The sequence below is a fragment of the Triticum aestivum genome, chromosome 7B (assembly GCF_018294505.1).
Source record: "Triticum aestivum cultivar Chinese Spring chromosome 7B, IWGSC CS RefSeq v2.1, whole genome shotgun sequence".
Classification (NCBI taxonomy): Eukaryota; Viridiplantae; Streptophyta; class Magnoliopsida; order Poales; family Poaceae; genus Triticum; species Triticum aestivum.
The window spans coordinates 116,349,704-116,478,561 of NC_057813.1; the positions used below are offsets into that span (position 1 = coordinate 116,349,704).

The 128,858-nt window shown below is 46.0% G+C and overlaps 2 protein-coding genes and 1 pseudogene across 3 annotated transcripts; 1 reads left to right on the forward strand and 2 right to left on the reverse strand.

Annotated features, from left to right (window-relative positions):
- Positions 1-6,919: 6,919 nt before the first annotated feature.
- Positions 6,920-15,167, reverse strand: LOC123155868 (peroxidase 1-like; annotated as a pseudogene). Its single transcript, XR_006477648.1, has 5 exons — positions 9,391-15,167; positions 9,088-9,199; positions 8,787-9,000; positions 7,899-8,687; positions 6,920-7,806 (listed from the first exon to the last, which is right to left on the reverse strand). The product of XR_006477648.1 is annotated as a peroxidase 1-like (transcript).
- A 22,887-nt stretch (positions 15,168-38,054) lies between these two features.
- On the reverse strand, positions 38,055-111,759 carry LOC123157740 (uncharacterized protein DKFZp434B061). Its single transcript, XM_044575964.1, has 5 exons — positions 111,739-111,759; positions 39,598-39,922; positions 39,471-39,514; positions 38,822-39,262; positions 38,055-38,685 (listed from the first exon to the last, which is right to left on the reverse strand). The coding sequence occupies exons 1-5, from the start codon at positions 111,757-111,759 to the stop codon at positions 38,605-38,607; spliced, it is 912 nt and encodes a 303-aa protein (XP_044431899.1). The 3' UTR covers positions 38,055-38,604.
- A 14,404-nt stretch (positions 111,760-126,163) lies between these two features.
- On the forward strand, positions 126,164-127,540 carry LOC123161047 (peroxidase 1). Its single transcript, XM_044578901.1, has 2 exons — positions 126,164-126,445; positions 126,534-127,540. The coding sequence occupies exons 1-2, from the start codon at positions 126,233-126,235 to the stop codon at positions 127,311-127,313; spliced, it is 993 nt and encodes a 330-aa protein (XP_044434836.1). The 5' UTR covers positions 126,164-126,232; the 3' UTR covers positions 127,314-127,540.
- The last annotated feature ends 1,318 nt before the right edge of the window (positions 127,541-128,858 follow it).

The following is a 128,858-nucleotide window of genomic DNA, read 5'->3' on the forward strand; positions in this document are numbered from 1 at the left end:
CCTGGTTATTATCCCGGGCTACATGGTGGAATTCGAGTCCTTCGAACCGAGCTGACATTTTTAGGACGGCGTTGCGGTAGGCTGCCATTTTCGGATCTTTGGCGTCAAAGTCTCCATTTACTTGGGATATTGCGAGGTTTGAATCCCCGCGCACCTCTAGGCGTTGAATGCCCATGGAGATTGCCATCCGGAGGCCATGTAGAAGGGCCTCGTATTCGGCTGCGTTGTTGGAGTCCATGTACATTATTTGAAGTACGTATTGGACTGTGTCTCCGGTTGGGGACGTCAAGACGACGCCAGCCCCCAAGCCAGCCAACATTTTGGATCCGTCGAAATGCATGATCCAATTGGAGTACGCGCCGTACTCTTTAGGGAGTTCGGCTTCGGTCCATTCGGCGACGAAGTCAGCCAGAACTTGCGACTTTATAGCTCGCCGTGGTTTGTAGGTTATGTCAAATGGTAAGAGCTCAATGGCCCATTTTGCAATCCTGCCCGTTGCGTCGCGATTGTTTATAATATCGTTGAGAGGTACTTCGGAGGCCACCGTTATGGAACACTCTTGAAAGTAGTGTCGCAGCTTCCGGGATGCCATGAACACCGCATACGCTATCTTTTGATAATGTGGGTACCGGGACTTGCATGGAGTTAAGACAGTGGATACGTAGTACACTGGTTTTTGAAGAGGGAATCTGTGCCCTTCTGTTTCTCGTTCGACGACGAGTACCGCGCTGACAACTTGATGTGTTGCTGCGATATATAATAACATAGGTTCGCCCAGGTTGGGCGCGGCCAGGACCGGATTTGTTGCCAGTATGGCCTTGATTTCTTCGAGTCCGGCCGTGGCAGCATCCGTCCATTCGAAGTGTTCGGTGCGCCGGAGGAGGCGATAGAGGGGCAGAGCCTTTTCTCCCAAACGGGAGATGAAGCGGCTTAGAGCCGCTACGCATCCAGTTAGTTTTTGTATTTGCTTGAGGTCTTTTGGGATATCCAATTGTGACAGAGCTCGGATCTTGGCTGGGTTTGCTTCAATTCCTCTACCGGATACAATGAAGCCCAAAAGCTTTCCGGCTGGTACTCCGAAGACACATTTTTCCGGGTTGAGCTTAATGTCATATGCTCGGAGGTTGTCGAATGTCACCCTCAAGTCGTCTACTAGAGTTTCGACGTGTTTGGTCTTGACGACCACATCGTCTACGTATGCCTCTACTGTTTTGCCTATCTGGGTAGCCAGACATGTCTGAATCATGCGCTGATATGTTGCGCCGGCGTTTTTGAGTCCGAAGGGCATTGTGTTGAAGCAGAATGGCCCATATGGAGTAATGAATGCCGTTGCGGCCTGGTCTTTTTCCGCCATCTTGATTTGATGGTATCCGGAGTATGCGTCGAGGAAGCACAATGAATCGTGCCCTGCGGTAGCATCGATGATTTGGTCGATGCGAGGGAGAGGGAAAGGGTCCTTTGGACAGGCCTTGTTAAGGTCTTTGAAATCGACGCAAAGGCGCCAGGATTTGTCCTTTTTTGGTACCATTACTAGGTTGGCTAGCCAGTCCGGATGTTTTATATCTCTGATGAATCCGGCTTCTAAGAGTTTGGCTAGCTCCTCTCCCATTGCCTGTCTTTTGGGTTCGGAAAATCGCCGAAGAGCTTGTTTGACTGGCTTGAATCCTTTTAGGATATTTAGGCTGTGCTCTGCCAGCCTGCGTGGGATTCCTGGCATGTCTGAAGGGTGCCAGGCAAAAATGTCCCAATTTTCCCGAAGGAATTCTCGTAGTGCGGCTTCTACATCAGGATTTAATTGTGCCCCAATGGAGGCCGTCTTTGTGGGGTCCGTTGGATGGACCTGAAATTTGACTATTTCGTCTGCTGGTTTAAAAGAGGTGGACTTGGACCTCTTATCGAGTATCACATCGTCCCTATCCACCGTGGAGCGCAGCGCAGTTAGTTCCTCTGCCGCTAGGGCTTCGGATAATGCCTCTAGGGCCAGTGCGGCTGTCTTATTTTCAGCGCGGAGTGCTGTATCTGGATCACTGGCGAGAGTGATTATTCCATTGGGTCCGGGCATTTTGAGCTTCATGTACCCGTAATGGGGTATAGCTTGGAAGATTGTGAATGCCTCTCGCCCTAACAAGGCGTGATATCCGCTGCCGAATGGGGCCACTTGGAACGTGACCTCTTCGGACCTGTAATTGTCCGGCGAGCCGAACACTACATCTAGTGTGATTTTTCCTGTGCAGCGTACTTCTCGACTAGGGATTATTCCCCTGAAGGTTGTGCTGCTTCGCTCAATGCGGCTCGAGTCAATTTCCATTTTTTGAAGGGTTTCTTCGTAGATGAGGTTTAATCCGCTGCCGCCATCCATGAGTACCTTGGTAAGACGAAAGCCGTCCACTATCGGACTGAGGACCAATGCGGCTGGTGCTCTAGCTGTTCGGAATTTAGGTTCGTCGCTGGCATTGAAGGTGATAGCCGTGTCACTCCATGGATTTGTTGTTGCTACTTGGTAGACTTCGGCGAGGCTGCGGATTGTTCGTTTCCGCATGTTATTTGATGCGAAAGTCTCGAAGACTGTTAATACCGTACTGGTACTGCTGGGCTGGTTGCCCGGGGCTAAAAAGCCTTCGCCACTTTTGGCCACCTGCCGTAATATCCAACATGCTCGAAGGCTATGTGTTGGAGTGGCGCCCTCCGTACTGTGGATTTTGCAGGGTCCGTTGAGCCATCCCTCCAGTACGGTTCCGTACCCTTTAGGGGTTTTTGCTTTTTGGTTTTTAACCCAGGTGCTTGAGTATGACGCACCCTTTTATTTCGGACTGGGGTTGTATTCAGGGCCGGATTGTCCCAAAACCTAGTTTCGGTTTTCCAGGCACTCTCCATCGCGCAGTATTTTTGTACAATGGTCGCTAGGTCGGCGAAGCGTGTAACTTCGCGACGACTGATGGCGTTTATGATTCCCTTGTCCGTGCAATTGTTGCAGAAAATTGAAATCGCGCTTTCTTCACGGCAGTCCTTTATCCTGTTCATAACCAGGAGGAATCTGGCCCAGTAATGATGTACTGTTTCATCGGGCTCTTGCCGTATTTGAGATAGATCGCTTATGTTTGGGTGGGCGGGTGGAATTAAGTTCGGAACCCCGCCCGATCTGAGGCTCAAAGGCCAAGAAGCTTCCGGATTTGGAAGCTTGGTTTGTTGGATGCTTTCCAACAAATCTGGTCCGATGCCTGACTTTAGGTTCAGTATTTGATTGGCGTCCGTCCCTCCGCGGGAATCCGGCCTGGAGGGATCGGGAATCCGGACATAGTTGGTTTTTAACATAGAAGAAGAGTCGCCGCATTGTTCCTCTACCACAACAACGTGGTGGGTAACCTGGGGAGAGTTAATTTCTCTCAGATCGGTTTTAAGCCCAATCTGATCGTAGTCGGTAGCGACTCCCAGGGCGGCGATGCGATCCAAGAGCTCGTTTACGGAGGAGAGCTCAATCAGATCTAGCTGCTCGGCGAATTCCGAGCTGACGTGAAGATCGCTTTTAATGACCTGAGAGGTCATTGTCGGAGCGGTGGCCGAACAGGCGGTCATAAGGAAACCGCCTAGCCGGATAGTCTGGCCGGCGGCCAAAGCTCCCTTGACGACGGTACCGTCTTTAAAGACGGGAAAAGGCATCCTTCCTGATGGTGACAGCACAGAGGAACTCTCAATGAAAGCACCAATGTCGTTGTCAAAACCGGCGGATCTCGGGTAGGGGGTCCCGAACTGTGCGTCTAGGCGGATGGTAACAGGAGACAAGGTACACGATGTTTTACCCAGGTTCGGGCCCTCTTGATGGAGGTAAAATCCTACGTCCTGCTTGATTAATATTGATGATGTGTGTTACAAGAGTGGATCTACCACGAGATCAAGGAGGCTAAACCCTAGAAGCTAGCCTATGGTATGATTGTTGTTCGTCCTATGGACTAAAGCCATCCGGTTTATATAGACACTGGAGAGGGCTAGGGTTACACAGAGTTGGTTACAATGGTAGGAGATCTACATATCCGTATCGCCAAGCTTGCCTTCCACGCCAAGGAAAGTCCCATCCGGACACGGGACGAAGTCTTCAATCTTGTATCTTCATAGTCTTGGAGTCCGGCCGATGATGGTAGTTCGGCTATCCGGACAGCCCCTAGTCCAGGACTCCCTCAGCCCCCGTCCCGACTAACCCTGGAGCGGTTGTCCATGAGATCTAGCCCTTTGACTTCACACGGACGGGCTTTGACCAGTGGACCTCTCCACCCGGTTGTGTCAGGTCCGCCCAAAGGGACATCGGGGAGCAACATCCGGGCCAAACCCACAGCTACATCCACTCCATGTAGACCCGAAGTGTCCGTTTCCTCCCTCCAGGTGCCGGCGGTGGCGCCGTCCGTGAGGGGGGCCATGCACCGTAGACGCGTGCCGCCTTTTCGGACATGCCACAACACCACCCTGCATGTATGAGGGCCCGGTACGACGCTCCGGTGGCATTGCTACCCCCAGGGCCCCCGTCTCGACTAACCCAGGAGCGGTTGACCACGAGATCTAGCCCTTTGACTTCCCACGAACGGGCTTTGACTAGTGGACCTCTCCACCCGGTTGTGTCAGGTCGGCCCAGAGGGACACCGGGGAGCAACATCCGGGCCAAACCCACAGCTACATCCAGTCCATGTAGACCCGACGCGTGCGTTTCCCCCCTCCAGGTGCCGGCGGCGATGCCGTCCGTGAGGGGGGCCACGCATCGGAGACGCGTGCCGCCTCTTCGGACATGCCACAACACCACCCCTCATGTATGAGGGCCCGGTACGATGCTCCGGTGGCATTGCTACCCCCCAGGGCCCCCGTCCCGCCTAACCCTGGAGCGGTTGACCACAAGATCTAGCCCTTTGACTTCACACGGACAGGCTTTGACCAGTGGACCTCTCCACCCGGTTGTGTCAGGTCGGCCCAGAGGGACACCGGGGAGCAACATCCGGGCAAAACCCATAGCTAAATCCACTCCATGTAGACCCGACGCCCGTTTCCCCACTCCCGGTGTCGGCGGTGGCGCCGTCGGTGAGGGGGGCCATGCACTGGAGACGCGTGTCACCTCTTCGGACATGCCACAACACCACCCCGCATGTATGATGGCCCGGTACGACGCTCCGGTGGCATTGCTACCCCCAGGGCCCCCGTCCCGACTAACCCAGGAGCGGTTAACCATGAGATCTAGCCCTTTGACTTCACACGGACGGGTTTTGACCAGTGGATCTCTCCATCCGGTTGTGTCAGGTCAGCCCAGAGGGACACCTGGGAGCAACATCCGGGCCAAACCCACAGCTACATCCACTCCGTGTAGACCCGATGCGTCAGTTTCCCCCTCCAGGTGCCGGCGGCGGCGTCTTCCGTGGCGGGGGCCACACCCCGGAGATGCGTGCCACCTCTTCGGACATGCCACAACACCAACCCGCATGTATGAGGGCCCGGTACGACGCTCCGGTGGCATTGCTACCCCCGAGGGCCCCCGTCCCGACTAACCCTGGAGCGGTTGACCACAAGATCTATCCCTTTGACTTCACACGAATGGGCTTTGACCAGTGGACCTCTCCACCCGGTTGTGTCAGGTCCGCCCATAAGGACACCGGGGAGCAACATCCGGGCCAAACCAACAGATACATCCACTCCATGTAGACCTGACGCGTCAGTTCCCCCCCTCCAGGTGCCGGCGGCGGCGCCGTCCGTGACGGGGCCGCACCCCGGAGATGTGTGCCGCCTCTTCGGACATGCCATAACACCACCCGGTTGTGGTAGGTCATCCGATATATATAAACACTTGGAGCAAAGTCCCCTTCGTATAGACCCGATGCGGCTGTTCCCCATTCCAGGTCCCGGCTGGCGGCGGCACCGTTCATGAGGGGGGTCACACCGCTCTGTACAGAACCAAAAAATAATGTATGCATGCTTATTAACATATACGATATGTAAGTTAGTCAAATAATAATAATGAAGAAAACAGTGAAGAAAAAGAAAAGAAAACTATATGTATTCTTATTAACACATACTATATGCTTATTAACATACAATATGCTTATTAACACATACTATATGTATGCTTATTAACACATACTATATGTAAACTTATTAATACATACTATATGCTTAATAATAATAATACTATATGGAAAAAAAGAAAAAAAAATATGCCTGCGGCCAGGGCAGATGGACGGCGCGCCGCGGATCGATGACGTGTCATCTATGCCGACGGCTTGCCGTCGGCATAGGTCCTGGTCGATGCGCTCTGGATCGGTGCGTGTCCCCCGTATCTATGTCGACGGCCACCCATCTCGGCCGTCGGCATAGATCGGACGCCGTTAGCTGCACGGCACGAGCGGGATCGCCGGGCCCGCAACTATGCCGACGGCCCATGTATGCCGACGGCCGCTGTAGGCGTAACTTGGGATAAGCCGACGGCTGATTTGGGCCGACGGGGGCCGTCGGCATAGCCCGGGATAGCCCGACGGCTTTATTACGCCGACGGCCTGGACATGGCTGTCGGCATAGCCCAGACTGGACCGACGGGGGTCGTCGGCATATATATGGCCATCGGCATAGGGCCCTGTTCCGGTAGTGAGGCGGGGTGTTAACCATAATACTTTGTATCCGCTTGCTGCTACATTTTGAGATAATAAAAACGCTCTTTATCAAAAAATCAACTTTGTACACATGATGTGGTGCATTTTTGTCTTCAAAATCTCTAGTTTTTCAAAACGGATAATTTTTTTGAAACGGTTCAAAATCTCTAGTGGTTGTCTCGTGTAAACATCCTCCTCTAGAACATCATGTAGAAACACAATCTGAAAATCTGTTTGGTATCATGGTTTTGCGATTGACTATCGCCGTGGTGGAGGTGGACAAGCTTTGGAGCAGATCATTAGTGTTGGTGAACAAATGATTTTTACTCAATAATAAATCTCACTCCTACAATAAATAGTTCCACACAACTAACATCGAACTCGTGCACTTACAGTAAATAATGAACAAGCACTAATTGAGGACATGACACTTCTTCCTGATCTCTCCCTCGGCCCCGGTGAGTACGTCCACGTCGCCCATCTTGATCATGGACTCGCTGAAGTCCCTGAAGAACTCGCTGTCGAACTTGCCTGTGGCGATACGCTGGACGCAGTCCTTGGTGGTGGCGTCGAGGAGGAGCGCCGCGTCGGAGCGGAAGAGACCCCTCCGCTTGGCGACGTGGCGGTAGTAGCTGGTATCAGAAGTCTTGAAGCTACCAGGGTCCATCTCAGACAGCATAGTGCGGTCATCAACGCTCTTGCACTTGAGCCTCAGCTTGTCAGCGTACTCGCTGTCCAGAGACGGGTCGACGAGGCCAGAGGTACCGTTCTCGCTGGTGGTGGTGTAGAGGCGGTCGGCGAAAGACGGGCAGTACGCCGTGCCGAGCATGTGGGCGCCGGAGAGGACGACGAGGTCCTTGAGGTCGAGGCCCCTGGAGGCAAAGATCTTGGCGAGCAGAGGGACGTCGCCGGAGGCCGGGGGCAGCTCGTTGCTTGCCTCCGTGGCACTGGACACCCTACCGTCTCTCCTTCCCAACGCCACCGGCCAGAAGGGTCCTTTAGCCAGCACGACAGCGTCGCGGGACATGAGGGTGAGCACGTCGGCGCAGGAGACGATGCCCGGGCACGCGGCCTTGAGCTTGGCCTTCACCCGCTCCACGGAGCCGAACCCTCGCAGGCTCTTGTTCGGCTTGGCGTCCTTCTCCGCCACGTTGCCGTCGGTGGATTCGAGCAGGACAGAGGCATCACAACCCTGCAATTTAATATGCGTTGCATGCACAGACATGTAAGCATACATTCCATGATCAATAGCAGCGGAATTACAAGAACGGGTAAGTTATGTACCCTGACGAAGCAGTCGTGGAAATGAAGACGGAGGAGCGGGCCGGCGAGGCTGGGCGCGGCGGCGATGATCTTGGCCATCTCCTGGCGGACGATCTTCTCAGCGTCGGGGCATGTCTTGCTGTAGAAGCCGATCTCTAGATTAGCCACCGTGCCGAGCTAGCTGCGAGAGCCAGCAGGGCCAGAGGGAGCAGCAAAGACCTGATCGCCATGGACCTTAACCAATTACAGGATCAAATTAAGCTCCAATTATGGGGCTACAGAAAAGAATGTTTCAGTGGTAGTAGGATCTATGTCGAGGAACTGGACGGATGGTGTGTACATGTCCTCGCAACTCCCTGTATTTATACATACTAGTGGTTGGGGCGCGCCCGTGGCGCGCCGCTTGAGCGGAAGCAAAGGCGGTGCCAAGTAGGACGCGCCCCTTCTACTATCCTATTTAAAGTAGTGTGTTTTGTATACATGTAATGTTGCTATGAAAAGACTGATATTTATAGTAGAAGAAACCAGCGGAAATGCAACACATCTAGATCTCTGTATATTTATTGATGTATCATGTGAAAGAAACTGAAATTCCCTGTCAGGTTAATAGCATCAGGAGCATATATCTTGCTGTTTGGCAAAATAAGATATATCAATATAAATTGTGCGCTTGTCCGCCCCGGTAGCAGCGAGCCCTTGATGCCTCCCTCCAACCATATGGCCCACAACGAGAGGAGCACGCTCGCCTAGTCCGCTATGCGCTACATCACCTAGTGCATGTTGCCGATGAGTCGCCACATCCTTGCCCGCCTATACATACAAGACAGCAACAAGAAACATCAATCAAACACATGCGGCAGCAGTGTTCTTGGGGATATCAATCGAGCACACTATAATACAAACACGTACATTTGGATGAGCTCGGCGAGCTGCGGGCTCATCATGGACGGCGACGACCCTCTGGAATAGGGCGTTGACGGAGGCGAGGGAGATGTTGAGCTTGATCCGGTGGTCACTGATGGCAGCTTTGGTCCTCTTGATGGCGAACGACTCCGCACCATTGGCGCCCTGGCTCCTCAGCCGTGCACACTTCTTCTCGTACAACAGCCGGACACGCTTCTGCCTGCAAATGCATTCCATTTCATATTTTTGGCTTGACTGGTTCTAAACTTCTAATGATTATACAAATTCTTGGAGAAGCAAGTGGTACCCTGACTTTTAGGCTATCCTTGTGGCTCTGGAAGAGCAGGAATGGCTCCGACAAAGCTTCACAAACGCCAACTTGCACGTCGCCTTGGTTCCTCTTGGAGCAGTTGGTTGGACTGTATGCACAGGATAGCAATGATCAATGCTACAGTCTAACTTGTACTTATATTCCATGAATCTGTTTTCTCAAATCAGTTATCAAAAGAATAATCCTTAATTTTAGGCCACCTCATTTTGTTTCAGAGCTTCCATACGAAAGAGACAACAATTAGGAACAAAAGGAAATACTTGTAAAAAATTAGAAAACCTGCTTCATGTTCTTCTTTGCTGCAAGGACTTTCTTCATCAAACATCAATCCATCAAGGGTTCCATTCCGAATTCAAGTTTCTTGCTTCTAAAAACAGTTGTCATTCCTACGTAAACCTGAGAAAACACAACTGACCTCAAGCGTGATATATATGCATAGATTAAACCCGATCCATCCATGGAAACACCCATTTCTTCGTTACAGGGGGTATATATGAATCTGTAAAACGTTGAGCTGCTTGGACTTCTAAACATCAGCTACCAACAATGGTAGAAGGTTCAGTAAAAAGAGTTCATCTAGAGGAAGCAAAAAAAATCAGAAAAACATCCAGAGGATGTAAAGCATCAGGATGCAACTAAGGCGGTAAGGTGCGCTACTAATTAGGCTACCATACTTGTTGCTTTTTGGCGCTGTGGGATGGCATGTGCATAAGCAGTATTACTAAACTTATTTTAGCAAGAAGATAGGCAGTACAGATGAGTGACAGGTCCATGTTGCAGGTTAAAATCACATTCAAAAACCAAAGCAAGTTTAGGGGTTTGATATATATTTATAGTCTTGTATTAACAGAGAAGCAGCAGTCTTAAAGGGATCAGAAGTAAATGAATGAATGATCCCTCATGCTTTATCAAACTTGTAATTCTTCTTTGTTATCTTGATTCAAAATGTTTCATGATGTCGCTTAATTTATACTACAGATTTTCTCTACCATGGGAATTTGCTAAGAATAGAGATTGACCCTGAAGCAAATCGATAGTTAACTTAACTGAAGCTAGGTCCTATTTCCTGAACCAAAATCAAATAAAAAGTACTCCCTCCGTCCAAAAATACTTGTCATCAAAATAGATAAAAGGTGATGTATCTTGAACTAAAATACATCTAGATACATTGTCTTTTATTCATTTCGATGACAAATATTTCCGGACGGAGGGAGTAGTTGATTGCCAAGTACAGATTTTGCCAAGTACGACAGGCAAACAAGTTGCTAATTGCAAGTGCTAGCCAATTTATCTACCACCATTGCTACCTAACGAGTTATGCAAGGGTGGTTAGCTTGTACCTGTCAGCTTCTGTTCCCTAACATGGATTCTAGTTACTGGAATCATTTGTGGCAATAATGCAAATTCTAAAAGATGAGTGCTGCAATGTCAAGTGTAGAACAACATATTCAGAAGCACGACACTCACCACACTTGCCCTGATTCTTAAGTGAATGCAAGAGCCATGAGCACTGTGGCAGACTGTTAATCCAAAGGACAACAACAAAATTCTAAAGAACTAAAGGAAGTTGGTGTGGCTCACATTTAGCTTTACTTGAAGACAACAAATCTTCTTATGACCAGACTATAAAATACCAGCAAGCCCATCTAGCCCAGCGCCAGCGAGATCTGAATGTTGAGTTCTCTAAACAAAGAAGAGGACAATCCTTAGCGATCTAGAAACTGTTCAGTTCAAAAAGACATAGTAGTACAGTAACATTTTGAGGAAAGAAATCATTAAATAAGGAAAACTTGTGATCTGGAAACTTTTCAGTTCAAAAATACATAGTAGTACAACAACAATTTGAGCTGAAGAAATCTTTAAGCAAGGAAAACTTGGGATCTGGAAACTTTTCAGTTCAAAAAGACATAGTAGTACAGCAACATTTTGAGTTGAAGTAATCTTTAAATAAGGAACACTTGCTTTGGTGATGTCCTTGTGTAAGAATTCCAAATAATTCCAAATCTTTATCGTACTTTGAAAAAGGCAGCATCCATTATTAAAGCACGAAGCTTTGAGAGAACTAAGCTTATAATAATCTAATCTATCATTTGCAACATAGTAGTGGTACCTGAAATTAAAATGTACCGAGACATGAAAAATACTCTTTTGCCTTTATTACTACTAAATAATGTGTCAAGATGACTCCATATAGAATTCTAACATGATGTGGGAAGAAAGTTCACCGAGCTATTTCAGATCATGTAAACAGAAGGCTGTTACATATCCTGCAGCCAGAATAATAACATAAGGGCAAATGAGATAAATTAATATCAGTACACAACAGTTCAGAGTAGGGGGAAAATGATCAGATGGGTGTTCTGAATTGAAAATTTAGATCTCATACAACACAAAAAGGCTCATTTCAAACAACCCAACAAATTCATGAAACGATGGTGTATGGCAAGACTTACTGAAGGTGTGGAACCATCGTATGGATTTTATCCTGCCTTGCAATCTACCAAAAGCCTTTTGGCATTCTGGATGTATGATGTCAGTCCACCAGGATAGCTTGAATTAAGTCAGCAAAACTGCACAATGAAAACTTTAGCAGGAAAAGAACAATCTTTACTTTCTTACGCACTTGTTCATATGAAATCCCATTGACTTCAAACAGAAAGCTACTACCAGACAAGTTCGCATGTGACTTTCATATAAAAACTTATCACAATAAAGTAGTTAGATATTTTTGGTAGTTTGTTAGTAAATGTCCCTTGCAAGTATGAGATCCATCATCGATCCAACATAGGCAGTGAAATATTTCAAGGATACAACCCAAGACACACCTGGTCAAAGAAGCTTTTCTTCTTGTTGTCATCAACACAGCTAGAAAGTTCATTATGTAGTCAGGCACCTATAAAAATGACCAGATGATATCAATAAGCCAAGAACCTTCGATTCTCCACACCATATAAATAGGTTGGCTCGAACGATTTGCTTCTTTTCTGAAACCACTTTCACTATATATTTGCGTCAAGAAACATTCACGAAGAAAATAAAACTGACTTTAGAAATAAAGAAAAAGAAATTTACTCATGCAGTAAAGAGCATTAAGCAACCAACTTATCACCTCCAAAGAATGAAAGAAAACAAAAGTATACATTCGGGAAATCTCAAATTTAGGCCATGTTCTAATTTGGAAGTTCAGTACCTTAAGATCCATGTGAATACTATACAGGTCGTATAATTGCAGAGGTAAGAAAAATAGAATTGTTATGTATAGATACAAAATAAGAAGAAAAGATAGGTGCTTAGAACTGGCAGGTACAAACATAAGGAAACAATTAAGCACACCACAGCAAGGATTCAACACAATAGTAATTTGTCTAACAGAACAAACTGCAGAATTAAACTGTATACTCAACTATCTTTGGTTCACATTGTATATGATCTTGTTTAAAAGTCTTGAGTTTAAAAGAGAACAGAGATTGCAGCTGATAATATAATCTTGAGTTTAAAAATTATATGCATTGTCAATACAGGTGGATTAGGTACACTGTCAACACATCATTCTACCATAGGTGCTCATGCCGCTTGATACTTCCTCTTAAAGGTTCCCACTCCATCTAAAATGCCAAGACACATGGGGAATTACAGCTAGCAGTGTTCTACTACAACTTTTCATATAACTTTTCTTTAAAAACAAAATGACATATTTTCAATGAAGAAATGAAAGATCAATTATTTATTCTTTCAGTGCCAATGAGCAAAGTTGAAGGGTTCACCCCGGCCATACTCATAGAACCTAATAGCTAAACAGTACTGTATTATTTATTAACCTGATAACATCGTAGTATTAGCTAGGTCCTGACATTCAAATCCCTAGTTGGACACTATCACAGACCATGGGGTGATGCAGCACAGAAAATATATGTGAGCATTCTCAAATCATAACCAAATTGAAAGTAGAAGATTTATCATGTCATTAACATGTACATTATTCTTTTCATTTATCACAAAAACAGGAAAGTGAGTCTATTCGATAATATATGCTTAGGATATTTAAGAAACAAACTATATGGAACAACAAAGGTTGTAAACATACCTAAAAAAAGAATTGTAAACGACAGAACCAAGAAGCTGCATATGTATTTGTTACTTCAACCATGAACCCAAATTCCTGACTACGTAAGAAACATTTTTGAGATTCTAAATCATCTTTGGAAGAACACTGGCCCTCTAATGATATTGGAATATTGCCTCAGCATCAGGGTCATGTTTAATCCTTATTTCTATCTCAACACCATCAGCCAACACAAAGGGATCAGCAGTCAAATCCATCAATCGGCTAACCTCCAGGAGAGACAGAGAGACTGCATAAACATCCAATCCTAGAACTGACAAAATCTACACACAAACGAATTTACATCAGCCTCTCAATTTCATCTCCTGCAATAAATTAAACATGAATTCTGCCACTACAAAGCGCATCAATCCAGAACAGCCTCCTAAATGCTCAATATACAAAATCCAAACAGATGTTAGATCGACGCAGGAAAGCTATATCATCATAGCCATTCATGAACATGATAGGAAGGAAACCGTTATCTTGACATCTGAACTTGCCCTATATGACCCATAAGTTGAAACCAGTAAAGAAGTGGGGAGTAACCAAAAGTACAAACTGATAAGTAGATAAATAGTATAGTAGAAGAAAGATATTATAAAAAGTAAAACAACAACTGAAACAAGCAAACTGACCCGAACCCGATAAAATAACCTAAAATAAACTATCCAAGGGACAGCAGAATGATCACAGCCATTCAAGGAAAAGTAAAAACAGAAAAATAAAAAGTCTGAATGCACCAAACTGGTTCCCACCATGGACAACAAAATAATGAGAAGGCAAACCAAACACCACGAGAGGTGATATTTGCATAGCTGCTCTTACTAAGATAGCAGATGCCACAACCACAACAATTCATCACTTTTAAACATAAAAAGGGGATAAATAAATGTGTAGAGGCCACAATATTAGTTGCATTGAGATTTGAGAGGGCTTAGATTCGCCTTTGATAGATCATAGAACCTAGCACCACGGCTCCAGCGTCTTCTTGCACCAGATCAATCCCCACCACTGAAGTCGAGCTCCATCACTCAAAGAGTGACCATCCAATACGGAGCCGTCAATATTCAGTGAGAATGAAAAGGTTCCAAAAGAGGGGGGAGTGGGTTTTTTATGCCCCCGGGTCCTTGAATAATCAAAGACAAGTTTATGTCAGCCATGTTTTATCATCATCGCCCCAGATATGTTTCCAACATGGTTCATTTTGTGCTGAACTTTTCCAAATAAGTCAAACCAGTGATTTCGGCCGCAACATGTGTGTGAGAGAGATGTGGGTCGTACTGAATCCAAAACAAACAGCCGGGCTGCGAGAAATCCATTGACGGGGTCTCAGATCGCGTGCCAGATCGAGCAAGCCCTCGACCAGAACGCACCACGGGCCCCGCCGCTCGGTCCCCAGTCCGCACGGCCGCGGACGCCTCCCGCACCGGCGGCAACCCAGGGGGGCCTCCAAGCCGATGCGCGACCGGCGAGCCCGTCGGTCGGTAGCTGGCCGGCGCTGGCGGCTCCCTCCATCATCGCTGCAGTTTGGGGAGGGATGCGGTCGGCGGGATTCCCGTCCACCACCAGCCGCCGCAGCTCCGCCTCCACCTCTGCGCGCCCGCGTCCGAGCTGCATCCGCAGTCGCCCTTTGCTGCGTGCGCCGGCTTGGCCCACCTCGTCGAGGCGCAGGGGAATAAGAGAGGGGAGTAGGAGATGGCGATTGGGTTGGATGCCGCCGAAGGAAGAGGCGGAGCCGCGGAGGAGAGGAGAGGTTGCGTGCCGAGGGGCGGCGACGGTGCTAAATCGGCCGAGGAAGGTGAGGGGCTGGAGCGGCAGCGTTAGGGGAGGAGGAGGCCGCCGGTGGTGGGATTGGGGCGGCGGCGGGGTTGGGGACGAGAAGCCGTTCTATACACGCTAACCCCCCGATCTCGTTTTCCCTCTCACCCAATCGCTACCGTGTTTTATTTTTGTCGTACCTGTGATGACGTGGCTATCGCGGGGAGGCGCCCTTGATGCGCAGCTGAATGGTTTTAATGCCGGCCGGTTACGTAGCCATGGGTGCATGCCAACGTGTGACAAGTTGACAACCTGTTATGTGTGTACACAAGTACACATGCATGTGCTAACTAACACCTCTCAATACAACCGCCTCAGCTGATTCAAACGCGGCTAAACGAAGAAGTTAATGCAGAAAAAAGGAAGAAAATAGATGTCACCAAGGCCGTTCAATCGTTCATGATTATTGCCGTCCATCGTAACACGGCATGTATGTACCATTCGTCTCTGAACTAGTTAGTTTCAACGGATGTGAGGCAATTATCCAGAGGATATTATATGCAACAAGGGAATAACCTTCTGTAGCTCCATGTGCTTGAACAATTATTTGGGTAGGCTGTCTACTTAATACTGTCTCTACAGGAAATTCCATGGGAGAGACTTGTTGCTTCAAGTCGAAAGCTCCTATTTCGTATGCTATGGCACGCCAATTACAATCACTGCGTTCTCTCTTAGTGTGGCATTGGAAGGAACATGATTTTTGGCAACAGAAATCGGATGGCCAATAAATTAGTGTACCCTTTACTAGCGTGGAAGGGTTTTGCTGACGGGACAATATTGCCGATGAGTGTTAAGGAACTAATGTAATGAACAGTCTCATTTTATCTTATTCCTGATGAGTTTACGCATTTATACTTCCTGACGAGGTGCGTGCACAGGACGTGACTGTTACAGGAGATGGAAGGGATACGTATGTGGGAGTGGGAAAGAGGCCAACCGCATCTTTGTTGGAGCATCTTCAACAGCCGCCCAACACGCGGCGCGCTAAAACAGCGTTTGCAGCCAGCCGATCGCCTGTTTTGGCGTGGCGAGTAGCGCTTGCTCCAGCGGTCGCGGTAAATTTTAGCGCGCACGAGTAGCTCCAGCAGGTGCGCTAAAAAAGCAGCGCGCGCAAGCAGCCGGCGTTTGTCATATGTTGCATTTTGGACACGAGATGATATTTCAAACATCAAAACAAAGACATGGCATAATTTAAATCACCCAAGCAAGTTCATGACATAAAAGTGCAGGCCCATAAGTTCAAATTCATGCCCACAACATCATCCAACCAAGATCAAAATCCGAACCAATCATGACACAAAAGTTCACACCAATGAATGGCCCATCAACAATCAAGCATCGTCCTCGTCTTCATCATCCTCTTCGTCTTCCTCCGATTCATCATCCGAAGATGATTCTTCCTCCTCCTCTTCGTTGTCGCGCGCCGCATCATCATGTGAAGCTCGGAAGGTGTTGGCAAGATCTTCAACGGCATCACGCGAAGGTGTGTGAGGCACACCGGAAGACATGCCCGGAGGTGCTCCCATGCCTCCCATGAAAGACACAAAACTCATGCCTCCCATGCCGCCCATGCCGCCCGGAGGTGCTCTGAAGCCACCCATGCCTCCCATGGTCTCCATGGTAGCTCCAAAGCCACCCATGGCACCCATGCCGCCCGTGCCACCTCCGAAGCCACCGATGCCTCCCATGCCACCAATGCCACCACCACCCATGACGCCAATGCCACCGCCTCCCATGCCGCCAATGCCACCACCACCCATGTCACCCATGCCACCGCGAATCATGGCTCTTTTCTGGATCAAGACTTCTTCACGGGCAAGATTGACGTACTCCTTTTGCGCCTCACTGAGGGTAGATGTGTCCATGAAGAACAAGTACTTCTCCCATTCCAACAACCTAGCTCGCTCCTCCATGGCCACCTTCCTCTCCTCCAATGCCACCTTCCTCTCCTCGGCCGCTACCCTCCTCTCCTCGGCCGTGGCATTTTGGTTCCTTGCCATCTTCCTCACCTCGTTCGTTTCCTTTTATGCCTTCACAATAGCTTTCATAGCATTTTTTATCTCATCATCTCCTTTCCTCTTCTTCTTTTTTTTCCGTCTTTCTTGCATCCATCCGGTCGTTTTGGCTTCGAGTATGAAACCGAGTTTGGTGCAGGGCTTCTCTTGCCGTCATCACTTGATGCCTCCTCCTCATCATCATCCAAATCAATAGTTCGCTTATGTTTGTTGCTCTCATCAACATCATCGATATCATCACGCTTCTTCCATTTCTCATAATGCTTCAATTCGTCATAGCAATGAGGCAAGGTAAATGGTGTCCCTTTCTTCATCTTCCCTTTCTTGCTCTTCTTATCCTCTCCTTTGAACAAGTTTTATGCAATATTGAACTGCATAAAAACAAAACAAGTTAGCCGGCGCTTCGGTAGCCGCGGCGTCCGTCGCACGCCTTGCAAGCTTCTTCCTCGATGGCTTAGTGGAGCCGGAGTCGTCCGCCGCCTTGTTCTTCTTCGCGGATACCTTGCCATTCTTCGCCCGCGCCACATTTGGGAGCTTCGAGAGGGGGGGCACATGGCTTTACGGAGGGCGTCGGCACGACGCCACCCGCCGCCGAGGTCATCCGTGGCGGCATGAAAAGGCCGCGCGTGATACCGGTGCTTGGAGGAGCACCGGCGGAGGCGAAGCAAAAGCTCCCCGCGCTAGGGTTTGCGGCGGCGGCGGAGGGGTCACGGGTGTAGGAAGGGGTGAGGGGGGTGCCGGCGCGGGCGTCCATCGGGTCAATTCGTTGGCGGCGGCGCGGGCGGGGTGAAGGTGGCGCGGTAGAGAGAGTGCGGCGCAAGCGCTCGAGAGTGCGGCGCGAGGAAGAGGACACACCAAATAAACAGCTTGCGATGGCGATTCAGACCGCACACTGAACTCTATATGCCGCGCGTGCACTTATTGCGCGTCCGTTGGAGTCCGGATATCGATTGCACGTGTGCTAAAAAGCACAATTTTGCACCGCGGCGCTTATTTCGCGCGGCTGTTGGACATGCTCTTATAATAAGCAAATATTACTCCTTCCGTCCGGAAATACTTGTTATCAAAACGAATAAAAGGGGATGTATCTAGATGAATATTAGTTCTAGATACATCCCTTTTTATCCATTTTGATGACAAGTATTTTCGGACGGAGGGAGTACATTTTTAATTAAATTCTAAGACTCCCCCTAATCTAAAGTAGTCCGTGTAAGTATCATAATCTTGAAAAGCTCCTCCAAAAACCCCCACTAGAAAAATATGAGGACATACACGTAAGAAAAAACTCCTTTCAAAAACCCAGTGAGAAAACAAGAAAAAATGACATATTAGAATGCTGGTATTATAATCCTCAAAGAAGAGAATGCTTGTATTACTATTGTATTATTAAAAACCTTTTATGGGAAACAGTTTAAGAAAATCTCATAATTGAAACAAGTGCAATATCAAAGACCTTTTACGGGTTAACATTCAGGAGAGCACTCCCCTGAACCTTGCAAATAATAATGTCATCTTGTGACAATCCCATTAACATATATATTTCTACAATGAAGGACTTGGTAAAGACTTTATGAACAAACCATTGAGATTATCACATGACTTCATTTGCAAAATATGTATCTCCCCATTTTCCCGCAACTCATGGGGATAAAATACCTCATGTAATATTGCTCTATGTGTAACCCACCTGCATCTGCGCGATACAGATTTTTTTTTTCTTCATGCATAATGGTGGGTGATTCCTACCAATCAATCCCCCCCCCCCCCCCCCGAACTTTTAACAAAGTTCATCATTCTGTGAGGCCACACACATTCATACGATGCTTCATACAAATCAACGATTTTCAGTATATCTTTTACGATTTTCAAGAAAAGGTTGTACCTCCATTCAAGAAGATTTTTTTAGTTATGATTTGAGGGGGATCTGATATATACTCACTCTATGCGAAAAAGTTTGTCCCAAACTTGTCCCTCAAATGGATATGAATGTATCTAGCACTAACTTGGTGTTAGATACATTCATTTGAGGGCTAAGTTTATCCGGACGGAGGGAGTACCCAACATCATGATATCCAACCATGGTCAAATTCTGATTTTTTTTCCCTTAGAAACAACGAAGATCTCTGATGTTCAGAAGATACATAAAAATATTCTTCATACCAACCCAATCTCTTTTCATTGGCGATGCACTGTATGTAGCCAATAAAGCACTACAAATGATATTTCAAACCTGGCGCACTATGCTAGATAGATTAGTGCTGCAATTGCACCTAGATATGGGAACCCAGTTCTAATATTTCTTCGTTATCACCCTTAGGTCTAGATGGGCCATTATCCCTATCAAGAGATTTGACGATCATTATATATATATAAACATTAAATGCATTGGCATGCACACGAATTTGGACCTTCCATAATATAGCGAACCAACCTGTAGTTGAGATGGTTAGGTGGACAGTGGTATCCCCAACCCATCAGCATTCAAATCCTGGTGCTCGCATTATTCCTGGATTTCTTTCAGGATTTCCGGCGATGCGCTTTCAATGGGAGGAGACGTTCCCGTCGATGACGAGGCGCCTACGGTGACTTCGTAAATCTCAAGATGATATGCCGGCTCAGTCTTTCGGAGGTGCTCATAGTGATAGGGTGTGCGTGTGTGCGTTCATAGGGGTGAGTGTATGCGCGTACATATAAGCGCTTATGTCTGTACTGATGCTCAAAAATAATATTAAAAATATTTATTAGTCAGTCACGATTCCCACCTTCCAGAAATATTGCATGCGGATAAATTAGTACCTATCATAATGTTTCGCATTATTCTGTTGCTATTTAATTCGACCGGTTTACAAAAATAAAAGCTGCGCTCTAATTTGATTTCTTACCCAAAAAAAGGGCTCATGCACTGCCATTATTTGGCCGAGGAATTAAAGCGGGGGGAAATGAAAGCATCCAGCACACATTGCATACCATACGTGACCACTCTCCCTGATTCATTTTCTACATGCGCACCCCGCTGATGTCACCTCTCCTTTGTCTGTCTTCCCCACAAGCATACCTAGATCATCATCGGTCCATCGTTAATCTTCACACGAGCATACCCAGGTGATCATCCCCCCTTCGTTTAGATTGGCTGTGGTAGCCAGTGTCACCTCCATGGTCGCCGATTGCGGTCGTTTTTCTCCATCACAGCTATAGCAATTTACATATTTCTTTCCATTTGTAGGTATATTCATGCCCAAGTTACAAAGGTGTGCTACTTTAAGAAGAAAGAAAATTGTTGGGGTTGGTCGTCGCAAGATGCCTGCCGATGTAGACCACGATAACGACTTCATGGATCCACCGGTCAGGTCGTCCTCACTTCCCGTTAAATATGTAGCGCCGGTTTCTAGATGCACCACTAGTAGAAAACGAAGCTTTAATACCGGTTCATAAGGGCCTTTAATACCGGTTCTGCAACCGCCACTAAAGGCCCACCACGTGGCGTGAGCTCGCGCCGTGGTATGGGGGACCTTTAATACCGGTTGATGTTACCAACCGGTACTAAAGGTATTTTTTTTGAAAATTTTGAATATTTTTTCAATTTTCAATTTTTTGAATTATTTGATGATTTAGTCTCTAATCGCCCCTCTTAACTACTCAAGTGTGGATCACTCATTCCAAATCGTCTAACTTCCCAACCGGTCACCCATCCTCTCACTCCCCTAGCCTAAGCACGCTTAACTTCGGAGTTCTATTCCCCCTACTTTCCAAGTCTGCACTTGTTGTTTTCCTGACAAATGTAAGCTGTAAATCCTATTAACCCTCGGCAGTTTAGCTTGAGCATTGGGTCACACATTTCACCGTTTGAGTTTGAAACTATTATTCTAAAAAACAGTAATTATTTAGTAACACTAATATTTCTTAGATAAGTTTGACCATAGTTTGACCATACTTTGACCAGATTTGACCAAAATTCAAAAAATTGAAATAATTATTTAGTAACACTAATATTCTTGAATAAGTATGTAGTAACATTAATACTTCTTGAATAAGTAGTTTGACCATAGTTTGACCAGATTTAACCAAAATTAAAAAAAAACTTAAATTTGAGCATATCTTTTTCTCCTTTTGGAATTTCAGGATTCTAAAAAATTGCAAACAGACCATAGGCTGTCAAAATCGGATGCGGATTTTGGTGCTGAATTTTTTGATATATTATACGTTTTTTTCTGACATCGTATGCAAAAGTTATAGCCGTTTTACATTTTCCCTACACTTTTTGCAAAACATGTCCAAATTTAAGTTTTTTAATTTTCCTATCTAGTAGATGTAGTAATATAACTACATCTCGAAGAATTTAATGTTTTGAATTTTTTATCATTTTCTTTTGTATTTTTCAAAACTGAAATGGCGATATACACGGGGGGGGGGGGGGGGGTAGAGATTGAAAATTGCCCTTTAGTACCGGTTTGTGCCACGAACCGATATTATATGTCAAACCCCTTTAGTACCTGTTTGTGGCATGAACCAGTACTAAAGGCTAGCCATTTAGTACCGGTTTGTGCCACGAACCGGTACTAAAGGTGATCGCGGGGCCCCGGCCTGACGCCAGCCTGCCACCACCCCTTTAGTACCGGTTCGTCGCACGAACCGGTACTAAAGGTTCAAAACGAACCAGCATTAATGCATAGCCGTTCGAACCGGCACTAATGGTACCATTAGTACCGGGCCAAAATTGAACCGGCACTAATGTGTCTCACATTAGATCCTTTTTCTACTAGTGCACACCCGTTTCAATTTCGTCCATCATGAAAGATTTTATCGATGAAAAGAAACACTTAGTTGGGGAGATAAAGTTTGATGGAATTTTAAAACTACCGGAAATCACAAACTCTCATGAATTTAGTCACAACCTTCTATCTAGGGTATCCACTAAAGATATAGCATTAGAATGGGCGATGGAACTATTCTCTACTTCACTGATGGTGACGTTCACAAAGTTCTGGGTATCCCATTCACGGGAAAGGAGTTCCGATTTCCTTCCACGGAAGAAATCAATCACATAAAAAATATTAATATGCATCCGACTAAATGTCCCGAAGTTTAAGAAAATCACGAGAAGTGTACTCATTGGTATTCTAAGCAAGAAACATGAAGCGCAAATGTCGGATGATGAAATTGCTGCCTTCAAGACTACATTCATTCTACTTTTGATGACAAAATTCCTTGCGCCCCAAACTTTGTTGGACAATATATGTCCAAGATATTTTATGGCGCTTAACAATTTGGATGACATTCCTGATTGGGACTGGGCGAGGTATAGTAGCAGCACGGGCATTGGCCAACAAGCTCATCGATGAAACAAAAGCCACATACGTAAACTAATGTGTCATCTTTCTGCATGTATTTACATTGCATAACAAATCTAACTTTGCATAATCAGCTTGCATATAATTTCGAGAATTTGACAAGGTGAAAGACTAATACAGTCTGCAATGGTATAACTAGGCAATGAAATACCTTCCAAGGATGCGCCTCTAATTAATGTACATTTTTTGAAATAATGAAATCAAAATGATTCCCGCACCTACTGTCATGTATGATAGCTGATAGGTAAAATATAAAGGATCAATACGAATAATTGCAAAAATCATTAATTGTTGAATGTCACACATTTCACTAGTTTGGGTCATGTATGTATGTGTACATATAATTAGAAATAATTCAGAAGTAAGACTATCAAAATAGTGAACTGGATATTAAACTCATATCGACGTACATGAGCAAGGTATGGCAACCGAGATAATAACATACAATTGGACGATACTCAGTCAGAACACACGTTTGCCCTGCTACCTGGGTATTAAATTCATTAAACAGTTGGCAGAGAGGACGACAGTAGAGTAACACGTGCATTGCTTAGTGTTATGCAAAAGACAAAATGAATGGAAAATCATAAATATCTTGGCACTGTTATTATTAAGGATGAACAATACATGCTTTAATAAGATGAAGGAATTTTTGGAAGAAAACTATTACACTTGTACTGTATCAAGTATGTAAATGAGGATCGCCAGTTCGCCACATGTGGAAGTGTTATGGCCAGGAAGTTGGCACTTCTTGCAGACTTTATTAATCTTTGACCTAGTCAAATTCTCCTGAAATTATATGCAAGCTGATTATGCAAAGTTAGATTTGTTATGCAATGTAAATACCTATAGAAAGATGACACATCCGTATATGTATGTGGCTTTTGTTTCATCAGCGAGCTTGTTGGCCAATGCATGTGTTGCTGCTATAATGTCATTAATGACATACCTCGCCTAGTTCCAATTAGGGATGTCATCCAAATTTTTGAGCACCATAAAATATCTCTGACATATATTGTCCAACAAAGTTTGGGGCGCAAGGATTTTTGTCATCAGAAGTAAAATGAATGCAGTCTTGAAGACAACAATTTCATCATCCGACATTTGTGCTTCAAGTTTTTTGCTTAGAATATCAGTGAGTACACTTCTCGTGATTTTTTTAAACTCCAGGACATGCAGTCGGATGCATATTATATTTTTTATGTGATTGATTTCTTCCGTGCAAGGAATTCGCTACTCCTTTCCCGTGAATGGGATACCCAAAACTTTGTGAACATCACCATCAGTGAAGTACAGAAGAGTTCCATCACCCATTCTAATTGATATATCTTCAGTGGATACCCTAGATAGAAGGTTGTGACTAAATTCACGAGAGTTTGTGATTTCTGGTAGTTTTGAAATTCCGTCAAACTTTATCTCCTTGACTAAGCGTTTCTTTTCATCGTTAAAATCTTTCACGATGGATGCATCTAGAAACCGGCCCTACTTATTTAACGGGAAGTGATGACGACCTGACCGGTGGCTCCATGGAGTCGTTATCATGGTCTGCAGCGGCAGCCATCTTGCGACGACCAACCCCAACAATTTTCTTTCTTCTTGCAGTAGCACACCTTTGTAACCTGGGCATGAATATACCTCCAAATGGAAAGAAATATGTAAATTGCTATAGTTGTGATGGAGAAAAACGACCGCAATCGGCAACCATGGAGGTGACACTGGCTACCATAGCCAAGCTAAGCGAAGGGGGGATGATCACCTGGGTATGCTCGTGTGAAGATTAACGATGGACCGATGATGATCTGGGCATGCTTGTGGGGAAGACGGACGAAGGAGAGGTGAAATCAGCGGGGTGTGCGTATGTAGAAAATGAATCAGGGAGAGTGGATCACGTATAGGTATGCAATGCGTGCTGGATGCTTTCATTTCCTCCGGCTTTAATTCCTTGGCCAAATTATGATAGTGCATGAGCCCTTTTTTTTGGTAAGCAATCAAATTAGATCGTAGCTTTTATTTTTGCAAACGGCCGAATTAAATTGCAACAGAATAATGTGAAACATTATGATAGGTACTAATTTATCCGCATGCAATATTTTTGGATGGTGGGAATCATGACTGACTAATAAATATTTTTTATATTATGGAAGGTCTAAATTCATGTGCATGCCAATGTATTTAATGTTTGGTAAACATTTGCCGCCGGCAAGCCGGCCCAAACTTGAGCCGGTCACCTCGCGAGTCAGCGCGCCACATCTCCCGCACAGAGCCACATCACACCTAACGTGGCCCGTGCAACCGACCCCTTTATTTCTATCTTGACCCTTCTTTCTCCTGGCCACACACCTCACCTCTCTCCTATCTCAGTTTCTTCAAGCTTGCGATGCGCCACTGCTCCTGCTGCTCCCCTTGTCCTTTTGTCTATTCTTTTCGAAGCAATCACCATGGGAAGCACGGGCCCAATAACGGCTGCTACAATCTCGCGCGCTCCTCGGGCTGTAGATGCCAAAGTCGGCCGCATCGGTGCTGGAGAAGATGAGCCCCCAGCGCCGGCGTGTGACGAGGCGGCTGAAATGTTGGAACCAGCAAACCATTTTGCTGGAACCAGCGAACCGAGGTGTTGCAAGCCCGTGGCCTGATCCACGACGAAGCCGAAGGCTGTCGGGGCGCACTGATTCATCGTTGCTCGAGCCGTCCACCATTTTTGCTGGAATCGTCGGTGTGGTGTGCTGCAACCGGCGAGGAGAAGAGTTGAGACGCACGCACGACATCTGACGTGCGCGCGGCGTGCAACGACGGGACAAGATTTTTGCTGGAACCAGCCAACTATTTTGCTACGACGGTGACCATTTTTGCTGGAATCGTCCTCGCGGGATTCTGCAACGGTGACCATGGCGCGCTCGATTTTTGCTACAACGGTGACCGCGGCCAGCTGGAACCGTGCTCGCGGGATGTTGCAATGCTGACCACAATGACCTTGGAGCGCTCGATTTTTGCAACAATGGTTGTCGTGGCTAGCTGGAACCATGCACGCGGGATGCTTCAACGGTGCTCATTGCAAGCACGGTGTGCAGGAAAGCTGCAATGGCGACAGCGAAGACACTGGAGAGCTGCAATGGCGATGGCGGGCAACCCTGGGAAGATGCAATGGCGATGGTGGGCCACCCAGGGGAGCTTGCAAGGGCAACGACGCGAGCTGGAACCGTGCAGTCGGATGCTGCAACGACCAAACATACCACGACTTCCTGCCTCGGGGAGACGGTGAGCGAATGGGGGCGAGAGACGGCGAGCTAGATGGTGCGGCGATGCCTCGAGGTGAGTAAGTGGTGCGGCGGCGGTTTTGGCCTCGCTCGGTGTTCCGGTTCCATGTGCATCGATGCATTTTACAGGCAGAAAAAAGAGGAAGAGAAGAGGAGCGAGATAAGAAAGACCTGACGGCTTGAGGGGTGCAAATCCAGTGGCTAGGGCGTGACCGGCCGAAAATTGGGCCAGTCCGCCGGCGCCTAGCGTTGGCCTTAATGTTTTTAACTGGTTGGGGGTTAGGCAGTTTGATGCGGAGCATCCTTCCATCATCCCCATGGACTCTACATCAACACATCCACCCCCACAAGGACCCATGACAAGAGCTAGAGCACGTGCTTTGGAAACCGAGGTGAACTCCTTCCTACTAGACTTGCATATGGACACAAATGGAACATGTCTACTACCTCACCAAAATATGCTATGCATCCTTAGGTATGAAGTGGAACATCACCAAGAAGCTCAGGAGCACCCCCAAGGAGAAGGAGATCCACCCCAAGGCCATAAGGATCGAGAAGGAGTGCAGCAGCAGCAAAGTATTAGATGATATCTTAGTGAGCTTTGCTCCATTACCTTCTCTCTTTGAGGATCAAGACCCCATAGGAAAGAATCCTTGAGGATTTCAAGACCTCCATTGGGAGAAGACTACCAGCAAGACTCCTCTTCCTTTGGATTTGGGATGAACTACCACCAAGACCCCTCTTCCTTTGGATTTGGGATGAACTTTGTCATTGTATCTTTCCTTTGATTATGTTTGAGACTTGTGGATCTTGTGTTGTTACTCTAGTGGATGTGTAATTGGGAATTGTTGGAGTGATTGTCTCTTTGTGTTCATCTTTGTGTTCTTGTGATTTCTCTTCATTTTCCCCCTCCAAGTGTGAAAAGATCCTTCCTAGGGTTCTACCCTACATCACAGTTGTAAACCCGATATATCTCGATAGGATGATGAGTTGATCGAACGACTGATGCTCTAGGTGCCTAGGTGGCACCTAGGTGCCCCAGTTATTTCACACACACACACACACACACACACACACACACATATATATATATATAGATGGTCTATTCTGCTAATATTAGCAGAATAACTATTCTGCACACCACTTCCGCATTGCATGCTTAACACAAATGCACGTCATTCTTTGAACCAAGTGTGCTGCAGTACTCACACGAGTGAATTTCTCGTCGGAAAAAACTGCACGCGTTATTTTTTCAGTATTGTTTTCGCTCTATTTTTTAACCGTTTATCGTAATGAGGCGTGTAATGTACTGTTGAAAAGCTATGGATTAGGCGCAACTTTGACATGTTGAACACTTTTCGAGATTCCACGCGGTTTAAGAGCAGTTTTGAAAATGGTGCGGCGGATGACGAGTGGCAGCGAGCGTTTTTTTGTGTTTTTTTCTAAACCGCTTGTCAGAATGAAGCAAATGATATGCTGTTGGATAGATATCATCGAGGCGCATCTTTTTCATATATGAATCTTTCTCTAATTCGTTACGATTTAAGAGCAGTTTCAAATTTACTAAATCGCGGAATTCTGTTTTTCAAGTTTTTTAAAATTTTTGGTATTGTTTTTGCTCCAGTTTTTGAACCGTTTGTCAGAACGAGGCGTGTGATATGCCGTTGGAAAGCTATGAACGAGCCGCAACTTTCATATGTTGAAATATTTTTGAGATTCCTTACGGTTTTAAGTTAATTTTGAAAATCGTGCAGCGGACGATGAGTGGCAGCGGCCGTTTTTCGTGAAATTTTTGCAAACTGCTGGTCGGAATGATTCAAACTATACGCTGTTGGAAAGATGTCGACGATACGCAACTCTTTCATGTAGAACACTCTCTCTAATTCTTTACGGTTTAAGAGGAATTTCGAATTTACCGAAATGCGGACACTCTGTTTTTCGCGACACCCAAATCGACGTGGGTACTTCATCCGACTAAAAACCGCACTGCATCAGACGAAAACACGCACTGCATCATACGGGTAAGAGAACTGCATGGTTTTGGTCAGAATGAAAACCGCACTGCATCGAACGGGCAAATGAGCTGCATAATTTCTTTTGTCAGGCGTTATTTTTCTCATACGAGTTTTGTTGTCTTTTTTTATGAACGAGAGTGGACCGCAGAGACTAGGGCAAGTGAACCACATCATATATCGAAGTGGACCGCATTACCATCTCATTGTTTCACTAAAATTTTAGCACATTCATGTTGGGCACAAGTGAACAACATCACTCTAAAAAATGAACCACATTCAAGTACCAAATGCACTGCATGTGTTGATGTAGTTGACTAAATTTTGATACACACAAAACAAATTGCACTTCATACAGAGAGGTAATGAAACATCATTCTTTTTACACAAACAGTACACACGAGACACCAAATTCAGCATACGAGACACTTGATTTCTTCGTCACACGATGAGCTAATGCACTGCAAGCCCACGTTTCTGAACCGCATGAGGTGCCCTAAACTGTAGTGCACTAAACATACAAAGAAAACACAAACTCGTCACACAAATAGATGGTGCTTCCTGGGAAAGAACATGCCAAAGCACTGCAAAACACTTCCCGCACCCATGCACCAGACTGCAAGTGCACCATAACGAAACCACATGAATACATTGCTCAAACTGCAACAAAATCATACATATAGACATGTATACTCCCATCGCACAACAAAACAAGCACCAGACTTCTCCTAGAAACGAACATCACTTCAAGATTACAAACAAAACAAAAATAAACCACAACATCCCGTCAAAAGACAAAGTTAGTTTCCCGCAGCCGCGAGGGTGAGCCGCCCATGAATCACCACAAAATGAGAAGGAGGGCACTGCAGCAGGACCAGAGTGCACCACTGCCCCCACCGGAGTGCACTGCGGCTCCGAACTCCACCATCCGAGCTACTCACACCCCTGATGTGGGATGCATCCTGCAACAAAGCGGTCGCCGGCGCACTGCCGCGGAAGAAAACTGCACACGCCCAAGCGCACTGCTACACACACCCAAGCGCACTACTGAACAGCGATACAGCTAACCTACAGACGCCACCGGGTTGCAAGCATGGTCGCCAATGGACTTGGCATCCAGTCGCACCGCACTGCGCCCCAATAGTGCCCAAGTGAAATCAGAAAAAGCAACAAAAAAACAATCAATGGGGAGGAGAGGACGCTCAAGGCCGGTGGTTGCAGCGCCGTGGATGATGACAAGGGAGGACGTCAGAGGCAAGGGGTGGCCGGCGAACCTGCATGAAGACAGGGCCGCGACCGAGCTGCACTGGTGCCTCAACTGAGCTGCATGAGGTGGGCGGCGCCAGAGCACCATGGATGGCGCAGATGAGGCCCTGGCCGGAGACCGCCACGAGGAGGAGAGAGCTCGTCCTTGACGTTTTCGGGTGGGGGCGGTGCTGCTCAGGGGAGGGAAGAACTCGGATCCAACAAGGGATCCATGGGTCCGTGGCCAGTGAAGATGTGGTCGGGGTCGAAGTTCGCATCGGTCGGGTGCGGAGAAGAAGAAGGCATGGCGGTGCCGGCCACCATCACGAGGGAACGGCGGAGGAGCTCATGCACTGCTCGATGTCGGATCCAGCCACCAGCGGGCATCTACCCCGAGCGCAGATCGAGGCGGCGTTCAGGTGAAAGAATGGGGAGGGGGCGACCGCCGATGGGAAAGCCTAGCCGGATCCAGCCGGGGCTGTGCGCGGTGGAGGTGGGGGTGCCTGTGGTGACGCTGTGTGGTGGCTATGGCCGCCGTGGGGCGGGACATGGTGGGGCGGCGGGCCGCGGAGGGGCGGGACGTGGTGGGCGGCGGCGAGGCGGGATGTGGTGGGCGGCGGGGCGGGACATGGTGGGGCGGCGGCGGGGCAGGATGTGGTTGGGCGGCGGCGGCTGGGATGTGGTTGAGCGGCGGCGGCTGGGATGGGTGGGAGGTGGATCGAGAGGAAGGTGGGGGTGGGTCGTGGGGAATGGGTCTAGGAGTTTTTTTTAACTTTGTTCTTGCGAGGAGCTGCGTGTTCGGTTCGGTGCGCGGGGCAGTGCATTTCTGTTAGCAGAATAAGAATTAGTGTTAGCAGAATAAGGTCTTAAGGGTGTTATTAGAATAGACCCACTATATATATATATATGACAAATTTTATCTACCACCAGTGGTAGTTACCACCACTTGAGTTTTATATGTTGTATGTAGTATCTGTCAAAACCGAGAGTATGTACGTGTAGTATATAGTATATAACGATGTTTATGTGGTATATATACTATTTTTAGGTAGTATGTATCATATTTTAAGCATACTCTTTTTTACGTACAGATATGTACGCATTTCATAAATATAACGAAAACTATGGGCTCATATGCAATTTTTTCATGTAACTTGTTTTGAAATATCTTATATATAGTATATGAACATATTTAGAATGATAAAGTAGTATATAAGGTACCACATGGTAGTATATGAGACATGTGGGGTAACTACCCGCAGGTGGTAGGATGGATTTTTCATATATATATATATATATATATATATATATATATATCTTGGATATTTGTAGACCGATGAACTAATATTCTCACAGGAATATGCTCAAATTCAAAACCAAGAGAAGTTTGGTCTCAACCAGATATTTAATCACAGGCTCTGCCTTAAAATGATTTCTTTGTTTCATGTATTTCTTGTGTAGTTTTAGTGTTATTCAAATAATCAACATATAAAAAATGGTACAAAGTCCTTATGATTTCTTGATGAACATACATGAGCAATCTTCATTATTTGAGTAACCCTTCTAGCAAAGGAACTCAGTCAGTCGGTTATACCACGCCCACCCTGACTACTAAGCCATATAGTGACTTTAGAGCACTAGTGCAGAATCGGGCTATTATCCCGGTTCGTAAGGCCCTTTTAGTATCAGTTCTGGAACCGGCACTAAAGGGTGGGGACTAAAGACCCCCCCTCCTCTTTAGTGTCGGTTTAGGGGTTTAAAAGGTTTAGGGTTTATGGGTTTACTCATGAACCGGCACCAAAGGGACTAAAAGGTTTAGGGGTTTAGGGGTTTATGATTTGTTTTTCCTTTTAATTTAGTGTTTTCCATTTAGTTTTTTTTCATTTCAAACATATTTTACGCTACTACATATTGTACACACGTTATGCATATATATAAATAGAATTTATCATAGAATATATATATATATATACATACATACATACATATATATATACACACAAGTTGATATATACAATATCTCCCTACAATATTGCAGATCATTACATGGAGGCATTACATTTTGTAATAGTATTCTTTGTTGGGATCTATGACATGGTTGAGCAAAAATCCCGCTATTTCTACTTGAATTGTTCGTACGCGATTCTCTGTAGGAGCTTATCCCGCATCTCCTTCATCTTTAAAGAAGGAGATCAATATGCATGTAATAGTTGTGTGTATATATATTAGATAATAATGTAAAAATTGTGAACGGTGTTCTGGCAAACGTACCCATTGCTCTCTATCAGTTTTGCTCTTTTCGAATGTCATCATGCGAATGTTCTCGCAAACGTAGAATGCACATAAATCAGTCCCCGACGTCTGCTTCAGGGCCTTTACGAGAATAGAATTCAATCAGATAATAAATAATAAAGCCTGATAATGGTATATATTGAAACTAGAATTGAAGAGATGGTAGCTAGCTAGTATTAGCTACTTAGTTACTTACCTTGGGTCGCACCCATTTCAGCTTTTGTTTCCATGGGCCTGGAACCTGTTTGATGAAATTTTCCCAAGCCTTGCCCGCCGGCAAAGAAAATGAATAAAAGAGTTAATAATTAGTTGATATTAGGAAATGACGAACTAAAGAGGCCGATATATAGTTCGATAATGATGAAACTACCTGTCGACCACCCCCCTCACGATTGTGTAGTCATTAACATCTTTAAGTAGTGAGTCCAGCACTTGAACTCTTCCCTCGTCAACTTCAATGATTATCAGGATCCGGTGAAAACTGCATGCGCACACGTTTGTATAATTAAGCGGGTATGTGCATAACTCATCAACTATACTTATTAACATCTAGAAAGCAAAAATAAAATTTGTAGTACAAGAAAGTGTCACTCACCCAAAGTTGCGAGGAAGTAGTATGTCTGGTTGGATATTTAGTCGCACCAAGAACTCTAGCAAGGTTTCCTCTGTGTATGGTCGATCATATTCACGTGACCATGTCTCTTGATTAATGGTATTTGGGTCAATGAACCCAATGCCATAGCGTCCAGCTTTTTTCATTTCATACATCTTTATTCTGTATAATACCACAGAAAAGAATATAGTGAGGATAATTACAAGCAATGATCAACAAGCACTACAGCTAGCTAGAGACTTAAATTACAGAAATAAATCACTTACAGACAATAGCATCTGACGATAAATTTGTTGACTATGTTTTGATTGAATAACTGAAACAGTTCTTGAAACTCAACCCACGGAGCTTTTTCATGTAGGTAATGTTCTGGCTTGATTCTCACCATGAGGGACTCTCGATCGGTAGTCTTGGCTTCTCTCATGTACCATTAATGCAATTCATACATTCTCGTTGATAGATGGTTGACCTCCTCAGGCTTGACCAGAGGTACGCCGCGGGCATATTTCCGTTTTAGTTCCTCCTCTTTAAACGTTTCCATGGGCTCGATCTCTAGGAGTTGATAAACAGTGATACCGGCCTCTTTAGCCATCCTTCTATGATTGTCGGTTATTACCAGCTGATCGGCGCTGGTACTCACATGTGTTGGTGGTACAATGAGAGGGGGGGTCGATTGCACCACCTGTTCTCCTAGTTGGGGAACAATTTTCCCGCTTGTTGGGCAGCTGCTTGGCTCAAGCTCGAGCTCGACTCCTTTTTTGTGCTTGATATGACTTCTTGATTTGGCGCTCATAGTCTGAGTCAATATGCTTGGGAGTTGGTGGTTGAGCCATACGAACGAAGTGGTCAATGACATGCTCAGGTACTTTCTCCTATGGCGGCGGGGGCGGTTTCAGTCCAAAATGGGACTTCACTTGGGCCCTCACTTCGGCTTCATTTTTCGCGTCAGTCAGGTCGTAAGGCAACCTCGGAAGAGGCTTGAGGCTTGGACCATATTTGTATTTCTTGCCTCCTATTGTACTGCTAGCCGCCGTAGCTGTGGTGCCTCTCTTCCGCTGTTGCTTAAGCAGCGGAGCCCGCTGAGGCGGCGGAGATGGCTGACGCGGTGCCTGACTTGGAGGAGGAGTCCGCTGACACGGTGCCGGACTTGGAGGAGGAGGAGTCGGCTGACATGGTGCCGGACTTGGAGCAGCGGGATTAGTCTGTTGACTTGGAGGAGCGGGAGTCTACTGAGGCGGCGGCGGACTTGGAGGAGTGGGAGTTTGCTGAGGCGGCGGCGGACTTGGAGGAGGAGCCGGCTGACGCGGTGTCGGTGGCCTTGGAAAGACGATGCAATCCTTTCTCCATAGAATGATACGATGTACGGCCTCTCCCAGTGTGTGCTCGTCGTCACCTCCAGGAATGTCAAGCTCTAGCCCCGAATATCCTTCCACCACTTCGTCAACCTCGACACGAGCATAGCCAGCTGGAATCGGATTGCAACGAAAGGTTGCTTCAGGGGGATTTGTATAAGCAACGTCGTCCGCCATATTCATGGATATGTTCTTCATTTTAAATTGTAGCTCACAAGTTGTCGTATCTATGATATCATCCACAGGGTGTCTATCCAGCAGTGCATCATCTCCCAGGGCGGAACCCACGCTGCTTCTAGGTATGGATGGGACAGTGCTATCCAATGCTGGATCCGCTAGCTGATGCCGCTGCCGAGACCCACTTTCCTGGCTAAGTGAGTCGATCTGCTCCTGCTGCCGTTGGAAAGTGAGTGCCAACTCCTCGTGCTTTGATTATATGATGCGAAGGCGGTCTGCTTCCTGCTTCCTCTCCTCCTCCTCCAGCTTCCTCTTCTGCTCCTCCTGCTGCTTCTTTCTCGCACGGCTTCTGTAGTCAGCATTCTATTCCGCAAACCCCTCAAACCACGAAACAACGCCTTTGCCTCGTGTCCTTTGCGGGTCTTCAGGATTTTCAAGGCGCGCGTAAGCTCGTCATTCTCTCTGTTGGGCTTGAACACCCCCGTTTGAGCCTCTTATATTGCAAGAAGTAAGCGCACATCGGATCCTTTAAGACTTTCCCGCTCCAAAACCTTGCCTGTCTTTGGGTCCAACGTCCCTCCATGCACATAGAACCAAGTCCTGACCCTGGGGGGCCAGCTCAATGTAACTGGAGTAACCCCTGCATCCATCATTTGTTGCTCAGCGAGATCCCACTTAGGCCTAGCCACCTCGTAGCCACCTGGCCCATATTTATGGTGCCACTCCTTTTTCGCGGCATTAATCTTATTTTTTCTCGACCGTTCCTCAGCTACTTCCGATTCCTTGAATTTCACAAAAGCGTGCCAGTGATCTCTTGCCTTCTCCACTGTTCCCTTCAATTCTGGAGTCTTCTCTCCTGCTTTGACGTATGCGGCCCATATACTTTTCTTGTGGTTGTTGAATGCTAACGCCATCTTCCTAAGAGCAGCGTTCTTGACTTTCTCCACATCTGCATCTGTGAAATGATCTGGTAGGGTGAAATGTGACATTAGAGATTCCTAAAGCCGATCTTTTGCTCTTTGGTCAACAAAAGTAACATATGGACATTCCTTTGCTGGCCTTTTCCATTCTTGAATGGAGATCGGGATTTGGTCCTTGACAATAACTTCGCATTGATGAAAGAACTTGTCCGCATTCATCTTAGGTTCGTGCGGTTTCCCATTAGTGTCACGGAATTGTCACGGGAGATGTCCTTAGCGTCAGGACTTAGTCGTGAGGCCAAAGAACCTATGTGGTAGCTTGAGAGGGGTTGAGTGGGACGAGAGATGCGAGGTTTTTTACCCAGGTTTGGCCCCGCACGGTGGTGGTAAAATCCTACATCCTTCTTCATTTATATTGATGATGATGATCACAGTTACAAGGGTGCTCTATCTCGAGAGCTATTGATTTGTCTATCTAGACTTGTAAAACAGGTCCCTCTTGGGGTGCCCTGTCCCTCCTTATATAAGTTGGAGGGGCGGGTTACATGAGGAGTCCTTGTAGGACTAGGACTATTCTAAGTAGAATCCAAGTCTTGCTTCCTTGGTAAGGGAAAACTCGTTATGCCTTTCCTTTTAAGCCGGCCCACCATAACATAAGTCGGCCTTCCATGAGCCGCCCTTCTGGGCCGCTGGGTCTTCTCGCTCCTCTAACCCGCCTGCCGGGTCACCAATGAGTGGAGAACTCTGGGTGGGTCACTTAGTGAGTCGCTAGTCTTCGGGTGGGTCACTAGTGAATCGCCAAGTCGGGCCAGGTCATACTTCCGGCCGGGTCATACTGCGGGGTATATCCCTGACAATTAGGTTTGATGGCATCGATGTTGTACTTTACGCCATCCTTCAACTTTTTGGTCGGGCCTCGAACTATCCTGTTGCTTGTAGAAGATTTGCTCGATCTAGAGGGCTGAAAGAAGAAAGACCGATTCGTTAATATATATATATAAATCAATTAAAACATGTGATGATCACCAGATGCCTGCTTATATAAATATACCTCACCGGTCTTTGTTATTTCAAGAATAACATTTCCTTCGTCATCAAAGTTCTGGACTTCATCTATTCGTTCGTCTTCATCAAATATCATACCCTCACCGGTAGGGTTCAGATATTGCGAGCCGTCATCTTCTTCATTCCCGTCTAGGCTCGGGGAGCGTATGATGTCGAACAGGGCCTCTTCTCCTTCTCTGCCGGTATTTTCCATAGCTTTTATTTAACTAATCCAGGAGAAAGATAAAACAATTTAGTTTTCAAATTAGAATGCATGCATGCAGTCAATAAGGAAAAACTGAATCATAGTAGATAATATGCATCTCGAATAATCCAGATAATTGATATGCATCATCAAATATAATCTCGAATACATCGTCTCGAATATTATTGAATAATATAATCTCCAATACATCACTAGATAATATAGATCGAATACTATCAAATAATCTAGTTCTCTCGCTGTGGACACCCAAAGAGAAGGAACCATCACGGGATCATAGCTCGGGTGAGATCCTTGAAAAACCTGCCAGGTATTGGAGAACATGACATCCAACGCAACCTTGTAGCGTCAGACGTGCTCGTCCTCCTCCTTGACATGGTGACGTACCACCTCTACGGGGGACGCCAGCCTCCACACCGAATGTGGCCCACACGTCCGCCACCAAAGAAGCTCCGGGTCGACGATGAGACTCGGGTTCCTCACCATGATGCACGCCCCTGAAGGTAGCACCTCCCAGTGCAAGCCCAGTGGAGCCTAGTCCCGGACATGGCGCCTCTGAAGCAGGTCGTCGTCGCGAACGGGTCGATGACGAGGATGTGGGTCGGGCATCGTTGGCCTGGGAACAAATTCTATGCAAATGTAACCTTTTTTAAATGTTTGGATTGTGATTTCTTAATATACGAGGAACCTTCAGTCCCTGGCTAGGAACATGATTCAGAATCATTACGGATTCTCTTAACCTTTAAGGGATTTAACAAAATGGCGCCATTCTGGATGTGCAGAAAATGGTCCATATTTTTCCTTATCTTATCTACCCTTCTATATGTCATGTTGTCTAGTGTTAAAAGATTCAAAAAAACCATGGCTTCATCATTAGCCGAAAGTAACAGGCGCATGATGGTACGAAGCTCTCCAAATTGTTTTGGAACGGAGTCTTGGATAGGATAATTAGCTTTTTGGTATGAAGTTCAGCAAGAGCCTTCCGAATATCACTATTTGGAAGGCCTTTTCTGAAATTTGTACCAAAAAACGAATTATTCTATCAAAAACTCCGTTCCAAAAAAACTTTGGAGAGCTTTGTACCATCATGCGCCTGTTACTTCCGGCTAATGATGAAGCCGTGGATTTATCAATATTTTGGCAAACAACGTCACATGTAGAAGAATATATTAGCAGAATAACTATTCTGCACACTACTTCCGCACTGCACGCTGAACGCAAGTGCACATCATTCTTTGAACCAAGTGTGCTGCAGTACTCACACGAGTGAACTTCTCGTCGGAAAAAACTGCACGCGTTATTTTTCGGTACTGTTTTCGCTCTATTTTTTTAACCGTTTATCGGAATGAGGCGTGTAATATATCCTTGGAAAGATATGGATTAGGCGCAACTTCGACATGTTGAACACTTTTCGAGATTCCACACAATTTAAGAGCAGTTTTGAAAATGGTGCGGCCCATGACGATTGGCAGCGAGTGTTTTTTCGCGATTTCTTCTAAACCGCTCATCGGAATGAAGCAAACGATACGCCGTTGGATAGATATCGTCGAGGGGCATCTTTTTCATATATATTGTTTTCTCTAGTTCCTTACGGTTTAAGAGAAGTTTCAAATTTAATAAATTGCGGAATTCTGTTTTTTAAAAAAAATTCAAATCTTCGGTACTGTTTTCGCTCCAGTTTTTGAACCGTTTGTGGAAACGAGGCGTGTGATACGCCGTTGGAAAGCTACGAATGAGGCGCAACTTTAATATGTTGAAATATTTTTGAGATTCCTTATGGTTTTAAGTTAATTTTGAAAAATCGTGCGGCGGATGACGAGTGGCAGCGGCCGTTTTTTGTGAAATTTTTGCAAACCGCTAGTCGGAATGATTCAAACGATACGTCGTTGAAAAGATATCAACGAGACACAACTCTTTTATGTAGAACACTCTCTCTAATTCTTTACGGTTTAAGAGGAATTTCGAATTTACCGAAATGCGGACACTCTGTGTTTCGCGACACCCAAATCGACGTGGGTACTTCATCTGACTGAAAACCGCACTGCAACGGACGAAAGACCGCACTGCATCAAACGGGTAAGGGAACTGCATGGTTTCTTTTATTCAAACGTATTTTTTCAAGGACGAGAAATAGAGTGCACTTCACATCCGGTGTAAATGAAGACAACACTATCAAAAAGTGAACCGCATTACTTTTTTTTCCGCTTTCGTAATTTTTTTTTTTGCACTTACGAGATGAACAACATCATATGGCCGACCGCACTTCTTCGGAATGAAAACCGCACTGCATCGGACAGGCAAGCGAGCTGCATAATTTCTTTTGTCGGGCGTAGATTTTCTCAAACAAGTTTTTGTTGTCTTTTTTCAACGTTTCTATGAACAAGAGTTGACCGCACAGATGGGGCAAGTGAATCGCGACATATATTTAAGCGAACCACATTACTTTTTTTATTGTTTTGCTAAAAAAAAATCGCATTTCAATGTTGTGCGCAAGTGAAGAACATGACTCTCAAAAGTGAACCACATCGAGGACCAAACGCACTGCAGTTGTTGCATTGATATAGTGAACCACTTAGGAGTTTTATAGCTAACCAGGCGAGAGAACAAAGTGAGCTTCACATCTATCTGATTGTTTGACACAGACACACACATACAAAATTTGTACTCTCGACCAGTCGAACCACAAAAAATTCTATGGGCTACACGAACTTCAGTTTTTCACAATGAAGTGCAGATCTCAGCAACAACAAAATTGAGTAACTGGGCATGCAACCGAACTGCATCACTTCATCTTCCCTACAAAGAGAAAAGTAAAATGAACCCCGAGAGCAAAACAACAACAGACTGCAATTTTCACTCGATTTCTCTTCAGAGAAAACACACAATGAACTTCATCCACGTATTTCTGTTTTTCAACAATTGCAGCCCACGCAGAGTCGTGGATCTGACAAAATAATGAATAGCTTGGACTACACTGCAAATCTGAAAACTAAAATAAACTGAACCCCGTGCTGCCCCTAGCCAAACTACAGCATGGGACACCCTGTTTTTCTAGCGGACTTGCTGATGATAGTACTACCAGCGAGCCATGGTGGTGCAACCTGTGCATGGACCACATGGAGAGGAGCAACAAACTGCATGCGGCACGAGGCCAAGCTGCACAGAAAAGGAGGTGGAGGTCAGCAGGATGTGCAACTCGTTAGGGAGGAGCAGGGCTCCAGATCCGAGAGCAAGGGAAGTGGTGGCCCGGTCAAGGCGGGGATTGGGAGGGGAGGGGTGGGAGGCAGGGTACCAATGCAGTTCCACCGCGGGCCGGAGTCAGAGTACTGCGCGAGCACCGTCGAGTACAGCCGCTTGAGGAGCCGTGGCCAGGCGGGGCTCGCTGGGTAGGGCGTTGTGGACGGCAGCAGCTGCCCGTGCTGGTAGCCCGTCGTGGTGGCGCGGGGATGGCGGGAGGGAGGAGCAGAGAGGAGTTGCAGAAGTGGAGGGGTGGATCCGGCTGCGAGAGTCGCGCGGGGATGGCGGAAGGAGCAGAGCAGAGTCGCGCGGCAGGGGAGGGGAGGGTCCGGCTCCAGGGGTCGCGGGGGAGCTGCTTGCCGGTGCGAGCCGAGGCCGCTGGCGATGCAGGGCACGGGCGGTGCGAGCCCAGGCCGCTGGCGATGCAGGGCACGGGCGGCGCAATCCCAGGCCACCGTTGAAATCTCAGAAATACACAGTTGAATTGCTCACCGCACTGCATCAGCAAAATCTAAACAATTATTTTCTGAACTAAAGACTAACGCTCCACTACCTGAAGGAACAACACGAGCTGCCTCGACGCCACAACCGTGCTGCACGCGTGCGCATGCCGGACTGCCCCACCATGAATCCATTGAGAGAGGGGGGAGTTTAGATCCCGCGGACGGAGCCGGTGCTCACAGGGAGGCACTCCCCATGCTCACCTGCAGAGAAGCTCGAGAGAGGAAGGTAGGTGGCCTCCCGGTGCCTGCACATGGTGGTGGTGGGTGAGATGGAGAAGGGGGCATGGGGTGGGAGGGGAGGAGGGGTGGCCATGCCTTTTAGGCTTACCGGATCTTGGCGGCGGTGAGCGAACGGGGGAGCGAGGGGAGGTACGCGCGACACATCGGGGCACCTCAAACCACTGCTCGATCTGGTTGGAGAAGAAGTGTTGGATCCCCAAGCGATTAACCTCGCAGGCGACCTCGATCCAGATGAATGGTGGAGGTGTATCGATGGCGACCTGGATCCAGGCATGTTGTGGAGGTAGCGTTATCGTCGGAGTAGGTCCAGCGAGGTGAACGGGACGCGTTTTGGGAGGAGGTTCATGGGTGAAAAGCTCAGATCCGTCCCTGCCTGGCCCCCCGTGGCAGCCATCATCCAATGGCGGCGCGGGCTATGAGGAGGTTGCGGCGCGGGTTCTGGAGTGGCGGCTCGGCCCCTGAGGTGACGGCGGCAGGGCGGGCCCTAAGGCCGTCCAAATCATGCGGCCGTGCGCGGGGAGGCGTGGGAGGTGAGATTCGTTGCCGGCAGGCGCGGCGGTGGCTCACCGGGGCAGGGGTAGGTGGGTGTCCTGTGGGTGCGGGGAAGATGGTGGAGGGGGTCGGGGTGTGGTGCAGGGAAGAAGGTGGAGGAGGATTTGGGGTATGGCGTGGGGGAAGAAGGTCGGGTGGGTCGGGGGCAATGTTAGCAGAATGTTATCATAGACTCACCCTCTATATATATATATATATATATATATATATATATATATATATATATATATATATATATATATATATATATATATATATATATATATATATATATAGCAAATATGCCCGTGCATTGCACCGGGAGAAAAACAATCAGATTATATAGATATAATAGAGATAAAAAGATCTAAATCAAATGCCAGGATGAGACAAGGATTTTCAATATGTCATTTCACAAACTATGTCCAAGTGCGTTATGATGAAAATGTGATGGTCTCATCACGACTTAATTTCCTAAGGTGCCACAACAAAATAATTTTTCGGTTGAGCAAACTACATTGTTGGACCCCCTGCCTTAGTTAGACTAATGCATGATGTGTCTCACATTGACCTAGCGTAGCGATGTTTTCCAGAACCAGTAGAACTTTGGTACGAGAATAGTTGTGTACGGAGGCAAAACGGACATTTTGTCATTTTCATATAGTTTACAAAAAGTAACCCATAGCAAGATGTGTCAACTTTTTTGGGCTCGGGACATTGTTTTAAAATTCCCAAATATGTGTTGAAAACACGATTATATTTTTATAAATCATGAACATTTTTTATTTCATTGTTTTTAAAATCATGATTTTTTTATAATATGCAAACAATTTTTTTAATCATGAACATTTTATGATCCCCTAATGAAACCTCTACAAAACCCCTAATAAAACCTTTGCCTAAGCGATGGTTTGTTTTGTTCGTTACTTAAGAATCAGTTTTAATTTTTGTGAACATTTTCTAAAATTTCATGGACATTATTTTCAAATTCCCAAATATGTTTTGAATAAACGATCATATTTTTATAAATCATGAATTTTTATTTTATTTTTTTTAAATCACGATTTTTTTAAATATGCGAACAGTTTTGTTTTTAAATCACGAATTTTTTATGATTTCTCAAATGTTTTTTGAATTCACAAACATTTTATGATGTATCTATATATTTTCTCAGTACTCGCAACTTTTTTGATTTTTTTTCTGGAAATCCCAGAGTAATTTAAAGAAAGAAAAAAAATGAGAAAGGAAAAAAGCAAAAGAAAAACAGGGGCGTCACTACGGGCCGGCCCATTACGGCCTGCTATATATATTGCAGAAAAGGGGAGGGAGAAAAAGGGTATGCACGACCAGGGATCGAACCCTGGTCTCCCGTGCATTTTTAAGATAGTCAATTGGGACAACTTCAGAGGCAATTTATATGACGGACGACAGAAACCCAATTCTCTTTATTATTAGATAAAGATAAAGATATATATATATGAGATCAGAAAAAAATAGATCAACTTGTACACATTCATAATGGGGGCATTCTTGATAAGTCCCTTATTAAAGGACTAAGAAAATCTATTGTACTATACATACATATACTAACTAATTCCAAATACATAACAAACTTTTGCAAATACATTAAAATATGCAACTTTTGCAAATACTAATTGCTATACATTGGATCAAATGTCAAAATTCTAGTTACATTGGATTTCAAAATTCAAACTTGCTCTCAAATGTACATCTATGTCATTCTTGTATCTATGTAAAAATTCAAACTTTGACACATCATCAAATGTTGCATATTTGATCATATTTCACTCTAGATCAAACTTTGACATATGATCAAATGTCGCATATGTCAAAATTCAAACTTTGTCATTTTATTAGGAAATTTTGAGCGAAATATCCTCTTTTCAGTTATAATGTCCCATTCCTAGGTTATAACTACCCTAATAATATTCCTTTCTCAAAAAACTCCGAAACTTTTCCCACTTATAGTCCTTCTAACAAATATATATATATATATATATATATATATATATATATATATATATATATATATATATATATATATATATATATATATGTATATGGTCAACTTTTTCCTATGCAACTTTTTCCTATAAGTATAAAAACTAAAAACAGAAAATCTATGTAAATTTCACCATTCATCTACACATATACATTGTATAAAATAATTATCTGAAACATTTAACATTCCTAACATACATATACATTATTATACATCTAACATCAAAAATTCCTATACTCAAGTAACATATATAGTACATAACATTATTCATATACATACATATACATCTAACGTTCATCTACGTATACATTTAATTCCTACTCATCTATATAACACAAATAAAAGATAAACAACAATGAAAAAAAAGATGGCCGCCGTCGGAGCTCACTCAGGGGGGCGGGTCGTCGGGGTGGGGGTCGGGCGGCGTGGAGGAGCGACGCGGGCTCGTCGGGGCAGGGGATCAGAGGAGTGAGGCGTCGGCGCACAGGCTCGTCGGGGTGGGGTCGGAGGGGAGCAAGGCGCCAACGCGCGGGCTCGATCGGAGAGGACGATGACACGGGCGTGTGGGAGGCGCTGACGAGGCACGCGTGGAGAGCGGCGCGGGCGGGCTCGAGCGCTGCGCGTGGATGCCGCCGGCGGCGGCGACGGTGCAGCCGGGCAGCCTGACGGTGTCGTCGAGGTAGTCGGCGGGGCGAAAGAGGATGAATGGAGTGAAAAAAATCATAAGTGTTGTATATATAGGTGAATTTTGGCCAGACCAAGCGGTGGGAAGCGACCACCTTTAGTCGCGGTTGGTGGCTCCAACTAGGACTAAAGGGGGGGGGGGGCTTTAGTCACGGTTGGAGACACCAACCACGACTAAACGTGGTGCGCTGCCACAGCTGCGATGCACGAAGTTTAGTCCCTCCTCGCCCAGCGAAGGGCAGTCGCACTGGTTTATAAACCCAACCACGGCTGCTCCTTCGAGCTCCTCTCTAAAGCAGGCCTTTTGGGCCTACCTCACCTGCGCTGCCCTATGGGCCTACTAGGCCTTGCGGGCTAGCATCCTGGCCCAACTACAGGTTGGGTTTCTAGTCGTATGCAGGCCGTTGTGGCCCAGTAGGCGGGCTTTTTTAATTTATTTATTTTTCTTTTTTCGTTTTCTACTTTATTTATTTTCTTTTGTTTTTGAGTTGTTTTTTTCCTTTATTTAGAGTTTCTTTGTGAATCTTTTTGCTTTAGGTAAAAAAGTTATTAACTTTCTGTTAGTGCCAGTAGTTCTCAAATTTGGATAGTTTAAATTTGAATTATTTGAATTTTGTGTGAATCACTAGTTTGTGAGTAACTTTACCTTAAAATAGATTTTTCAGTGATTCTTTTTTCTTCTGTTTAATATTAGTGTGTTTTATCATTATATTCAATTTTTTAATACTTAGGTTATTTAAAAAAATGAAATAGCTTTGTAACAGATGAGTTTTCTTCTGAAACCCTAATACTTCGAAAGAGATTGTCCATTTTGTACACGAAGTGCATCCAGTTTTTGCTGTAACCCTCTCAACTTTTTAGCACATGCTATGTGGGCGAAATGATGATACCATGCCAACGTTCAACCTTTTCAGAGTTCATTTGTAGTGTTTTTCAATTTCAGGGTCATTTAGCTCAAACAATCAGTAAATGCATGGAAAATAGCAAATGAAGTCAGAAAGGGTTGAAAATTGATGACATGGCTTCAAATGGTGCATACTAAATGCACAAAAAGTCTAGAGTTGAAATAAGTTCTAAAAAATGAAATGCCTTTGTAACAGATGAGTTATCGTCTGAAACCTTGATACTTCGAAAGAGATTGTCCATTTTGTACACGAAGTGCATCCAGTTTTTGCCGTAACCACCTCAACTTTTTAGCTCATGTTATGTGGTGAAATGAAGATACCATGCCAACTTTCAACCTTTTCATAGTTTATTTTGTAGTGCTTTTTAATTTCAGGGTCATTTTGCTCAAACAAATTAGTAAATGCATGAAAAATAGCAAATGAAGTCAGAAAGGGTTGAAAATTGATGATGTGGCTTTGAATGGTGCATACTAAACGCACAAAATGTCTGTAGTTGAAATAAGTTTAAAAAAAATGAAATGCCTTTGTAACAGATGAGTTTTCGTCTGAAACACTGATACTTCAAAAGAGATTGCTCATTTCATACACGAAGTGCATCCTGTTTTTACTGTAACCCTCTCAACTTTTTAGCACATGCTATGTGGGTGAAATGATGATACCATGCCAACTTTCAACCTTTTCATAGTTCATTTGTAGTGATTTTGAATTTCAGGGTCATTTAGCTCAAAAAATCAGTAAATGCATGAAAAATAGCAAATAAAGTTACATAGGGTTGAAAATTGATGATGTGGCTTCGAATGATGCGTAATGAATGCACAAACGTATGTAGTTGAAATAAGTTTTAAAAAATGAAATGCCTTTCTAATAGATGAGTTTTTGTCCGAAACTCCGATACTTCGAAAGAGATTGTCCATTTTGTACACGAAGTTGATGTCTACTACACAACCTTCTTCTTATAGATGTTGTTGGGCCTGCAAGTGCACATGTTTGTAGGACAGTAGCAAATTTCCCTCAAGTGGATGACCTAAGTTTTATCAATCCGTGGGAGGCGTAGGATGAAGATGGTCTCTCTCAAGCAACCCTGCAACCAAATAACAAAGAGTCTCTTGTGTCCCCAACACACCCAACACAATGGTAAATTGTATAGGTGCACTAGTTCGGCGAAGAGATGGTGATACAAGTGCAATATGGATGGTAGATATAAGTTTTTGTAATATGAAATTATAAAGACAGCAAGGTAACTAATGATAAAAGTGAGCGTAAACGGTATTGCAATGGTAGGAAACAAGGCCTAAGGTTCATACTTTCACTAGTGCAAGTTCTCTCAACAATAATAACATAGTTGGATCGTATAACTATCCCTCAACATGCAACAAAGAGTCACTCCAAAGCCACTAATAGAGGAGAACAAACGAAGAGATTATGGTAGGGTATGAAACCACCTCAAAGTTATCCTTTCTGTTCTATCTATTCAAGAGTCCGTAGTAAAATAAAATGAAGCTGTTCTTTCCGTTCAATCTATCATAGAGTTCATACTAGAATAACACCTTAAGACACAAATCAACCAAAACCCTAATGTCACCTAGATACTCCATTATCACCTCAAATATCTGTGGGCATGGTTATACGATATGCATCACACAATCTCAGATTCATCTATTCAACCAACACAAAGTACTTCAAAGAGTGTCCCAAAGTTTCTACCGGAGAGTCAAGACGAAAATGTGTGCCAACCCTTATGCATAGGTTCATGGGCGGAACCCGCAAGTTGATCACCAAAATATACATCAAGTGGATCACGTGATATCCCATTGTCACCACAGATAAACACGGCAAGACATACATCAAGTGTTCTCAAATCATTAAAGACTCAATCCGATAAGATAACTTCAAGAGGAAAACTCAATTCATCACAAGAGAGTAGAGGGGGAGAAACATCATAAGATCCAACTATAATAGCAAAGCTCGCGATACATAAAGATCGTGCCATAGAGAGAACACGAGAGAGAGAGAGAGAGAGAGAGAGAGAGAGAGAGAGAGAGAGAGAGATCAAACACATAGCTACTGGTACATACCCTCAGCCCCGAGGGTGAACAACTCCCTCCTCGTCATGGAGAGTGCCGGATGATGAAGATGGCCACCGGTGATAGGTTCCCCCTTCGCTAGGGTGCCGGAACGGGCTCCTGAGAGGTTTTTGGTGGCTACAGAGGCTTGCGGCGGCGGAACTCCCGATCTATGTTCGTATTCAATGGTTTTAGGGTATATGGGAATATATAGATGAAAGAAGTCGGTCGGGGGAGCCTCGAGGGGCCCACGAGACAGGGGGCGCGCCCAGGGGGGTGGGCACGCCCTCCTATCTCCTGGCCTCCTCGAAGGTTCCCTGGCTTGTACTCCAAGTCTCCCGGGTCATGTTCGTTCCAAAAATAACGCTCCCGAAGGTTTCATTCCGTTTGAACTCCGTTTGATATTCCTTTTCTTCGAAATATTGAAACAGGCAATAAAACAGCAATATGGGTTGGGCCTCCGGTTAATAGGTTAGTCCCAAAAGTAATATAAAAGTGTCTAATAAAGCCCGTAATCATTCAATACAGATAATAAAATAGCATGAATGCTTCATAAATTATAGATACGTTGGAGACGTATCAGCATCCCAAGCTTAATTCCTGCTCGTCCTCGAGTAGGTAAATGACAAAAGAAAGAATTTATGAAGTGCGAATGCTAGAAGGTGCACAAGTTTGATCAATGATAATTTCAATCACCTTTTCTAGCATGATTATATGCCATAACAGTAGTTCATCTCATAAAACTTCTCAAGATCAAGTAGCAAGCTATTCACATGTTAAAGCATAGACCATAAACTTTCTCGAAAACTAGCAAACTTCATTCTTAGTCATCAAATAATTACAATTCATCTTATTTTCAGGAAGGGTCTATGTCAGAGCTTTGATTTAGCAAACTCCACATACTAAACTATCATATAGTCTTCTACAATTGCTAACACTCACGCAATACTTAAGGTTATGGAGTTTTAATCAGACACCAAGAAAGATTGGGGCTTATAGTGTTGCCTCCCGACGTATTCACCTTTGGGTGATGTCAACAATAATAGTTCATGCTAACTTACATCTAATTGGATATATATATCAGGATCTTTCCAACACGAGGTGCTTGCCAAAGGATAAAATGAAAAAGGGAAAGGTGAAGATCACCTTGGCTCTTGCATAAAGTAAAAGATAGGCCCTTCGCAGAGGGAAGCAGAGGTTGTCAAGCGCTTTTATGGTTGGATGCACAAAATCTTAATGCAAAAGAACGTCACTTTATATTGCCACTTCTATATGGACCTTTATTATGCAGTCCGTCGCTTTTATTGCTTCCATAACAAGATAGTATAAAGCTTATTTTCTTCACACTAATAAATCATACATATTTAGAGAGCAATTTTTATTGCTTGCACGGATGACAACTTACTTGAAGGATCTTACTCAATCCATAGGTAGGTATAGTGGACTCTCATGACAAAACTGGGTTTAAGGATATTTGGAAGCACAAGTAGTATCTCTACTTGGTGCAAGGAATTTGGCTAGCATGAGGGGGAAAGGCAAGCTCAACATGTTTGAATGATCCATGACAATATACTTTAACTGAGATGTGAGAAAACATAACCCATTACGTTGTCTTCCTTGTCCAACATCAACTCTTTAGCATGTCATACTTAATGAGTGCTCACAATTATAAAAGATGTCTAGTATAGTATATTTATATGTGAAATCTCTCTTCCTTAAATATTCTTTCATGAATTGTTCAAATGACCAATACAATGCTTGCTAACCTTCAATAAATTTACAACCTCTACTTCTTAGATGTGAAGTCATTACTCCCCATGGGATAAGCAAATGAAACATATATAATTTCAGATTTATGACATTCAACTCATTCAACCATTTACTCATAGGATATAAGTGAAGCACACGAGTAAATGACAAACTACTCCAAAAAGATATAAGTGAAGATCAATGAGTAGCTAAATAATTATGTAACTATGTGAAGCCTCTCTCTCATTTATGAATTTAATATCTTGATATTGTATTCAAACAGCAAGCAAAACAAAATAAAATGACATTGCAAGGATAGCACAACTCATGTGAAGAACCAAAAACTTAGGCTCAACCGATACTAACCGATAATTGTTGAAGAAGAAAGGTGGGATGCCTACCGAGGCATCCCCAAGCTTAGATGCTTGAGACTTCTTGAAATATTATCTTGGGGTGCCTTGGGCATCCCCAAGCTTGAACTTTTGTGTATCCTTAATTCCACTCATATCATGGTTTCTCTTTTTATCAAAAGCTTCATCCACACCAAACTCAACAAGAACTCGTGAGATAGGTTAGTATAAACCAATGCAAAACCTTATCATTTTCTACTGTAACAAATCACTAAAATTATTATTCCACATTGCATACTAAATGTATCCGCATTTTTAATACTTTTATCCTCAAATAGGATCACTAAACAAGCAAACATATGCAAACATAACAGCAATCTGCCAAACAGTATAGTCTGTAAAAAATGCAAGATTCATCATACTTCCCTAACTCAAACAATTATGAGAAAAATACTACGCTGTAGAATATTTATCAGATCTCATTATGCAAAAATTTTCAACATTATATCATGCTCTGACTTTTCTAGGGAATCTTTGCAACAGCAACATGTATACTAGCAGAATAAGCATGGCAAAGGCTATCCTTGACATTTTTATTGAAACTAAAGATGCAAAAAATTATTCTAAATAACATAAAGCTAATACTAACAAAATAAAATGATGCTCCAAGCAAAACACATATCATGTGGTGAATAAAAATATAGCTCCAAGTAAAGTTACCGATGAACGAAGACGAAAGAGGGGATGCCTTCCGGGGCATCCCCAAGCTTAGGCTCTTGGCTGTCCTTGGATATTACCTTGGGGTGCCTTGGGCATCCCCAAGCTTAGGCTCTTGCCACTCCTTATTCCATAGTCCATCGAATCTTTACCCAAAACATGAAAACTCCACAACAGAAAACTCAACAGAAAACTCGTAAGCTCCGTTAGTATAAGAAAATAAAACTACCACTTAGGTACTAAAGTGAACTCATTCTAAATTCATATTGGTGTAATATCTACTGTATTCCAACTTCTCTATGGTTCATACCCTCCGATACTACTCATAGATTCATCAAAATAAGCAAACAACACATAGAAAACAGAATCTGTCAAAAACAGAACAGTCTGTAGTAATCTGTATCAAATGTATACTTCTGGAACTCCAAAAATCCTACGACATTAGGAAGTCCTAAGAAATTTGTGTACGAATTCATAGCAGAAAGAATCAGATCAGAAGCACGTTTTTGTTAATTTTCAAAACTAATTTACTGGGTGCAAAAGTTTCTGATTCTCAGCAGGATCATAACAACTATCACCGTAAGCTATCCTAAAGGTCTTACTTGGCACTTTATTGAAACAAAAGTTATAAAACATGATTATTACAGTAGCATAATCATGTGGACACACAAAAACAGTAAGGGTAAATATTGGGTTGTCTCCCAACAAGCGCTTTTCTTTAATGCCTTTCTAGCTAGGCATGATGATGACAATGATTGCTCACATAAAAGATAAGAATTGAAACATAAAGGGAGCATCATGAAGAATATGACTAGCACATTTAAGTCTAACCCACTTCCTATGCATAGGGGTTTTGTGAGCGAACAACTTATGGGAACAATAATCAACTAGCATAGGAAGGTAAAACAAGCATAGCTTCAAGATTTTCAACACATAGAGAGGAAACTTGATATTATTGCAATTACTACAAGCATATATTCCTCCCTCATAATAATTTTTAGTAGCATCATGAATGAATTCAACAATATAACCAGCACCTAAAGCATTCTTTTCATGATCTAGAAGCATAGAAAATTTACTACTCTCCACATAAGCAAATTTCCTCTCTTGAATAGTAGTGGGAGCAAACTCAACAAAATAATTATCATGTGAGGCATAATCCAATTGAAAACTAAAAACATGATGACAAGCTTCATGGTTATCATTATTCCTAATAGCATACAAGTCATCACAATAATCATCATAGATAGCAACTTTGTTCTCATAATCAATTGGAACCTCTTCCAAAATAGTGGAATCATCACTAAATAAAGTCATGACCTCTCCAAATCCACTTTCATAAATATAATTGAGGGAGTCCTGGATTAGGGGTGTCTGGATAGCCGAACTATCACCTTTGGCCAGACTCCTGGACTATGAAGATACAAGATTGAAGACTTCGTCCCGTGTCCGGATGGGACTTTCCTTGGCGTGGAAGGCAAGCTTGGCGATACGGATATGTAGATCTCCTACCATTGTAACCGACTCTGTGTAACCCTAACCCTCTTTGGTGCCTATATAAACCGGAGGGTTTTAGTCCGTAGGATGAACAACAATCATATCATAGGCTAGCTTCTAGGGTTTAACCTCTCTGATCTCGTGGTAGATCTACTCTTGTACTACCCATATCATCAATATTAATCAAGCATGAGTAGGGTTTTACCTCCATCGAGAGGGCCCGAACTGTTGGGGAACGTTGCAGAAAATTAAAATTTTTCCTATGGTTTCACCAAGATCCATCTATGAGTTCATCTAAGCAACGAGTCAAGGGAGTGAGTTTGCATCTACATACCACTTGTAGATCGCGTACGGAAGCGTTAGATGGAGCGGTGATGATGGAGTCGTACTCGCCGTGATTCAGATCACCGGAGATCCTAGCGCCGAACGGACGGCACCTCCGCGTTCAACACACGTACGGTGCGTGTGACGTCTCCTCCTTCTTGATCCAGCAAGGGGGGAGGAGAGGCTGATGATGTGGCTCCAGCAGCAGCACAACGGCGTGGTGGTGGTGGAACAGCAGCACTCTGGCAGGGCTTCGCCAAGCACGTGACGGAGGAGGAAGAGGTGTAGCAGGGGGAGGGGGCGCCAGGACTTCAGGTGCGGCTGCCCCTCTTCCCCCTCCCTTTATATAGGCCCCCAGGGGGGGGGGGCGCCGGCCCTGGTAGATTCAATCTCCCAAGGGGGCGGCGGCCAAGGGGGGAGGAGTGCCCCCCAAGGCATGTGGTGCGCCCCCCCACCCTAGGGTTTCAACCCTAGGCGCAGGGGGTGGGCCTAGGGGGGCGCACCAGCCCACTATGGGCTGGCTCCCCTCCCACTTCAACCCATGGGGCCCTCCGGGATGGGTGTCCCCACCCGATGGACCCCCGGGACCCTTCCGGTGGTCCCGGTACAATACCGGGTGACCCCGAAACTTTCCCGATGGCCGAAATACCACTTCCTATATATAATTCTTTACCTCCGGACCATTCCGAAACTCCTCGTGACGTTCGGGATCTCATCCGGGACTCCGAACAACATTCGGTATACTGCATACTCATATTCATACAACCCTAGCGTCACCGAACCTTAAGTGTGTAGACCCTACGGGTTCGGGAGACACGTAGACATGACCGAGACGGCTCTCGGGCAATAACCAACAGCGGGATCTGGATACCCATGTTGGCTCCCACATGCTCCTCGATGATCTCATCGGATGAACCGCGATGTCGAGAATTCGAACAACCCCGTATACAATTCCCTTTGTCATTCGGTACGTTACATGCCCGAGACTCGATCATCGGTATCCCAATACCTCGTTCAGTCTCGTTACCGGCAAGTCACTTTACTCGTACCGTAATGCATGATCCCGTGACCAAACACTTGGTCACTTTGAGCTCATTGTGATGATGCATTACCGAGTGGGCCCAGAGATACCTCTCCATCATACGGAGTGACAAATCCCAGTCTCGATCCGTGTCAACCCAACAGACACTTTCGGAGATACCTGTAGTGCACCTTTATAGTCACCCAGTTACGTTGTGACGTTTGGTACACCCAAAGCACTCTTACGGTATCTGGGAGTTACACGATCTCATGGTCTAAGGAAGAGATACTTGACATTGGAAAAGCTCTAGCAAAACGAACTACACGATCTTGTGCTATGCTTAGGATTGGGTCTCGTCCATCACATCATTCTCCTAATGATGTGATCCCGTTGTCAATGACATCTAATGTCCATAGTCAGGAAACCATGACTATCTGTCGACCAACGAGCTAGTCAACTAGAGGCTCACTAGGGACATGTTATGGTCTATGTATTCACACGTGTATTACGATTTCCGGATAATACAGTTATAGCATGAATAAAAGACAATTATCATGAACAAGGAAATATAATAATAATCCTTTTATTATTGCCTCTAGGACATATTTCCAATAGTCTCCCACTTGCACTAGAGTCAGTAATCTAGTTACATTGTGATGAATCGAACACCCATAGAGTACCGGTGTTGATCATGTTTTGCTCGCGAGAGAGGTTTAGTCAACGGATCTGCGACATTCAGATCCATATGTACTTTGCAAATATCTATGTCTCCATCTTGAACATTTTCGCGGATGGAGTTGAAACGACGCTTGATGTGCCTGGTCTTCTTGTGAAACCTGGGCTCCTTCGCAAGGGCAATAGCTCCAGTGTTGTCACAGAAGAGTTTGATCAGCCCTGACGCATTGGGTATGACTCCTAGGTCGGTGATGAACTCCTTCACCCAAATAGCTTCATGCGCTGCCTCCGAGGCTGCCATGTACTTCGCTTCACATGTAGATCCTGCCACGACGCTCTGCTTGCAGCTGCACCAGCTTACTGCTCCACCATTCAACATATACACATATTCGGTTTGTGACTTAGAGTCATCCAGATCTGTAACGAAGCTAGCGTCGACGTAACCCTTTACGACGAGCTCTTCGTCACCTCCATAAACGAGAAACATGTCCTTTGTCCTTTTCAGGTACTTCAGGATATTCTTGACCGCTGTCCAGTGTTCCTTGCCGGGATTACTTTGGTACCTCCCTACCAAACTTACGGCAAGGTTTACATCAGGTCTGGTACACAGCATGACATACATAATAGATCCTATGGCTGAGGCATAGGGGATGACGCTCATCTCTTCTTTATCTTTTGCCGTGGTCGGGCATTGAGCCGAGCTCAATCTCACACCTTGCAATACAGGCAAGAACCCTTTCTTGGACTGATCCATTTTGAACTTCTTCAAAATCTTATCAAGGTATGTGCTCTGTGAAAGACCTATGAGGCGTCTTGATCTATCCCTATAGATCTTGATGCCTAATATGTAAGCAGCTTCTCCAAGGTCCTTCATTGAAAAACACTTATTCAAGTAGGCCTTAATGCTGTCCAAGAATTCTATATCATTTCCCATCAAAAGTATGTCATCTACATATAATATGAGAAATGCTACAGAGCTCCGACTCACTTTCTTGTAAACGCAGGCTTCTCCATAAGTCTGCATAAACCCAAACGCTTTGATCATCTCATCAAAGCGAATGTTCCAACTCTGAGATGCTTGCACCAGCCCATAAATGGATCGCTGGAGCTTGCATACTTTGTTAGCGTTCTAAGGATTGACAAAACCTTCCGGCTGCATCATATACAGCTCTTCCTTAAGATAACCGTTGAGGAATGCCGTTTTGACGTCCATCTGCCATATCTCATAATCATAGTATGCGGCAATTGCTAACATGATTCGGACGGACTTAAGCTTCGCTACGGGAGAGAAAGTCTCATCGTAGTCAATCCCTTGAACTTGCCGATAACCCTTAGCGATAAGTCGAGCTTTATAGATGGTGACATTACCATCCGCGCCAGTCTTCTTCTTAAAGATCCATTTGTTTTCTATCGCTCGCCGATCATCGGGAAAGTCAGTCAAAGTCCATACTTTGCTTTCATACATGGATTCTATCTCGAATTTCATGGCTTCTAGCCATTTGTTGCAATCTGAGCCTGCCATTGCTTCTTCATAGTTCGAAGGTTCACCGTTGTCTAACAACATGATTTCCAGGACAGGGTTGCCGTACCATTCTGGTGCGGAACATGTCCTTGTGGACCTACGAAGTTCAGTAGCAACTTGATCTGAAGTACCTTGATCATCATCATTAATTTCCTCTTCAGTTGGTGTAGGCATCACAGGAACATTTTCCTGAGCTGTACTGCTATCCTATTCAAGAGGTAGTACTTCATCGAGTTCTACTTTCCTCCCACTTAGTTCTTTCGAGAGAAACTCTTTTTCCAGAAAGGATCCGTTCTTGGCAACAAAGATCTTGCCCTCGGATCTTAAGTAGAAGGTATACCCAATGGTTTCTTTAGGGTATCCTATGAAGACGCATTTTTCCAACTTGGGTTCGAGCTTTTCAGGTTGAAGTTTCTTGACATAAGCATCGCATCCCCAAACTTTTAGAAACGACAGCTTAGGTTTCTTCCCAAACCATAATTCATATGGTGTCGTCTCAACAGATTTAGACGGTGCCCTATTTAAAGTGAATGTAGCTGTCTCTAGAGCGTATCCCCAAAATGATAGCGGTAAATCGGTAAGAGACATCATAGACCGCACCATATCCAATAGAGTGCGATTACGACGTTCGGACACACCGTTACGCTGAGGTGTTCCAGGCGGCGTGAGTTGTGAAACGATTCCACATTTTCTTAAGTGTGTACCAAATTCGTGACTTAAATATTCTCCTCCATGATCCGATCGTAAGAATTTTATCTTTCGGTCACGTTGATTCTCTACCTCATTCTGAAATTCCTTGAACTTTTCAAAGGTCTCAGACTTGTGTTTCATCAAGTAGACATACCCATATCTACTCAAGTCATCAGTGAGAGTGAGAACATAATGATATCCTCCGCGAGCCTCAACGCTCATTGGACCGCACACATCGGTATGTATGATTTCCAACAAGTTGGTTGCTCGCTCCATTGTTCCGGAGAACGGAGTCTTGGTCATCTTGCCCATGAGGCATGGTTCGCATGTGTCAAATGATTCATAATCGAGAGACTCCAAAAGTCCATCAGCATGGAGCTTCTTCATGCGCTTGACACCAATGTGACCAAGGCGGCAGTGCCACAAGTATGTGGGACTATCGTTATCAACTTTACATCTTTTGGTATTCACGCTATGAATATGTGTAACATTACGCTCGAGATTCATTAAGAATAAACCATTGACCATAGGGGCATGACCATAAAACATATCTCTCATATAAATAGGACAACCATTATTCTCGGATTTAAATGAGTAGCCATCTCGTATCAAACGAGATCCAGATACAATGTTCATGCTCAAACTTGGCACCAAATAACAATTATTAAGGTTTATAACTAATCCCGTAGGTAAATGTAGAGGTAGCGTGCCGACGGCGATCACATCGACCTTGGAACCATTCCCGACGCGCATTGTCACCTCGTCCTTCGCCAGTCTCCGCTTATTCCGCAGCTCCTGCTGTGAGTTACAAATATGAGCAACGGCACCGGTATCAAATACCCAGGAGTTACTACGAGTACTGGTAAGGTACACATCAATTACATGTATATCAAATATACCTTTAGTGTTGCCGACCTTCTTATCCGCTAAGTATTTGGGGCAGTTCCGCTTCCAGTGACCCTTCCCTTTGCAATAAAAGCACTCAGTCTCAGGCTTGGGTCCATTCTTTGACTTCTTCCCGGCAACTGGCTTACCGGGCGCGGCAACATCTTTGCCGTCCTTCTTGAAGTTCTTCTTACCCTTGCCCTTCTTGAACTTAGTGGTCTTATTGACCATCAACACTTGATGTTCTTTCTTGATTTCAACCTCTGCCGACTTCAACATTGAAAATACTTCAGGAATGGTCTTCACCATCCCCTGCATATTATAGTTCATCACAAAGCTCTTGTAGCTTGGTGGGAGCGACTGAAGGATTCTGTCAATGACCGCCTCATCCGGGAGGTTAATGTCCAGCTGGGACAGGCGGCTGTGCAATCCAGACATTTTGAGTATATGCTCACTGACAGAACTGTTTTCCTCCATCTTACAACTATAGAACTTGTCGGAGACTTCATATCTCTCGACCCGGGCATGAGCTTGGAAAACTAGTTTCAGCTCCTCGAACATCTCATATGCTCCGTGTTGCTCAAAACGCTTTTGGAGCCCCGGTTCTAAGCTGTAAAGCATGCCGCACTGAACAAGGGAGTAATCATCAGCACGTGTCTGCCAAACGTTCAAATCGTCTTGCAGTGCTGGGAGAGCAGGTGGGTCACCTAACGGTGCTTCAAGGACATATGCTTTCTTGGCAGCTATGAGGATGATCCTAAGGTTCTGGACCCAGTCCGTATAGTTGCTGCCATCATCTTTCAGCTTGGTTTTCTCTAGGAACGCGTTGAAGTTCATGTTGACATGAGCGTTGGCCATTTGATCTACAAGACATGTTTTGCAAAGATTTTAGACTAAGTTCATGATAATTAAGTTCATCTAATCAAATTATTTTAATGAATTTCCACTCAGATTTGACATCCCCTTGGTCATCTAAGTGTTACATGATCCGAGTCGACTAGGCCGTGTCCGATCATCACGTGAGACGGACTAGTCATCGTCGGTGAACATTCTCATGTTGATCGTATCTTCCATACGACTCGTGTTCGAACTTTCGGTCTCCGTGTTCCGAGGCCATGTCTGTACATGCTAGGCTCGTCAAGTTAACCCTAAGTGTTTTGCATGTGTAAAACTGTCTTACACCCGTTGTATGTGAACGTAAGGATCTATCACACCCGATCATCACGTGGTGCTTCGAAACGACGAACTTTAGCAACGGTGCACAGTTAGGGGAGAACACTTCTTGAAATTGTTGTAAGGGATCATCTTATTTACTACCGTCGTTCTAAGTAAACAAGATGCATAAAACATAATAAACATCACATGCAATTATATAAACTAGTGACATGATATGGCCAATATCATATAGCTCCTTTGATCTTCATCTTCGGGGCTCCATGATCATCTTGTCACCGGCATGACACCATGATCTCCATCATCGTGTCTTCATGAAGTTGTCACGCCAACAACTACTTCTACTTCTATGACTAACGTGTTTAGTAATAAAGTAAAGTAGTTTACATGGCGTTCTTCAATGACACACAGGTCATACAAAAAATAAAGACAACTCCTATGGCTCCTGCCGGTTGTCATACTCATCGACATGCAAGTCGTGATTCCTATTACAAGAACATGATCTCATACATCACAATATATCATTCATCATTCATCACAACTTCTGGCCATATCACATCACATGACAATTGTTGCAAAAACAAGTTAGACGTCCTCTAATTGTTGTTGCATCTTTTACGTGGCTGCAATTGGGTTCTAGCAAGAACGTTTTCTTACCTACGAATAACCACAACGTGATTTTGTCAACTTCTATTTACCCTTCATAAGGACCCTTTTCATCGAATCTGCTCCAACTAAAGTGGGAGAGACAAACACCCGCCAGCCACCTTATGCAACTAGTGCATGTTAGTCGGTGGAAACGGTCTCACGTAAGCGTACGTGTAAGGTTGGTCCGGGCCCCTTCATCCCACAATACCGCTGAAGCAAGATAAGACTAGTAGCGGCAAGCAAGTTGACAAGATCTACGCCCACAACAAAATTGTGTTCTACTCGTGCAATAGAGAACTACGCATAGACCTAGCTCATGATGCCATTGTTGGGGAACGTTGCAGAAAATTAAAATTTTTCCTACGGTTTCACCAAGATCCATCTATGAGTTCATCTAAGCAACGAGTCAAGGGAGTGAGTTTGCATCTACATACCACTTGTAGATCGTGTACGAAAGCGTTAGATGGAGCGGTGATGATGGAGTCGTACTCGCCGTGATTCAGATCACCGGAGATCCTAGCGCCGAACGGACGGCACCTCCGCGTTCAACACACGTACGGTGCGTGTGACGTCTCCTCCTTCTTGATCCAGCAATGGGGGAGGAGAGGTTGATGATGATGGCTCTAGTAGCAGCACAACGGCGTGGTGGTGGTGGAACAGCAGCACTCCGGCAGGGCTTTGCCAAGCACGTGACGGAGGAGGAAGAGGTGTAGCAGGGGGAGGGGGCGCCAGGACTTCAGGTGTGGCTGCCCCTCTCCCCCTCCCTTTATATAGGCCCCCAGGGGGGGCGCCGGCCCTGGGAGATTTAATCTCCCAAGGGGGCGGCGGCCAAGGGGGGAGGAGTGCCCCCCAAGGCATGTGGTGCGCCCCCCACCCTAGGGTTTCAACCCTAGGCGCAGGGGGTGGGCCTAGGGGGGCGCACCAGCCAACTATGGGCTGGCTCCCCTCCCACTTCAGCCCATGGGGCCCTCCGGGATGGGTGGCCCCACCCGGTGGACCCCCGGGACCCTTCCGGTGGTCCCGGTACAATACCGGGTGACCCCGAAACTTTCCTGATGGCCGAAATACCACTTCCTATATATAATTCTTTACCTCCGGACCATTCCAAAACTCCTCGTGACGTCCGGGATCTCATCCGGGACTCCGAACAACATTCGGTATACTGCATACTCATATTCATACAACCCTAGCGTCACCGAACCTTAAGTGTGTAGACCCTACGGGTTCGGGAGACACGTAGACATGACCGAGACGGCTCTCGGGCAATAACCAACAGCGGGATCTGGATACCCATGTTGGCTCCCACATGCTCCTCGATGATCTCATCGGATGAACCGTGATGTCGAGGATTCAAACAACCCCGTATATAATTCCCTTTGTCATTCGGTACGTTACATGCCCGAGACGCGATCATCGGTATCCCAATACCTTGTTCAGTCTCGTTACCGGCAAGTCACTTTACTCGTACCGTAATGCATGATCCCGTGACCAAACACTTGGTCACTTTGAGCTCATTGTGATGATGCATTACCGAGTGGGCCCAGAGATACCTCTCCGTCATACGGAGTGACAAATCCCAGTCTCGATCCGTGTCAACCCAACAGACACTTTTGGAGATACCTGTAGTGCACCTTTATAGTCACCCAGTTACGTTGTGACGTTTGGTACACCCAAAGCACTCTTACGGTATCCGGGAGTTACACGATCTCATGGTCTAAGGAAGAGATACTTGACATTGGAAAAGCTCTAGCAAAACGAACTACACGATCTTGTGCTATGCTTAGGATTGGGTCTCGTCCATCACATCATTCTCCTAATGATGTGATCCCATTGTCAATGACATCTAATGTCCATAGTCAGGAAACCATGACTATCTATCGACCAACGAGCTAGTCAACTAGAGGCTCACTAGGGACATGTTATGGTCTATGTATTCACACGTGTATTACGATTTCTGGATAATACAGTTATAGCATGAATAAAAGACAATTATCATGAACAAGGAAATATAATAATAATCCTTTTATTATTGCCTCTAGGGCATATTTCCAACACGAACCTGGGTAAAACCATCATGTCCCTTGTCTCCTGTTACCATCCGCCTAGACGCACAGTTCGGGACCCCCTACCCGAGATCCGCCGGTTTTGACACCGACATTGGTGCTTTCATTGAGAGTTCCTCTGTGTCGTCATCTTTAGGCCCGATGGCTCCTCCGATCATCAACAATGATGCGGTCCAGGGTGAGACTTTTCTCCCCGGACAGATCTTCGTATTCGGTGGCTTTGCACTGCGGGCCAATTCGCTTGTCCATCTGGAGCAGATTGAAAGCTACGCCCCTGGCCATCAGGTCAGATTTGGAAGTTTGAACTACATGGCTGACATCCGTGGAGACTTGATCTTCGACGGGTTCGAGCCCCAGCCAAGCGCGCCGCACTGTCATGATGGGCATGATCTAGCTCTGCCGCCGGACAATGCCCTGGAGGCCGCACAAGTGTCCGCTCCGACCTTTAGCTCGGAGCCGACTGCGCCGATTGAGGACGGGTGGCTGGACACCGCCTCGGGGGCTGCTATCTCTACGGCGATTGCGCCGAACACCAACCCTGTCCTTTGCGAAGCTTGTGACTCCGAGGTGCCGAACTCCTCTCCGGACTCCGAACCTTCCGCGCCCCTGCCGATCGAATCCGATTGGGTGCCGATCATGGAGTTCACCGCCGCGGACATCTTTCAGCACTCGCCCTTTGGCGACATCCTGAATTCACCAAAGTCTCTCTCTTTATCAGGAGAGCCCTGGCCGGACTATGGTCAGGAAGGCTGGGATGCGGACGACGAAGAAATTCAAAGCCCACCCACCACCCACTTCGTAGCCACTGTCGATGATTTAACCGACATGCTCGACTTCGACTCCGAAGACATCGACGGTATAGACGGCGATGTAGGAGACGACCAAGAACCAGCGCCTACAGGGCACTGGAAGGCCGCCTTGTCATACTACATCTACATGGTGGACATCCCAAAAGATGGGAACGGCGATGGAACAACAGAGGATGACCCCTCCAAGAAACAACATAAGCGCCGGCGTCAACGGCGCCGCTCTAAATCCCGCCACAGCAAGAATGGTGATTCCGGCATGGGAGACAATAACACCCCAGAAAGTGCCGAAGACAACCCCCTCCAGCAGGGTTCAGCACAAGAGGATGGAGAAGCCAACCCTAGTGAGAGAGCGGCAGACAGAGAGGTAGAGGATGATAATTACATGCCTCCCTCCGAAGACGAGGCAAGCTTTGACGATGACGAATTTGTCGTGCCTGAGGATCCCGTCGAACAGGAGCGTTTCAAACGCAGGCTTATGGCCACGGCAAGCAGCCTCAAGAAAAAGCAGCAACAACTTAGAGCTGATCAAGATTTACTAGCTGACAGATGGACTGAAGTCCTTGCGGCCGAAGAGTACGAACTCGAACGCCCCTCCAAGAGCTACCCAAAACGCAGGCTGCTACCCCGATTAGAGGAGGAAGCACTCAAACCTACATCACCAGCGCAAGATGCGGCCGACCGGCCACCTCGTGGCCGTGATAGAGAGGCCTCCCGGCCCTCCACTCAAGCCGCACCCCGGCGCCGCTTAGAAAATATCAAGGCACGGGGAAGTGCGCCAGACCCGCGAGATATATTGGAGGACAAGGCAAGGCAGACAAGATCGATCTACGGATCATGTGAGCGCCTCACTACACATGATGATAACCGTCACGCCGGATATGGCAATTCCGACCGGGCCGAACACAATAGACAAAGCTTATTTGAGCTACGTCATGATATAGCCCAATACAGAGGCGCCGCACACCCACTATGCTTCACAGACGAAGTGATGGATCATCAAATCCCTGAGGGTTTCAAACCCGTAAACATTGAATCTTACGATGGCACAACAGATCCTGCGGTCTGGATCGAGGACTATCTCCTTCATATCCACATGGCCCGCGGTGATGATCTACACGCCATCAAATACCTCCCACTCAAGCTTAAAGGACCAGCTCGGCATTGGCTTAACAGCTTGCCAGTGGAGTCAATTGGTTGTTGGGAATACCTGGAAGCCGCATTCCTCGACAATTTCTAGGGCACCTATGTGTGACCACCAGACGCTGATGACCTAAGCCACATAATTCAGCAGCCAGAGGAATCGGCCAGACAATTCTGGACACGGTTCCTAACCAAGAAAAATCAAACCGTCGACTGTCCGGATGCAGAGGCCCTTGCAGCCTTCAAACATAACATCCGCGACGAGTGGCTTGCCCGGCACCTAGGACAGAAAAAATCCGAAATCCATGGCAGCCCTCACAACACTCATGACCCGCTTTCGCGCGGGAGAAGACAGCTGGCTAGCTTGTAGTAACAACATGACCAAGAGCCCTGGTAATTCGGATACCAAGGACAGCAATGGCAGGTCGCGTCGCAACAAGCACAAGCACCGCATTAATGGCGATAATGCTGAGGATACAACAGTCAATGCCGGATTCAGAGGCTCTAAACCCGGTCATCAGAAAAAGCCATTCAAAAGAAATACTCCGGGCCCGTCCAATTTGGACCGAATACTCGATCGCTCGTGCCAGATACAAGGCACCCCCGAAAAACCAGCCAACCACACCAACAGGGATTGTTGGGTGTTCAAGCAGGCAGACAAGTTACATGCCGAAAACAATGACAAGGGGCTGCATAGCGACGACAAGGAGGAGCCCCGGCCTCCGAACAATAGAGGACAGAAGAGCTTCCCCCTACAGGTGCGGACGGTGAACATGATATACGCAACCCACATACCCAAAAGGGAGCGGAAGCATGCACTAAGGGACGTATATGCGATGGAGCCAGTCGCCCCAAAGTTTAACCCATGGTCCTCTTGCCCGATCACTTTTGATCGAAGGGACCACCCCACTAGCATCCGTCATGGCGGATTCGCTGCATTGGTTCTAGACCCAATCATTGACGGATTTCACCTCACTAGAGTCCTGATGGACGGCGGCAGCAGCCCGAACCTGCTTTATCGGGATACAGTGCGCAAAATGGGCATAGACCCATCAAGGATTAAACCCACAAAGACGACCTTTAAAGGCGTCATACCAGGTGTAGAGGCCAACTGTACAGGCTCAATTATACTTGAAGTGGTCTTCGGATCTCCGGATAACTTCCGAAGCAAGGATTCAATCTTCGACATAGTCCCGTTCCACAGCGGCTATCACACACTGCTCAGACGAACCACATTTTGCAAAGTTCAATGCGGTGCTGCACTACGCATATCTCAAACTCAAGATGCCAGGCCCTCGAGGAGCCATTACAGTTTACAGAAACACCGAACGCTCTCTCCGAACGGAGGAGCATACGGCGGCTCTCGCGACGGAAATACAAAGCAGCCTCTCAAGACAGTTCTCGAGTCTGGCTATTAAACGTCCGGACACCGTCAAGCACGCCCGAAGTAACCTACAACAAGACCGCCGACATGTCCTGAGCACCCGTAGCAATGTGGCCCCAACCCCAGCCCTCGCGAAATTGCGAAACCAGTACTACGCGTACATAATTACGCTCTGGAAATACCATGGGCATAGGGGGAGGGGCATGACCACGGCAGGCCCAGAATGCGGCTCAACCGCACCAGGGGCTCCCGATTGTGTAATTCTTTTTTCTTACTTTCAGGACTCCTTTATCAAGAAGCCCTGTCCGGCAGTAGAATCGCCGAACACACAATGCAACAGCCAGGGAAGCAGAAAGCTACGCCGAGTGTCCAGGTGGTCTCTATAACGAGAAGTATACCTGTTTTACATATCATCCCGTAGCTTGCTTCTAGAGGGGGACATGTCAAATAGTCCCGTCCCTTGCTTATCACACTATTTGTATCGTTCTGCTTTTGCCGCAACTTTTTTGAATAAACAATGCATAGCTTTTGTCTATTATTGCATTCCTTTTTTTGTCTATATATGTTCACTTATGACATGTTGCATCCGTACGCTTTGGTACGGCCAAATACACCAGGGGCTTAAGTACCCCAAAATATGGTGTGATAAGTCCGAACACTTTCACAAGTGCGGCACCCCGAACTTATAGCACTATATACATCGGCTCCGAATCATGTCTTGGGTCAATAGTTGGGTTTGCCCGGCTCCCATGTTTTGGTACCTTACATTCCGTTATATCGGCTAAGGTAGCGCTGGGAGAACCACTGCGATTGTCCCCCGGTTGAGCTGGCTTGAGCACCTCAATGGAGAAAGCTAAAACTGACTGTCATGATAGGGCGAGAGCCGGTCGCTGTTCGAGAGGTTTTCGAGTCCCTAAAAACTTATGCCGCTTAGAGCGAGGAGCCGGCTTTGTCCGGCCCAGGCATGGATAGCGCCCCGAATTCGGTCTTCCGAATACTAGGGGCTTCGCCGAAATTTAAAATTATAGAATTCTATGGCTAAGTGAGAGTGTTCAAGCATTATAGTCCGGTTGCCTTGTTCGTTGCGTTGAGCGCCTCCCTCCAAGGACCCAAGAATGGGAAAAGAGCGCTCAAGTTTATCCCGAACACCCCAGCACTCGTGGCGCGGGGGCAGAAGCCAACGACTCGCCATCTCTCAAATTTAATAAATGGCCACACAGAAGGTAATATTTTGAATTCACAAGTGTTGCTTAGCGCATATGAACAAGTTTTCAAGCGTACATGATAACAAATGCGAGTTTACTCAAAAATTACATCTTTGGAGCATTCACCCGCTATAAGGCGGGCACCCTTCAGGACGCCCACATAATTCATCTCGGGCGTGCGATACTCCCTGCCCGGCGGTGGAGTGTCCATCACAAGCTTCTCAGTGTCCATCTTGCCCCAGTGCACTTTAGCACGGGCAAGGGCCCTACGGGCATCTTCGATACATACGGAGCGCTTGACGACTTCAATCCATGGACAGGCATCCACCAGCCGCCTCACCAGCCCAAAGTAGCTCCTAGGCATGGCTTCCTTAGGCCACAGCCGAACTATGAGGCCCTTCATGGCCTGTTCGTCCACCTTATGGAGCTCGACCAGCTGCTTCAGCTGGTCGCTCAAGGGCACCAGGTGTCCGGCCTCAGCATACTGAGACCAGAACACCTTCTCCGTCGAGCTCCCCTCCTCGGCCCGGTAGAATGCGGCAGTGTCGGACACACTGTGGGGCAGATCTGCGAATGCTCCTGGAGAGCTCCGTATTCGGGTAAGTAATAAGTAATTCACTTTCACTTGCTTACTTTGCATGAAGAATGCCTTACCCGCCGCTATATTCTTCATTGCCTCAATTTCCTGGAGGGCTTTCTGGGCTTCGGCCTTAGCAGCTTTGGCGCTCTCAAGAGCCGAGGCAAGCTCGGACTCTCGAGTCTTTGAGTCATGCTCCAAACTCTCGTGTTTTTCCATGAGAGCCTGGAGCTCTTACCGCACCTCCGCCACCCGCGCCTCCTTCTTCTCTCGCTCGGTGCGCTCCGTGGCCGCATTGCTTTCGGCCTTGGACACCGCTTCCTTCAGGGTCGCCACCTCGTTCGTGGCCCCTGTAATTCTCACGTTATTCTTGATATTTTTTGCAACCACATCTTTTATATACTTCCATAAGGTATTACTTACCTTCCTTGTCCTCGAGCCGCTTTTTGGCAAGGCCGAGCTCGTTCTCGGACCGCTCGAGGCTCTACTTCAATGCATCGACCTCCGCAGTTAGTGCGGCAGAGATCAGCAGCGCAGCCTACATTCCCCATATTGACATACCTATGTTAGACTCCTTCGTACATCTTTTTAGATCCTTAGTTTGGCTTTTCTTTCTGAACACCAAACTGAGCATCAGGGGCTACTGTCTATGCGGTAATATTTTTTACATATCTTAAATACATACCTCAAAGCCTGTTAGAAGGCTGGCACAGGCTTCGGTCAGCCCGCTCTTGGCGGACTGAACTTTCTGGATCACCACACTCATAACAGTGCGGTGCTCCTCGTCGAGGGAGGCGCCGTTAAGCGCCTTCATCAAATTATCCGGTGCCTCTGGTTCGACGGAGGTCACCGGTGTCGCAGTCTCGCCCTTCTTACGAAGGGGTCGCCTGCCGGACTCCGGAACCACTAAAGGTTCCGGTGCGGAGTCTGGCCCGGGGCCTGACTTAGAGCCCTCTGGGGTTTGATCCCCCTTATGCCCGGAGTCCGGGAGGTTGCCTTGCGGCGCCTCCGAGACCCCCTCCTCCTGGATGGGCCCCTTTTTGGACCCCACCTCGGCGTCATCCGTAGCGCGAGGAGAGGAGGCGGCCAGAAGTGAAGTGCTATTCACGTCCGACGGAGCTAGGGAGCCTCTCGTTGAAGTGTCGAGCCCGTCCTTGGGCGGGCTACAGGGTTGTATTCGATGTTAGGAGACTCTATACGACAAACGAAACGCCATGAGTTATTCTGGTATCCGGATACTTACGATGTCACTGGGGGCTTATCCCTCGATGGCCACTCCTCTTCGCCGTCGTCGGTGTTGGTGGAGTAGTCTGGAGGAAGGGTCCTTCCCTTCTTGGACCCTCCGGCCTCCCAAGTTGGGGTGGCCTTCCTTTTCTTCTCTCCCCCCGCTGGGGGAGAGGCCTCTTTTTCCTCCTCCTCGTCTTCGCGTGAGGAGTCCGCCTCGGAGTCATCGGACGATGAGTCCGATAACACCTGGCGCCGGGAACTCTTTCGAGTTACCGTGGCCTTCTTCTTGGCCTTCTTCTCCGGCACCACGTGAGGTGCCGGAACTAGCAGCCCCATCAATCGGGCGTCTGCTGTGTCTTCTGGCAAGGGAGCCGGACAGTCAACCTGCCCGGACGTCTTCTGCCAGGCCTGTCAAAGGTAAGGGAGTTTAGATCCCGCATAGAGTCAAACTATGAAAGACAAGTGTCCTGTAAAGGACAAAATAGCTTACCTCGCTGGCTTGACGCTGTGAGCTGAATCCGCGATCTTCGGTAGCGGATGCGGGAGCCTCGGCGCCCTTAAACAGCACCTTCCAGGCATCTTCGTACGTAGTGTTAAAGAGCATGCTCAAGGTTTGGTGTTGTGCCGGATCAAACTCCCACAGGTTAAAGGCCCGTTGTTGGCACGGGAGGATCCGGCGGACGAGCATGACCTGGACTATGTTGACAAGCTTGAGCTTCTTGTTCACCAGGGTTTGGACGCAGGTTTGGAGTCCAGTCAGCTCTTCCGAATTACCCCATGTCAGGCCCGTCTCTTTCCAAGAGGTGAGCCGTGTAGGGAAGCCAGATCGGAATTCGGGGGCCGCCACCCATTTAGGGTCACACGGCTCGGTGATGTAGAACCACCCCGATTGCCACCCCTTTATGGTCTCCACGAAGGAGCCCTCGAGCCATATAACGTTGGGCATCCTGCCCACCATGGCACCTCCGCACTCCGCCTGGCGGCCGCCCACTACCTTCGGCTTGACATTGAAGGTCTTCAGCCATAAGCCGAAGTGGGGCCGGATGCAGAGGAAGGCCTCGCACATGACGATGAACGCCGAGATGTTGAGGATGAAATTCGGGGCCAGATCGTGGAAATCCAGGCCATAGTAGAACATGAGCCGTCGGACAAATGGGTGAAGTGGAAAACCTAGTCCGCGGAGGAAGTGGGTGAGGAACACCACCCTCTCATGGGGCCTGGGGGTGGGGATAAGCTGCCCCTTGTCGGGGAGCCGGTGCACGATGTCGCTGGACAAGTATCCGGCCTTTCGCAGCTTTTTGATGTGTCCCTCCGTGACGGAGGAGACCATCCACTTGCCTCCCCCTCCGGAGATGGCTGGGGAAGGTTAAGGCGAGATGTGCGGACTTGGGCGCTGGAGCTCGAGTGCGCGGAAATGGATGAGCAGAGGAGGAAGAAGGCGTGTGTGAAAAGGTGGATCCTTATCCCCTTATATGGACGGCTATGCGTCCCCACCGGCCTGGTAAAACTCGCTTATCTCCCAAGCGCCGTAATTGATGGCACGGTTGGGTTACCCACACCCGTATTGATGAGAATCCCGGAATAAGGGGACACGATCTCTGCTTTGACAAGACGTGCCAAGGAAACTGCCTCGCTAAGCGCGCTGAGGTGAAACAGTAAAAACGATTCGAATAAAGACTTGGCCGTGATGTCACGCCACGGAATACTTCAGCAGATTGAACTTGTGTAAATATTATTCTCTCTACGGTGGTATGTGGAACTTATTTTGTAGAGCTGGACACTATCCTTGTGTTCAAAATCTTCTATGAAGTATTCGGAGGAGGAACCCGCCTTGCAATGCCAAAGACAATATGCGCGCCGGACTCGTCGTCATTGAAGCCTGGTTCAGGGGCTACTGAGGGAGTCCCGGATTAGGGGGTGTCCGGATAGCCGAACTATCACCTTTGGCTAGACTCCTGGACTATGAAGATACAAGATTGAATACTTCGTCCCGTGTCCGGATGGGACTTTCCTTGGCGTGGAAGGCAATCTTGGCGATACGGATATGTAGATCTCCTACCATTGTAACCGTCTCTGTGTAACCCTAACCCTCTTCGGTGCCTATATAAACTGGAGGGTTTTAGTCCGTAGGATGAACAACAATCATATCATAGGCTAGCTTCTAGGGTTTAGCCTCTCTGATCTCATGGTAGATCTACTCTTGTACTACCCATATCATCAATATTAATCAAGCAGGAGTAGGGTTTTACCTCCATCGAGAGGGCCCGAACCTGGGTAAAAACATCGTGTCCCTTGTCTCTTGTTACGATCCGCCTAGACGCACAGTTCGGGACCCCCTACCCAAGATCCGCCGGTTTTGACACCGACAATAATCATCATAAATAGGAGGCATGATTTCATCATAATAAATATTCTCATCAAAACTTGGGGAACAAAACATATCATCTTCATCAAACATAGCATCTCCAAGCTTGTGGCTTTGCATACCATTAACATCATGGATATTCAAGGAATTCATACTAACAATATTGCAATCATGCTCATCATTCACATATTTCATGCCAAGCATTCTATGTAATTCTTCTTCTAGCACTTGAGCACAATTTTCCTTTTCATCATACTCACGAAAGATATTAAAAAGATGAAGTGTATGAGACAAACTCAAATCCATTTTTTTGTAGTTTTCTTTAAACTACTGATAAAACAAGAAACAAAAAGATTTGATTGCAAGATCTAAAGATATACCTTCAAGCACTCACCTCCCCGGCAACAACGCCAGAAAAGAGCTTGATGTCTACTACACAACCTTCTTCTTGTAGACGTTGTTGGGCCTGCAAGTGCACATGTTTGTAGGATAGTAGCAAATTTCCCTCAAGTGGATGACGTAAGGTTTATCAATCCGTGGGAGGCGTAGGATGAAGATGGTCTCTCTCAAGCAACCCTGCAACCAAATAACAAAGAGTCTCTTGTGTCCCCAACACACCCAACACAATAGTAAATTGTATAGGTGCACTAGTTCGGCGAAGAGATGGTGATACAAGTGCAATATGGATGGTAGATATAAGTTTTTGTAATATGAAATTATAAAAACTGCAAGGTAACTAATGATAAAAGTGAGCGTAAACGGTATTGCAATGGTAGGAAACAAGGCCTAAGGTTCATACTTTCACTAGTGCAAGTTCTCTCAACAATAATAACATAGTTGGATCATATAACTATCCCTCAACATGCAACAAAGAGTCACTCCAAAGCCACTAATAGCGAAGAACAAACGAAGAGATTATGTTAGGGTACAAAACCACCTCAAAGTTCTCCTTTCTGTTCTATCTATTCAAGAGTCCGTAGTAAAATAACATGAAGCTATTCTTTCCGTTCAATCTATCATAGAGTTCATAATAGAATAACACCTTAAGACACAAATCAACCAAAACCCTAATGTCACCTAGATACTCCATTGTCACCTCAAGTATCCGTGGGCATGGTTATACGATATGCATCACACAATCTCAGATTCATCTATTCAACCAACACAAAGTACTTCAAAGAGTGCCCCAAAGTTTCTACCGGAGAGTCAAGACGAAAACGTGTGCCAACCCTTATGCATAGGTTCATGGGCGGAACCCGCAAGTTGATCACCAAAACATACATCAAGTGGATCATGTGATATCCCATTGTCACCGCAGATAAACACGGCAAGACATACATCAAGTGTTCTCAAATCATTAAAGACTCAATCCAATAAGATAACTTCAAGAGGAAAACTCAATTCATCACAAGAGAGTAGAGGGGGAGAAACATCATAAGATCCAACTATAATATCAAAGCTCGCGATACATCAAGATCGTGCCATAGAGAGAACACGAGAGAGAGAGAGATCAAACACATAGCTACTGGTACATACCCTCAGCCCCGAGGGTGAACAACTCCCTCCTCGTCATGGAGAGCGCCAGGATGATGAAGATGGCCACCAGTGATAGGTTCCCCCTCCGGCAGGGTGCCGGAACAGGCTCCCGAGAGGTTTTTGGTGGCTACAGAGGCTTGCGGCGGCGGAACTCCCGATCTATCTTCGTATTCGATGGTTTTAGGGTATATGGGAATATATAGGCGAACAAAGTCGGTCGGGGGAGCCTCGAGGGGCCCACGAGATAGGGGGGCGTGCCCGGGGGTGGGTGGGGGGGGGGGGCGCGCCCTCCTATCTCCTGGCCTCCTCGAAGGTTCCCTGGCTTGTACTCCAAGTCTCCCGAATCATGTTCGTTCCAAAAATATCGCTCCCGTAGGTTTCATTCCGTTTGGACTCCGTTTGTTATTCCTTTTCTTCGAAATACTGAAACAGGCAATAAAATAGCAATATGGGCTGGGTCTCTGGTTAATAGGTTAGACCCAAAAGTAATATAAAAGTGTATAATAAAGCCCGTAATCATTCAAAACAGATAATAAAATAGCATGAATGCTTCATAAATTATAGATACGTTGGAGACGTATCAGAAGTGCATCCAGTTTTTGCCGTAACCCTCTCAACTTTTTAGCACATGCTATGTTGGTGAAATGGTGATACCATGCCAACTTTCGGCCTTTTCAGAGTTCATTTGTAGTGCTTTTCAATTTCAGGGTCATTTAGCTAAAAAATCAGTAAAATGAATGAAAATAGCAAATTAAGTCAGAAAGGGTTGAAAATTGATGACATGGCTTCAAATGATGTATAGTGAACGCACAAAAAGTCCGGAGTTGAAATAAGTTAAAAAAATGAAATGCCTTTGTAACAGATGAGTTTTAGCCCAAAACCCTGATACTTCGAAAGAGATTGTCCATTTTGTACACGCAATGCATCATGTTTTTGCCGTAACCCCCTCAACTCATTAGCATATGCTATGTGGGTGAAATGATGATACGATGCCACTTTCAACCTTTTCAAAGTTCATTTGTAGTGCCTTTCAATTTCAGGGTCATTTAGCTCAAAAAAATAAGAAAATGCATGAAAAATATCAAATGAAGTCAGATAGGGATGAAAATTGATGATGTGGCTTCAATGGTGCATACTGAATGCACAAAAAGTCTGGAGTTGAGATAATTTTTAAGAAATTAAAATGCCTGTATAACAGATGAGTTTTCGTCTGAAACCCTAATACTACGAAAGAGATTGTTCATTTTGTACACGAATTACATCCAGTTTTTGCCGTAACCATCTCAACTTTTTAGCACATGCTATGTGGGTGAAATGATGATACCATGCGAACTTTCAGCCTTTTCAAAGTTCATTTGTAGTGCTTTTCAACTTTAGAGTCATTTAGCTCAAAAAAATCAGTAAATGAATGAAAAATAGCAAATGAAGTCAGAAAGGGTTGAAAATTGATCACTGATAACCCACAAGTATAGGGGATCGCAGCAGTTTTCGATAAGTAAGAGTGTCGAACCCAACAAGGAGCTAAAGGTAGAACAAATATTCCCTAAAGTTCTATCGACCACCGATACAACTCTACGCACGCTTAATGTTTACTTTACCTAGATCAAGTATGAAACTAGAAGTACTTTGTAGGTGTTTTTCGACAGGTTAGCAAGATAATAAAGAGCGAGTAAATAAAGACTAGGGGCTGTTTAGATAAAGAAGCAATAAAGAGTAAATATAGAGAGTGTGGAAAAGTGGTGGTAGGAGTTGTGGAATTGTCCCTAGGCAACTGACTATGTTACTAGACGGGTAATCACTATTGCAATTCTATTTGAGGGAGAGGCATAAGCTAACATACTTTCTCTACTTGGATCATATGCACTTATGATTGGAACTCTAGCAAGCATCCGCAACTACTAAAGATTCATTAAGGTAAAACCCAACCATAGCATTAAAGTATCAAGTCCCCTTTTATACCATACGCAAACAACCTACTTACTCGGGTCTGTGCTTCTGTCACTCACGCCACCCACCATAAGCAAATCATAAACATATTGCAAACCCTACAGCGGGAATCCCTCACGCTTGTGCGACACGGAGGGCACAATAGGACAGCACCAATAATAAAACATGCAACTCAAACCAATCATAGCAACTCATCAATCACCGGTAGGACAAAACGGATCTACTCGGACATCATAGGATGGCAACACATCATTGGATAATAATATGAAGCATAAAGCACCATGTTCAAGTAGAGGGTACAGCGGGTTGCGGGAGAGTGGACCGCTGGATATATATGGGGGAAGGTGATGGATATGTTGGTTAAGATGACGGCAGTGTTGGTGAAGATCGCGGTGATGATGATGGCCCCCGGCGGCGTTCCGGCGCCACTGGAAGCAAGGGGGAGAGAGCCCCCCTTCTTCTTCTTCCTTGACCTTATCCCTAGATGGGAGAAGGGTTTCCCCTCTGGTCCTTGGTTCCCATGGCTTGGGAGGGGCGAGAGCCCCTCCGAGATTGGATCTATCTCTCTATTTCTGCGTTCTCTGCGTTGGCAGATTCTACCCCTTCACCGTTTCCTTTATATCCGGAGATCTGTAACTCCGATTGGGGTGAATCTTTCACCCAGATCTTTATCATAAAATTAGCTTTCTTGCTCCAGAAGGAGAGCTTCAACCGCCTTATGGTGGGCTCACGAGGGTCAGGGGCGCGCCTGGGGGGGGGGTAGGGCGCGCCCCCTACCTCGTGCCCACCTCGGATACCGTTTCGCGTTGATTTTACTTCCAGAAAATCATAAATATTCCAAAAGAAATCTCCGTCCGTTTTCTTTCCGTTTGGACTCCGTTTGATATTGGGTTTCTGCGAAACAAAAAACATGCAACAGACAGGAACTGGCACAGGGCATTGGATCAATATGTTAGTCCCAAAAATAATATAAAAAGTTGCCAAAAAGTATATGAAAGTGAATAATATTGGCATGGAACAATCAAAAATAATAGATACGATGGAGACGTATCAGCATCCCCAAGCTTAATTCCTGCTTGTCCTCGAGTAGGTATATGGTAAAAAAGAATAATTTTTGATGTGGAATGCTACCTAGCATAATCTTGATCAGATGTCTAATCATGGCATGAATATTAAGACACGAGTGATTCAAAGCAATAGTCTATCATTTGACATAAAAAACAATAATACTTCGAGCGTACCAATAAAGCAATCATGTCTTTTCAAAACAACAAGGCCAAAGCAAGCTTATCCCTACAAAATCATATAGTTTGGCCATGCTTCATTTTCGTCACACAAAATGCTCCCATCATGCACAACCCCGATGACGAGCCGAGCACTTGGTTCATACTTTTTAATGCGCTTCAGCTTTTTCAACCCTCACGCAATACATGAGCGCAAGCCATGGATATAGCACTATAGGTGGAATAGAATATAATGATGGAGGTTATGTGGAGAAGACAAAAAGGGAGAAAGCCTCACATCAACGCGGCTAATCAACGGGCTATGGAGATGCCCATCAATTGATGTCAATGTGAGGAGTAGGGATTGCCATGCAACAGATGCGCTAGAGCTATAAGTGTATGAAAGCTCAAGAAAAGAAACTAACTGGGTGTGCATCCAACTTGCTTGCTCATGAAGACCTAGGGCATTTGAGGAAGCCCATCATTGGAATATACAAGCCAAGTTCTATAATGAAAATTCCCACTAGTATATGAAAGTGACAACATAGGAGACAATCTATATGAAGAACATGGTGCTACTTTGAAGCACAAGATATGAGACTCACTACATGAAGAACATGGTGCTACTTCGAAGTACAAGTGTGGAAAAAGAGATAGTAACATTGCCCCTTTTCTTTTCTTTTCTTTTCTTTTCTTTTCTTTTTCTTTTTTTTGGTGGGCTTCTTTGGCCCCCCTTTTTTTTATTTAGGCTTCTTTGGCCTTTCCTTTTTTATGGGGCAATGTTCTATAATGATGATCATCACACTTTTATTTACTTACAACTCGATATTACAATTTGATACTGGAACAAAGATATGACTCTATATGAATGCTTCTGGCGGTTTACCGGGATGTGCAATGATCTAGCGTAGCAATGACATCAAAAAAGGACAATCCATGAAAACATCATGCTAGCTATCTTACGATCATGCAAAGCAATATGACAATAGATGCTCAAGTCATGAATATGATGATGATGGAAGTTGCATGGCAATATATCTCGGAATGGCTATGGAAATGCCATGATAGGTAGGTATGGTGGCTGTTTTGAGGAAGATATAATGAGGCTTATGTGTGATAGAGCGTATCGTATCACGGGGTTTGGATGCACCGGCGAAGTTTGCGCCAACTCTCGAGGTGAGAAAGGGCAATGCACGATACCGAAGAGGCTAGCAATGATGGAAAGGTGAAAGTGCGTATAATCCATGGACTCACATTAGTCATAAAAAACTCATATACTTATTGCAAAAGTTTATTAGCCCTCGAAGAAAAGTACTACTACGCATGCCCCTAGGGGGATAGATTGGTAGGAAAAGACCATCGCTCGTCCCCGACTGCCACTCATAAGGAAGACAATCAAAGAAACACCCCATGCTTAAAATTTGTCACACAACGGTTACCATATGTGCATGCTACGGGACTTGCAAACCTCAACACAAGTGTCTCTATAATCCACAACCACCTACTAGCATGACTCTAATATCACCATCTTTATATCGCAAAACTATTGCAAGGAATCAAACATATCATATTCAGCGATCTACAAGCTTATGTAGTATTTTATGACTAACCATGTGAATGACCAATTCCTATCATCTCTCTAAATAGATATAACTGAAGCCAGAGAGTTTAATTCTTTCTACAAAATATATGCCCATGCTATAACAAATATAAGTGATGCAAAAGAGCATTCTATAAATGGCGGTTGTCTATATGAAGAGAAACAGGCAATCCAAACTTCAAATGATATAAGTGAAGTACGTGAAGCATTCTATAAAGCCACACTCAAAAGATTTAAGTGAAGTACAATGAGCATTCTTTAAATCAACCAAGGACTATCTCATACCAGCATGGTGCATAAAAGAAAAAATAAAAACTAAATGCAAAAGACGCTCCAAGACTTGCACATAATGCATGAACGAAACGAATCCGAAAACATACCGATACTTGTTGAAGAAAGAGGGGATGTCTCCCCAGCATCCCTAAGCTTAGACACTTGAGTCTCCTTGAATATTTACTTGGGGTGCCTCGGGCATCCCCAAGCTTGAGCTCTTGCCTCTCTTCCTTCTTCTCACATCGAAACATCCTCGATTAGACACTACATCCACACAAAACTTCAACAGAAAACTCGGTAAGATCCGTTAGTATAGTAAAGCAAATCACCACTCTAAGTACTGTAGCAAACCAATTCATATTTTGTTTTTGCATTGTGTCTACTGTAATATAACTTTTCTATGGCTTAATCCACTGATATAAATTGATAGATTCATCAAAACAAGCAAACTATGCATCAAAAACAAAATCTGTCAAAAACATAACAGTCTGTAGCAATCTGAACATCCACCATACTTCTGGTACCCCAAAAATTCTACCAAAATTATGAAAAATACAAGTTGTATTGCAAGACAGTGCAAAAGGAATCAGAACCAATTGACGTTCCAGTTAAAAATGTAAAATCGCGCACTACAGCCAAAGTTTCTGTCCTGCACCGTACAAACCAACAAGCATTGCAAACATCCTAAAGGCAAACCTTGGCACATTATTTTTATAATACAATGGAATTGTACAAGGGGATAATTATTTTTGATGAAAAGTTTCTGTAATCAAGATTCACAAAGTTTCCGTGAGCATGAACAAAGTTCAAGGAGCTCTCCCACTTCAACAATGCTTGTCTTTCTCACTTTCACTTTCCTTTTTGAAAAGTTTTTAGGTTACCCTCTTTATTTTTTTGTTTTTAAACTATATAAAAGCACTCAACAGAAATAAATGACTCTCTAAAACTTTCGGGTTGTCTCCCTGGCAGCGCTTTCTTTAAAGCCATTAAGCTAGGCATTTAGTGCTGAAGTAATGAATCCACCCGGATCCCAAGGTATATCAAAGCCAATTTTAATTAACAATGATTTGTAATTTAGTAGTGAGCACAAAGTAACATATATCATGTAATGACGAAGTCTAACTCTCTTCCTATGCATCGGCATGTCATAAAAGAACAATTCATGCACACAAAGTAAAGGCCAATGCATAGTATAAACAGTTTCTTGCAATTCTATCGTATTGGAAACATAGAGAGGTGGAGATATAGTTCCTCTCTCATAATAATTGCAAGTAGGAGCAGCAAGCACATGCATATTATATCTATCAAAATCATCATGTGCAACGGTAAAAGGCAACCCATCAATATAATCCTTAATAAGTGCAAGCTTCTCCGATATAGTATAATCGGGAGAATTCAAAAAGATAATAGGACTATCATGCGTGGGTGCAATAGCGACAATTTTATGTTTAACATAAGGAACTATAGCAAGTTCATCTCCATAAGCATCATTCATATTGGCATCTTGGCCACAAGCATAACAAGCATCATCAAAAAGGGATATTTCAAAAGAATCAACGGGATCATAACAATCATCATAACAATCATCCTTCGGTAAGCACGAAGGGAAATTAAACAATGTATGAGTTGAAGAGTTACTCTCATTAGAAGGTGGGCACAGGTGATCAATCCACTCTTCCTCCTTTTGTTCTTCGCTCTCCTCATCATCTTTTTCATCCAATGAGCTCACAGTTTCATCAATTTCTTCTTCCATAGCTTCCTGCAAAATATTAGTCTCTTCTTGGACAGCGGAGAATTTCTCAATATATGGTTTAACATAGGCATTAGAAGCATAATTATAATAACAATATTCAAGTATGGCAAAATTTTCAGATTCGTAAAGAGTAGCACCATACTTTTCAATCAAAGAAGCAATTTCGTAAGCACCCTTAAAAGCAACAAATTCTTCAATTTGTTGAACATCATAGTAATTATAAACACCCTTAGCATATGAGGATAAGATTCCATTATCAATAAAGTCACATTGGTAGGGAAGGTGTTTCTTAGGGTTTTCAGAACAACAAGTAAAATCATAATAATAGCATAAATTCCAAGCATAGCATTGCAAACGTTGAATTTGACCCCATAATAGTTTCCCTTTTTCAGATATACGGTGTCGCACACAACAAGCATGCTCATCTAAAGATTTGCCCCCAACTAAACTAGTGGGGGTTTCAGCACGAGCACATAGGGATCTAAGATGATCCAAGTAAAAAGCTTCAGCAGTGTGATAGATTTTGAGTGGTTCTTCAACCATTGGAGAAGTAGGTACAACTAATTGTTTTTGTATTTTGCGTTTCCTACCCATAACTAAGCATAGAAAACAACTAAGGACAGCAAATAAAAATTACTTAGTGATAAAGCAAACAAGCACACACGAGAATATTCACCCCACGCCATGACTCCCTGGCAACGGCGCCAGAAAAAGGTCTTGATAACCCAGAAGTATAGGGGATCGCAACAGTTTTCGATAAGTAAGAGTGTCGAACACAACGAGGAGCTAAAGGTAGAACAAATATTCCCTAAAGTTCTATCGACCACCGATACAACTCTACGCATGCTTAATGTTTACTTTACCTAGAACAAGTATGAAACAAGAAGTACTTTGTAGGTGTTTTGGATAGGTTAGCAAGATAATAAAGAGCGAGTAAATAAAGACTAGGGGCTGTTTAGATAAAGACGCAATAAAGAGTAAATATAGCGAGTGTGGAAAAGTGGTGGTAGGAGTTGTGGAATTGTCCCTAGGCAACTGACTATGTTACTAGACCGGTAATCACTATTTCAATTCTATTTGAGGGAGAGGCATAAGCTAACATACTTTCTCTACTTGGATCATATGCACTTATGATTGGAACTCTAGAAAGCATCCACAACTACTAAAGATTCATTAAGGTAAAACCCAACCATAGCATTAAAGTATCAAGTCCCCTTTTATCCCATACGCAAACAACCTACTTACTCGGGTCTGTGCTTCTGTCACTCACGCCACCCACCATAAGCAAATCATAAACATATTGCAAATCCTATAGCGGGAATCCCTCACGCTTGCGCAACACGGAGGGCACAATAGGACAACACCAATAATAAAACATGCAACTCAAACCAATCATAGCAATTCATCAATCACTGGTAGGACAAAACGGATCTACTCAGGCATCATAGGATGACAACACATCATTGGATAATAATATGAAGCATAAAGCACCATGTTCAAGTAGAGGGTACAGCGGGTTGCGGGAGAGTCGACCGCTGGATATAGATGGGGGAAGGTGATGGAGATGTTGGTGAAGATGACGGCGGTGTTGGTGAAGATCGCGGTGATGATGATGGCCCCCGGCGGCGTTCCGGCGCCACTGGAAGCAAGGGGGAGAGAGCCCCCCTTCTTATTCTTCTTCCTTGACCTTCTCCCTAGATGGGAGAAGGGTTTCCCCTCTGGTCCTTGGCTCCCATGGCTTGGGAGGGGCAAGAGCCCCTCCGAGATTGGATCTATCTCTCTGTTTCTGCGTTCTCTGCGTTGGCAGATTCTACCCCTTCACCGTTTCCTTTATATCCGGAGATCTGTAACTCCGATTGGGGTGAATCTTTCGCCCAGATCTTTCTCATAAAATTAGCTTTCTTGCGCCAGAAGGAGAGTTTCAACCGCCTTACGGTGGGCTCACGAGGGTCAGGGGCGCGCTTGGGGGGGGGGGGGTAGGGCGCGCCCCCCTACCTCGTGCCCACCTCGGATACCGTTTCGCGTTGATTTTATTTCCAGAAAATCATAAATATTCCAAAAAAAATCTCCGTCCGTTTTTTTTCCGTTTGGACTCGTTTGATATTGGGTTTCTGCGAAACAAAAAACATGCAACAGACAGGAACTGGCACTGGGCACTGGATCAATATGTTAGTCCCAAAAACAATATAAAAGTTGCCAAAAAGTATATGAAAGTGAATAATATTGGCATGGAACAATCAAAAATTATAGATACGACGGAGACGTATCAAGGACGTAGCTTCGGATGGTGCATAGTGAACGCACAAAAAAGTATGGAGTTGTGATACGTCTCCAACGTATCTATAATTTTTGATTGTTCCATGCTATTATATTACCTCTTTTGGATGTTTGTGGGCTTTATTTTACACATTTATATCATTTTTGGGACTAACCTACTAACCGGAGGCCCAGCCCGTATTGCTGTTTTTTTGCCTATTTCAGTATTTCAAAGAAAAAGGAATATCAAACGGAGTCCAAACGGAATGAAACCTTCGGGAGCGTGATTTTTGGAACGAACGTGATTCGGAGAGCTTGGAGTGCAACTCAAGAAGCAGCCGAGGCCCTCACGAGATAGGAAGCCGCGCCCCCCTGTAGGGCACGCCCCCCTATCTCGTGGGCCCCATGGGCGGCCACCGACGTACTTCTTTCTCCTATACATACCTACGTACCCCGAAAACATCCAGGGGCACCACGAAACACAATTTCCACCACTGTAACCTTCTGTATCCACGAGATCCCATCTTGGAGCCTTCGCTGGCACTCTGCCGGAGGGGGAATCGATCACGGAGGGCCTCTATATCAACATCCTTGCCCCTGCGATGAGTTGTGAGTAGTTTACCACAGACCTACGGGTCCATAGTTATTAGCTAGATGGCTTCTTCTCTCTTTTTGGATCTCAATACAATGTTCTCCCCCTCTCTTGTGGAGATCTATTCGATGTAAACTCTTTTTGCGATGTGTTTGTCGAGATCCGATGAATGGTGGGTTTATGATCAAGTTTATCTATGAATAATATTTGAATCTTCTCTGAATTCTTTTATGTATGATTGAGTTATCTTTGCAAGTCTCTTTGAATTATCAGTTTGGTTTGGCCTACTAGATTGATCTTTCTTGCCATGGGAGAAGTGCTTAGCTTTGGGTTCAATCTTGCGGTGTCCTTACCCAGTGACAGAAAGGGTTGCAAGGCACATATTGTATTGTTGCCATCGAGGATAACAAGATGGGTTTTATATCATATTGCATGAGTTTATCCCTCTACATCATGTCATCTTGCTTAAAGCATTACTCTATTCTTATGAACTTAATACTCTAGATGCAGGCAGGAGTCGGTCAATGTGTGGAGTAATAGTAGTAGATGCAGGCAGGAGTCGGTCTACTTGTTATGGATGTGATGCCTATATACATGATCATGCCGAGATAATCTCATAACTATGCGCTTTTCTATCAATTGCTCGACCGTAATTTGTTCACCCACTGTAACACTTATGCTATCTTGAGAGAAGCCTCTAGTGAAACCTATTGCCCCCGGGTCTATCTATTATCATATTTGCTTTCTTTACTTTTTGCATCCATATTACAAAATACCAAAAATATATTTATCTTATCTTACCATCTTTATTAGATCTCACTTTCGCAAGTGGCCGTGAAGGGATTGACAACCCCTTTATCGCGTTGGTTGCGAGTTCTCAGTTTGTTTGTGTAGGTGCGTGGGACTTTTGAGGAGCCTCCTACTGGATTGATACCTTGGTTCTCAAAAACTGAGGGAAATACTTATGCTACTATTGCTGCATCACCCTCTCCTCTTCGATGAAAACCAACGCAAGCTCAAGACGTAGCAAGAAGGATTTCTGGCGCCGTTGTCGGGGAGGTCTTCGCTCAAGTCAAGACATACCAAGTACCATCACAAACCCATCTCCCTCGCATTTACATTATTTTCCATTTGCCTCTCGTTTTCCTCTCCCCCACTTCACCCTTGCCGTTTTATTCGCCCTCTCTTTCCCAAATCTCCCCCTCTCTTTTCGTTTGCCTTTTTCTTTTTGCTTGTGTGTTGGATTAGTTGTTGCCATGGCACAAGATAATACTAAATTGTGTGATTTCTCGAATACCAATAATAATGATTTCCTTAGTACTCCGATTGCTCCTCTTAATGATGTTGAGTCTTGTGAAATCAATACTGCTTTGCTGAATCTTGTTATGAAAGATCAATTCACCGACCTTCCTAGTGAAGATGCCGCTACTCATCTAAACAACTTTGTTGATTTGTGTGATATGCAAAAGAAGAAATATACGGATAACAATATTGTCAAATTGAAGTTATTTCCATTTTCACTTAGAGGTTGTGCTAAAGTTTGGTTTTCGTCTTTGCCTAAAAATAGTATTGATTCTTGGAACAAGTGCAAAGATGCTTTTATCTCTAAGTATTTGCCTCCCTCTAAGATCATCACTCTTAGGAACGATATTATGAATTTTAAACAACTTGATCATGAGCATGTTGCCCAATCTTGGGAAAGAATGAAATTGATGCTTCGCAATTGCCCTACTCATGGTTTGAATTTATGGATAATCATACAAAAAAATTATGCCGGTTTGAACTTTGCTTCTAGAAATCTCTTAGATTCGGCCGCAGGAGGCACGTTTATGGAAATTACGTTAGGAGATGCTACAAAACTACTTGATAATATTATGGCTTATTATTCTCAATGGCACAACGAAAGATCTTCTAGTAAAAAGTGCATGCTATAGAAGAAATTAATGTTTTGAGTGGAAAGATGGATGAACTTATGAAGATGTTTGCTACTAAAAATACTCCTCTCGATCCCAATGATATGCCTTTGTCTTCTTTGATTGAGAATAATAATGAATCTATGGATGTGAATTTTGTTGGTAGGAATAGTTTTGGAAACAATGCTTATAGAGGAAACTTAATGCTAGACCGTTCCCTAGTAATTCCTCTAATAATAATGGAAATTCCTACAATAATTCTTATGGTAATTTTAATAAGATGCCCTCTGATTTTGAGAATAGTGTGAAAGAATTTATGATTTTTCAAAAGAATTTTAATGCTTTGCTTGAAGAAAAATTGCTCAAAGTATATGATTTGGCTAGGAATGTTGATAGACTTTTGCTTGATGTTGATTCTCTTAAACTCAGATCTTCTCCTCCTAAGCATGATATCAATGAGTTTCTCAAAGTAATGAGAATTTCCATTGATGAGTGTAAGTAAAGAAACGCTAGATTGCGTGCTAAAAGAGATAGCTTTATAAAAGCGAGTCCTTCTAGTTTCTGTGAAAATAATGATGAGGATGTTAAAGTTATTGATGCGTCTCCTATTAGATCTATGTTTTGCAATATGAATTTTGATGATTATGGGACTGATGATGAATCAACGACTTTGCCTAGAAGGCGTCCCAAGAATTCAGAATCTTTAGATCTTAATGCTAAATTTGGTAAAAGTGAGATTGTAGAATCCTCAACTTCTAATAATATTGAACCTACTATTTCAGATTTCAAGGAATTTGATTATGATAATTGCTCTTTAAAAGGTTGTATTTCCTTGTTGCAATCCGTTGTTAATTCTCCTCATGCTTATACTCAAAATAGAGCTTTTACCAAACATATCGTTGATGCCTAGATGCAATCTTATGATGAAAAACTTAATTTGGAAGCTTCTATACCTACAAAACTTAATGATGAGTAGGAACCTACTATAAATATTAGAATTAAAGATTATGAGTGTTTTGCTTTGTGTGATTTGGGTGCTAGTGTTTCCACGATTCCGAAAACTTTATGTGATATTCTAGGTTTCCATGATCTTGATGAATGCTCTTTAAATTTGCACCTTGCGGATTCCACCATTAAAAGTCCTATGGGAAGGATCAATGATGTTCTTATTGTTGCGAATAGTAATTTGGTGCCCGTAGATTTTATCGTTCTTGATATAGATTGTAATCTTTCTTGCCCTATTATTCTTGGTAGACCTTTCCTTAGAACAATTGGTGCGATTATTGATATGAAGGAAGGGAATATTAGATTCCAATTTCCATTAAAGAAAGGAATGGAGCACTTTCCAAGAAAGAAAGTCAAATTACCTTATGAATCTATCATGCGGGCTACTTATGAATTTAGTGCCAAAGATGGCACTACTTAGATCTATCTTTGCTTTTATGCCTAGCTAGGGGCGTTAAACGATAGCGCTAGTTGGGAGGCAACCCAATTTTCTTTATGTTCTTTGTTTTTGCTCCTGTTTAGTAATAAATCTTGCATCTACCTTCTGTTTAGATGTGTTTTTATCTTTTAATTAGTGTTTGTGCCAAGTGGAACCTATAGGATAACCTACGATGATAGTTGATTTGATTCTGCTGAAAAACAGAAACTTTGCATGAACGAATATAATTTTGTTAAATCAAAGGAACATGATTTTGTGTTGATTCTTTTTTCCACTGATAAATAAACAAATTGTCCAGTACTTCCTATTTTGGTAGGATTTTTAAAGTTCCAGAAGTTTGCTTTAGTTACAGATTGCTACAGACTGTTCTGTTTTTGACAGATTCTGTTTTTCGTGTGTTGTTTGCTTATTTCAATGCATCTATGGCTAGTAAATTAGTTTATAAACTATAACGAAGTTGGAATACATTAGTTTTAACACCAAAATAAATAAAGAATGAGTTGATTGCAGTGCGTTATGTGGTGGTTTTGTTTTCTTTCACTAACGGAGCTTATAAGATTTCCTGTTGAGTTTTGTGTTGTGAAGTTTTCAAGTTTTGGGTAAAGCTTTTATGGACTATGGAATAAGGAGTGGAAAGAGCCTAAGCCTGGGGATTCCGATGGCACCCCAAGATATTCAAGAATAGCCAAAAGCCTAAGCTTGGGGATGCCCCGGGAAGGCATCCCCTCTTTCGTCTTCGTTCATTGGTAACTTTACTTGGAGCTATATTTTTATTCGCCACATGATATGTGTTTTGCTTGGAGCGTCGTGTATTATATTAGTCTTTGCTTTTTAGTTTACCACAATCATCCTTGCTGTACACACCTTTTGGGAGAAGCCTATTTGATTAGAATTTGCTAGAATACTCTATGTGCTTCACTTATATCTTTTGAGCTTGATAGTTTTTGCTCTAGTGCTTCACTTATATCTTTTAGAGCACGGTGGTGTCTTAATTTTGAAGAAATTGCTAGTCTCTCATGATTCACTTATATATTTTTGAGAGTCTTTTAGAACAGCATGGTATTTGCTATGGTTACAAAGTTGGTCTTAGAATAATGAGCATCCAAGTTGGGTATAATAAAAACTATCATAGAATAAGAATTGGGTGCTATGATCAACTTGATGCTTGATAATTGTTTTGAGATATAAAGGTAGTAATGCTAGGGTCATGCTAGTGGGTAATTATGAAATTGAGAAATACTTTTGTTGAAGTTCGCAAGTCCCGTAGCATGCACGTATGGTAAAAGTTGTGTGACAAATTTGTTGCATGAGGTGCTCTTTTGAGTGTCTTCCTTATGAGTGGCAGTCGGGGACGAGCGATGGTCTTTTCCTACCAATCTATCCCTCTTGGGGCATGCGTAGTAGTACTTTGCTTCGAGGGCTAAGTAGGCTTTTGCAATAAGTATATGAGTTCTCTTTTGACTAATGTGAGTCCATGGACATATGCACACTCATCCTTTTACGTTGCTAGCCTTTATTATTACCGCGCAACTTTCGCCGGTATCATAAACCCCTTATTTACCTTCCTCAAAACAGCCACCATACCTACCTATTATGGCATTTCCATAGCCATTCCGAGATATATTGCCATGCAACCTTCCACCATTACGTTTATTATGACACGTTCCATCATTGTCATATTGCTCTTTGCATGATCATGTAGTTGACATCGTATTTGTGGCAAGACCACCTTTCATAATTTCATACATGTCGCTCTTGATTCATTGCATATCCCGGTACACCACCGGAGGCATTCATATAGAGTCATATCTTGTTCTAGCTTTGAGTTGTAATTCTTGAGTTGTAAATCCTTAAAAGTGTGATGATCTTCATTATTAGAGCATTGCCCTAGTGAGGAAAGGATGATGAAGGCTATGATTCCCCCACAAGTCGGGATGAGACTTCGGACTTTATAAAAAGAAAAAAAAGAGAAAGGCCAAAAAAAGGGCCAAAGAAAAAAAAGAAGGAAAAAAAGGAAGAAGAAAAGAAAAAAAATGAGAGAAAAAGAGAGAAAGGACAATGCTACTATCTCTTTTCCACACTTGTGCTTCAAAGTAGCACCATGATCTTTATGATAGAGAGTCTCCTATGTTGTCACTTTCATATACTTAGTGGGAATTTTCCATTATAGAACTTGGCTTGTATATTCCAATGATGGGCTTCCTCAAAATGCCCTAGGTCTTCGTGAGCAAGCAAGTTGGATGCACACCCACTTAGTTTCTTTTGTTGAGATTTCATATATTTATAGCTCTAGTGCATCCGTTGCATGGCAATCCCTACTCACTCACATTGATATCTATTAATGGGCACCTCTATATAGCCCGTTAGTACGCCTAGTTGATGTGAGATTATCTTCTCCCTCTTTTCGTCCTCACAACCACCACCATATACCACTATAGTGTTATGTCCATGGCTTACGCTCATGTATTGCGTAAGAGTTGAAAAAGCTGAAGCGCGTTAAGAAGTATGAAACAATTGCTCGGCTCGTCATCGGGGTTGTGCATGATGGAGTATTTTGTGCAATGAAAATGAAGCATGGCCTGACTATATGATTTTGTAGGGATAAGCTTTCTTTGGCTATGTTATTTTGATATGATATGATTATTTGTTAGTATGCTTTGAAGCATTATTATTTTTATGTTTTATAAGCTTTTATTTTGAATCATTTGGATCTGAACATTCATGCCACAATAAAGAAAATTACATTGAGAATTATGCTAGGTAGCATTCCACATCAAAAATTTCTTTTTTATCATTTACCTACTCGAGGACGAGCAGGAATTAAGCTTGGGGATGCTTGATAGGTCTCCAATGTATCTATAATTTTTGATTGTTCCATGATATTATATTACCTCTTCTGGATGTTTATGGGCTTTATTTTACACATTTATATCATTTTTGGGACTAACCTACTAACCGGAGGCCCAGCCCGTATTGCTGTTTTTTTGCCTATTTCAATATTTCGAAGAAATTAAATATCAAACGGAGTCCAAACGGAATGAAACCTTCGGGAGTGTGATTTTTGGAACGAACGTGATCCAGAGAGCTTGGAGTGCAAGTCAAGAAGCAGCCGAGGCCCTCACGAGATAGGAGCCCCCCCCCCCCCCCGTAGGGCGCGCCCCCTGTCTCGTGGGCCCCTTGGGCGGCCACCGACATACTTCCTCCTCCTATATATACCTACGTACGCCGAAAACATCCAGGGGCACCACGAAACACAATTTCCAGCACCGTAACCTTCTGTATCCGTGAGATCCCATCTTGGAGCCTTCGCCGACACTCTGCTGGAGGGGGAACCGATCACGGAGGGCCTCTACATCAACATCCTTGCCCCTCCGATGAGTTGTGAGTAGTTTACCACAGACCTACGGGTCCATAGTTATTAGCTAGATGGCTTCTTCTCTCTTTTTGGATCTCAATACAATGTTCTCCCCCTCTCTTGTGCAGATCTATTCTATGTAAACTCTTTGCGGTGTGTTTGTCGAGACCCGATGAATTGTGGGTTTATGATCAAGTTTATCTATGAATAATATTTGAATCTTCTCTGAATTCTTTTATGTATGATTGAGTTATCTTTGCAAGTCTCCTTGCCCCTCCGATGAGTTGTGAGTAGTTTACCACAGACCTACGAGTCCATAGTTATTAGCTAGATGGCTTCTTCTCTCTTTTTGGATCTCAATACAATGTTCTCCCCCTCTCTTGTGGAGATCTATTCGATGTAAACTCTTTTTGCGATGTGTTTGTCGAGATCCGATGAATGGTGGGTTTATGATCAAGTTTATCTATGAATAATATTTGAATCTTCTCTGAATTCTTTTATGTATGATTGAGTTATCTTTGCAAGTCTCTTTGAATTATCAGTTTGGTTTGGCCTACTAGATTGATCTTTCTTGCCATGGGAGAAGTTCTTAGCTTTGGGTTCAATCTTGTGGTGTCCTTACCCAGTGACAGAAAAGGTTGCAAGGCACATATTGTATTGTTGCCATCGAGGATAACACGATGGGGTTTATATCATATTGCATGAGTTTATCCCTCTACATCATGTCATCTTGCTTAATGCGTTACTGTGTTCTTATGAACTTAATACTCTAGATGCAGGCAGGAGTCGGTCGATGTGTGGAGTAATTTTAGTAGATGCAGGCAGGAGCCGGTCTACTTGTTATGGACGTGATGCCTATATACATGATCATGCCTAGATAATCTCATAACTATGCGCTTTTCTATCAATTGCTCGACAGTAATTTGTTCACCCACCGTAATACTTATGCTATCTTGAGAGAAGCCTCTAGTGAAACCTATGGCCCCCGGGTCTATCTCTTATCATATTTGCTTTCTTTACTCTTTGCATCCATATTATAAAATACCAAAAATATATTTACCTTATCTTACCATCTTTATTAAATCTCACTTTCGCAAGTGGCCGTGAAGGGATTGACAACCCCTTTATCGCGTTGGTTGCGAGTTCTCAGATTGTTTGTGTAGGTGCGTGGGACTTTTGAGGAGCCTCCTACTGGACTGATACCTTGGTTCTCAAAAACTGAGGGAAGTACTTACGCTACTATTGCTGCATCACCCTATCCTCTTCGAGTAAAACCAACGCAAGCTCAAGACGTAGCAAGTTGAAATATGTTTAAAAAATGAAATGCCTTTGTAACACATGAGTTTTAGCCCAAAACCCTGATACTTCAAAAGAGATTGTCCATTTTGTACATGAAGTGCATCCTGTTTTTAGCGTAACCCTCTCAACTTTTTAGCACATGCTATGCGGGTGAAATGATGATACCATGCCAACTTTCAACCTTTTCATAGTTCATTTGTATTGCTTTTCAATTTCAGGGTCATTTAGCTAAAAAAATCAGTAAATGAATGAAAAATAGCAAAAGAAGTCAGATAGGGTTGAATATTGATGACGTGACTTCGAATGGTGCATCGCACAAAAATTCCGGAGTTGAAATAAGTTTTAAAAAATTAAATGCGTGTGTATCAGATGGGTTTTCGTCCGAAATCCTGATCTTCGAAAGAGATTGTCCATTTTGTACACGAAGTGCATCAAGTTTTTGCTGTAACCCTATCAACTTTCTAGCACATGCTGTGTGGGTGGAATGATGATACCATGCCAACTTTCCACCTTTTCATAGTTCATTTGTAGTGCTTCTCAATTTCGGGGTCATTTAGCTCAAAAGAATTAGTAAATGCATGAAATATAGCAAATGAAGTCAGAAAGGGTTGAAAATTGATGACATTTGCCCGAAGCACATAAGTACACATTTCAAATGCCAAAACACATAAGCACCCTAACTATTACAAAGATTCCCTCCGATTTGTCCAAAGTGGGACTTTCCAGATATATAAGTCCGGAAACTCACTAGAGAAGAAAGTGATGACAGTGAAGCCGGTTGATACGTCTCCAACGTATCTATAATTTTTGATTGCTCCATGCTACTTTGTATACTGTTCTAGACTATATTGGGCTTTATTTTCCACTTTTAAATTACTTTTGGGACTAACCTATTAACCGGAGGCCGAGCCCAGAGTTGCTGTTTTTTGCCTTTTTCAGTATTTCGAAGAAACATAATATCAAACGGAGTCCAAACAGAATGAAACCTTCGGGATCGTGATCCAGGAGACTTGGACCCTACTCCAAGAAGCGCCTGAGGCGGTCATGAGGGTGGAGGGCGCGCCCCCCTGGGCGTGCCCCCTACCTCGTGGGCCCCTCGGAGCTCCACCGACGTACTCCTTCCTCCTATATATACCTACATATCCCCGAATGATCAGAACAGGAGCCAAAAACCTAATTCCACCGCCGCAACTTTCTGTATCCATGAGATCCCATCTTGGGGCCTGTTCCGAAGCTCCGCCGAAGGGGGCATTCACCATGGAGGGCTTCTACGTCATCACCATAGCCCCTCCGATGAAGTGTGAGTAGTTTACTTCAGACCTTCGGGTCCATAACTAGTAGCTAGATGGCTTCTTCTCTCTTTTTGGATCTCAATACAATGGTCTCCCCCTCTCTCGTGGAGATCTATTCGATGCAATCTTCTTTTTGCGGTGTGTTTGTTGAGACCGATGAATTGTGGGTTTATGATCCAGTATTATCTATGGAAAATATTTGATTCTTCTCTGAATTCTTTTATGTATGATTGAGTTATCTTTGCAAGTCTCTTCGAATTATCTTTTTGGTTTGGCCAACTAGATTGGTAGTTCTTGTAATGGGAGAAGTGCTTAGCTTTGGGTTCAATCTTGCGGTGTCCTTACTCAGTGACAGAAAGAGTTGCAAGGCACGTATGTTGCCATTGAGGATAACAAGATGGGGTTTTTATCATATTGCATGAATTTATCCCTCTACATCATGTCATCTTGCTTACGGCGTTACTCTGCTTTTACTTAATACTCTAGATGCATGCTGGGTAGCGGTCGATGAGTGGAGTAATAGTAGTAGATGCAGAATCGTTTCGATCTACTTGTTTTGGACGTAATGCCTATATACATGATCATCGCCTAGATATACTCATAACTATGCTCAATTCTGTCAACTACTCAACAGTAATTTGTTCACCCACCGTAGAATACTTATGGTCTCGAGAGAATCCACTAGTGAAACCTATGCCCCCCGGGTCTATTCTCATCATATCAATCTATATCACTTTATTTACTTGCTTTGTTTTTACTTTGCCTTTACTTTTTACTTTGCATCTATCTATCAAAAATACCAAAAATATTATCTCTATCAGATCTCACTCTCGTAAGTGACCGTGAAGGGATTGACAACCCCTAAGCGTTGGTTGCGAGTTGCTATCGTTTTGTGTTGGTATGAGGGACTTGTGCGTGGTCTCCTACTAGATTGATACCTTGGTTCTCAAAAACTGAGGGAAATACTTACGCTACTTTACTGCATCATCCTCTCCTCTTTGGGGAAATCCAACGCAGTGCTCAAGAGGTAGCAAGAAGAATTTCTGGCGCCGTTGCCGGGGAGGCTCACGCAAGCAAGTCAACCATACCAAGTACCCATTGCAATCCCTATCTCTCGCATTACATTATTTTCCATTTGCCTCTCATTTTCCTCTCCCACACTTCACCCTTGCCGTTTTTTTGCCCTCTCTTTCCCAATCTCCTCCTCTCTTTCCCGTTTGCCTTTTTCCCTTTGCCTTTCTGTTTGCTTGTGTGTTGGATTACTTGTTGCCATGGCACAAGATAATACCAAATTGTGTGATTTCTCGAATACCAATAATAATGATTTCCTTAGTACTCCGATTGCTCCTCTTAATAATGATGAGTCTTGTGAAATCAACACCGCTTTGTTGAATCTTGTTATGAAAGATCAATTCGCCGGCTTTCCTAGTGAAGATGTCGGTACTCATCTAAACAATTTTGTTGATTTGTGTGATATGCAAAAGAAGAAAGATACGAATAACAATATTGTCAAATTGAACTTATTTCCGTTTTCCCTTAGAGATCGTGCTAAAGTTTGGTTTTCATCTTTTCCTAAAAATAGTATTGATTCTTGGAACAAGTGCAAAGATGCTTTTATCTCTAAGTATTTTCCTCCCGCTAAGATTATCACTCTTAGGAACGACATCATGAATTTTAAACAACTTGATCATGAGCATGTTGCCCAATCTTGGGAAAGAATGAAATTAATGCTTCGCAATTGCCCTACTCATGGTTTGAATTTATGGATGATCATACAAAAATTTTATGCTGGATTGAATTTTGCTGCTAGAAATCTTTTAGATTCGGCCGCGGGAGGCACTTTTATGGAAATTACATTAGGGGATGCTACCAAATTGCTTGATAATATTATGGCTAATTATTCTCAATGGCACACCGAAAGATCTTCTAGTAAGAAAGTGCATGCTATAGAAGAAATCAATGTTTTGAGTGAAAAGATGGATGGACTTATGAAGATGTTTGCTCCTAAAAATACTCCTCTTGATCCCAATGATATGCCTTTATCTACCTTGCTTGAGAATAATAATGAATCTATGGATGTGAATTTTGTTGGTAGGAATAGTTTTGGAAACAACGCTTATAGAGGGAATTTTAATCCTAGGCCTTATCCTAGTAATCCTTCTAATAATTATGGAAATTCCTACAATAACTCTTATGGAAATTTTGATAAGATGCCCTCTGAATTTGAGAGTAGTGTTAAAGAGTTTATGAATTCACAAAAGAATTTTAATGCTTTGCTTGAGGAGAAATTGCTTAAAATTGATGATTTGGCTAGGAACGTTGATAGAATTTCTCTTGAAATTGATTCTTTAAAGCTTAGATCTATTCCTCCTAAGCATGATATCAATGAGTCTCTCAAAGCCATGAGAATTTCCATTGAGGAGTGCAAGGAAAGAACCGCTAGGATGCGTGCTTCCAAAGATGCCTTTATTAAAGCGTGTTCTTCCGATCCCTATGAAAATCAAGATGAAGATCTAAAGGTTATTGATGTGTCTCCCATTAAATCTTTGTTTTGCAATATGAATCTTGATTAATCTGAAGATTATCTTCCTTTACCTAGAAGGCGTTCTAAGGATTCGGAGTTTCTAGATCTTGATGATGAAATTGATGAAAGTGAGATTGAAAGTAATAAAAACCGTGATGTTGCTAAACCCACTATTTTGGATCTCAAGGAATTTAATTATGAAAATTGCTCTTTGATTGGTTGTATTTCCTTGTTGCAATCCGTGCTAGAATCTCCTCATGCTTATAGTCAAAATAAAGCCTTTACCGAACACATTGTTGATGCCTTGATGCAATCTTATGAAGAAAAACTTGAGTTGAAAGTTTCTATCCCTAGAAAACTCTATGATGAGTGGGAACCTACTATTAATATTAAAATGAAAGATTATGAGTTTCATGCTTTATGTGATTTGGGTGCTAGTGTCTCTACTATTCCCAAAACTTTATGTGATTTGCTAGATTTCCATGATTTTGATGATTGCTCTCTAAACTTGCATCTTGCGGATTCTACTATTAAAGAGCCTATGGGAAGAATTAATGATGTTCTTATTGTTGCAAATAGGAATTATGTGCCCGTAGATTTTATCATTCTTGATATAGATTGCAATCCTTCGTGTCCTATTATTCTTGGTAGACCTTTCCTTAGAACGATTGGTGCAATTATTGATATGAAGGAAGGGAATATTAGATTCCAATTTCCGTATGGAACACTTCCCTAGAAAGAAAATAAATTTACCTTATGAATCCATCATGAGAGCCACTTATGGATTGCCTACCAAAGATGGCAATACCTAGATCTATCCTCGCTTTTATGCCTAGCTAGGGGCGTTAAACGATAGCGCTTGTTGGGAGGCAACCCAATTTTATTTTGTGTTTTTGTTTTTGCTTATGTTTAGGAATAAATAATCCATCTAACTTCTGTTTAGATGTGGTTTTATGTTTTAATTAGTGTTTGTGCCAAGTAGGACCTATAGGATAACCTATGATGATAGTTGATTTGATTCTGCTGAAAAACAGAAACTTTGCACACACGAATATAATTATGATAAATCACAGGAACGTGCTTTTGCGTTGATTCTTTTTTATGCTGATCAATAAACAAATTTTCCAGGACTTCCTATTTTTTTAGAATGTTTAGAGTTCCAGAAGTTTGCGTTAGCTACAGATTGCTACAGACTGTTCTGTTTTTGACAGATTTTGTTTTTCGTGTGTTGTTTGCTTATTTTGATGAATCTATGGCTAGTAAATTAGTTTATAAACCATAGAGAAGTTGGAATACAGTAGGTTTAACACCGATATAAATAAAGAATGAGTTCATTACAGTACCTTGAAGTAGTCTTTTGTTTTCTTTCTCTAACGGAGCTCACGAGATTTCTGTTGAGTTTTGTGTTGTGAAGTTTTCAAGTTTTGGGTGAATTCTTTTGATGGATTATGGAACAAGGAGTGGCAAGAGCCCAAGCTTGGGGATGCCCATGGCACCCCCAAGATAATCCAAGGACACCAAAAAGTCAAAGCTTGGAGATGCCCCAGAAGGCATCCCCTCTTTCGTCCACTTCCATCGGTAATTTACTTGGAGCTATATTTTTATTCACCAACATGATATGTGCTTTGCTTGGAGCGTCTTGTATTACTTGTGTCTTTGCTTGTTAGTTTACCACAATCATCCTTGCTGTACACATCTTTTTAAAGAACCATACATGAATTGGAATTTGTTAGAATACTCTATGTGCTTCGCTTATATCTTTTGAGCTTGATAGTTTTTGCTTTAGTACTTCACTTAGATCTTTTAGAGCACGGTGGTGGATTTGTTTTAAAGAAACTATTTGATCTCTCATGCTTCACTTAGATTATTTTGAGAGTCTTTAATAGCATGGTAATTTGCTTAATGTTAATATACTTGGTGTTCAAGATATGTGAAACTTTCTTTTGAGTGAATTGAATACTAAGATAAGTTTGATACTTGATAATTGTTTTGAGATATGGAGGTGATAATATCAAAGTCATGCTAGTTGGGTGATTATGAATTTGAGAAATACTTGTGTTGAATTTTGCAAATCCCGTAGCATACACGTATGGTTAAAGTTATGTAACAAATTTGAAACATGAAGTGTACCTGGCTTGTGCATCCTTACGAGTGGCGGTCGGGGACGAGCGATGGTCTTTTCCTACAGATCTATCCCCCTAGGAGCATGCGCGTAGTACTTGAATTTTTTATGACTTCTAAATATTTGCAATAAGTATATGAGTTCTTTTGATTAATGTTGAGTCCATGGATTATACGCACTCTCACCTTTCCGCCATTGCTAGCCTCTTCGGTGCATTGCCCTTTCTCACCTCGAGAGTTGGCGCAAACTTCACCGGTGCATCCAAACCCCGTGATACGATATGCACTATCACACATAAACTTCCTTATATCTTCCTCAAAACAGCCACCATACCTACCTATTATGGCATTTATATAGCCATTCCGAGATATATTGCCATGCAACTTCCACCATCATCATCATGATATGCATTACTTTTGTCATATTGCCATTGCATGATCTCGTAGTTGAGATCGTATTTGTGGCAAAGCCACCATGCCTTATTTTTCATACATGTCACTCTTGATTCATTGCACCATCCCGGTACACCGCCGGAGGCATTCATATAGAGTCATATCTTGTTCTATGTTTCGAGTTGTAATCCTTGTGTTGTAATCAATAGAAGTGTGATGATCATCATTATTAGAGCATTGCCCCAAAAAAGGAGAAAGGCCAAAAAGAAAAAAAAGAAAGGCCCAAAAAAAAGAAAAAAAGGGCAATGCTACTATCTCTTTTTCCACACTTGTGATTCAAAGTAGCACCTTGTTCTTCATGTAGTCTCATATATTGTGCTTCAAAGTAACACCTTGTTCTTCATGTAGTGAGTCTCATATATTATGCTTCAAAGTAGCACCTTGTTTTTCATGTAGTGAGTCTCATAAGTTGTCTTTTTATACTACTGGGAATTTTTCATTATAGAACTTGGCTTGTATATTCCTACGATGGGCTTCCTCAAAATGCCCTAGGTCTTCGTGAAAAAGCAAGTTGGATGCACACGCACTAGTTTTCTTTTGTTGAGCATTCATAGCTCTAGTGCATCCGTTGCATGGCAATCCCTACTCCTCATGTTGACATCAATTGATGGGCATCTCCATAGCCCATTGATTATCCTTGTCAATGTGAGACTTTCTCCTTTTTTGTATTCTCCACACAATCCCCATCATCATATTCTATTCCACACATAGTGCTATATCCATGGCTCACGCTCATGTATTGCGTGAAGGTTGAAAAAGTTTGAGATTATTTAAGTATGAAACAATTGCTTGGCTTGTCATCGGGGGTATAGAAGTTGGGAACATCTTTGTGTGACGAAAATGAAGCATAGCCTAACTATATGATTTTGTAGGGATGAACTTTCGTTTGCCATGTTATTTTGAGAAGACATGATTGCTTTGATTAGTATGCTTGAAGTATCATTGTTTTTGTGTCAATATAAACTTTTGTCTTGAATCTTTCGGATCTGAATGTTCATATCACAATTGGGAAGATTTACATTGAAGTTATGCCAAAGTATCACTCCGCATCAAAAATTCTTTTTTTATCATTTACCTACTCGAGGAAGAGCAGGAATTAAGCTTGGGGATGCTTGATACGTCTCCAACGTATCTATAATTTTTGATTGCTCCATGCTACTTTATCTACTGTTTTCGACTATATTGGGCTTTATTTTCCACTTTTATATTACTTTTTAGACTAACCTATTAACCGGAGGCCAGCCCAGAATTGCTGTTTTTTGCCTTTTTCAGTATTTTGAAGAAACATAATATCAAACGGAGTCCAAACGTAATGAAACCTTCGGGATCGTGATTTTCCAACCAAACGTGATCCAGGAGACTTGGACCCTACTCCAAGAAGAGCCTAAGGCGGTCACGAGGGTGGAGGGCGCGTGCCCCCCTACCTCGTGGGCCCGTCGGAGCTCCACCGACGTACTCCTTCCTCCTATATATACCTACATATCCCCGAACGATCAGAACAGGAGCCAAAAACCTAATTCCACCGCCGCAACTTTCTGTATCCACGAGATCCCATCTTGGGGCCTGTTCCGGAGCTCCACCGGAGGGGGCATCCACCACGGAGGGCTTCTACATCATCACCATAGCCCCTCCGATGAAGTGTGAGTAGTTTACTTCAGACCTTCGGGTCCATAGCTAGTAGCTAGATGGCTTATTCTCTCTTTTTGGATCTCAATACAATGTTCTCCCCCTCTCTTGTGGAGATCTATTCGATGTAATCTTCTTTTTGCGGTGTGTTTGTTGAGACCGATGAATTGTGGGTTTATGATCCAGTATTCTCTATGGAAAATATTTGATTCTTCTCTGAACTCTTTTATGATTGAGTTATCTTTGCAAGTCTCTTCGAATTATCTTTTTGGTTTGGCCAACTAGATTGGTAGTTCTTGCAATGGGAGAAGTGCTTAGCTTTGGGTTCAATCTTGCGGTGTCCTTACTCAGTGACAGAAAGAGTTGCAAGGCACGTATTGTATTGTTGCCATCGAGGATAACAAGATGGGTTTTTATCATATTGCATGAATTTATCCCTCTACATCATGTCATCTTGCTTACGGCGTTACTCTGTTTTTACTTAATACTCTAGATGCATGCTGGATAGCGGTCGATGAGTCGATTAATAGTAGTAGATGCAGAATCGTTTCGATCTACTTGTTTTGGACGTAATGCCTATATACATGATCATCGCCTAGATATACTCATAACTATGCTCAATTCTGTCAATTGCTCAACAGTAATTTGTTCACCCACCATAAAATACTTATGGTCTCGGGAGAAGCCACTAGTGAAACCTATGGCCCCCGGGTCTATTCTCATCATATCAATCTATATCACTTTATTTACTTGCTTTGTTCTTACTTTGCCTTTACTTTTTACTTTGCATCTATCTATCAAAAATACCAAAAATATCATCTCTATCATATCTCACTCTCGTAAGTGACCGTGAAGGGATTGACAACCCCTAAGTGTTGGTTGCGAGTTGCTATCATTTTGTGTAGGTACGAGGGACTTGTGCGTGGTCTCCTACTGGATTGATACCTTGGTTCTCAAAAACTGATGGAAATACTTACGCTACTTTACTGCATCATCGTCTCCTCTTCAGGGAAATCCAACACAGTGCTCAAGAGGTAGCACCGGTCACATCCCAGTGTGGGATCTTTGGGTGTAAAACTTTTTCTTCACGTGTGTCCCTTTGCGCCATAACCATGAACAATCTTCATCATTTAACTGGATGCTCGGGTCAATATTCACTATGAAGGGAGCAATTTCATGAAACTTTCAATAATCTTCTGACATGTCTGTCCTGTCATCCACTCCCAAGATGTTTCTTTTCCCTGAAAGAATTATGTGGCGCTTTGGCTCATTGTATGATGTATTCGCTTCCTTATCTCTTCTTTTTCTCGGCTTGGTAGAGATGTCCTTCACATAGAAAACCTGCGCCACATCATTGGCTAGGACGAATGGTTCATCTGCGTACACAAGATTGTTGAGATCCACTTTTGTCATTCCGTATTGCGGGTCTTCCTTTACGCCACCTCCTATTAGATTGACCCATTTGAATTGAAACAAAGGGACCTTGAAATCACTTCCATAGTCAACTTCCCATATCTCTTCTATGTAACCATAATATGTGTCCTTTCCCCTCTTGGTTGCCGCATCAAAGCGGACACCACTGTTTTGGTTGGCGCTCTTTTTATCTTGGGCGATCGTGTAAAATATATTCCCATTTATCTCGTAACCTTTGGAAGTCATTATATTCGAAGATGGTAACTGGGACAGCAAGTACAGGTCATCTTCAACAGCGTCGTCATGCATGGCACCTGTCTGCAACCAACCGGCGAAAGTCCCCGTTTGTTCACGTGTAATCTAGTCGTCAGACTGCTCCAGGTGTTTGGATCATAGAATATTCTTGTGTTCCTCGATATAAGGAGCCACCAAGGAGGAATTTTGTAGAACTGTGTAGTGTGCTTGAGCGAGAGAATTCCCGTCCATACATATTGTTTGATTCGGTCCTAGCGTGCCATTTCCACCCAGTCTGCCCTTATGCCGCGATTCAGGAACACCAATCGGCTTAAGTTCAGGAATAAAGTCAACACAAAACTCAATGACCTCCTCATTTTAATGGCACTTGGAGATGCTTCCTTCTGGCCTAGCACAGTTATGAACATATTTCTTTAAGACTCCCATGAACCTCTCAAAGGGGAACATATTATGTAGAAATATAGGACCCAGAACGTCAATCTCTTCGCATAGGTGAACTAGGACGGGCATCATGATATTGAAGGAGGATGGCGAGAACACCAACTCAAAACTGACAAGACATTGCATCAAATCATTCTCTACCTTGGTATAATTTCTGGATCGATTAACTTCTGAGAGATTGCATTAAGGAATGCACATAGCTTCACAATGAATAATCGAACGTTTACCGGTAGAAGCACCCTCAATACAACCGGAAGCAGTTGCGTCATAATCACGTGGCAGTCATGAGACTTTAGGTTCTAGAACTTTTTCTCTGCCATATTTATTATTCCCTTTATATTCGACGAGAAGCCAAACAGGACCTTCATACTGAGCAGGCATTCAAAGAAGATTTCCTTCTCTTCTTTGGTAAGAGCGTAGCTGCATGACCCTAATGTATGCCATCTTTTCCGTTCATACGTTGTTGGTCCTCCCGTGCCTCTGGTGTATCTTTTGTCTTCCTAGACATGCCCAAGAAGCCAAGCAGGGTCACACAAAGATTCTTCATCACGTGCATCACGCCGATGGAAGAACGGACCTCTAGGTCTTTCCAATAGGGTAGGTCCCAAAATATAGATTTCTTCTTCCACATGGGTGCGCGTCCGTCAGCGTCACTCGAAATAGATTGTCCGCCAGGATCCTTTCCAAAGATTACCTTTAAATCCTTAACCATATCATGTACATTATCACCAGTTGATACGTCTCCAACATATCTATAATTTTTTATTGTTCCATGCTATTATATTACCCCTTTTGGATGTTTATAGGCCTTATTTTACACATTTATATCATTTTTGGGGCTAACCTACTAACCGGAGGCCCAGCCCATATTGCTGTTTTTTTTGCCTATTTCAGTATTTCGAAGAAAAGGAATATCAAATGGAGTCCAAACGGAATGAAACCTTCGGGAGCGTGATTTTTGGAACGAACCTGATCCAGAGGACTTGGAGTGCAAGTCAAGAAGTAGCCGAGGCTCCCACAAGATAGGAGGACGCGGCCCCCTGTAGGGCGCGCCCCCTGACTTGTGGGCCCCTCGGGCGGCCACCGACATACTTCTTCCTCCTATATATACCTACGTACCCCGAAAACACCCAGGGGCACCACGAAACACAATTTCCACCACCGTAACCTTCTTTATCCGCGAGATCCCATCTTGGAGCCTTCGCCGGCACTCTGCCAAAGGGGGAATCGACCATGGAGGGCCTCTACATCAACATCCTTGCCCCTCCGATGAGTTGTGAGTAGTTTACCACAGACCTACGGGTCCATAGTTATTAGCTAGATGGCTTCTTCTCTCTTTTTGGATCTCAATACGATGTTCTCCCCCTCTCTTGTGGAGATCTATTCGATGTAAACTCTTTTTGCGGTGTGTTTGTCGAGATCCGATGAATTGTGGGTTTATGATCAAGTTTATCTATGAATAATATTTGAATCTTCTCTGAATTCTTTTATGTATGATTGAGTTATCTTTGCAAGTCTCTTCGAATTATCAGTTTGGTTTGGCCTACTAGATTGGTCTTTCTTGCCATGGGAGAAGTGCTTAGCTTTGGGTTCAATCTTGCGGTGTCCTTACCCAGTGACAGAAAGGGTTGCAAGGCACGTATTGTATTGTTGCCATCGAGGATAACAAGATGGGGTTTATTTCATATTGCTTGAGTTTATCCCTCTACATCATGTCATCTTGCTTAATGCGTTACTCTGTTCTTATGAACTTAATACTCTAGATGCAGGCAGGAGTCGGTCGATGTCTGGAGTAATAGTAGTAGATGCAGGCATGAGTCGGTCTACTCGTTATGGACGTGATGCCTATATACATGATCATGCCTAGATAATCTCATAACTATGCACTTTTCTATCAATTGCTCGACAGTAATTTGTTCACCCACCATAATACTTATGCTATCTTGAGAGAAGCCTCTAGTGAAACCTATGGCCCCCGGGTCTATCTTTATCATATTTGCTTTCAATCTACTTTTATTTGCATATTTACTTTTATCATCTATATTATAAAATACCAAAAATATATTTATCTTATCATACTATCTTTATTATATCTCACTTTCGCAAGTGGCCCTGAAGGGATTGACAACCCCTTTATTGCGTTGGTTGCGAGTTCTCAGTTTGTTTGTGTAGGTGCGTGGGACTTTTGAGAAGCCTCCTACTGGATTGATACCTTGGTTCTCAAAAACTAAGGGAAATACTTACGCTACTATTGCTGCATCACCCTCTCCTCTTCGAGGAAAACCAACGCAAGCTCAAGACGTAGCACCAGTATGGTGGCGAGGCTTCATCCGGTGATCTGCCTCACCTTTGAAATGCTTGTCTTTCTTTCTTACGGGATGCCTTCTCGGAAGAAATCGACGATGTCCCAGGTACACATTCTTCTTACAATTACTCAAATATATACTATCAGTACCATCCAAGCAATGCGTGCATGCACGATATCCCTTGTTTGTCTATCCTGAAAGGTTACTGAGAGCAAACCAATCATAGATGATCACAAACAGCAACGCATGTAGGTCAAATTCTTTGTGATTGTCCTCATCCCACACACGTACACCTTTTTCATTCCACGGCTGTAAGAGTTCTACAACTAATGGCCGTAGGTACACATCAATGTCGTTGCCAGGTTGCTTAGGGCCTTGGATGAGCACTGGCATCAAAATGTACTTCCGCTTGATGCACAACCAGGGAGGAAGGTTATACATACATAGAGTCACTTGCCAGGTGCTATGATTGCTGCTCTGCTCCCCAAAAGGATTAATGTCATCTCCGCTTAGACCAAATCATACGTTCCTTGGTCATCTGCAAATTCCTTACACTTCCTGTTGATTTTTCTCCATTGCGACCCGTCAGCGGGTACTCTCAACTTCCCGTCATTCTTATGGTCTTCTTTGTGCCATCGCATCAACTTGGCATGCTCTTTGTTTTGGAACTAACGTTTCAACCATGGTATTATAGGAGCATACCACATCACCTTGACAGGAATCATCTTCCTGGGGCACTCACCCTCGACATCACCAGGGTCATTGCGGTTGACCTTATAGCATAATGCACCGCATATCAGGCATGCATTCAAATCCTTCTACTCACCGCGGTAGAGGATGCAGTCATTAGGGCATGCATGTATCTTCTTCATCTCTAATCCTAGAGCACAGGCAACCTTCTTTGCTTCATACGTACTCTCGGGCAATTCGTTGTCCTTTGGAAGCATCTTCTTTAACACTATCAGCAACTTTCCAAATTTCTTGTCAGATACACCATTCTCTGCCTTCCATTGCAGCAATTCCAGTGTGGTGCCCAGGTTTTTCTTGTCAGCTTCGCATGGGTACCACGATTTATTGTGATCCTCTAACATGCGTTGCAACTTCAGCCTCTGCTTTTCTCTTGCGCAGTTTCTCTTTGCATTGACAATGGCCTGACCAAGATCATCAGCGGGCTCATCTGATGCCTCTTCTTCAGCTTCTTCCTGCATTGCCGGCTCAGCTTCTTCCCCCATTGTTGTACCATCGTATTCAGGGAACCCATGGCCAGGATAGTTGTCTCGTCCTCTTCTTGTTCATTGTCTTCCATCATAACCCCTCTTTCTCTGTTCTTGGTTCAAACATTATAGTGGGGCATGAAACCGGACTCAAACAAGTGGACGTGAATGGTACGTGAATGGTTTTCGACTTAGAGTAATTCTGATCATTCTTATAGCCAACACATGGACAACATATAAAACCATCCGCCCGCTTGTTTGCCTCAGCCACAAGCAGAAAAGTACGCACACCATTAACAAACTGGGGAGAGCATCGATCATCGTACATCCATTGCTGGCTTATCTTCTTTACACAGCACCGAAAAGACCAAATTAATACAAGTTCATACATAAAGTTCATACACACTTATTCTCATAAAACAACATACAAACTCTCTAGCTAAAGAATTTAAATGCAACAAAATGCAATCAAAATCACAATTAAGGTAACAATTGATCCAACAGCATAATGATACCGAGCCTCACTATCAATGGCATATTTTCTAATCTTTCTAACCTTCAAGCGCATTTTCTGCATCTTGATCTTGTGATCATCGACGACATTGGCAACATACAACTCCAGTTTCATCTTCTCTTCTTCGATTCTTTTCATTTTTTCTTTCAAATAGTCCTTTTCTTTTTCAACTAAATTTAACCTCTCGACAAGAGGGTTGGTTGGAATTTCCGGTTCACATACCTCCTAGATAAAAATATCCATGTCAACTTGATGGGCATAATTTGTCATAAACACGAAATGTAACAAATAGTTATAAAAGAGATATACCACATCCAAATCATAAACCGGACGAGGGCCGATGGGGACGGATATCAAAACCATGGCACTACGTATAACAAACAACGTACGAGTAAGAAAATTATACATGTAACTATATATCTAAATCACACAAACATGATTTTTTATATAAAAAAGATAAGAACAAGAGGTTCACCCAGGTGGTGACGGCAACGGGACGGTGCGGGTAATCGACGGTGGTTAGGACGGGGACGGGAAGGAACTAAGTAAACCACACCTATATATGCAAACTAAGAGTTAATTTGAGCTCAAATTGCATATAAATCAAATAAACTACCACATATAATTACTCCCAAACTAAAACCCACAAGTCACTATACTTATAGAGCATTGGAAGAGCTAATCTAGCAATGAGAGATGAAAGGACAAAGTTGCTAACCTTTGTGATCACTTGGATGGATGGGGGGCCTTCAAATTTTGGCAAAAATGAAGGATGAGCTCGAGCAATGGGGAAGAACAGAGGAGAGGCAGGAATGAAAGGGAGAAACAGAGAGAAATGAGCTCAGGGTCGACGAAGGGTTTATATAGAGGCATCTTTAGTCCCGATTGGTTATACAAACTGCGACTAAAGGTGCATCTCTAGTACCGGTTCGTGCCACAAACTGGGACTAAAGGTGTTGGTGGGGCCCCAGCCTGACAACAGCCTGCCACCACCTCTTTAGTCCGGTTCATGGAACGGACCGGTACTAGAGGTTCAACACGAACTGGGACTAATGAGTGTCGCCCGCCTAGCTGTTGGAGCCGGCACTAATGGTCACATTAGTGCCGGTCCGTAATTGAACCAGGACTAATGAGGTGAACATAAGGTCGGTCTTCTACTAGTGGAGCTTTAAACAATACATGTTGCAATTTAGCTTTCTAATTCAACATTTCATTCGCTCGGTAACTATCATAGGGATATCCGAATCAAGTGACTCATTCAACTCTACAGTCACCACATCCATAAGTCGAATATATGTGGCACCCCGGCTCGGAGAAACCGGAACGCCCTTTATTCTAGCCCAGAGATCGAGGAGAACTCTTCTAGAATATGGCACTACTTAGCATAGAACAAACCAGCTTTCTATTATTACACGAATATGAATACAAGCTCTCCGATATTACAATGAATAACATCGCACAACGACACTACGCCATCCTCAGTTGCTCTATGCAAGCAGCAGAACAACTCGAAGCAGCGGAATAACTCTAGTAGCGGAACAATGACGACGGTGGTGAACTCCACTCCGCAGGGAATCTGACTGGAACGCTTATCCTAGCTCGCAAACAAGGACTCCACGGCAAACAAGCAACCAAATCTGTCATGACCTGCAAACTGGCATGACTCGCTAGGTCAGTACATTGAATGTACTTACAAGCTCACAATAACCAGAAGCATTCAAGACAGAAAACAACATGGCAATTACAGGTTAAATAGGAATTATCATGAGATCATCAGAATAAAATGGCATGACCAACATAAACATGATACAGCTAGAACAATATGAGCATGACATGACGATACTAGCATGCAAGATGATGACACTACATGCACCATTTATTCCACTCGGGTTACCTGGTAACTGTCACATGTATCACTTACCACCCTCGGACATCACACGATCATCTCAGGATCAAATCAAGCTTGGTATGAACAATACCATAGCGATCATTAAATGACCACAAGGAGCTTGATCTTTACCCACGATTCTTGCACAACATCACGAATATCCAACAACTTGGTATCCTCGATACCACGGTGATCTTTCCGGCGATCACAAACACGACCAACACATGGCCCGTGATCCTTACGGCGAGCACAACCACGACCAATATTTGGCCCATGATCCTTACGGCGATCACAACCATGACCAACATTTGGCTCGTGATCCTTACGGCGATCACAACCACGACCAACATCTGGTTCCAATCAACACGATGGCCTTCCCGCCACCAACACAATGCAAACTTCATACTTAGTGTGCAAAATTCATTAAATGTTGATCCATGGTGTGACCTACTTTCGAGCGTGTCCTTAACCGTGGACTCGGCTATCGATAGATTTAATATGCACTCTGCAGAGGTAGCACACTGGACCCACACCATGGAACCCATGGCCTCGCACTCCCATTCGGGTGGACCAACGACATTCCGACGAAACCCCTCCATTGCCATGACACTCTCCCGGCCACTCCGACTCAATCCCCATCGGGCTAGTCCTAGGTGGCCCCGTGTCTACCAAAGACACAACGACCATCGTCGTGGCCACGATCCCACTCGAGGACCCGCCGACTATAACAACTACGAGCACACAAGGTTATGCCTGCTTACCGGGCCAGGGTACATCACGCCCATAACCTTTCCTAGTTGGAGCCACCAACCAGAGGCATGACAATGAAACGAATAAAGGCCGTCCCATATCGGAAAATGTGGTTGCACTGGGAAAGACTCGATTCAGCGGCACCATGACCCGGTCAACAACATATTCATGTTGAGTTATTATCAGGTTCAACTTAAAGTGAAAATAACCGACGTCATAACGCCATGACATGCATCACCAACATACTTCTCCGGAACATAGCCTGACGACTAACATCAATAATAAATATCATCCAAGAACATATCAACAATGCCATCATGCAAGTATTTAACCAACTGGATGCAATGGAACATGCATAACAACGGTACTCGGGACAGACAACAGTCATGCACCGAAGACCATCACCAACATCAACATGTACTACTAGCAAGCATAAACATATGAAAGGAAACACTAGCAGGTAGAACATGATAACAGAGTACAAGACAACATAGCACAAAAGTGAACATGCAAATCTAAACATCACCGGAACAACGATAACCAGCTTTTCAACAAGCAAACATTTAATAAAGATTCAAGTTGAAAACCATGGCTACTGCATGACTATCATGTAAGTGGGTATTGTGTCTTGCCTGGGGGGGAAGAAATCATCGGGAGAAAGTGCGAGAAAATCGCGGAACGAATCGCCGGAAAACATTCTCTCTCAGAGGGGGCTGAATAAGGGCAATGGCATAATGGTCATTTTAACAATGTCAAACCATAGTGAAAATGAAACCAACAGAACGTGCTTGACGAAACAAAGAAGTGGGCTTTGGAATCACCTGATTCGGAGCTACGACTAAAAAGTTATGAGGTGTTTTCTGCCAGGGACCTATCTGCAAGAAAAATATTTTCAAACAGGGGCCTAGATAGAAAACTGAAAACACAGTTTATAAACTACGTTTCCACTTGCCACGTGGGCTGAGGCGCCTGGGCCACTAGCGCGTGGGACCCAGGGGCAGGGGGAGGGTCCAGGCTCTCGCCTGTTCTCCCGTCAGACAGGAGCAGAGGCAGGGGAGGGAAACGGCCAAGGGGCCGGCCGGCTCCGACGATCCCCAGCCCGGACGAGGGCACCGGCAGGTGCACAGAGGCCAGCTGCATCCATTCAGGCAAAGAGTGGCCGCCGGGAAGGCCTGGAACGGCGACGCAGAGCGGCGACCCGAGGAGGACAGAAGGCGGGCGCCAGCGGTGGCTATCGGCGATGCAGGGCTCTCCGGCGAGGGGCAAGTGGGTGGGGCAACTTAACGAGACGAGGGGGAGGCTGTGGAGGTGGTGGGGAGACGAGGGGGGGCTTGGGTTGGCCGGAATCACGCCGAGGCCGAGGCATCCATGGAGGCAGGGGCGAACTCCGGCGAGATGTGGCGATCCTGGTGGTCGAGGAGGCTTGGGGAGAGGCTGGTGAGGTGCGGAGGGGTCCGGGGGTCCTTATATAGGCGCGGAGGAGGGCTCTAGAGCTCACGGACGAGATCCCGACCAAGCTTTAATGGCGGGCAGAGGCTGGACATGGCACGGGCGTGGAGCTAGCGACTCATATATGGCGAACGGCGACGAGGCAGAGGCACAGGGCGATGCGGAGGTTCACGGGGCAGCTACTAAACATGGTTGGAGGTCGAGACGAGGAGGGAGGAGAAGAGCACAGTGGCAAGAACCAGCCATAGCACGAAACGTGCATGACGCCATCGTGATCACCACGAGCTTTGGTGCAAATGGCGCGTTCTGGCCGGGCCGACCATGTCCACTAGAATGACCCTAGTGACTTAAGTATAAATGAGGAAACAAATCGTTCCAGGGGCAAAGAAGTGATTTGCACTTAGCTCCAAAGTAAACCAGCAGCCTAGTGTTTGTGCTGTGCAGTGGGGACACCAGCTAGGTAACTTTGTAAATAATTTGTCTAGGAGGTTTAGGGTAAGAAGGACTTTCATCCTGGTAACTTTGAGAAGATTTGGATAAAGATTTAATGTAGTTGCTTAACAACCACATAATCTGGTCAGAAATGAAGATCATGATGATGCTCTCACATGGAGTGTCAACTTGGGCTAAGATTAGTCAAAGCTTGCTTATTTGGACTTATGATGATGCTGTAAAAAGCTTATGCCAAATGGGCAAACCAAAATAGCACTTGCTTCACAAACATCATTTCTGTCCAGAAACTTGGAATAATTTTGCTGATCAAATGACTTATTGAAATGATGCCAAATTGGGTTGAGAGAGTTTTCATGGGTATAAGAATGATCTGGTAATTTATCATGATTTTTTTGAAGCAATATAAAATACACTTGCTTCACAACCTAAAAATATTGCCAAAATCAAAGCTTTTCTCCTGTGCTCACATAGGTACTTGGATGGGGCTGAAAATGGGTGGAGGGGGTTAATATGAGCACATTAAGGAGTGTGCAAAAGTTCAACTCATTTTGATACTCCTAGCTAGTACTTCCTTCACAAAGCCTTCTGTCTGACAAAAACTTTGAAAATTCCCTGAGGAAGATTGGCTAGGCAAATAAAGTTGAACTTGTGCACGAGGCAATTATTTGGACATAAAAGCATGCCCAAAAAGGTTGGGAGCCACTATGAAACATATAAATGGCACTTCCTTCACAAAGTGCCATTCAGGGCAGAATAGAAAAAGGAATATTGGGGAATTATTTTTGAACTGGCCAAGGAAATGTTTGGGCATATTTGAGCTATATATGACCCAAAGGAATTATGTGAATTATTTGGGTATTTTTGGATGGACAAAAATATAGGTTGCTTCACAACCTAGGGCAGATAGGGTTATTCCTTTAATGAAAAAGAAATATTCCCTAGAAAAGAATGTTAGGGTTTGGTCAAGAAGTGAAGGGACATGATCTTGGCAAGGTTTTGAGAATGATGATCCACTTGGGAGGGGGAATTAGGATGATTTCCCAGGTGGCAAGGCCACAGAACCTGTCCAAAAAGAAAAACAGAGCAAAAACCAAATAAATCAAAAGAAAAAGAAAAGGGCCAAAATCCAGGCTGTTACAATATACATATTCATTATTCACTTCTAGTGATATAAAATATTAGAACGTTATTCCACTCACAACATGAGAATGTGTTTCCTCTGATACGATGATGGATCTCAATTTGAACCCATGTGCTATAAGCCTCACGTCATGCCTCACCACCTCATTGCCTTCATTGCTCTTGTGGAAAGAAAACCCATTCTTTCCCCCCATTGAACAAATTCAAAAGAGTGCCTATTACTTATTAGGTCAATACTCATCTACACATGAGCAAGCACAATTCATCCTCAATTGCCACCTTCCATTGGATGAACCAGAAAGGTTAAGATTCTCAACCACTATGGACTTAGGTTCTCATACAATCGAGGATATTTTGAAATTCTCGAGGAGAAACACATGTTGACACAATGTAGTCTTTATGTTGAATTATTCTCCCAAATCTATATGCATAGTGAAGATTTCATAAATACCTTTTGACTCTTCATCATTTCCCACAACAATTCAGTCAAGGTCTTCCGATGTCCCAGCACCAGAATTTGTGTGCACACTCGTGCTGGCTCATGGGTGTCCAACATCCATCAGGTGTCCGTCAACCCTAGATTGAATGTCAACATGAAGTTTACCTATAGTTACTATTTGAGGATTGCTAATTACCCTCGGATACTTCCGTGAAGCATTATCCTCTAGTGTCTAGATTCCTCTCCCTCCTAGGTGGCCGAGTGGACCTATGGTCCACATACACTCTCTCTGCCACATTCACTATAAGAGCATTTTATTTGTGAGTTGTGACACCTTTATACTCAGTAAATGCATTTGATAGATTATTTTCTATATATTGCAAATTCATAATCCTTTGAGCCTCTAGTTCAGATTTATTCAGATATGTGGATCTAAGGACTAGATTTATATTCACATATCATGCTATGTGTCGTCACTCAGTGTGGTTCTTTTCTCCCCCCCTAATGCTGGAAAAGTGTTCTTATCAAAATACAGTCAGCTTACGAGCCATAAACAAGGCCCCCTACTAGGACTTCAGGTACTTTACAATTGATAGACAATTGTAGCTCACATAGATCCCCAGTTCCATGCGCGTCCATAGGTGTGTGTTGTGGTGGTGAAGTCATTACATATCCAATGAATTTGAATGATCGCAAATGGGAAATACTTGTTGATTTCCACGTACTAACTGCAATTGGGGGGGCATGATATGCAGTTTGTCGAATTTGTTCCATCTATTCAATATGTCAAAATTCCATGCCCCCTACAAGATGTTGAGAGATTATAATTACGTAGGAGCTATCTTAGTACCAACTTTTTTCTTTTGGTAAGTGATTCCACAAATCATTTTGGGTATGTATAAAACTCTCCACAACTCTGCCTCAATCTAGGCAGTAATCATCATATATGTGTGAACTAAATTTCACAACATTATTTGTTTTGATGGAATTTATCCCGTGCTTAGGATGATAGCTCCAAATTAATGATTTGAGCAATCAATTTTGCCAATTCATGGTTCCTCTTAGAAGTAAGAACACATTTTACCATCTCACCAATGCATCGGAAAGCACTATGAACTATGTGAATAAACCAGATAACAATTTATTTGGATCACATGTACTCTTGTCAAAGGAAATCTAGTGGCTCCGACCTTGTGATTAATTTATTAGTTTGCACGTACCATGCATACATAATCCAATGAATTTGGGAAGTTTTCACAGTTAGGTTGTGTCTAATGGAAGCATCAATAATTTTCTCATCATCCTCATACCATGATGACCATGCCATATATTTAACGTATCAAGATTCTGGAAAATTATTCTGTAAGCCATTTTCTTCTTTATCTTAAGGTCATCAATTTTAGGGGAAATTGTTGCTTCTACAATCCTCTGCACTTGGGGGTGGGGGGCTTAATAATCTGGTATGGTGACTAAAACATGAACAACAATGGCACGTTTAGGACATATCCACACGGATCACCAAACGGACCTCATAGAATGTCCACCAACACGTCCAGATGTGTCTGCAAACAGCCTGACCATCGAGTCATCTCCCTCAAATCTGGACCATGTATGACGGACAATGCACCAAGTCTAATGAGAGGGGAAAGAGATGAGTGGGAGATTTGGTATAACTAAGAGTGGATAGGTTTCTATTTGGACTCACCTAGACGTTCCCCAAATTTGGGGACGATTTGTGGGGTTTTCGGTGTCCGTACCAATCCACAAACATTTAATAAATAGCATTGTGGGCCCAAAGTGTATGGACTGTACACATTTCAACGATGACTCACGTTGGTGATGCCCTTACTTGCTCACTTTCATGGTTTGCTAGTTCAAGAACTAAACTATAAATCGAGGCAAGTTAACAGAGGAAGATATATAGTGCACCGGGGCATTTGGTGCTACTGGTGCACATGTTCTCTGTAATCTTTTTAATATACGTCGAAAATAAGTGTTACAAGGATGTGAGTACAATATATGTACCATGGTATAAAAATTGAGACCAAAATTCAAAATACACATTTAGAAACAAAAAGACAAACCATGATATGAATAGTAGCTACTGCAAACTAGGCCTTGAATTTTCATTTATGTTTACCATACTATGTTTCCAATTTGCACCTAAAATTTTGTGGTATAATTGATTCATGTTACTACTAGAACATAATTCTTTTTCCAAAATTTTATAGCATTCGTAAATAAGGTTCTTTAAAACAGGAGCATCGGTAGCACCAAATGGTTGGGTGCACTCCATATTTCTTGACTTCAGGATCCCACATAAGTTTTCTATGTTATATAGCATGTTGCTTTTGTAAGTGTTATCTACTTTGTTGGATAATCGAGCATTGATTTCAAATTACTTTTGTCGGGTGGTAGGTGCGACATATGCCAACGGGTGGCTAATCATAGTGGGAGCCAATAAGACATCGCCGGTGCCTGGAAACGGGATGAGGCAGAGACATGCACGCCGGCGAATCTTACCCGGCTTCGGGGCTCTCAGTGGAGATAACACCCCTACTGCTGCTCTGCGGGGTATCTGCATGATCACTAGATGAATAAGTGACTACAAGCTACTCCTAGAGCTGTTCGGTGGGAGGAAGAAGAAGGGCACGGCTAGCTCCTCTCTTCCCTCTATGTGGTGGCTAAAACTATTAGAGTCCAACCCTTTGCATGGGTGCCTCGGGGGGTTTATATAAGCCTACCCCCTGGGGGTACAATGGTAATCCGGCTAGGTGTGGGCCCTAGCCGTCAATGTCTTCGCCCACCGGCTTTTCCGCCGGCCGCTGGGGCCCGCCGACTTGGTGGGTCTCGCCGGTTGCCGGCTCCCTGGTCAACAAGCTGGCCCCACCGTCGAGGGCCTTGTCGGGGGCTGGTTACTGTTGCCTCAATCCTGATGACGAGGGCTTTGTCGGGGTGGGCGTGGCTACAGTGCCGCCGCCTTGGCGGCAATCACTGTAGCCTCACCTCGTCTTGTCTCCTTAATGGGGCGCTTCCTTCGAGGGAGGGAACCAGCCGGCTGTGGGAAGCCGGCTATACCTTAGGCCGACTCGGGGAGGCCGAGCCGCCTTAGGGCATCTCTCTGACTAGGGGGACCCGCCGCCTACGGGTAGTACAGACAGCCTGTCGTGGGTGATGTCATAGTCAACATGGCAACAGTGCCGCGCCGGACGGGTGATGCCCCCCCCCCGTACGAAGCACTGTAGCCACGCGTGCTCCGGGATGTGGGGGTGGCAGGCCTTACTGTAGGCACGCCCCGTCTCATCGCTGTTATGTGGGTGCAGAATTTGAGGGTGCGGCCTTGGCCGCCTGCGGGGTGGCCGACTCCTCGGAGTCGGCATTCTCGTGGCCGGCTACGTGGAGCCGGCCCTCAGGAAACCGGTTCCTTGGAAGCCGGCCCTCTCGTGGCTTTCTTCAATGGGTCTTGGGGCCAGGCCGCCTCCTGACAGCCGGCATGGTTGACAGCCGGCCAGGGGAAGGCGGCCCAGCATCTCGGATGTCGGATGGCCTGATTGGCTTAATTGGCTTGTGATTTTTTCAGAAGCCCAGGGGGAGCCGGCTAGGCTACCCGTGGTCATTTACTCCGACAGTAGTCCCGGAAGCTGATTGGGCTCCGAGGTTGAAGGGAGGACGAGGAGCTCGATCAGTTTCCTATCCTGAGAAGCCGGCAGCTAGGAGCCGGCCTTGAACGGGTGCGCCGTCTTCGGGGGAGCTATGTGGTTGAAAAGGGGGAAACGCGAAACGGCTTGCGCGTTGACTGCGCGTCGCCTCGCGTGCCACATGGGCAGAAAAGCCTGCCAGCCTACGTGCACGATGGGACGTTGCCGCAGGTCGGGGCCTACGAAGCCTACGCCTCGGCCCGCGCGTGGATCCTCTGCGGCCCCATGGCATTCCCATGGCGTTGTCGAGCTCGTGGGACGGCTCCAATGTCCATGAAGATCACATTGATTGGCTCCGCCGGACGCGGCGGTTGCCGAGCGAGGACCTTGTGAAGACCCGCCTCGTGCCGGAGGCGGAGATTTCGCCAGCGCCGGAGGAGGGCGAGCGGGTCATCTTTCGCTTGCACTGCCTGCGCGGCCTCGGCCTGCCGGCGAGCGGGTTCTTCCGCTCCTTCCTCGACTTCTACCATCTCCAGCCGCATCACCTCACCCCCAACTCGGTGATGCTGCTGTCGGCCTTCGTCACTTTGTGCGAGGGTTTTCTCGGTGTTCTCCCCACCCTCGAGCTCTTCGGGGAGTTCTTCCAGTGCAAGTTGGGCACCATCTCCGCGGGTGTGCCCGCCCCCTGTGGCGCCTTCATCGCTATGCGGAGGACGGTCGACAACAACCCCTTTCCGCCTATCCTACTGATCCAGTCGGTGAAGCTTTGGCAGCAATCGTACTTCTACGTGAAGAACGTTGCTGCGCAAGGTGACTACCTCAACCTGCCGGCTTACGTAGCCGGCCCGCCGCCTGCAAGGCCGGTGTCTTGGTCTCACCGAGCCCGGTCGCTCACTTTGGCCGGGAACGCCGCCATCGCCCAGCTCCTGGTGTTGGTCCAATCAGAGGGCTTGGTGGGGGCCGACTTGGTGGCCGCCTTCGTGGAGCGCCGGGTGCTCCCGCTCCAGAGCCGGCCGCACATGATCTGCCAAATGAGCGGCCGCTTCGACCCGTGCCGGCTAAGCACCACAGAGATGCCTCATGACGAGGTATCTTTCCTGGTGAATTATATCTCCAACTGCAAACTCACCGTGGACTGGCGGTACCACAAGGCGCCATACTCTCGGGCCAACCCACCACCTGTGGTGAGTTTTTCCTCATTCTTTTCTTCTTTTGTTGCCGTGTTCGATAGCCGACTCTTGACTAGCCGACTTTGTTTTTGGGGAAGAACCCTCTTCTTCGACCGGCGCCCGGGGCCTCAGGGCCGGAGCGCCATTTTGCGGCTGACCGCGCCGTGGACGACCCTGACGACCCGGATCTGGGGGCGGCCGCCATGGATGATGCCGTAGGCGGAGCTGGCGGGGAGGCAGGCGGCCCCGAGCTCACGGCCGGCTTCGGGGACTGGCCGGATGATGATGAGACCGAGGCCGTCCCACACCGCGAGCCGGCGGCCGATCGCCAAGGCGCGGGATCTTCTGCCGCGCCAGCAGCTCGGGGCGGCAAGCATAAGCGTCGGGCCGGGCCGGGTCTCTTCGGCGGTCGGCCGAAAAAACCCAGGGGCTCAGCAGCGGCGACCAAGCGGAACGAGGCGGCGGCAAAGGCGGCCCGTTTCCGCAAGGTGGTGAAGCATCCGCGGGCGGTCTCGGTGTAAGTGTCGAGTGCTCTTTATTCCTTCTTTATTATTGTCTTCTTTAGTTGAGGCTCATCTGAGCCGTCTTCTTGGTTTGTTGAACAGGGCGCCGCTTTCCCTTGAGCGGGTTGACGCCGCCTCCATAGTCGCGCCGACTGGAGGGTCTTCGAGTTCCCGCCGAGTGGATCCCCATGCCGACCTTATGGAGGCAACGGAGCGGAATGCGCGGGAGGCTCGGGAGGAGCGGGAAGCAGCGGAGCGGAGGGCCGCCCAGGAGGCGGTAGAGAAGTCGGCCTAGGTGGAGGCCAACACGGCAGCCAAGGCCCAGGCGGAGGCCGCGGCCGCGGAGAGGGAGGCGGAGGCTTTACGTAATCAGCCTCTGTATCTTGTCATTCCCCTTCGCACCGTGGCCCCTGACGTCCCCATACCTCCATTGGAGGAACCCGACCGCGACCAGTCGGTGATGGAGAGGATGGAGGGCGACGTGATGATCCTGGGGGAGGCGTCACAGCTGGCGCCGACCGGAGCGGGCCAAGGCGGCCGACCTGCTCCGGCGCTTGGGCAGCCGGCCGGGGGCGAGTTGGCGACGGGGGGGGGGGGATCTCGTGGCGCAGTCGTCGTCTCACCGGCGCGCGGGGGAGGCGCCCCTCGCGTCGGAGCTGCAGGGAGCCGACTCGACATCGCAGGAACTGGAGGCGGCCAGCACCAGCTTGTCCGAGTGGACGCCAAGCGAAGAAACGACGGAGCCGAACGAGGCAGCGCAGGAGGTCCGACGCCTGCTTCAGACCCAGGCCGCCACGCTGCACCGGTTCACCCAGGAGTTCCTTACCACGCGCGCGGTCGTCAGGGTAAGTCTTCTGGCTTTGATCGATTTCTTTTTTGATTTCTTCCATGGGGGCGCGTCAGCGCACCCACTGGGTGTAGTCCCCGAGTTTCGAGTCGGCTGCTGAGCAGGCGGCTTGAAACTTCTTAGCGGGTTTTGATAATGATCTTGTTCTTATGCGCACTCCATCTAATTTCTAGGAGTACCACAATCTTCGCGCGGCCGCCTTCAACTCCCAAGCCCAGGAGCTGAGCTAGAAGGCCGCCAATCTGACGAATAGCCGGAGTAAGAACTTGGTTTCTTCTATCTCAAGTGGGGGCGCGTCAGCGTACCCACTAGGCGTAGTCCCCGAGATTCGGGTCGACCGCTGAGCAGCCGGGTTGGATCTTCCCTGACGACTTTTCCCTTACTGCTTTTTTCCTTTCTCTCCATGCTTGCAGAAGCTAACGCCGACTTGAGGGAGCAGCTAGCCGGGGCCCAGACCGCCCTTCGCGCCAAGGAGGTCGAGTGCGACGCCTTGGCCCAGGAACGCGACCGCCTGGCGAAGAAGCTAGCCGACCAGGAGGAGAGCCATAAGGCGGCTCTGAAGCAAGCAAGCGTTGAGCGAGGGTTATGGGCGGGTGGAGGATCTGATCGACAGTAGGCCGCCTTCCTCTTCTCACTCCTTTGCTTGCTCCTTGCCATCTTGTTCATATTCTGATTTTCGTGTCGTTTTCTTGTACTTCACGCAGATTACTTCCCCGGCTACTCCGTCGCCGCCAACCAAGCCATCGAGGCCCACAGCGAGGCGCGCCGGTAGGCAGGGGTCGCAATTGCGCAAAATGCTAGCCGGACGTTCGAAGAGCAGCTCATAGCGGTCCAGCTAGCTCGGCTGCAGCCGGCTCACCGCGTGGTTCGCCGGCTTCAGTGTGCCGGTGCGCAAGTGCTGACCGCTCTCTAGCCTGGCGAGGTGATCCCCCGCACCCCTAGTCGGACTGCCGACTAGCTGGAGGTTGCGGTTGGCTACTTGGAGGCCTTGAAAGCCTCTGCTGCTCGGTCCGGCGCCAGGCGGACGCTGGAGTTCGTCCGGGCCTGGTATCCTGGGCTAAGCCTGAGCCGGCTGAGCACTTGGAGGCAGGAGGCTGACGAGGAGCTGGTGGAGGTGCGGCCGGCTATCGTCCAGTGCGCCTCGGCTATCGCCGAGTACACCGATACCAGCGTCTTCGCTACTGAAGTAAACGATAGCGGAGTCGCCTAGTCGGAGGAATGGTTCGGGCTCAACCCGGCGGAAGGCGAGGATTCAGCGGAGGAGATTGCCTCCAGTGACGAGGCCGAGGACGACGAAGAGGAAGGCGGTGGAGACGCCGTGCCAGACGGCGAAGCGACCAACCAGCGTCAGCCTGATCGTGCCTCTAGCAATGAGGCACGCGCGAGCGCGTCGCCTTCCAGGGGTGAAGATCAGGCTGAGACTCGCCAGCCGGCCACTCCTCCAGCCCGTACTGCCGCCTCCGCCGACCTGCCCGACTCGCCTGTTGCTCCGCTGGCCTGATCTGCCGCTCTTGCTTTTCTGCTTTTGCTCTTTGAACAAACTTTATTAACTTTGTGCAGTTCCACCCACTGGGGGTGTATTCAGACTATGTTGAATGCCGACCTCTCAAAAGGCTTTTATGTAAATATATTTATGCGTATGTTTGGCTTCCATTCGAGTTTGCTTTTTATCCTTAGGCCGTTTCCTTTGCCGCCTTCCCTTGATTGCCGCCTTCCAAGCCGAACAGCTGCTCCGCAGTCTGCGGCTAGGGAGGAACTTGGCTATTTGTGGGAAGGCAAGTACTTGAGCTTTGTTGGATTTTGGCAGGGTTGAATGGAAGCCGGCCGGCCGACTACTCTTGTAGCCGGTCGGCAATGGGAGGAAGCCGACTTTTGTTATATAAGTTCGTTAATCCTTAGCCGTTTTTTGTGTGGGCATCCTTTCCTGCCTTTGACTCTTGCCAGCCGGACAGTCGGTTCTTCGAGCTGCGGCTTTTGACAAGAGAGGGCTTGGGTGCCGGCACACTACTTGTTTGACTGCAGGTGGAACTTAAATATAACTCAAGGCAGCCAGTCCCCGGGCCGACTAGTAGAGCCCGGTGCCAGACGAAAAAAGGTACAATGACAAAATCATAGGCATGATACTCGTCATTCATAGATAAAAGGTGGCAGTCCCCAAGTGCTTCTCAGGGGGCCCATTGTCTCGTACTTAATACAAAAGGTAACGTGATACAAACTGCATTTTAACTGTAAAATCTTCGGAGGAGGTTGGCGTTCCACGGTCGTTCCGACTCCTTGCCGGAATCATCTCTCTTTCGCGCCTTTGGCTTCTGTGCGTTGATCAGGTAGTAGGAGTCGTTTCCCAACGCTCTGCTGATGACAAAGGGGCCTTCCCAAGGGGCCGAGAGCTTGTGCTGGCCGGCTGTTCGCTGGATCAGCCGGAGCACAAGGTCACCTTCTTGGAAGGATCTTGGCTTGACCTTCCGGCTATGGTAGCGGCGCATGCCTTGCTGGTAGATGGCGGACCGACTGAGGGCTAACAGCCGGCTTTCTTCCAGCAAGTCGACGCCGTCTTCTCGTGCTTCCTTAGCCTCCGCCTCCGTGTACATGGTCACCCAAGGCGAGTCGAACTCGATGTCTGTTGGGATGACAGCCTCGGCACCATATACAAGGAAGAACAGAGTGAAGCTGGTTGACTTGTTTGGGGTAGTGCACAGACTCCAAAGGACGACCGGCAGCTCATCAAGCCAACAGCCGTGAACGCTCCAGTGGCATGACCAGTTGGGGCTTGATGCCAGAGAGGATGAGGACGTTGGCCCGCTCAACTTGGCCGTTTGACTGCGGGTGGGAAACAGACGCTATGTCCAGTCGGATGCCCTGCGTCGCGCAGAAACGTGCCAATGCTCCCTTGGCAAAATTTGTGCCATTGTCGGTGATGATGTTGTGCGGCACGCCATACCGAGTTGTGATGTCTGCGATGAATGTCACGGCAGTCGGCCCATTCAGCTTCTTGATCGACTTCTCTTTGATCCATTTGGTGAATTTATCCACGGCGACAAGTAAGTGTGTCATGCCGCCGCGCGCCATCTTGAATGGGCCCACCATGTCCAATCCCCAGACGGCAAAAGGCCAGGTGAGGGGAATGGTCTTGAGTTCTGAAGCCGGCAGGTGTTGCTTGGAGCTGAATACTTGGCAGCCTTTGCAGTGTTTGACCAACTCCTTGGCATCGTCCAAGGCAGTCGGCCAAAAGAAGCCATGGCGGAAAGCTTTGGCAACGAGGGATCTTGAGGCTGTGTGGTGGCCGCATTCGCCTTGGTGAATGTCTTTGAGGATTGCTATGCCCTTCTCTGGCTCGACGCAGCGCTGGAAGACTCCAGGGACACTGCGCCTGACGAGCTCTCTGTTGGCGATTGTATATGTGCCGGCTCGGCGTTGGATTTGTCTTGCCGCTATCTCGTCAGCCGGAAGTTCTCTGTTTATCAGGAAGTTGAGGATGGGATGAGCCCATGATGGAGCTGTGACTTCTTCTATAGTCAACACGGCTACTGCAACTAGGGCGGGTGGGCTGGGTGGTGAAGAGCTGGAGCTGGCCGCCGCCTGGGGTGTTAAAGCAGTCCCCGGGCCGACTACCGTAGTCCCCGGGCCAGGTTCTGAAGTCCCCGCGCCGGGTGCGACTTTGGCAGTCCCCGGGCCGCCTGCTTGGCTCCCTAAGCCAGATCCGGCTGCGTCGGGGTTAGGCGGCACGAAGATGGAGTCAGATTCTGGAGATGGCTTGATAGACGGCTTGAGGAGGCGTTGGAGAGAGACGCCAGTTGGTATAGCTTGTCGGGTTGAGCCTATCCATGCCAGGGCATCTGCTTGCTCGTTGTCGGCCCGTGGCACATGGAGGAACTCGCATCCTTCAAAGTAGCCGTTGATTTGCTGGGCGAGGAAACGATAGCTCGCCATGTTTGCGTCCTTGGCGTCCCAGTCGCCAGATGACTGCTGGACCACCAAATCCGAGTCGCCATAGCACAGGATCCGGCAGATGCCGAGCTCTTTGGCTAGCAGAGTCCGTGTATGAGCGCCTCGTACTTGGCCACATTGTTGGAGGGGGCGAAGTCTGCAGCATGTATCTGAGTTTGTCGCCTTTGGGAGAGGTGAGGACGATGCCGGCTCCCAAGCCGGTGCACATCTTGGATCCGTCGAAGTGCATCCGCCAATGAGTGGAGTCGGGAGCCGGCGGCAGGTACTGGGTCTCGGCCCAGTCGACGAGGAAGTCGGACAATGCTTGCGACTTGATGGTGGCGCGAGGCTGGTAGAAGATCGTGTAGGGGGGCAGCTCAATGGCCCATTTCGCCACCCGGTCGGATGCGTCCCGGCTGCCTATGATCTCGGCGAGCGGGGCGGTGCATACGACCGTGATGGAGTGCTCTTGAAAGTAGGGCTTCAGCTTCTTGGCGGCGAAGTACACGCCATAGCACATCTTCTGGTAGTGTGGGTAGTTCTGCTTCGAGGCGGATAGTACTTCGCTTAAGTAGTAGACCGGCCTCTAGACCGGTTGAGCTCGACCCTCTTCTAGGCGTTGGACTACGATGACGGTGCTGACCACCCGGCTGGTGGCGGCGATATAACGGAGCATGGGCTCTTTCTCAGTCGGCGCCGCCAAGACAGACGGCGTGGCCAGCATCTTCTTTAGCTCGTGAAAGGCTTGGTCGGCTTGGTCGTTCCACTCAAAATGAGTGCTCTTCTTCATGAGTCGGTAGAGGGGGAGTTCCTTTTCTCCCAGCCGGCTGATGAAGCGGTTCAGGGAGGCCAGGCACCCGGTAAACTTCTGGACGTCACGCAGCTTGGTGGGAATCTCCATTCTCTCGATGGCCTTGATCTTCATTGGGTTGCACTCAATGCCGCGTTCAGAGACCAGGAAGCCTAGGAGCTGGCCGGCTGGCACTCCGAACACGCATTTTTCGGGGTTAAGCTTGATCTGAAACCGGCGCAGGTTCTCAAATGTCTCCTTGAGGTCCTCCAACAAAGTGTTGCGCTTCTCCGTCTTCACCACGATATCGTCTACATAGACATGGGCATTTCTGCCGAGTTGCTTGAGGAGGCATTTCTGCATGCAACGCTGAAAGGTGGCACCAGCATTTCTCAAGCCGTATGTCATTGTCAGGTAACAGAAAGCTCCGAATGGCGTGATGAAGGCGGTCTTCAGGCGGTCGGCTGGGTCCAGCTTTATCTGGTTGTAGCCTGAGTAGGCATCCAAGAAACTCAACTGCTCGCATCCGGCTGTGGAGTCTATTACTTGATCAATCCTGGGTAAGGCAAAGGGATCTTTGGGGCAGGCTTTGTTGAGGCTTGTGTAATCTATGCACATGCGCCATTTGTTATTCTTCTTCAGCGCGAGGACCGGGTTGGTGAGCCACTCCGGGAAGAAAACCTCCATGATGAAGCCGGCTACCAAGAGCCGGGCTATCTCTTCTCCCACGATCCTTCTCTTCCCTTCTGACAGTCGGGGGAGGGGCTGCTTGACCGGCTTGGCATCTGATCTGACGTGTAGCTTGTGCTTGGCGAAATCCTTCGGAACACCCGGCATGTCCTTGGGGGACCATGCGAAGATATCCCGATTCTCACGGAGGAAATCGACGAGCTCGCCTTCCTATTTACTGTCCAGGTTCGCCCCGATGATGGCAAACCTTTCCGGGTGCTCCGGGTCCAGGGGTATCTTCTTTGTTTCCTTAGCCAGCTGGAAGGAACCTTGGGCATCACACTCTTTGGGGTCGGGGGACAGGGCAGGTTGCTTGCCGGCCATGGCCACGATCCGATCCAACATCTTCTTCTCTTCGGCGATTACGAGGGACTCGGCCAGCCGGCTGCTGGCCGCAGCGCACTCGGAGGACTTCTTGTAATCGCCGGCTATGGTGATGATGGCCTTGGTACTCGTCATCTTCATCTTGAGGTAGGCATAGTGGGGCACGGCCATGAACTTGGCCAGAGCAGGCCGGCCAAGTAGCGCATGGTAAGGGCTCTCGAGGTCCACCACTTCAAACCAGATTGCTTCTCGGCGGAAGTGATCCTTGTCTCCGAAGAGAACATCTATCTTGATCTTGCCGATGGGTGAACAGGACAGGCTGGGTACAATGCCATGGAACACGGTCCGGCTTGGCATAAGGTGTTTGGCCTTGATGTTCAACTTCTCCATGGTATATCTGTACAGGATATTGATGCTGCTCCCGCCGTCTATCAATATGCGGAAGAATCGGGCAGCAACCTGTGTGTTGCTAGGGTTGCCTCCAAAACCAATGCATAGGAGCCCGGGGACGGCATCACCTCTGGGTGGTCGGCCCGGCTCCAGCTGATAGGCCTCTCTGACCAGTGCATGTATTCGGGGTTATTGGAAGCAACCGTATTGACTTCTTGGTGCTGTCAGCGCCGGCTGCGCCGGTCTTCAGGCTGGCTTGTGAATACGACGTAGGCGGCATGCTCGTTGGGGAACTCATCTTGGACGGCTCCGACAGCGGGTCGAGCGGCCGGCTGCTGGGGGGCCGGAGGCGGCTGTCCAGCAGGCGGAGGCGGTACCAGCCCTTCGCCCTTGGTGATTCGGGTAAGCCAGTGGCACTTCCGGGTTGTATGGTTGGACGGCTTCGCGCCGCTGTGGAACTTGCACGGGGCGCCAAGGGCTTGCTCGTAGGAGAAATCCGGTTGCCAAGCCGGCCTGCCGCCTTTTTGCTTCTTGGGAGCGGGCCACCCCTCAGGTTGTTCGTCTTCGACTATGGCTACGTGCCGACTGGCGGAAACCGGCATCGGAGCCTTGCGCTTGTTGTCGTTCTGGTATGGGCGCCGAGTGGACTCTCCAGCCGGTGTCTTGGGAGCCGGCGCAAGCACCTTCCCGGAAGCGTCGACTCGAAGCTCGGTCTTCATGGAGGACTCGGCCGTGGCGTATTTATCAGCGATGACTAGCAGCTTGTCGAGGGTAGCCGGCTCGTCGCAGAGGAGTCGGTGCTTGAGGAGGGTGCCTTCTCGGCACCCGGCCGTGAAGTATTCTATCGCTTAAACCTCGTGCACCCCCTCGCAGGAGTTGCGGAGCTCGGCCCAACGCGTGAGGTAGTCCGGGTCGAGTCGGTGGGTCCTTGTACGCACAAGGAGAGTTGCCTGGGCTTGGGAGCCCGCTTGTAAGTGCTGGTGAAGTTGCAGATGAAGGCCTCGGTGAAGTCCAACCAGCTGTTGATGCTGTAGGGCTTGAGGCTATTGAGCCAGGTGCGCGCCGTGCCTTGGAGCATCAGGGGGACGTATTTTACGGCAACACGCCGGTTGCCGCTGGCTATGCGAACCGCGATGGAGTAGTCGATCAACCAGTCTTCCGGCTTCACGGAGCCATTGTACTTGGGCGTGTCTCTCGGGAGCTAGAACCCTTTGGGAAAGGGCTCGTCGCTGATGCGGGGGCCGAAGCAAGGCGGCCCGACATCGTCTTCTTCTTCTAACGCCAGGGATCGCACAAGGCGGTCGATCCTATGGCGGGCATCGTTCTCGCCGACTCCTTCGCGGCGACCAAGTCGGCCGCTGAGGGTCGGATGCGTGACAGGCGGCAGGGTAGGATATCTTTCCCCACGAGGTGGAGGAGGGGGAAGATCGCCTCGTCGCTCCACGGCTCGAGGGCGGCCTTCTGCGTCACGCTTGATAGAGATCCGGGTTCGGCTTCGGCTGGCAGCCGGCTCTTTTTCCTCCCTGGTGCAGGCTCCGCCCGCGGTTGGCGTACGCGACATCGCGCCATGCTCTCGGCGCGGGGGAGGGCTTTCGGTGCGGACGCCGGCTTCGTGTCGCTTTGCGGCCGCGTCGATCAGCTGCTGGATCCGCCTGGTCATGTAGGGGAGCTCGTCGGCCCCTACTCCGTTCAGCTCGTCTACGACCGACTGGGCGGCGCGTAGGTTCTCGAGAGGCATGGCGTAGACTGGGCGTTCTGCCCCTAGCATATCGGTGACGGCCGCGCCGCGTTTCTGGACAACGCCGGCCCGACTCGGCCCATCGGGAGGCGGCGTTTCGAAGGCGGCGCGGTCGACCTCGTGCTGGTGGGCCTCGGTAAGGCATCTCATGGTGGCTAGCTTCTGGCCCTCCGCGACGAGGGCAGCGCGGTGAGCCTCCAGCGCCTCGGCGTCGGCGTTGGCCGGGATGGGGACGGACAAGTCCTGCAACACCGTTTGGAGGGCGTCGTGGGTGTTCTCGATGGAGGCGACTCCGTGGCTGATGACCAGCACCTCGGTAATGGTGCTGCCGCCACTGTCGGCTCGCGGGAGAGGATCGTCAAAGACCACCATGTTGGTGGGGAAAGCGTCGAGTGATGCAGTGTCAGAGTCGACAAGCATCGGGTCGGTGGAACCGATCGACTCCAAATCCATAGCAGGCTCGCTGGAGACGTGGAGTTGGTCGAGGAGGCTGACGAGGCGGCTCTCGAGGCAGCCGGTGCCCGCGTCGGATGCGGGCTCGTCGGAGGCGCGAGTCTCGTCGGAGATGCGAGCCTCGCCGAGAAGGTCGGCGAGGCAGCTCATCGCGCAGGCGTCGGTGACACCTTGCAGCGCGTCGGGGCAAGCGCCATCGGGCATGCCGGGCTGGCTACACCCGCGAGGGAGGAAGAGGGTTCCCGTCCAGAACAAGTCTCTGGACGACGGTGCACCTAGCCCCATGGTGGGCACCAAATGTCAGGTGGTAGGTGCGACATATGCCAACGGGTGGCTAATCATAGTGGGAGCCAATAAGACGTCGCCGGTGCCTGGAAACGGGATGAGGCGAAGACATGCACGCCGGCGAATCTTACCCTGCTTCGGGGCTCTTCGTGGAGATAACACTCCTACTGCTGCTCTACGGGGTCTCCGCATGATCACTAGATGAATAAGTGACTACAAGCTGCTCCTAGAGCTGTTCGGTGAGAGGAAGAAGAAGGGCACGGCTAGCTCCTCTCTTCCCTTTACGTGGTGGCTAAAACTATTAGAGTCCAACCCTTTGCATGGGTGCCCCGGGGGTTCTATATAGGCCTACCCCCCGGGGGGTACAATGGTAATCCGGCTAGGTGTGGGCCCTAGCCGTCAGTGTCTTCGCCCGCCGGCTTCTCCGCCGGCCGCTGGGGCCCGCCGACTTGGTGGGTCCCGCCGGTTGCTGGCTCCCTAGTCGACAAGCTGGCCCCACCGTCGAGGGCCTTGTCGGGGACTGGTTACTGTTGCCTCAATCGTGATGACGAGGGCTTTGTCGGGGTCGGCATGGATACAGTGCCACCGCCTTGGCGGCGATCACTGTAGCCTCACCTTGTCTTGTCTCCTTAATGGGGCGCTTCCTTCGAGGGAGGGAACCAGCCGGCTGTGGGAAGCCGGCTATACCTTAGGCCGACTCGGGGAGGCCGAGCCGCCTTGGGGCATCTCTCTGACTGGGGGGACCCGCCGCCTGCGGGTAGTACAGACATCTTGTCGTGGGTGATGTCATAGTCAACATGGCAACAGTGCCGCGCCGGACGGGTGATGGCCGCCCCGTACGGCGCACTGTAGCCACCCGTGCTCCGGGATGCGGGGATGGCAGGCCTTACTGTAGCCACGCCCCGTCTCATCGCCGTTATGTGGCTGCAGAATTTGAGGGTGCGGCCTTGGCCGCCTGCGGGGTGGCCGGCTCCTCGGAGTCGGCATTCTCGTGTCCGGCTACGTGGAACCGGCCCTTAGGCAGCCAGTTCCTTGGAAGCCGGCCCTCTCGTGGCTTTATTCAATGGGTCTTGGGGCCAGGCCGCCTCCTGACAGCCGGCATGGTTGACAGTCGGCCGGGGGAAGGCGGCCCAGCGTCTCTGATGTCAGTTGGCCTGATTGGCTTAATTGGCTTGTGATTTTTTCAGATGCCCCAGGGGGAGCCGGCTAGGCTACCCGTGGTCATTTACTCCGACAACTTTTATAAGCACAATTGAGCTATACTCTTGGATTACTTCTTATTGTTGTTGTACTTCTATTATAACTTGATATCTTTGGGTATGTATTTGGAAGTCCTAAGCCAAGCATGTATTTCACGGAAAGCCGACAAGGAATTCCGTTAATAAATGACAGTTTGATTCTTTTGAACAACTCTCATGAATTTAGTAGCTCCTTTTAGGAGGCCTTCAATGACCATAGATCGAGCCTATACTATTAGAGACGGCTGGGCATTTCAAGGTGTAGCATTGTAACTGCTATGTAGACTTTTTTTTATGAGGGATCAAATCCCTCTCTTCTTGTTTTTATTAATTCATCAACATTAAAGATCACAATGTATCAAATCAAATAAAAATTTATTGCAGCATCTTATATTATCTATTTGCATACAATCATACTCAATTCGATGGAATTGTTTGATTTTACAGGTGATCTCGTATAGTTTTGCACATAAGGAGCTATTTCTTCGTTTCGTCCAATCATTAATAACTTGATTGTTTTCTAGATAATAGTAGATAGAAAGAACACTTGTAAGGATTCCTATTTTGAAATAGTTATATAAGCATTTAATATTCCAGATGTTAAAAATTAGACGTTCCCTCAAAAGGTCTGTTTCAGCGAACGCCTTGTGGCATGTCCGATCTCCACACATGAATCTTAGCGTGTTTGCTGGAAGGACCATTGGGAGGGAACACGTTAACACAACACAATCATTCGTTTTTTTATGCTTCTGAGGGAATGACCTTCGTGACGGAAGTTTGTTTTCATATAATAACATCGTAGCAATTTCTATGTGAAACATGGCAGTTCTTCTAAAGCAACATGACAAATTTCTGAAGACACGCATGGCAATTTTCTTCTTGGCAGAATGACAAATCATGTATTTTTTGTGGCAACTTTTCTCCTGATCTAGGATGGCATTTTTTTCATGTGCAAATCTTTGGTATGTAGGGCAATTGCTGCATGACAAATTCCTGACAAATCTTTTTTCTAGGACAACAAATTTTTATTTCCAACATGGCAAATCTCTATGTTATAGCATGGCAAATGTATATTTTTAAAGGGAATATATTAATCTTGTCAAGATACTAATTACACCAAGCCTCTACACTAACAAGATGTCAAAGACATCCAAGATGCGCATAGCCCGAAATGAAAACAAGAAAGAAATAAAAAACCATAGGCCTTGCCACAGTGATCTATTCCTCTCAGCACCAACACACAAACCACCGTAAAAACAACACCCGGAAAACATAAAAGGTCTCGAAAAGCGATGCCTTGAAGAGGAAAACAATGCACAAGTGTTGTCGTCGTCCGATCCAAGATCTTAGGTTGTCACCATGGAGAAAGTCCGGGCTCTCAAAACAATACCTATCAGTCACAACCAATGAAGGTCAGACCTTAGGTTTTCACCTTGAAAGTCACGACTTAGCACACGAGGAGCAGCACCAAAAATCAAGTCCTCCAGTGTACCTGCCCCAACTTGTCACTATTGCTTCTGAACATTATCAAACACCCGGCTGACTCAACCGCCTCCAAGGCGCCCTCCGCCTTGTTGATCGCCCGATTTCAGCCACCATGGCTTCTCCACCAATGTCTATGTCATGGAAATCGAGATACTGACATGTTCCATGGTGTCAACAAACGACAGAGCTTCGCGCCACGCCCCCATGGAGCCGCGTAGGTTGATATGGACGTGCATGACTGAATTCTATCCGACCCAATATCCTGGGGCAAGATCTCCGGCAGCAGTTCCGGAACACGTTGACAACCAGATCGTTGCCATGATGCGATAAGAGCACTAGAACCGCCACCACACCACTGCCTCCACCATGTCGACGCCATCGCCGCTATGGCGGAGGACAGCAGCCTGCGCTGCCCACAGTCTGCACCGTCGGCTGAAGACGGATGCTAGATCGGGGCGGATCCCGACCCGCCACCACCCCCTCACCTGCACGATCTTCCACCTCGAAGCTAGTCATGCGCCGCCGGTCCCAAGCGCCGCCCCGTGGGGATCCGCCACCGTGACCATCGCCATCGCGGTGTCCCGACCTAGCCGCGCCACCCCATGGTGAGCCCTGCGCGAGAAGGCGAAATGCTCCGCTGCCGCCGACATTGGCCAGGCTTTGCCTGGTGGTGTCCTCTGACGACGGCGAGGGAGGAGGGAGGGAGAGGAGGGTGCTGGCGGCGGCGGCCGGAGCGCCCTCCTCATCGCCCACAGGAGCGACGTGGGAGGGTACGTGGGCCATGGCAACTGTATCTGTCATAGTATTGACAATTCCTGAGCGTCTGCGGGGAGTAGTTTTTTGACGGAACACTCCCGGATGGCGCCATTTGCTCAAACGAGCCTCTTGTAGAGAGCATTCATTCGGTCGGGTGATCTTTCTAAAGAAACGTTAGCCGTTACTGGCGTTCTTTAATGTTTGGTCCGGAGGCATAGTCGGACACTTGGATTCAACACAACAGAGATCACAGCACGGCTGAGATCTTTACTTTGCACAATGCAAGATAGGGCAGCCCCATCGAAAACACTACAGCCTACGCAAATGATTGGCCAAATACATGTGAAGTTATTCTCTTGGTGCAATCACTAACCTAATCAGATCAGTGCGTTCCCTTCCGGAGAAGGGACAGATGATAGATTGATGGCATGTTACCATGGACGACACACTGGTCATGAATTGGCCTCGGTGCCATCCATTTTTGCTGCATTATTTGACTGGTTCGCTTAGGTGCGCGCGGTTGCGTACGTTTGATAATTGAGGCGGTTGTATGGAGGTGGAAGTTAGCACATGCGTGCATACGCAGCAACCGGGTTGTCACGCTGACACCATCCACTCAAGTCTACGTAACCGGCCATCTATAAGTACAACGAGTTGCAAGGACAGAGATCACTCAAGTAGTACGAAAGCATTCTTGTCTGCAGTCACATACAGTAGTAATTGGCGCTTAATCCAATCGTGTAATTTGGTTAAGGTCCATGGCGATCAGGTCTTTGCTGCTCCCTCTGGCCCTGCTGGTTCTCGCAGCAGCTAGCTCGGCAGCGGTGGCTCAGCTGGAGATCGGCTTCTACAGCAAGACATGCCCGGACGCCGAGAAGATCGTCGGCGAGGAGATGGCCAAGATCATCGCCGCCGCGCCCAGCCTCGCCGGCCCGCTCCTCCGTCTCCATTTCCACGACTGCTTCGTCAGGGTACATAAATTACCCGTTCTTGTATTTCTGCTGCTATTGATCATGGAATGTATGCTTACATGTCCATGCAACGTAAATTAAATTGCAGGGTTGTGACGCCTCTGTCCTGCTCGAATCCACCGACGGCAACGTGGCGGAGAAGGACGCCAAGCCCAACAAGAGCCTGCGAGGATTCGGCTCCGTCGAGCGCGTGAAGGCCAAGCTCGAGGCCGCGTGCCCGGGCATCGTCTCCTGCGCCGACGTGCTCACCCTCATGTCCCGCGACGCGGTCGTGCTGGCCAAGGGCCCCTTCTGGCCAGTGGCGTTGGGAAGGAGAGACGGAAGGGTGTCCAGTGCCACGGAGGCCAGCAACGAGCTGCCTCCGGCCTCCGGCGACGTTCCTCTGCTCGCCGAGATCTTCGCCTCCAAGGGCCTCGATCTCAAGGACCTCGTCGTCCTCTCCGGCGCCCACACGCTCGGCACCGCACATTGCCCGTCTTTCGCCGACCGGCTCTACAACAACACCGGCGAGAACGGTGCCTCTGGCCTCGTCGACCCGTCTCTGGACAGCGAGTACGCTGACAAGCTGAGGCTCAAGTGCAAGAGCGTTGATGACCGCGCTATGCTGTCTGAGATGGACCCCGGGAGCTTCAAGACCTTCGACACCAGCTACTACCGCCACGTCGCCAAGCGGAGGGGCCTCTTCCGCTCCGACGCGGCGCTCCTCTTCGACAACACCACCAGGGACTACGTCCAGCGCATCGCCACCGGCAAGTTCGACGGCGAGTTCTTTAAGGACTTCAGCGCGTCCATGATCAAGATGGGCGACGTGGGCGTGCTCACCGGGGCCGAGGGAGAGATCAGGAAGAAGTGCTACGCCCCCAACTAGAGTTCGTTGATTCTTAGTTGTTGTAACTGCACTGCATGCATGTCTCTCGTATTATCCACTGTGGTGTGATGTATTATTGTTAATGTTACTTAGTAAATCATTTCTTGTCCGAAGACCATGGCGCACCTACATACGTTAACCCATGTTTGGCATTAGTGTTTTCCTGTGTCACTGAGTGCTGCTTATCAAGGATAGCAAGTCATCTTTCGCAGAACGAAAAGAGATAAGTACACTTTTCAACTCTCAACATAACAATATGTTTCGAAACCAGCCAGCCATACAATGACTATCATCTTCTCCCAAAAATGCTAGGCCTACGAACAGCTGTTACGTAACCTACGTAATTTGCTGAAGTGCTAATCAAACTGCCCCCCCCCCCATTTCCGGGGTGGGCCCGTGCCCCCAACTAATGCCGAATCAATAACTGCCCACTTGGCAATTATGTAGGATACGTAAATCTCCCTACGTGGGTGTAGCATTGCTGTATCTTCTCCACTATTTATCCATTCCCCACAAGACGAGCGCCGCCGTACTATACCCCTCCATATCTAGCTGCCTCTTCCTACGGGAAGAGTAGATGACTAGCCCCGCAGTGGTCCACCCTTACCTAGAGAGTAGAGACCGCGAGGATGTAATGTCTGGCTGCTGTTTCTTGAGGGGGTGGGGCCCACCCCTTGGTGCACCGCCACAAGGGAGGGAGGCCCCTCCTCCAACTAGATCTCCCCTCCCTTCGCTAATATATACCGAATGGGACCCCCCCCCTCCCTAGAGAAACAAGTTCTCGTGTCAACTCGGGCACCCCCTTTCTGTAGTTCTCCAGAACAATTGTGAGACATCGCGAGGTTGCTCCGCCCTCCTCTAGTTTTCCGGCGACGCTTAGCTCTAGATGGTGAACCGCAGCCATATCGTCGATCTCATATGGGTGCAATCTGTAGATAGACCATGCTTTTGACCTTTGTTTAGGGACCGTTCGTGTGACGGTTCGAGGGCTTCAAGAACAATCTAGACCAATTCTTTTTCTGGTGCAATTCAAAGTTAGTAACGATAAGATCTAACCTTATATGCATCTTTATAGTGATCCTAGTTCTTGATTAATAGGGCGGATTTTCTTTTTTGTTTTCTACAAAAGCTGGATTCAGCCAAGCATAGGGTTGAGTCTTCAACAGGATGTTAAATTGGAGGGTGTGCTGTCGGAAACTCGCATTGGCACACAAGTGCAGGGGCTCGCACCTGCCCAGCCGTTTTGGCAGCCCGACTGTCTTGTATCAGCAAAGTCGTTCGACCCCGCACGAGGGCGCACCAAGTTATATGTTTCAGTTTCTGAAACTTACGATTTAGTCGGTCACATGTTTGAAACTTACTATTTTGTCGCCCCTCATACCAAGTTTCAGAAGTTGAAACTGAAGAAAGTATCAGAAACTCGTTAAAACGTAATCAAAATGGATCTCATTTGAAACCCATGTCACCAGAAACATGGATATGTAAATAAATCTGGGCTTTTGGTTCAGAAGATATGAAAGATTGAAAATTAAAAGCCAAAAGGAA

Excerpts from the sequence above, each read along its gene's own strand:
- LOC123157740 (XM_044575964.1), bottom strand. The coding sequence starts at position 111,759 with ATGGCGGCGTTCCCGGCCAAA. Across the intron at positions 39,923-111,738 it reads TGGCGGCGTTCCCGGCCAAA|CCCGCGCCGCCATTGGATGA; the intron begins GTGAGCGACCGG and ends ACCTCCTCATAG. Across the intron at positions 38,686-38,821 it reads CCCGCGGTGGAACTGCATTG|CTTGGCCTCGTGCCGCATGC; the intron begins GTACCCTGCCTC and ends TTTTCTGTGCAG.
- LOC123161047 (XM_044578901.1), top strand. The coding sequence starts at position 126,233 with ATGGCGATCAGGTCTTTGCTGCTCCCTCTGGCCCTGCTGGTTCTCGCA. Across the intron at positions 126,446-126,533 it reads TCCACGACTGCTTCGTCAGG|GGTTGTGACGCCTCTGTCCT; the intron begins GTACATAAATTA and ends ATTAAATTGCAG.